This window comes from Nomascus leucogenys, chromosome 4, assembly GCF_006542625.1.
Source record: "Nomascus leucogenys isolate Asia chromosome 4, Asia_NLE_v1, whole genome shotgun sequence".
Classification (NCBI taxonomy): domain Eukaryota; kingdom Metazoa; phylum Chordata; class Mammalia; order Primates; family Hylobatidae; genus Nomascus; species Nomascus leucogenys.
In genome coordinates, this window is record NC_044384.1 from 77183423 (window position 1) to 77327601 (window position 144179).

Sequence of the window (144179 nt, forward strand, 5' to 3'; positions counted from 1 at the left end):
ACGTAAACAAGCAAGGAAAACAAAAGAGAAGGCAGAACAACCCTTGTTTATGGCATCTGTTACTATAGAATCAGGACTTGATTGGGCAGGTAGAGTGCCAGTATAGATGATTCTGTGGAGGTGTAAGGAGATTATAAATGTATGTCTTCTCATTAATATATTGCCATGATGATTAAATTAATTTTCAAGAAGTGGAGAGGACTTCTTATTTTTTTGATCTAACATCATTTTAGTTAAATCTTGTGTTCGTAGAATTTCTTAAGGCGGTCAAGGTGGCTCAGGCTGGTGATCCCAGCACTTTGGGAGGCTGAGGCAGGCAGATCACTTGAGGTCAGGAGTTTGAAACCAGCCTGGCCAACATGGCGAAACCCTGTCTCTACTAAAAATACAAAAATTAGCCAGACATATGGCTGGGCTCGATGGCTTATGCCTGTAATCCCAGCACTTTGGGAGGCCGAGGCGGGTGGATCACCAGGTCAGGAGATCGAGACCATCCTGGCTAACACGGTGAAACCCCGTCCTCTACTAAAAATACAAAAACATTAGCCGGGCATGGTGGCGGGTGCCTGTAGTCCCAGCTACTCGGGAGGCTGAGGCAGGAGAATGGCGTGAACCCGGGAGTTGGAGCTTGCAGTGAGCCGAGATCGCACCACTGCACTCCAGCCTGGGCGACAGAGCGAGACTCCGTCTCAAAAAAAAAAAATTAGCCAGACATGGTGGTGGGCACCTATAATCCCAGCTACTTAGGAGGCTGAGGCAGGAGAATTGGCATGAGCCCAGTAGGCGGAGGTTGCAGTGAGCTGATGTTACACCACTGCACTCCAGCCTAGGTAACAGAGCAAAAAAAAAAAGAAAGATAAAAAGAACTTCTAAAGGGATTTATAAATGGCCATCCTATCCAGGGCTTCAAAAATGACAAACTTCGATTGTAATGTGTAACCACCAGAGGGTAGAAAGGAGTAAAAATATTTTGTTTTTCTTTGTATGGATAATCAGTGGGGTTTTTGGAGTTGAATTTTTAAAATTTCTTCTTGGCATTTATAGTTTTAGCCTATTTTATTTTATTATTTATTTTTGAGACAGAGTCTCACTCTGTCACCCAGGCTGGAGTGCAGGCACAATCTTGGCTCACTGAAACCTCCACCTCCTGGGTTCAAGCAATTCTCCTGTCTCAGCCTCCCGAGTAGCTGGGACTACAGGTGCATGACACCACACCTGGCTAATTTTTGTTTTTTTAGTAGAGATGAGGTTTCAGCATGTTGGTCAGGCTGGTCGGGAACTCCTGACCTCTGGTGATCCACCTGCCTTGACCTCCCAAAGTGCTGGGATTAGAGGTGTGAGCCACTGCACCCAACCTTATTTTATTTTTGAGACAGGGTCTCACTTTGTCACCTAGGCTGGAGTGCAGTGGCACAAACACAGCTCACTGCAGCCTTGAACTCCTGGGCTTAAGCAATCCTCCTACCTCAGCCTCCCAAATTAGCTGGGACCACAGGTATGTACCACCATGCCCCGCTAATTGTTTTTTTAAAGTTTTTTTTGTAGAGATAAGGGTCTTGCAGTGTTTCCCAGGCTGGTCTTGAACTCCTGGGCTTAAACAATCCTCCTGCCTTGGCCTCCAAAATGCAGGGATTACAGGCATTAGCCACTGTACCTGGCTGTTTTAGTCTGTTTTAGAACTAGAATCATCACAGCACAACACTCTGCCCTATATAATAATTTTAATATTTCTTTTTTAAACACACTTTTTTTCCCTCTGTCGGCTTTTTCCTAATCTTTCACCATTTTATGGTATCTTGTTTTTCTGGTTTTGTATGTGGTAATGATTGTAGATGGGGACATTAAACTTTGAGGTTGTAAAACTGAGCACAGAGTGTAATATTCCATGCATCAAAACAAAAGAAAAAAAGAAAGAAAAAAAAACATAAAACAATCACGTATGTCTAAAACGCATCTTCTGTCTATTGACTTCTCTCCATTTTTACTGCTGCCCTAATCCAAGTCCCTATCACTGCAGCTTGACCAGTACAATGGCCTTTATTTATTTATTTATTTTTTACACTTTTCCCCATTTATTCTATTTTATTTTATTTATTTTTTCTTTTTTTTATTATTATACTTTAGGTTTTAGGGTACATGTGCACAATATGCAGGTTTGTTACATATGTATCCATGTGCCATGTTGATTTCCTGCACCCATTAACTCGTCATTTAGCATTAGGTATATCTCCTAATGCTGTCCCTCCCCCCTCCCCCCACCCCACAACAGTCCCCGGAGTCTGATGTTCCCCTTCCTGTGTCCATGAGTTCTCATTGTTCAATTCCCACCTATGAGTGAGAACATGCAGTGTTTGGTTTTTTGTCCTTGCGATAGTTTACTGAGAATGATGTTTTCCAGTTTCATCCATGTCCCTACAAAGGATATGAACTCATCATTTTTTATGGCTGCGTAGTATTCCATGGTGTATATGTGCCACGTTTTCTTAATCCAGTCTATTGTTGTTGGACATTTGGGTTGGTTCCAAGTCTTTGCTATTGTGAATAGTGCCGCAATAAACATACGTGTGCATGTGTCTTTATAGCAGCATGATTTATAGTCCTTTGGGTATATACCCAGTAATAGGATGGCTGGGTCAAATGGTATTTCTAGTTCTAGATCCCTGAGGAATCGCCACACCGACTACCACAATGGTTGAACTAGTTTACAGTCCCACCAACAGTGTAAAAGTGTTCCTATTTCTCCACATCCTCTCCAGCACCTGTTGTTTCCTGACTTTTGAATGATGGCCATTCTAACTGGTTGAGATGGTATCTCATTGTGGTTTTGATTTGCATTTCTCTGATGGCCAGTGATGATGAGCATTTTTGCATGTGTTTTTTGGCTGCATAAATGTCTTCTTTTGAGAAGTGTCTGTTCATGTCCTTCGCCCACTTTTTGATGGGGTTGTTTGTTTTTTTCTTGTAAATTTGTTTGAGTTCATTGTAGATTCTGGATATCAGCCTTTTGTCAGATGAGTAGGTTTAAAAAATTTTCTCCCATTCTGTAGGTTGCCTGTTCACTCTGATGGTGGTTTCTTTTGCTGTGCAGAAGCTCTTTAGTTTAATTAGATCCCATTTGTCAATTTTGGCTTTTGTTGCCATTGCTTTTGGTATTTTAGACATGAAGTCCTTGCCCATGCCTATGTCCTGAATGGTATTGCCTAGGTTTTCTTGTAGGATTTTAATGGTTTTAGGTCTAACATTTAAGTCTTTAATCCATCTTGAATTAATTTTTGTATAAGGTGTAAGGAAGGGATCCAGTTTCAGCTTTCTACATATGGCTAGCCAGTTTTCCCAGCACCATTTATTAAACAGGGAATCCTTTCCCCATTTCTTGTTTTTGTCAGGTTTGTCCAAGATCAGATAGTTGTAGATATGTGGCATCATTTCTGAGGACTCTGTTCTGTTCCATTGATCTATGTCTCTGTTGTGGTACCAGTACCATGCTGTTTTGGTTACTGTAGCCTTGTAGTATAGTTTGAAGTCAGGTAGTGTGATGCCTCCAGCTTTGTTCTTTTGGCTTAGGATTGACTTGGCGATGCGGGCTCTTTTTTGGTTCCATATGAACTTTCAAGTAGTTTTTTCCAATTCTGTGAAGAAAGTCATTGGTAGCTTGATGGGGATGGCATTGAATCTATAAATTACCTTGGGCAGTATGGCCATTTTCACGATATTGATTCTTCCAACCCATGAGCATGGAATGTTCTTCCATTTGTTTGTATCCTCTTTTATTTCATTGAGCAGTGGTTTGTAGTTCTCCTTGAAGAGGTCCTTCACATCCCTTGTAAGTTGGATTCCTAGGTATTTTATTCTCTTTGAAGCAATTGTGAATGGGAGTTCACTCATGATTTGGCTCTCTGTTTGTCTGTGATTGGTGTACAAGAATGCTTGTGATTTTTGTATATTGATTTTGTATCCTGAGACTTTGCTGAAGTTGCTAATCAGCTTAAGGAGATTTTGGGCTGAGACAATGGGGTTTTCTAGATATACAATCATGTCATCTGCAAACAGGGACAATTTGACTTCCTCTTTTCCTAATTGAATACCCTTTATTTCCTTCTCCTGCCTGATTGCTCTGGCCAGAACTTCCAGCACTATGTTGAATAGGAGTGGTGAGAGAGGGCATCCCTGTCTTGTGCCAGTTTTCAAAGGGAATGCTTCCAGTTTTTGCCCATTCAGTATGATATTGGCTGTGGGTTTGTCATAGATAGCTCTTATTATTTTGAGATACGTCCCAGCAATACCTAATTTATTGAGAGTTTTAACATGAAGGTTGTTGAATTTTGTCAAAGGCCTTTTCTGCATCTATTGAGATAATCATGTGGTTTTTGTCTTTGGTTCTGTTTATATGCTGGATTACATTTATTGATTTGCATATGTTGAACCAGCCTTGCATCCCAGGGATGAAGCCCACTTGGTCATGGTGTATAAGCTTTTTGATGTGCTGCTGGATTCGGTTTGCCAGTATTTTATTGAGGATTTTTGCATCAATGTTCATCAAGGATATTGGTCTGAAATTCTCTTTTCTGGTTGTGTCTCTGCCAGGCTTTGGTATCAGGATGATGCTGGCTTCATAAAATGTGTTAGGGAGGAGTCCCTCTTTTTCTATCGATTGGAATAGTTTCAGAAGGAATGGTACCAGTTCCTCCTTGTACCTCTGGTAGAATTCGGCTGTGAATCCATCAGGTCCTGGACTCTTTTTGGTTGGTAAGCTATTGATTATTGCCACAATTTCAGAGCCTGTTATTGGTCTATTCAGAGATTCAACTTCTTCCTGGTTTAGTCTTGGGAGGGTGTATGTGTCGAGGAATTTATCCATTTCTTCTAGATTTTCTAGTTTATTTGCATAGAGGTGTTTGTAGTATTCTCTGATGGTAGATTGTATTTCTGTGGGATCAGTGGTGATATCCCCTTTTTCATTTTTTGTTGCATCTATTTGATTCTTCTCTCTTTTCTTCTTTATTAGTCTTGCTAGCGGTCTATCAATTTTGTTGATCTTTTCAAAAAACCAGCTCCTGGATTCATTAATTTTTTGAAGGGTTTTTTGTGTCTCTATTTCCTTCAGTTCTGCTCTGATTTTAGTTATTTCTAGCCTTCTGCTAGCTTTTGAATGTGTTTGCTCTTGCTTTTCTAGTTCTTTTAATTGTGATGTTAGGGTGTGAATTTTGAATCTTTCCTGCTTTCTCTTGTGGGCATTTAGTGCTATAAATTTCCCTCTACACACTGCTTTGAATGTGTCCCGGAGATTCTGGTATGTTGTGTCTTTGTTCTCGTTGGTTTCAAAGAACATCTTTATTTCTGCCTTCATTACAATGGTCTTTAAACTCCTCTTGGGCCAGGCATAGTAGCTCACATCTGTAATCATGGCACGTTGGGAGGCCAAGGCAAGCAGATCACTTGAGGTCAGGAGTTTGAGACTAGCCTGGCCAACATGGCAAAACCCGGTCTCTACTAAAAATACAGAAATTAGCTGGGTGTGGTGGTTCATGCCTGTAATCCCAGCTACTGGGGAGGCTGAGGCAGAAGAATCGCTTGAACCCAGGAAGTGGAGGTTATAGTCAGCTGAGGTGGTACCACTGCATTCCAGCCTGGGCAACAGAGTGAGACTGTCTCAAAAAAATAAAAATAAATAAAAAATAAATAAATTAACTTGTCTTGTTTTCACTCTTATGCCTCTTTAATCTATTTTTTGCATAAATCTATCAGACCATTTCTTTCTTTCTTGTTTTTTTTTTTTTGAGACGTAGTCTCGCTGTGTCACCCAGGCTGGAGTGCAGTGGTGTGATCTCGGCTCACTGCAACCTCCAGCCCCCGGGTTCAAGCAATTTTCTGCCTCAGCATCTTGAGTAGCTGGGATTACAGGTTCCTGCTGCCACACCCAGGTAACTTTTTTGTATTTTTAGTAGAGATGGGGTTCACTATCTTGGCCAGGCTGGTCTTGAACTCCTGACCTTGTGATTCACTTGCCTCGGCCTCCCAAAGTGCTGGGATTACTGGCGTGAGCCATGGTGCCCGGCTGCCCAATTCTTTTTTTTTTTTTTATTTTGGAGATAGGGTTGCGCTCTGTCACCCAAGCTGCAGTGCAGTGGCCTGATCATGGCTCATTGCAGCCTGGAACTCCTGGGTTCAAGTGATCCTCCCGCCTCAGCCTTCCGAGGAGCTGGATCCACAGGCTCATGCTGCCACACCTGGCTAATTATTTTTATTTTTATTTTATTTTATAGAGATGAGGTCTTGCTGTTTTATAGAGATGGGGTCTTGCTGTGATGCCCAGGCTGTCTTGAACTCCTGAACTCCCGCCTCAGCCTCTCAAAGTGGTTGAATTACTGGCATGAGCTATTGCACCCACCCAGATCTTCTAAAAATGTGATCATGTCATTCTTTTAAAACCCCCTGGCCAGGCGCAGTGGTTCACGCCTGTAATCCCAGCACTTCGGGAAGCCAAGGCAGGTGGATCACGAGGTCAGGAGTTCACGACCAGCCTGGCCAAGATGGTGAAACCCCGTCTCTACTAAAAATACTAAAATTATCTGGGCGTGGTTGTGGGCACCTGTAATCCCAGCTACTCGGGAGGCTGAGGCAGAAGAATTGCTTGAACCCAGGAGGCGGAGGTTGCAGTGAGCTGAGATCATGCCGCTGCACTCCAGCCTGGGTGACAAACGGAGACTCCGTCTCAAAAACAACAACACCAACAAAAAACAAACCCAAAAACCCCCATAGGTTTTCCTCTACTTAAGAATAAAAATACAAACTTTATTCTCTGAGCTATAGAAACCTTCACAGTCTGATTCTCATCTATTCCTCCATCCTCCTCATTTCCACTGCTCTCTGCTGGGTCCAGTATGTTTCAGCTCCATACCTCAGGGCTTATATCTTCTTACTTACTTGGCTGCTGCTTATTTAGATTTCAACATTTTCTTTTCCTTTTTTTTTTTTTTTTTTTGAGATGGAGTTTCGCTCTTGTTACCCAGGCTGGAGTGCAATGGCGCGGTCTCCACTCACTGCAACCTCTGCCTCCCTGGTTCAAGCAATTCTCGTGCCTCAGCCTCCCAAGTAGCTGGGAATACAGGCATGCACCACAACGCCCAGCTAATTTTGTATTTGTAGTAGAGACGGGGTTTCTCCATGTTGGTCAGGCTGGTCTCGAACTCCTGATTTCATGTGATCTGCCCACCTTGGCCTTCCATAGTGCTGTGATTACAGGCATGAGCCACCGTGCCTGGCAAATTTGAACATTTTCTTTCTTTTTTTCTTTTTTTTTTCTGGAAACAAGGTCTCCCCTGTTGCCCAGCCTGGAGTGCAGTGGTGCAGTCATGGCTCATTGCAGCCTTAACTTCTCAGGGTCAAGTGATCCTCCCACCTCAGCCTCCTGAGTAGCTGGGACTACAGGCACACACCACCACATGTGGCTAAAGATGTCAATTTAAATGTCACCTCTCCAGAGATTTTGCACCTGACATCCAATCTGGGGCAAGCCACAAGTCATTCCCATCAATCTGTTTCAAATCTACATATTGATCCATCTGACTTTTATTAATCCTCTCATTCTTTCCTAGAGAAAGAATTCTTTCGTATTCTCTGTGAGAACAGGAAACCTGTCTAATCTTGTTATCTTTGACTTCTGGTGGAGTACCTGGCTCACAGTAGGTGCTCAACCCAAGGGGAACTAGTCTTTTTATTTTCTATTAATTGAGTGTGAACGGTTTTTCCCTCAGTCAGTGTGTATTAATGCTTATTATACTTTATTTTGAGATAGCCATTTTGGATTATTTATTGATTTATTGAGGGAGACAGGGTCTTGCTCTGTCATCCAGGTTGGAATGCAATGGCATGATCACAGCTCACCATAGCCTCAACCTCCCAGGCTCAAGTGATCCTCCCACTTCAGCCTCCCAAGTAGCTGGAACCACAGGCTTGCGCCACCACGCCTGGCTAATTTTTAATTTTTTGTAGAGACAGTTTTCCTGTTTCAGATAAATTTAAATTTTAACATCTTTTTCACCACTAAGTTATCTTTTTGGATTTGTATATAATTCTATTTTATTTTATTATTTATTTTTTGAGATGGAGTCTCTGTCACCCAGACTGGAATGCAGTGGTGCAATTTTGGCCCACTGCAACCTCTACCTCCTGGTTCAAGAGATTCTCCTGCCTCAGCCTCCCAAGTAGATGGGATTACAGGCGCGTGCCACCCCACTCGGCTAATTTTTGTATTTTTAGTAGAGAAGGGGTTTCACCATGTTGGCCAGGTTGGTCTCGAACTCCTGACCTCAAGTGATCCACCTGCCTTGGCCTCCCAAAGTGCTGGGATTACAGGCATGAGCCATTACGCCTGGCCTATTTTAAATGTTCATTAATTTTAAATACCTTGACCAGGAATATATAACTAGCAAGCTAAGAGACTTTATTCACTCATTTAGTTGTTGCTAAATATGAGATACAAGGTTGAGCTCTGGGGATAGACCATGAACAAGAAAGACACTATTCATGGAGCTTATCTTTTTTTTTTTTTTTTTTTTTTTGAGACAGAGTCTTACCCTGTCTCCCAGACTGGAGTGCAATGGTGCAATCTCGGCCCACTGCAACCTCTGCCTCTTGGGTTCAAGGGATTCTCCTGCCTTAGGCTCCCGAGTAGCTGGGATTACAGGTGGTGCGCCACCACGCCCAGCTAATTTTTTGTATCTTTAGTAGAGACAGGGTTTCACCATGTTGACCAGGCTGGTCTTGAACTTCTGAACTCGTGATCTGCCCACCTCAGCCTCCCTAAGTGCTGGGATTACAGGCGTGAGCCACTGTGCCCAGCCCATGGAGCTTATCTTCTTTTTTTTCTTCTTTTTTTTTTTTTTTTTGAGATGGAGTCTCGCTCTGTTGCCCAGGCTGGAATGCAGTGGCGTGATCTCGGCTCACTGCAAGCACCGCCTCCCGGGTTCACACCATTCTCCTGCCTCAGCCTCCCAAGTAGCTGGGACTACAGGAACCTGCCACCACGTCTGGCTAATTTTTTGTACTTTTTAGTAGAGATGGAGTTTCACTGTGTTACCCAGGATGGTCTTGATCTCTTGACCTCGTGATCCGTCCACCTCGGCCTCCCAAAGTGCTGGGATTACAGGCGTGAGCCACCACGCCCGGCCTGGAGCTTATCTTCTGATGGGGTAGACAAAAGTATACATACACACAAACGAAAACAAAAGAAAAAAGAAGACAAAATACTTGCAAGTTGTGAGCAGTGATGTGAAGGAAACAAACAAGACCGATCTGTCTGTAGAAAATCATGTAACATTCTAGTATGTGGCTCTGATCTTGGAACCAATGAATCAACAAACATTTTTGGGCTGGTTGTTTTCCTTTGGTGATTATCTTTGGCTTTTGAACTTGCTATGGAGAACTAGGAATTGATGGGGAATAGAGGTAGAAAATGTGATAAAATAAAAGGAGAAGATTTTTAGGTAATGAGGCTTAAAGGCTGTTCATATCTTTGTTATAATGTATTCATTTTCAGCTGTAGTTTGTTTAAAGCCCATCAAACAAGTGCTGTAATGCGTGTTTGGTTTTTCAACACTTCTGAGGAAAGTCCTTTTTGGCCACTATAGACCAAATATAGGTCCATGAGACTATAGACCATATATAAGGGAGTGGATAATGACTACATCAGCATGATTAAAAGCACATTCTTTTTTCTTTTTCTTTTTTTTTTTTTTTGAGACGGAGTCTTGCTCTGTCCCCCAGGCTGGAGTGCAGTGGCGCGATCTTGGCTCACTGCAAGCTCCGCCTCCCGGGGTTCACGCCATTCTCCTGCCTCAGCCTCCCGAGTAGGGACTACAGGCCCCCGCCAACACGCCCGGCTAATTTTTTGTATTTTTAGTAGAGACGGGGTTTCACCCTGTTAGCCAGGATGGTCTCGATCTCCTGACCTCGTGATCCGCCCGCCTCGGCCTCCCAAAGTGCTGCGATTACAGGCTTGAGCCACCACGCCCGGCCTAAAAGCACATTCATGCTGAGGAGTTGAATTCCAGTTTAGCTAGGTAAAGAAAGGTCAGATTATGGTTGATAATGTGTCACTTTAATGTACTGAATGAATAAATGTGGTGCCTTCAAAGCAGATGATAGTCCCCTACCATCCCAGTCAACATACAGTAGTCCTGTTTCTAGGATTTCTCTTGACCTTTATCTTGACCATAGTGTAATGTAATAGAAAGAGCATGGGCTGTGGAGTGAGATTGGTGAGGGTTCATTTAGCCAGATGACATCAGGCAAATTTCTTCACCTTGTTGGACCTTGATTTCCTCATCTGTAGAATGGTCGTAGTACTATTTCTGTGGTCATGTTTTAGAAGTTTGAAGTAATGAGCTCAAAATACCTCTTACATGGTAGACACTTCATCATTGGTTGCTATTATTGGGCAGTGGCTCACCACTGCAGGTTTTTGGGCAGGGTAGTTACTGAATAATAAAAATAATGATAATGCATTCTTAGTATAGTATATTCTTATACTATATGCCATACAGTAAGAACTTTTTTTTTGTTTTGAACCGGAGTCTCACTCTGTTGCCCAGGCTGTAGTGCAGTGACACGAGCTCAGCTCACTCCCTCCCGCGTTCAAGCGATTTTCCCACCTCAGCATCCTGGGTAGCTGGGACTACAGGTGTGCTCCACCACGCCTGGCTAATTTTTGTATTTTTAGTAGAGACGGGATTTTGCCCTGTTGGCTAGGCCGGTCTGGAACTCCGGAGCTCAGGTGATCCGCCTGCCTCAGCCTCCCAAAGTGCTGGGATTACAGACTTAAACTACGGCGCCTGGCCCAAAGAACTTTTTGTGTATTTTAATTCTCACAACAGTCTTGTGAGAGAGATCCAGTTATCTCCATTTTATAGTTAAGGAAACTGAGGTTCAGATTACTTAATTTGGGTCAAGGTCACATAATAGTACATATATTTGAGTAAGTGTACTTACTTGCAGAGGTGGAGTTTGAAGCTAGGCAGTTTGTGAAAACCTATACTCTTAAGGTTTCATATTTCTTTTTTTTTTTTGAGACGGAGTCTTGCTTTGTCACCTACACTAGAGTGCAATGGCATGATCTCGGCTCACTGCAACCTCCACCTCTTGCGTTCAAGCAATTCTCCTGCCTCAGGCTCCCGAGTAGTTGGGATTACAGGTGCCCACCACCACACCTGGCTAATTTTTGTATTTTTCGTAGAGACGGGGTTTTGCCATGTTGGGTCAGCCTGGTCTCGAACTTTTGACCTAAGGTGATCCACCCACCTCGGCCTCCCAAAGCTCTGGGATTACAGGTGTGTGAGCCACTGTGCCCAGCCAAGGTTTCATATTTCTATTCTAGATCATGAAAACTTCATGAAGACTCACTTGGCAGCAGTCTATAGGATAAGTTTTAGATCAGTAAGAAAGAAGAAGGAAATCTTTGATTCATCATTGTCTTTGTTTTAGTAATCAGGAAATAACCATAAAATGCTAATCTTTGTCAAGCATGTTAAAAAAAAAATTCAGCCTCTGTCCATTATAGTCTTACAGTTTAAAAATATGTCCTAACTCAGAAAAATAATACCCCAATAATCCTTTATTTAGGTCAAATGTAAAAAGAGAATGTATGAACTAGATCATCTTAAGCTTGAAGTTCACAAAGAAATAAAATGTTCTTTTTTTTTTTTTGAGACAGAGTTTCGCTCTTGTTGCCCAGGCTGTAGTGCAATGGCACAATCTCAGCTCACCACAACCTCCACCTCCCGGGTTCAAGCAATTCTCCTGCCTCAGCCTCCCGAGTAGCTGGGATTACAGGCATGTACCACCATGCCCAGCTAATTTTGTATTTTTAGTAGAGACGGGGTTTCTCCATGTTGGTCAGGCTGGTCTCGAACTCCCGACCTCAGGTGATCCGCCCACCTCGGCCTCTCAAAATGCTGGGATTACAGGCATGAGCCACCGTGCCCGGCATAAAATGTTCTTGACATGAGATTTACTTTCTTTACCTATGCTGTTACTCCCTCTAAATATATTGCTTGTTTATTGGATTTCATTTCCTCTTCCCAACAAACCCACATTATTTTGTTTTGGGGACAAATTGAGAAGACAGTGATTTTCTTTAACAGCCCAGTGGATTCTGCTTCCTTCTAATTCAAAGTATAGAGACTAAAAACTGTTAACAAGTCTAGGCATTAAAAAAAAAAAAAAGCTCTAGATGGGGCGTGGTGGCTCACGCCTGTAATCCCAGCACTTTGGGAGGCCGAGGCGGGTGGATCACCTGAGGTCAGGAGTTCGAGACCAGCCTGACCAACATAGAGAAACTAAAACATAGAGACTAAAGTCTCTACTAAAATACAAAATTAGCCGGGCATGGTGGCACATGCCTGTAATACCAGCTACTTGGGAGGCTGAGGCAGGAGAATCGCTTGAACTTAGGAGGCGGAGGTTGCGGTGAGCTGAGATCACGCCATTGTACTCCAGCCTGGGCTCAAAACTCCATCTCAAAAAAAAAAAAAAAAAAAAAAATAGCTCTAATGCAATTAATCCAAAACAGTGAAACTGAGTTTACCTCAGATATCCCCTACCATCCCAGTCAACATATAGTAGTCCTGTTTCTAGGATTTCTCTCTCCTTTCTTTCTCGTCTTCCTTTAGGGAAATGCTTTGGGGTAGGAAGCAACAAACCAAACAGCAGCAGGCAAGTAAAATCAGCTCTTTTCTATTTCCCCAATTGGATAGTACGGAAGAGGGAGCAAGAACTCATCATCAAAGAGAACTGAGACTTAGGCGTGCCATTCTAAAAAGCCCTTGTTCCTTGTCTCCCTTGCCTCCCCCGCCCCCCTCAGCTCTGCAGTAATTCCTCAGCGATTGTACCGTCTCTCCACTTTAAATATAAATATATAAATATAAATATATATATGTATAAACTTCCCCGTGTCTTTCTCTCCTCCTCTCTTTTTTTAATTTTCTATAATAAAGTTTCCTATTGGATAAGGTCAACTCCCTGATTTATGCCTGGCTCCTATTGGAAGCTCACAGGGGCTGACATCACTTAGGAAAGCGAAGGGGGTAGGGCTGCCAGATCAGTTTGTCACCACCCAGGCTCCCTTGCCTTTGGCTGGGTGCAACTTCCATTTTAGGTGTTGGATCTGAGGGGGAAAAAAAAGAGAGAGGGAGAGAGAGAGAAAGAAGAGCAGGAAAGATCCTGAAAGGAGGAAGAGGTGGCGAAAAATCAACTGCCCTGCTGGATTTGTCTTTCTCAGCGCCTTGGCGAAGCCTTGGGTTTCTTTCTTAAAGGACTGGTTTTTAGAACTCCACATTTGAGGTGTGTGGCTTTTGAAGAAAATATATGTACTGACGGGAAAAGGAGGATAAGCAAGTCGAATTTTTGTCTTACGGTAACCGGAGGGAATTAAAAAACGGGAGAGAGTCTGTTATGCTTATGAATAACTTTTAAGCAATTATTTTTCTTTCTACTTTCAGTACTTTGGCGGGGGAGATTTTGGTATTTTATTATATTTAAAAAGGTAAAATATACAAGACCTAGAAACAAACTTCTAGGTCTCTTTAATACAGGAAGCTGAATAGATCCAGAGGGGTAAGAGCAGGTTTGAAAATTTACATTTTGGTGTGTTCTTTGATTTTATTTATTTTTCTGGACTAAGCTAACATATTTCTGTTTTCAGAGCCCAAATCAAAAGTTCGTTTTTTGGCATGTTGCATGTGGGTTGGGAAAGGAATTTGTCCGTGTCGGAACCCAGTTATACAGATGGTTCTTCATATGTTTCAAACTTTTTTTTCTTTTATCATTGGATTTGTGGAAGTGGAAAGTTGCAGGGAGCTTTGCAGTGTAAATGGTATTGTTTTTCCCCCAGAGAGTTTGAACGGCCCGTATCGGTTTCAGCCCTGCTGTTCCTGGGTGGATCCCTCTTACTTTTCCAGGTGCGGTGGGTGGGAGCCTCATTCTCCTGCTAGATGTAGTCTCCCTGCTTTGGCTTATAAAAGAAAACAAATGGAACCATGTTAACTGAATTGCCATCTCCTTCTTCCTTCTAAACTACCTTTGATAGCAAAGATTTGTGGAGGTGTTTGTTAAATCTGCAAATACGATAACGTTTGGTTTATGTGTTTAAAGGGATAAGGAACTTCTAATCATGCTTTTTATTTCACCTGAGTAAAGTGGCAACACACCTGAAAATATTTTCAGCTTTTTTCACTCTGAAAGGGCCATGGGTGGAATAAAATTAGGTTTAGAAAAACCATTTATACAAAGTTTTGTGTTTAAAATACATTTCAGAAAACACAAGGGAGATTTTTATTTTTAAACCAACCTGAAAGTTGTTTTTTGGAGTTGAGTTTATTGTTTAGTTAATTTACCATGAAATCTGAAATCTCTTAGAGCTGAAGGCCCGTGACTGTGCTTTCATATCTTATATTTAATCTTAAGATTTGTTTTGTTTTTGCAAATACATTCTTGCAAAAGTACGGATTCTAGATAATTATATAGCCAACTCATCAGTAGCTGAAAAACTAGGGTATTCTTTTCTCTTTTTGAAAATGCGAATCCGCCTGAAAATTATAGATGCTGTCCTAATTGTAACAAGATGGGCTTTAGTGTGTAAGCTGCTCATTAGCTTTAAACTGGTATGCATCTTTAATAATCTGATTTCGTTCCCCCCCACCCCCCGCCACAAATTTTTTTAAGACTAGACTTCCTTGAATTTCTTTTCTAGAATGAGGGTATTTCTTGAAAGGTGATTTCATCCTTGTGAAGTTGTGGCTTCAGGAGGAAACAGAACTTTGTTCCGCCTTCAAATACAATCTAGGCAAAGGCTGCAGGAAATTTTTGATGTCTGGATCTCTTAATTATAACAAGTACAGTTAAAAAGAAAGAAAAAAATACAATGTGTATAGGCTGTTGGGCTGTAGTTCTTGTTTAATATTTTCCAAATTTTCTTTCAAATGTTCTGTCTGCCTTGACTCCAGCCTGGGGAGGTTTCTTGGATCTTTAGAGTGTTGGTCATGTTGCTTTCAGATTGTCTGTTTCCCACTCAACCTTTAGGGGGAGGGATGAGGGAATCTGAAGGAGGAGTACAAAGGCAGTTTGAAAATAGGTTCTGGATGACTGAGTGGTGGTGATTTGGGTCTAGCTTTAAATAGTGGGCTTTGTGTAGCTGAAGTGAGCATCCTAGTTAACCTAGTGTCCAGGACTATTTCCATGAACTAAGGTGTTGTTTTGACTGGTGTGTAGTACAGAGCCTTTGGGGTGATAAGATGGAAGATTTGTCTTTTACCTCACCTCCACTGGTTCTTTCAGGAATTATAAGGGATGCAGATGAGTAAATCTTTTATTTTTTAAATTTTCTTGTTTTGCTCCTTGTCTTGGTTTTGGGGTAAAAAATGATGACAGGTAAGTGTGAGCTGTTCAGATTTTTCTTTCCTTGTTTGCCTCCTATGTACGGTTGGTTTCTTTGTTATGTGAGTAAGGTAGTGGTCTGTGTTCCAGATTGAGGGGCGGGGGGCGGTTCTCTTTTAGGTGGTTGGAGTTCTAGTACCTTTCTCAGGGTTCCAGCATGGACAGTCAGAGAAGCTCCAACATGTTCTCTGAGCTAGGGTAAAATTGAGACTATTGGAGATATTAACAAAAAGAAAAGCACTACGTAATTACAATCCAGCCTTAGGTTTATGAAGTAGTTGCTCTCTAGGGATGAATGAGATAGGATGGATGCAAATAAATTAAGCATAGATCACTATCAATTGGAATAACAAAATGATTAGCTTTGTATAATTTATCTCCTTCTATTTTGGTACCCTGTTAGTAACTGCCAAGGCCCTCATTCCCCCCTACCTCCCCACACCTTGTTTTTAGTGTATTCTAAGCATTTTGCATAAACTATTAATTTCCCACCACTGGTTTTTTTGTTTGTTTTGTGTTTTAAGGAATTTGACCCTCAGAGAAGCTGAGGTTTGGTGAAAATCTCACTGCCTGTAAATGGTTGAGGCCAGGATTAACCCTGGTCTGACTAACTACAAAGTCCATGGACTTAACCACTAATATACTGCCATTCTCCAGAGAGAATGGAAACAACAGCTCGAACTAAAATGAGCCCTTGCTAGAGGCAGGAGTGTTTCATCTTGGCACAGGGGCAGTACTCACTTAAATTTCCAACCCCCTCCAACTCCCCACTACCCCTGTTGGGATAATGTATGCAAAAGATCTATTTTCCATAGAGCCCATGGGGAGCTGGATGTGCTAGAATGGATATTATTTTAATCTTTAGAACGAGAATCTTTCCATATCCATATGCCCACCAATGCTGTCTTAATTTCTTAAACTTCCTGGAATTGTGTCACACGTTGTTTGATTATCAGTAAAATTTCTTCTTCCAGAGAATTTTTAGGTATGTAGTTTGGAATGATAGGATATCATCAACTTGCAGGGACAGGCTTGTAGGAGGTAGTTCAGATATTCTTGTCTTTCCCTCTAGACTATGAGCAGCTTGGGTGTAGGTACTGTCTTTGTATCTTTTTAGCACCTGTCTTAGTGTCTGGTACATACTGAGGTGCTCAGTAAGCCTTGGTTAAATAAGGCATTTGATGAGAATCAGTGAGGGACTGATTTGTGGGGAAGGCTTGAAAGGAAGCAAAACAACATAGATTAATCAAATTGCAATGTACTTTTGCAACTTTTGCTGTAGTCTGTAGTTTTAACCTTTTATGCATCTCCTCCCTTAATTTTTTTTTTTTTTTTTTTTTTTTTGAGATGGGGTCTTGCTCTTGTCATCCAGGCTGGAGTGCAGTGGTGAAATCATGGCTCACTGCAGCCTCAAACTCCTGGGCTCAAGTGGTGCTCCCACCTCAGTCTTCTGAGTAGCTAGGACTATGGGTGCACAGCACTATGCTTGGCTAATTTTTGTATATTTTGTGGAGATGGGGTCTCTCTATGTAGTCCAGGCTGGTCTCAAACACCTGGGCTCAAGCCATCCTCCTACCTCGGCCTCCCAAAGTGCTGGGATTATAGGTGTGCCCCACCACACCTGGCTCTCCCTTATATTTTTAAGCAAAGTTTCTAGAGATAATGGAGGATTTTAAATTTTAGCTTTTATTTAATCCTGTTCCTTTCTTGGCAAGTGGTACAAAGAACAGTATAAAAAGTAAGGATCTGGCCTGGTGCGGTGGCTCACGCCTGTGATCCCAGCAGTTTGGGAGGTCCAGGTAGGTGGATCGCTGGGCAACATGGTGAAGCCTCCTCTTTACAAAAAATACAAAAATTAGCTGGGCGTGGTGGCACGTGCCTGTAGTCCCAGCTACTGGGGAGGCTGAGGTGGGAGGACAGCTTGAGCCTTGGGGGTGGAGGTTGCAGCAAGCCGAGATCATGCCACTGCCTGCCAGACTGGGTTTGCAGAGCCAGATCCTATCAAAAAAAAAATAATAATAAGCATCCTAGTCCATTCATTTCATAATGAACTTCAACACTGAAAACCTTAAATGTTGCCATTTTCTAGGGGAGAGTATATTAAGACATCAGCAGAAAAGTACTGCTTTCAGCCCTGGTTGGAGGTGAATGGTTTCTGTGCTTGTTAATAAAAACATTAAGAGCTTGGGATGATAGTTTTGAACATCCGTGTTTCAAAGAAAGTATGTTTGGATATCAGCGTATTTTTTAAATCACTGCTTTAGCCACAAAACTTTAGATTTTGTTCATGTATTGGGAAGCTTATGAGTTTAAGAACCGAAATTAGTTTTCTTGGGTAATTTAAAAGGTATTAACAAGGAACTTGCCTACAGGAGTGAACTGTAGGTAATAAGGATGTGAATAACTACAAATATTCTTTCATGTTCTCTTCCCTCAAAGAAGGGTTAAATGCCACACAAAGCTGAAGTAGGGATTGCTCTGCCTAAACTATGCAGCTGCCTCCAAGGTTTCCAATAGAGCATTGATGTAGCCTGGCAGGGAGATTGTAAGAAGGCAAGAACAACTGCTCTGGTTAGAACTAATGAGGAGGAAATTAGGATATGGATTGACTTGTATTTAATTGTTTAATGTATTTTTTGGAAGTAATTTTTTTCCCTAATTCTACTTGGAATTGCATGTTATTATTAAATATTAAGCATTGAGAATGGGGCCTAAATTTACCATTTTATTCAGGGATAGTGTTCCCTGTTTTTAGGGCCACTTCTTCTCCAGCAAGCTCTTCAATTTGATTGGTGTGGTGTGGGCAATTTAGATCAGGCATATAGTGGGGGGGATTATAAAGAGGCAAAGAATTTTCTTATCTTTTTTTTTTTTTTTTTTTTGAGATGGAGTCTTGCTGTGTTTCCAGGCTGGAGTGCAGTGGCATGATCTCGGCTCACTGCAACCTCCGCCTCCCAGATTCAAGCGATTCTCCTGCCTCAGCTTCCCAAGTAGCTGGGACTACAGGTGCGTGCCACCACGCCCCGCTAATTTTTTGTATTTTTAGTAGGGATGGGTTTCACCATTTTTGCCAGGTTGGTCTCCAACTCCTGACTTCATGATCCGCCCGCCTTGGCCTCCCAGAGTGCTGGGATTACAGTCTTGAGCCACTGCGCCTGGCCAGAATTTTATCTTAAAGCCTTCCTTGCTGGTCAGCAATAGGTAATTTGGTCATGACTTTCACAAAACATGTCCCAGGTTGGTTGATGTGATGTGATGACAAAAACACTTCTCAACTTTTTATTTCAAACTTGCAGGAAAGTTGCTCTAGCACAGTAACTCCGGTATACCCTTCATTTGCCTAGGTATCATTTGTTAACATGTAGCCACAAATGCTTTATTCTATATTTTTTGGTCAATATGCTAACCAAAAAGGGAATTTCCAATCTGAGACTTCCACAATATGGTGAGGCAAGGCAGCATAACATAATAAGAGTATGGATGGGGAGCTAGACTGCCACGGAGGAACCATGTAACCTAGGGCAAATTGCTTAATCTCTCTCTGCCTTGGCCTCCTTGTCTGTAAAATGGGGATAATATTAACCATCTTATAGGATTGTCGTGACACTTAAGTTATTTAATGTATGTGAACTTTACAGAGTAATGCACAGCTCCTAGTAATGTCTTGGGTTTGTTATTAAATGGATGCTTCAAAGAACTCAAATTTCGTTTGTTAAACTAATGCCCTTGAAGATCTTTTTTGTTTTTTTTTTTTTTTTTTTTTGAGACGGAGTCTTGCTCTGTCTCCCAGGCTGGAGTGTAGTGGTGCAATCTTTGCTTGCTGCAACCTCTGCCTCCCGGGTTCAAGCGATTCTCCTGCCTCAGCCTCCGGAGTAGCTGGGACTACAGGTGCCCGCCACCACGCCCGGCTGATTTTTGTATTTTTAGTAGAGGCGGGGGTTTCACTGTATTGGCCAGGCTGGTCTCGAACTCCTGACCTCAAATGATCCACCCACCTCGGCCTCCCAAAGTGCTGGCATTACAGGCGTGAGCCACCATGCCCGTCTGAAGGTCTCTTAAAACCTGAGAATCTGTGGTAGATGTAGGTGCCTGCATTACAGAATGTATGGGCTTCCTGAGTGGGTAAAGCTAACTTTTAAATTTTTTAAAGGGGAAAAAATTATTTTTAGTAGTAGGTAATATTGGAGAGTTGTGTGGGTGAAGTTCAAAACAACAGTAGTATGAGAATGGATAACTTTAGTAAAGTGAAGTGTTAGTGGGAGGAAGATAAACAGAATGATTTGTGGACATCATTCTTTTTTTTTTTTTTTTTTTTTTTTGTTTTTTTTTTTGAGACAGCTCTGTCGCCCAGGCTGGAGTGCAGTGGTGCGATCTCGGCTCACTGCAAGCTCTGCCTCCTGGGTTCACGCCATTCTCCTGCCTCAGCCTCCCTAGTAGCTGGGACTACAGGCGCCCACCACCATGCCTGGCTAAGTTTTTGTATTTTTAGTAGAGACGGGATTTCACTGTGTTAGCCAGGATAATCTTGATCTCCTGACCTCATGATCCACCCACCTCGACCTCCCAAAGTGCTGGGATTACAGGCGTGAGCCACCAAGCCCAGCCAGACATCATTCTGTACTTGCAACCCTTATTTGTGGACATTTATAAAACTGACATGAGTTCATGAATGCTTCCTGTGAGAAGTGTGCTTCTAAGAAAGGAGTCAGCTTTTATATGTGGAAAAGCCAAGCTGTGGTCTGTGGGAAATACATATGTGTTAGATGCAACCTTGCCTAGAAACTTGCAGGTTTATTCCAGCCTAGGAATTTTCCTTCTCTTTTCCTCTCTTTTCTTCATACTTAGGAACCCATGAAACTAGTGTTCTAAATAGTACTTAAGCCAATTTCTTTGAATAATTTTTTTTTTTTTTTACATTTTTATTTTAAAAATGAGACAGAGGCTGGGCGCGGTGGCTCACACTTGTAATCCCAGCACTTTGGGAGGCTGAGGCAGGCGGATCACTTGAGGTCAGGTGTTCGAGACCAGCCTGGCCAACATGGTGAAAACCTGTATCTACTAAAGATACAAAAAAAAAAAAATTATCTGGGCATGGTGGTGCATGCCTGTAATCCCAGCTACTCGGGAGGCTGAGGCAGGAGAATCGCTTGAACCCGGGACCCAGGAGCCGGAGGTTGCAGTGAGCCGATATCATGTCATTGCACCCTAGCCTGGGCGACAGGGTGAGACTCTGTCTCAAAAAAAAAAAAAAAAAAAAAAAAAAGAGTCTTGGTATGCTGCCCTGTCGTCAACTCCTGGGCTCAAGTGATTCTCCTGCTTCAGCCCCTGGAGTAGCTGGGACTACAGGCACACACCACCTTGCCTGGCTATTTAAGCTAATTTCTTTTGGCACCCTGTAGCCTCCCACATTCAGTTCCTCACATTTATTTTACCTACAATTTCTTCTACCAATTCTCCTGTATTTTCTCCTTTTCTTTTGCTTTCCTGTTCTCTGTGGTGTCTTCCTTTGTCTCTCTTTGCCTCCTCTTGCCTCCCCTATCTTTTTTTTCTTTTAGGTTGGGTTTCCTTTTTTTCCCCTTAGGTTTTCCCTTAGGTCTTCATGGGCATTGCTTTGCCTCATTAACAGTTAATATAAAGAAGTATTTCTGGTTCTTGTACCCATGTGCTAAAGGTACAACTGTTAGGATACCACTTCATTTCAGTTAGATCTAGTTTAGGCATACAATTGTAATCCAAGAAGACTGATCTCTTCTAGTGATTCAGATTGGTTTTATCTTTGATTTTGAGATTTCATCCGCATTTCTTGATTAATTACGCATTTTGGTTTAGTTGACAGTTGAGCAAAAAAGTTACTTTCTCCAGAGTAAATCATCTGTTTTATTTGTGCTATGTTGTTCTATATTGTAGTGCAGTAGCACATTAGGAGGTATCTTTGTGGAGTGAAAAGATTTTTGTTACATGGTCAGGCGCGGTGGCTCACACCTGTAATCCTAGCACTTTGGGAGGCTGAGGCGGGCTGATCAGGAGGTCAAGAGATTGAGACCATCCTGGCCAACGTGGTGAAACCCTGTCTCTACTAAAATTTCAAAAATTAGCTGGGCGTGGTGGCACGTGCCTGTAGTCCCAGCTCCTCGGGAGGCTGAGGCAGGAGAATCACTTGAATGCAGGAGGCAGAGGTTGCAATGAGCCGAAATTGCACCACTGCACTCCAGCCTGGCAAGAGAGTGAGACTCCGTCTCAAAAAAAAAAAAAAAAGATTTGTGTTTTAGAAAGCTCATATTTTAAGAAACTAAAATATATTCTCATGGTTGAGGACATAAGACACTGTTATAGAAACTAGGTCAACTTCTCAATACCTTCATCAAAGCACCTGCAGTTCCCATTTCATTGCAAGTGAAGTAAATCTCATTGAAATAAAGTAGCTGGTGTATATTCAGTACACTTTTAAAATAGCCTATTTTAAAAGAGAAATTGGTGCCAATCTGATTTCTTTCCTGCTTTGTTGGAATGGGGGAAGTTCTGTAACCTCATTGCTGTTCTGCTCTCCATTGACTACTTTGTTAAGTGGGACACAGTTGGCCTCTTGGATGTCTACCCTACTGAAGGTCAGCCAAATAGGCAGGTAAGGCTACCTAGGCCTCTTCGTAGGCCTAACTAAGATCACAGTTGGAAAAAAAAAAGTATAGAAAAAGAAGACAAAGTTGGTTTATTTTTTCTAAAATTTAACTTTTTGTATTCATTGAAGAAGGAAGTAAAACATCTCCATTCAAAAGAAATTTGAGAGTCTGTTGTATGCCATACACTGAAGTACAACAATAAACAAAATAGACCTACTGCTTGTTCTCAAAGAGCTTACATTCTAGTTGTGAGAGACAAATAATAAGCAAGTAAATATGTAGTATGTCAGAGTGTGATATTATTATTGAGAAAAAAGTAAAGTAGAATGAGTAGTATGGAGGAAAAGAAGTCCCAGGGTGGGAGTGAGGTTATTTTATATAGAGTAGTCAGGGAGGGTCTCATGTGTAAGGTATGTTTGAGAGAGACCAAGAGAAATGGAGGATGGAATCATGTAGATATGAGGAGTAGGAAGTGCAAAGGCCCTGAGGCTGGTTATTGCCAGTGAACAAAAGAGATTGAGGGGAGGGAAGGAGAAGTAAGAGACCTGTCCAGAGAGGTCCAATGGGAATATATTTTGGGGGAAGGGGAATGATGTAGGGTCTTGTTGTGTATTATATTGTACAAAGAAAAATTATCTCCAAACCCCAGAGACAACGGCTGTTACTGAATTTTTATGTCTTTCTTGTAACTTGAGGTAGCACCCGACCCAACCTCCATATTTCTCCTATTGTGGACTCTCCATGAAAATATATTTAGCAGATAATTTGCATAGTAGCAGATTTTGCATAGGTTGATTACCCTTGTCTTAGAGAATGATAATAATAAGGCAGCTACTTAGGATAAGCTGATATGTTTTTGTGAAGTGGGATCAAAATTTTTATTTGTCTTTTTCTTTTTTTTTTGATACAAGGTCTGTCTCTGTGCGGTGTTATAATCTCAGCTCAGTGCAGCCTCTGCCTCCCACACTCAAGCCATCCTCCCACCTCAGCCTCCTGAGTAGCTGGGACTATAGGCATGCACTACTACACCCAGCTAATTTTTGTATTTTTTTTTTTTTTGTAAAGACAAGGTTTTGCCCTGTTGCCCAGGCTGGTCTCAAACTTTTGAGTTCAAGCGATCTGCCTGCCTCGGCCTCCCAAACTGCTGGGATTACAGGTGTGAGCTACTGTGCCCAGCCCCCAAATTTTTATTTCCAAGAGAAATACTGTATACTTCTCCATCTTCTTATCTACGTAGTCAGTTTTCTTTTTTTTTTTTTTTTTGAGACGGAGTCTCGCTCTGTTGCCCAGGCTGGCGTGCAGTGGTGCGATCTCGGCTCACTGCCAGCTCTGCCTCCCAGGTTCATGCTATTCTCCTGCCTCAGCCTCCCGAGTAGCTGGGACTACAGGCGCCCGCTACCACACCTGGCTAATTTTTTGTATTTTTTGTAGAGACGGGGTTTCACCATGTTAGCCAGGATGGTCTCGATCTCCTGACCTCGTCATCCACCTGCCTCGGCCTCCCAAAATGCTGGGATTACAGGCGTGAGCCACTGCGCCCGGCCTACCTAGTCAGTTTTCTATGAGCAGGGGTGACAGCCTAGACCTGTACAGTTTCCTTTTGAGGACAAAATTTATTGGTTTGGTTTATGTGCTTTTGACCAAATAGGCTTGCCCCACTTGTCTGCTGCTTCTCCTTTTGCTCATTTGACCAAAAAGCTCCTGTTTCCCCATGCCCTGATTGTTGAGAATTCATGGCTTTGAGGACCCCTTTATAGGTCGCCATATCAGTATTTCTGTTTTGCACATCGGGAGAGATGATTATCCCTGAAACTAACTTTCCTTATGTTTGTTTAGGCATTAGAGGTTATTAAAGCACATCCTGAGCCACTTTACCTAGTTGACTTTGGAGTTCAGGAAGAAGCACCAACTATTTAGTGATTTGATGTTCTGTGGCAACCCCATATACGAAAGTAAAAGGATATTTGATTGAGTACCTATGTCTTGAATCACCCACTGTTACTTTCCCTCTTAAGATTTCTGGTTTAGCTGGTCTGTCCCTCAGTGAGTCTCTGTCTCGTTCTCTCTCTCTCTCTCTCTCTCTGTCTCCGTCTCCTCTCTCTCTCCCTCACCCTCTTTCTTTCTCTTTCTCTCACTCCTCTCCTCCTCTCTCTTTGGAGTTTTTAGCCCTGGCTCTTAACCTGGTTACCCTCTGTTCTTTCCTTTAATTATGCTTACCTCATTGTCATCTGGTTACTTAATATTAGGGATGACCTCAACCAAGAAACTTTTTTTCTTCCCATCTCCTCCTTTGGTCAGGTAACTGTATCATCTTGCATGGGAAATAATCCAGGCGATCAGAGATTACCCAAAATTTTGAAATTGTTTTAAACAACTGGTTAATATGTATTACTTCATTATATATAGATGGTGTGAGATGTTTGTGGTTGTTTTGAGAGTTTTTTGAGATAGAGCTTTGCTCTGTCATCCAGGCTGGAGTGCAGTGGCATGATCATAATTTATTGCAGCCTTGACTTCCCAGGCTCAAATGATCCTCCCATCTCAGCCTCCATCACACCTGGCTAATTTTTGTATTTTTTGTAGAGACATGGTCTGTGTATGTTGTCCAGGCTGGTCTCGAACTCCTGGGCTCAAGTGATCCTCCTCCTTTGGCCTCCCAAAGTGCAGTAATTACAGGCATGAGTCACTGTGGCCAGCCTGAGAGTACCTGAGAGTATGTTTTTTTTTTTTTGAGACGGAGTTTAAGTTCTTTTTGCCCAGGCTGGTGCAATGGCACGATCTCGGCTCACTGCAACCTCCACCTCCCGGGTTCAAGTGATTCTCCTCTCTCAGCCTCCCAAGTAGCTGGGATTACGGGTGCATGCCACCATGCCTGGGTGTGTCTTTTTTTTTTTTTTTTAATTTTTTTTTGGCCAGGTGCAGCGGCTTACATCTGTAATCCCAGCACTTTGGGAAGCTGAGGTGGGCGGATCGCTTGAGGTCAGGAGTTAGAGACCAGCCTGGCCAACATAGCAAAACCTTGTCTCTACTAAAAAAAATATAAAAATTAGCCAGGTGTGGTGGTGCGTACTTGTAATTCCATATACTCAGGAGGCCGAGGCAGGAGAATGGCTTGAACCCTGGAGGCAGAGGTTGCATTGAGATTGCACTATTGCATTCCAGCCTGGGCAACAGAGCGAGACTCCATCTCAAAAAACAAAACAATTTTTTTTTTTGGTTTTGTTTTAAATGTACCTTTATTGTTTGACTTTGGGATCTAGGAGAGAGTATGTCTTTTAATGCCATTCTTCTTTACTGAGTCTTCAGTGACACATGTTTACATGTGGGAATATTTCACTTTTTAGTTCTTTTAAAGACCTTTTGCTACTCGCTTGCTTTTACTCAAACCAGAAGTTAAAGTGGCTTGCATAAGTGTCAGAGGTAACCACTTGGATCCAGAGTTTCTGGTTCTCTCTCTTTTGTCAAGTGGTTTAGAATTATCTAGGGTCTTTAATGGTAGATTTAAGACTTTGGAGTTCTTTTGGGATAGAATATGCAACCAGGTTTTGAAAATTTGGCATAGCTCTTTGTTCCTTGAAGGCCATCTAAGATGTTTTAAACATAATTGGGTTCTCCAATCTGCAGTATACAGAGGGATATCCTACAATGTAGCAACTTGGGATTCCAGAGAAGATGGTGCTGGCAAGTGAGACAGTTCTTCCTTCTAGGTTCTAAGTCTACAGTACAGGAGTTAGGACTGTGCCATTCCAGCCATCCTTATATTTAGATTTATGCTTTCAAAGAGCCTCTAATCTAGACTGAATAGACTCTAATCTAGACTGAGCTGTCTGGTGAGCAGTAAAACTGGCCCAAATAATGTATTTTATAACCAGTGCCCTTTTAGCAAGAAAGTCAGTGGGTTGTTAGGGATAGGCCACTACAGTGGTTCACAACAGGCCATAAGAGTCTATGAGGGTTTTTTTTTTTTTTTTCAGATGGAGTCTTACTCTGTTGCCTAGGCTGGAGTGCAGTGGTGCGATCTTGGCTCACTGCAACCTCCGCCTCCCAGGTTCAAGTGATTCTCGTGCCTCAGCCTCCTGAGTAGCTGGATTACAGGCGTGTGCCACCATACCTGGCTAATTTTTGTATTTTTAGTAGAGGTGGGGTTTTGCCATGTTGGCCAGGCTGGTCTCGAACTCCTGACCTCAGGTGATCTGCCTGCCTCAGCCTCCCAAAGTGCTGGGATTACAGGTGTGAGCCACCGTGCCCAGCCTATGTGGGTTTTTTTTTTTTGAAAAAGTAGTTAGCATTTAATGAAACTCCCTCCATGTGGCTTCAAGCCACCAGGACACAGGCCCCCCCAACACTCTTAATCTTCTCCTCAGCTCTTCTGCTGAAGAATTTGGCCTTCATGATGACAGGCTGCTTTGGGAGCTTTCCCTTTCCCAGAACTTTGTAGTAGTCCGATCGCACCACATCAATGATGGGAGCAGCCCCAGTCTTGTTTTTAGCAGCATTCACCCGTGTCTGTTCACTGACCAAAGTCCACAATTTGTCAAGGTTGACAGTTGGACAGAAGCTCTGGTTCCTCTTTAAGTGGTAATGCTTCATACCAACTTTCCCAAAGTAGCCTGGGTGGTATTTGTCGAAGTTGATCCGGTGGTGATGCAGACCACCAGCATTACCGCGGCCTCCGGGATGCTTCCGGTGCTTGCCTATGCGGCCGTGGCCGTGGCTCACGTGGCCCCGAAGTTTCCGGGTCTTCCTCAGTCTGCATGGCATGTTGGCAGCCCAGACGAAAAAGCGGGTTTTTTTTTTTTTAAAAAAACATGAATTCCCAGACTTCCCTGTAGAAACTGACGTAGAGGGGGGATTTAATTTTTTCAAAAAGCTCCCTAGGTGATTCTGATCATTCACGTTTGAGGATCACAAAACCTGAATATTTGAATTAAGCTACATGTATATGTTATTTCTCAGGTGGATGGTTATTTAGTGAAGGTGAGAAGTAGAGCCAGGCACGGTGGCCTGTGCCTTTGGTCCCAGCTACTTAGGAAGCTAAGGAGGGACTTGAGCCCAGGAGTTTTGACACCAGCTTGGGCAATATAGGGAGACCCCGTCTCGAAAAAAAAAAAAAGAACACACACACACACAAAAACAAAAGTACAGAAGATGATTTATTGTAGTAGACATGACGAGAAGGTCGTTAATTTTAAGTGAAGTGATTTACCTCTGTGTCCTGTATTGTTTTGGAATTAAAGATGTTACCTGTTGATTTAGGGGTTATGCCAACACTTAGCATGGTATGGAGGACTCGCCTGTTGGGAGGAAGGGAAACCTTTAGACTGTATCTGTGGTTTTAAATTATGGAACAAATTCAGGAGAGGATGTTAGCATTGAAACTTAGCTGGACAATTTGTTTAAAACTGGACAGGAAGGGCCAATGTTACTTCCTGTCTGAAAAGGAAGTGCTGGCTTCCTTCCTTTCCTCCTTGGTTAACTCTGGCCAACTTGGAATATGGGTGGGGGAGGGGCTGGTTATGTTAGTAATCGTGTTACCACTAATATTCGTGTATAGCCGCTTAAGGTTTACTCTTTTCCTTACTTGAAACATGTAGATGGGTGCTGTGTGTGCTCCTGTCTCCTTGTTCTTATATGGGAGCCTTGTACTAGGTTTGGATTTAGTCTGGGAAGCCTAATCTCTCCGACGTTACTTTTACATTCAACCTTATATACACCTCCCTTGTATTTTCTGACATTTGAAAATACACCAAGGAGTTGGAGGGAAGAAACTGAAACTCATTTGACATGGAGCGGGGTAAGTTGTGGAAAGGAGAACATAATTGGGCAGAGGGGAGTGGATGACAGAGGTTTCTTATTTCTGAATTGAGCCAAGAAAGCATTCCTTCTAAGTGGGGCCAGTTGGCACTGTTACTGCTATTTTAGGCCAGGCTTCTCCTTCCTACTTACCAGTCAATTGTATTAAGTGTTTGATGTGAGTTTGAACTGAGGTTTCAGGAGGGGAGGGAGCGAGGGAGGGTGGTGGTGGAAACAGCTGGTGCCTTCATCAAGCTATCTCAATTACTCTTCTTTTCAGAGTGTTTGGGGGTGGGGGTTGGTGGCACAGGAATTAGATGTGTGTTAGCAGAGTCTCAGCAAGTCTTATGTAGTGGGTTTGAATTCTCAGGCACTCTTAATGCTATGTGGGATGTTGGCTAGTTGGAATGTAGCTAAACCTTTCCCAGTCACATTCTTTCTTCTGCCTCCCCTCCCTGTAATTCTTTCAGCGTTGGGCCTGCTTTGGAGAGAGAAGGGTGTGGGAAGTTAGACAGCAAAACAGATTCATCCTTCCTACCCATTGAGTATTCAGCTTAGGTCTTGGGCCCTCCAGAGGCTTTCTTCGTATCCATTCATTATTCCTTTAGTTGGGCTTTCTAAATATGTCTGCAAAGATACAATTAGAACTGGGACCTCTGGTGAAGTTAAGTTGAATTGTAATCAGTTGGCTATACTTGTCTTCTTCCCTCCCTCACACCCCAGGATTACTATATTTCTGAGTCAGCACTCCTTTTCTGTCTCACCTGCTCAATTTGATGCAGAGAACTTGCCAAGCATCCTTTTGGATTAGCAGCATTGATGTGGGTGTGTTCAGTTCTCTGCCTGGGGTGTGTCTTTTACAACTTTTTTTTTTTTTTTTGTATCTCAGAAAACTCTTCCCTGCTCAAAGCTACTATTTTTATCTACTTTAATATATCTACTTCACACTGTAGTACTTAGTTAACTCATTTATTTGGCCTGGGCTGTGCATGAGGAAGAATTGGATAAGAATACTAACAGTCATAACTAATTGTTCAGTATTCTTGAGAGATAAAGGGAGTTAGTCTGATTCCATGCCAAGTAAGAGACTGTTAACTTTTTTTGTGTATGCTTCAGTGATAGGGTTTGCAATGGCTGGGCTCTGCTGCTGAAGTTCCATAGTGTTGCTAAATATTCTTTTCTATCCAACCCTAGAATGGCTATTGTGTATATTACTGCCCTACCCTTGCCACCTGGTCATACCAGATCCAGATAAGGATTAAATCCTTCTTTTTTTGGTCACCCAGGCTGAAGTGTAGTGGCATGATCTCAGCTCACTGCAACCTCTGCCTCCCGGGCTCAAGTGATTGCCCTGCTTTAGCCACCTGGAGTAGCTGGGATTACAGGTGTGCACCACCATGCCCGGCAAATTTTTTTATTTTTAGTAGAGATGGGGTTTCACCATGTTGGCCAGCTGGTCTCGAACTCCTGACCTCCAGTGGTTTGCCTGCCTCGGCCTCCCAAAGTGCTGGGATTACAGGCTTGAGCCACTGTGCCACGCCAAGGACTAAATCCTTCTAAGTTGTCTGTTTTAGACTTAGTTCCTTTGTATCATGTGCTGCTTTAGACCAGGGTCGGTCCATACTACTTCTAGCAGATCTAAGAAGATGAGAGGAATCTAGGAAAAATAAAGGGAAAAGAAAAGACGAAAAGTGATAGCATATTACTACTTAATTCCTGGTATGCCCCTCTGGTTGGAGGACTCCGCTGAGCATCTTGCTCATTTTATGCAAAGGGAATTGAGCCCTTTGGGCGGATGGTGTTGCTTCTTTGGATTTCAAGAATCTCTAGCTAATAGAGCTTAACCTCTGTCTGCATTTTTGCTTCTGTGATTTAGGGCTAATTTCCAATGGGTTGTACAAGATAATAGAAAAATGTATGATTTATCTCATTATTGCAGTTAGTGGAGGACGCTTATTAGGAGAGGAGGCTTTCTTTTCTGACTAGGCTCCAAATTTACAGCCCCTGACCCACTTCAGGGGGTTGTGAGCAGGAAAAGCTGATGTTGCTGTCTTGACCTCTTTGCCACCAGGATTTGGCTTCTGTGCAATTCCTAGTGGTTGTCCTCTCATTCTCTAGGGAAACGGGGAACTTTGCTCCCAGCACCTGATTAAACTGCCTCTTTGTAGGGTGGAGTCCGCTGCCTTTGTTTGTTCTCTGTGGAGCCTGTCTTAGTAATCAACTCTATGCTTGTAGGGAAAAAGTTTGAAAGGCTGAAAACAGAGGTGGATGATAGGGAAGGTGAAGTTCCTAAAGTAGTTCTCCAAATGGGAATATTCCATTGACCGAATCCAGGTTGGTAATCAAATTGCCATAATGGGATGTGTCACATGTAGCTGAGCTGAATTAACAACAGCAGTAGCTTTAAAATCCCTGATGCAGTGCCTCCAAAGTGAAGAAACTTGCCAAGTAGGAATCTTAAAAATTCCCTCACCCCCTCCAAACTCTTAGATCCACACGCAGTATCTTTCTGCTGATTCTTAAAGGCCTGAGCTTTGTCCTACGTAGTGTTGGCTTGGGGCAGAGAGGAGGGTTGTTTTCCCTGAACATGATAAGGAGCTGAGCAGGGCAAAGTGGGGGCTCTGGCCCGTGATTGGTAGACAGGATGCCCTGGAATGCAGTTGGCCTGCAGCCCAGAATCCAGCACTTTGTATTTGTTTGTTTCTGGGAGACTGTGGTCTGGTGCTACTGTGACAGGAAGTGAGAAAGCTGGGAGTGGGGGAACAGAGAGGGTCGATGTCTTTGTGGTTCTCCTGTGAAATCTCTTTGTCCCTGGAGAGCAGCTCTGCTACAGAGCTCTGCTGAGAAGAGAGCAGCCTTTGTGTGTCTAATGGGTCTCGGAGCATCTAGCTACTCCGAGGGATTAGAGAGTGTGAATTCTGACTGTGGCCTTTTGCGTTTTAGCACTTAAGTTATATAAATGGCCCCGATCTCTTAGCACTGGAAAGCTTACTGAGTTTTGTGTGTGCTACTATTCTTTGTGGATCTCTAGGATTTAATTAAGAAAGGAATTCTAGAAGGAAATAGATGTTAAGTAATGTTCATTTGCTGTATATGTTGCAGGTACCTTGTTGGGTTGAAAAGGGACAGAAAGAAACAGGTAATGCTGACGTCCTTTACATTTTAGATCTCATCCTTCCAATTGGCACCCTACTACATACAGATCAGGAGAAACCTACCCACGTAGTATTAAGAGTTACTAGCAATTCTCTAATGTTTGAACATAACTAGAGAATGGTTGGTAGTTTCCTGGGATTTTTCTTCCCTATGTCTAGACTGAAATAGCACTTGCAATACCCTCTCTCTTTTCTCCCCTGTTTTGTGTTTTCCCTGCCTTCCATTCCAGCTGTGAAACAGGCATCTTTTCTCACTTTGTGGATTGGGTGGCTGAGTCCTTAACTTTGAGCCAAGCTAGCTGGTTCCTGAGCACACACACAAACCCGCCTTTGATTGTCCAGGAGGACAGCTGCCCTAGAGGCAGATTGCTAACATACCACTAGAACAATCCTTCTTCTCTGTTCTTATGCTGGCTAGCACAATCTTTACTGCCTCTAGTTCCTTCTGTTTCCCACCCCATCTCTGATCTTTGCTTTTGGCTTAGTGAGATGTCACATTAAAAATGAGAGTAGGGATTGGATTTTTTTTCTTGTGGTAGGGTTGAGGGGATGATCAGAGAATGTGACATGTAGCCAGCTTTCTAGAGCAGGCTTGCCAGTGGTAAGGTAGGTGATTTTTACAGAGTAGTGCCTCTTTTGTTCTTAGCACCGTTCCTCCCGAGTACTAGGTTCTTATAAAAAGGAAGGTAAATCTAAGGTAGGCTGCAAGCTACTCTTCCCAAATTGAGTAAGATTTTGTTCTTTAAAGTGAAGGTAAGACCCAAAAGTCTAGCTGGCTCCATTCCACCTTCTCTTGCCTCCTTCCCCCCTCCGTAAAAAATGTCAACTTTGGCTTAACTTCTTAATTGGAACTAGAATGACTTTTTTTTTTTTTTTTTTTTTTTTGGAGACAGGGTCTTACTCTGTCACCGAGGCTGGAGTACAGTGACACAATCTCGGCTGACTGCAGCCTGGAATCACCAGACTCAAGTGATCCTCCCACCTCAGCCTCCCAAGTAGCTGGAACTACAGGCACATGCCACCACACCCGGCTAATTTTTTATATTTTTTGTAGAGATGGTGTCTTGCCATTTTGCCCAGGCTGGTCTCGAACTCCTGAGCTCAAGCAGTCTGCCCGCCTCAGCCTCCCAAAGTGCTGGGATTACAGGCTTGAACCACCTCTCCTGGCCCGAAGAATGACTTTTAACCACATGAAGCATAGAAAATTCATACTCTTTCCACTTTATCAAGAAGGAACATGGACTTGGAATAAAATAGGAGTTTCCACTACTTACTACTAGTTGATGAGCTTGGGCAAGATACTAAATACTTCTGGTATGTAGGTAGTATACTTATTTATAAAAAGAGGCCATTACTTCAGCAGGTGTTGAAAGGATTATATGATAACTTCAAGGGGAAGAGCAATAATATACAACTTTCTCCCCCTTCAAGGTGGGATTTTCTTCTTTCAGATAAGGAGAAACATTTCCTCCTGCTATCTGTCCTAAAGCTAAGAAAGGACCTTAACACTTCTGATTGATTTATTTATAGATTGACATGTTCTGGCTCCCTGTTGCTTATCTCAAAAGGAAGACATACTCCAAACTTGATGAAAAGAATGCCTTATTGGTCTTTTCAGGGTTTTGAGAAATTGGGACTGTGTAAATATGGCTCAGTTACATGCTTCCACCTTTTCCAAGTTATTTTCAAATGATGGGCAAAGAGGTGGGGGAATGCCATAGATTGAAAGTTTGGTGAGAAGCTGCTATTTTCTTTCTTTTTTTTTTTTCGAGATGGAGTTTCACTCTTGTTCCCAGGCTGGAGTGCAATGGTGCAATCTCTGCTCACTGCAACTTCTACCTCCTCGGTTCAAGCGATTCTCCTGCCTCAGCCTCCCGGGTAGCTAGGATTACAGGCACCTGCCACCACGCCAGGCTAATTTTTGTATTTTCAGCAGAGACAGGGTTTCACTGTGTTGACCAGGCTAGTCTCAAACTCCTGACCTGGTGATCCACCCGCCTCAGCCTCCCAAAGTGCTGGGATTACAGGCGTGAGCCACCGCGCCTGGCCGAGAAGCTGCTATTTTAAAAAAGGAATGTGAGCTCAAACAGTTGGGTGACCCCTAGTAAACTCTTAAGGTTAAGCTTTTCCATGAATATTTTTTTTTTTTTTTCAAGCCTAGGGTATGGAAGGGTATAAGGTGTCTCAGTTAATTTTAGGATTTCTCTTTTATGACATGAGACCTAAACAATACCTTTGCATTTCAATTAGGCTTTTTCTTATTTTTCGTAGTGTACCTGATCTCTCTCCTCTCGTAGGAAGGAGAAAGGCATTTGGCCTCTCCCCTTCCTTTAGTCTAACACCTCCCTCTGTTTTTTTGCCCCTCCCTCTTATCTTTGTTTCCTTATCAGCCTCTCCCTAAAGCCCTGCTTTCTCCTTTTAAGGTTAGGTGAGGTGCCTTTGGCAAGGTTGCACAGGGATGCAGGTAAGTAACTCAGTCTCTTCTCAGGATTAAAGAAAACTCAGTGTGAACTGTCCCAGTGGAGGGCCTTGGAGAGGCAGGTGCATAATGGGGGAGGAGAAGGAGGTGGCCTGGCCTGAGAGATCAGGACTTGTTAGACCAGTCCTGTGTGTGTGTCATGCATGCTCCATAGAGAAGCAGGTTTTGTTTCTTTCTGTACCCTTTCAGTCCTGGGCCCCCTCACTAGCTGAAAGCCACACCCTTCCTTGGCTTCAAAGCCAGCCTAGCACTAAGCCATTTTAGTATGTTATGGTTTGGGGTTGGTTCTCAGAATACTTAGGGGAAAAGAGAGAAAGAGAAGAATGTTTTATTTGGTCTCAGAATTTAGGAGGTCATGATGGTGGAGGTCAATTTTTTTTTCTTAAGTTACAGTAAAAACTTTAAATATTGACAGGTAGCTTTGGGTAAGGATAATAAGACTAAAGGCAGTTTAAGGTACCCTGTTGATGTATAGACGTTGCCAGCTCAAATTCCTTTTAACAAGGAAGTTTATATCTTTGTTTTTTAAAAAATATTTTCTCTGACATTCCAATCAGAGAGAATGCATCACTCTTTCCTAAGAGGAGGGTGGTCTGCCCAGAGCCTTCCTTAATTCATCAGAGAGATTCCTGGTGGACACCTAGTTTTTCCTTATGAAAATAAGACTTCTTTGGTCAGCCTTTTACCCTCTTTTAAAAGAAAATCCTTAACTAAATTAAATTTAACAGTGTTTAATTGAGCAAAGAACAATTCGCTAATTGGGGAGCCTTCTGAGCCAGAGTAGGCTCAGAGACTCCAGCGCAGGTATGTGGTAGAAGATTTATGGACAGGAAAAGGAAAGTGATGAACAAAAAATGGAAGTGAGGTACAGAAACAGCTGGATTGGTTATGGCTCAGCTGGCAGTTGCCTTATTTGATCATGGTTTGAACAGTTGGCCCCCTTTGAGTGGCCAAAACTCAGTGATTGGCACAAGAGTAGGTTACAGTCTATTTCTACCACCATTTAGGTTATAGTTCATTATGTACAGAGAAATCATCAGGCCAAACTTAAAAGATGTAAGGAGGCATAAACTTGCCTAGGCTAAACTTGATTTTTTTTTTTTTTTTTTTTTTGAGACGGAGTCTTGCTCTGTGCCCCAGGCTGGAGTGCAGTGGCGCGATCTCGGCTCACTGCAAGCTCCACCTCCCGGGTTCACGCCATTCTCCTGCCTTAGCCTCCCGAGTAGCTGGGACTACAGGCGCCCGCCAACACACCCGGCTAATTTTTTGTATTTTTAGTAGAGACGGGGTTTCACTGTGTTAGCCAGGATGGTCTCGATCTGCTGACCTCGTGATCCGCCCGCCTCGGCCTCCCAAAGTGCTGGGATTACAGGCTTGAGCCACCGCGCCCGGCCTAAACTTGATTTAACACTACTGAATGGAGAAGTTGGGCCTAGCAGGAAGCAGATCCATGAGGAAGCATAGAAAGAGTGAACACTAGGAGAAGGCCATATCCAGAATAATACAGGTTTTGTGACTTGAGTAGTGCTCAGTTGTGATTGTGAAGTGAGCACAGTCCTTTTAATCTTAATGCAAATCAGCTTCAGGGACTTGGAATTAACAGAGGTGAGTCTTCCCAGTGAAGTGAGAAATACTAGAACTGTTCTGACTGAGCATGAAGGTGGAACATGGTTGGGCATGGTGGCTCACGCCTGTAATCCCAGCACTTTGGGAGGCCGAGGCTGGCGGGTCACTTGAGGTCAGGAGTTTGAGACCGGCCCGGCCAACGTGGTGAAACCGTGTCTCTACTAAAAATACAAAAAATTAGCCAGATGTGTTGGCGGGCACCTGTAGTCCCAGCTACTGGGGAGGCTGAGGCAGGAGAATGGCTTGAACCTGGGAGGTGGAGGTTGCAGTGAGCCGAGATGACGGCATTGCACCTGGGCGACAGAGGAAGACTCCATCTCAAAAAAAAAAAAAAAACAAAAAAAAAAAACGTGGAACATCAAGTGGAGGTAGGGTGGGGTACTTAGACTTTGGACTCTGGTACAAGCAGTGATAAGAAGCCACAGAAAGGCCGGGCGCGGTGGCTCACGCCTGTAATCCCAGCACTTTGGGAGACCGAGGCGGGTGGATCACGAGGTCAGGAGATCGAGACCATCCTGGCTAACCCGGCGAAACCCCGTCTCTACTAAAAATGCAAAAAATTAGCTGGGCGTGGTGGCAGGCGCCTGTAGTCCCAGCTACTGGGGAGGCTGAGGCAGGAGAATGGCGTGAACCCGGGAGGCGGAGCTTGCAGTGAGCCGAGATCACACCACTTCATTCCATCCTGGGCGACAGAGCGAGACTCCATCTCAAAAAAAAAAAAAAAAAAAAAGGCCGGGCGCGGTGGCCCACGCTTGTAATCCCAGCACTTTGGGAGGCCGAGGCGGGCGGATCACGAGGTCAGGAGATCGAGATCACGGTGAAATCCCGTCTCTACTAAAAAAAATACAAAAAATTAGCCGGGCGTGGTGGCGGGCGCCTGTAGTCCCAGCTACTCGGAGAGGCTGAGGCAGGAGAATGGCGTGAACCCGGGAGGCGGAGCTTGCAGTGAGCCGAGATTGCGCCACTGCACTCCAGCCTGGGCGACAGAGCGAGACTCCGTCTCAAAAAAAAAAAAAAAAAAGCCATAGAAAATGTTGACAAAATATATTTCTTTGATTTAGAAACAAAATGGCAAGTTTCTTTATGGTTGAACCGGAATATTTCTTCAAATTTGGGGTCAGGTGCCATTTAAGGCAAATAAATGCCTTTTAGGTATCTGGAGTGCCCCTTTCTGGCTTGAATGTTATGTAATACAGTGCTGTAGTGTTACAGGTGCTATATTTTGTTGATTAGTATTCTGCAGTAGGAGGCTTGTTATGCTATTTATTTATTTATTTATTTATTTTTGAGACAGGGTCTCACTCTGTCGCGCAGGTGGCAATGTAGTGATTGTGGCTCACTGCGGTCTGGACCTCCTAGACTTGAGCAATTCTCCCACCTCAGCCTCCTGAGTAGCTGGGACTATAGTGTGCACCACCACGCCCAGCTAATTTTTGTAATTTTTTTGTAGAGGCGGGGTTTTGCCATGTTGCCCAGGCTGATCTTTAAACTCCTGTGCTCAAGTGATCTGCCCACCTTGGCTTCCCAAAGTGCTGGAATTACAGGTGTGAGCCACTTTGCCCAGCCCAGTGTGCTGTTGAAAAAAGCCCTTTGCAATCCCTAGAATGGCTGGGCACAGTGGCTCATGCCAGTAATCCCTGCACTTTGGGAGGCCAAGGCAAGAGGATTGCTTGAGCCCACGAGGTCCATGCTGTAGTGGGCTGTGATCACACCACTGCACTCTAGCCAGGGCGACAAGAGCAAGACCCTGTCTCAAAAAAAAAAAAAAAAAAAAAAAAAATTCCCTAGAACGACATGGAAATGGAGTTTTGCCTGTCATTGTTTTTAGAGGGAGAGCATAAATCTGTGACACTCGTTTTGTTGTTGTTGTTGTTGTTTTTGAGACAGAGTCTCGCTCTGTCATCCAGGCTGGAGTGCAGTGGCACAGTCTCGGCACACTGAAACTTCTGCCTCTTGAGTTCAAGCGATTCTCCTGCCTCAGCCTCCTGAGTAGCTGGGATTACAGGTGTGTGCCAACATGCCCGGCTAATTTTTTTGTATTTTAAGTTGAGATGGGGTTTCACCATGTTGACCAGGCTGGTTTCGAACTCCCGAACTCAAGTGATCCTCGCATCTCAGCCTCCTAAAGTGCTGTGATTACAGGCATGAGCCGTGGTGCCCGGCCATGACATTGGTTTTGATTTTATAATGAATAAATAGGAAGAAAGGAGGAGAGTTGCCTTTGAGACTGGCTGCCGAAGACAAAATTATTTTTGCAAAAACCCAAAGATTGGTGAACTTCAGAGTTCACATAGGCTATGGTTTTATATATATTAGCTCGTTAAAACTAAACCATGAAGAGTAATAGAAATGGAAGCTTACAGGGGTTGTAACTTTTCCAAGGTCTCCTAGCTAGTTTTTGGAGGAGCCAGGACTTGGACCCCCAGTCTTTTGACCCCTAATCTGGAGTTTTATTTTGTTTTTCCCTCTAAAAGTGAATAATTCCTGTAGTTCTGCTGCAAATGAAAGAGGGGGCCTGGGGAGGCTGGTTTACAGACTTCAAAAACTACCAACCACACCCAAGCTCTAGTCCCTGTAGTAGTAACAATATTACTGGCTTTCTGTGCGTCAAGACATTTTTCTAAGCACTTTACGTGAAATGCCTCATTTAATCTTCACAACCATCCTATGTATTTTTATTCCTCCATTTTACAGAAAAGAAAGCTGCAGTTTCGAGTGGTTGATACTTTGCCCAAAGTCATATAGCTAATAAGTGATAGATCTTATACTTAAACCCAGGCAGATAACAAAGCCTATACACTTAATCTCTTAAGAATCATAATTCCAAATTGTATTTCTTTAGCCAGTTTACAGTAGAATAAATCATTCCAGGGACTGTGCTATTGGTAGGCGATTTTTTTTTGTGTGGGGGATACTGAGTCTAGCTCTGTCACCCACGCTGGAGTGCAGCGGCATGATCTCGGCTCACTGCAACCTCCGCCTCCTGGGTTCAAGTGATTCTCCTGCCTCAGCCTCCTAAGTAGCTGGGATTACAGGTGTGCACCACCAAGCCTGGCTAATTTTTGTATTTTTAGTAGAGATGGGGTTTCATCATGTTGGTCAAGCCGGTCTCAAACCCCCGACCTTGTGATCTGCTCACTTCGGCCTCCCAAAGTGCTGGGATTACAGGCGTGAGCCACCACGCCCGGCTGGTAAGTGATTTTTTTGTTTTTTGGACCTCCTATCTGGTTAGCACTGTCTAGTTGTTTGGTCCTTCTGGGTATTTGATTTAATTTAACTTCTTTTGGTTTGGAGTTCTTACAGAAGAGACTGAGTTTTTATCATTATCATTGCTTGGATGAAGGATTTTTACTATGGACTATGGACTATGGACGCTGGGTAATAGCAGGAATATCTTTCTAGTGTTGGTGGGATCCAGTAATGTAGGACTTAAAGGCTTATTGAGAGTAAAACTAGGTATTCTCAGAAAATCTAGTCTTAAAGGGGAATAACAAGTTTCACTTTATGTCTCCTCAACCCCCTGACTTCAGGAATTCTTTGATTTTTTTTTTTTTTTTTTGTAAGAGCAAATGTAGTCTATTTAAAAATCTAAGTAAGTGGCAGCCGGCTGCGGTGGCTCACGCCTGTAATCCCAGCACTGTGGGAGGCTGAGGCAGGTGGATCACGAGGTCAGGAGATTGAGACCATCCTGGCTGACACGGTGAAACCCCATCTCCACTAAAAATACAAAAAATTAGCCCGGCGTGGTGGCATGCGCGTGTAATCCCAGCTATTTGGGAGGCTGAGGCAGGAGAATCGCCTGAACCTGGGAGGTGGAGGTTGCAGTGAGCTGAGATTGCACCACAGCACTCCAGCCTGGGCCACTAAGCGAGACTCTGTCTCAAAAAAAAAAAAAAAAAAATGTAAGTGGCAAACCTGGAAAGGTATTGGGCTGGACTTGTAATTATGACTCCTGACTGTCTGCCAAAGTTAGCTGAAGGTTTGTAGTGTGATCTTTTTGATGCATATGGCATGGAGAAGAATCTTTTTTCCTTAAGTTTCCAAGTGATGAGACCATTTACTGTAGCCTGCCTAACAGCTTCATTCTTTCCCCACTCATACATTCCTTTTCCTCCCATTTTTTTTCTGTTTTCTCACTTATATGTAGATATTATGGGTAACTCTTGAGCCTAAAAAAACAAAGTAGAACCCTTTTCTTTCCCTGTTTTCCTGTGATAGTTGAGAAGAAAGCTCTCAAAGGTTGTAGAGGAGAGGCTCTGGACCATCCATCTGGTACTGACTGCACTTCTATTTGGACTTGACACCATGGCATAGAAAGAGAACACAGGCTTTGGAATGGCATAGACCTGGGTTTAAATTCAAAATTTGCTATTAACTATGAGGCCTTGTCTAGTTTCTTCACCCATGAGTCTTATTTGCAATAAAACTTCCTTAGGGTTATTGTAAGGATTGCCAAGATAGTAAATGTAAAACATTCAGTAATCATTAGTTTGTTTCACATTCCCTTTCTCCAAGGTAATAAATTGTTAAGGCCTCAAATACAGAATCAAGAACTTATTATGACAGATGTGTAATGATGTGATGACTTCCAAGCACTAGAGAAGTGTCCTTTGTCCCAGAAACACTGGTATAGGTGGGACCTTCTAGTAAATAGGAGTAGGGAAACCAGCCCTTTCACGCCTTAGAACCTAGTTATGTTTTTGATCCAGTTGATTTCATCTACTAGTTCACAAAATAGTTTGAGGCTGAGACATTATGGTGAAGTAATGTAATTGGAAGTGTTAAACCAACTTTTGAAACAACTTAATACCTGACATTTGTATATAACATACATTGTCTCACCTAATCCTCACAACTCTGAGTTAGACTGGGCTGATTTCCTAACTCCTGGGAAGCAGCAATTTTTTTTCTTTTTCCCCAATTTGGTTCCTGGAAATGGGGTAAATGGATTTGGCATCTTACAAGTGAGAACATGACAGGGTTTACTGCCATTGTTGGGTAGTAGTAGAGCCAGAACTGGGACCAGTCTTCTGAGTTGTGTTCTATCCCATATGGCCTCTGCTTCTGTCCTCTTTCAGGCAGAATATCTCCCCATGCTTTTAGACCTAAGAATCTGATCTTTTTTTTAATTGTGCTGTCTTCTTTTCCAAATTAGAGCCAGGTGGTCAGCTTTAAAGCTGTGAAGATGGTGGAAGCTAATGTTTCTCCAGATACTGCTTTCTGACCTAGAGCCCTGAGTATTTTTCCTATCTCCCTTCCTAACCTTCTTCACTGAATTTAAGTTGCAGGGCCATTTATGACCATCTATACACTTTCTCTTTGCAGCAGGGAATGTCACTGTATCCCCCATGGTAGCAGTAATTTGGGCTTTTATTAGCAAAGAAGATTATAGGGTGGATGCTGCTGGAGTGGTAATTGCACTTCAGACCCTGTTGAAATTCAGTAACTGGAAGAATCTCTTTTTGAGCTCAGAGTCCTCTTGGTGTGGAAGGTTCATAGGTCATTGTACATAGTGGATAAGGGCAAGTACTTAAGAAATGGAGATGAAAGGGGAGCACCTTTTTTTTTTTTTTTTTTTTTTAAATAAAGGTGCTTATTCAAGAAAGACCTTTGAGTGGCCTATTGGAATGTAGGGTGGGAATATGAGAAAGTGGCAATGGGTTTTGGACTGAAAGGAAGAAGAGTTGATAAGCGATTATGGGAACTCCGAGCTGGGGTAGGAGGAATTTAGGGAAGGGCGACCACGTTCTTTAAACTTAGGGACTGGATTGATTCAGTTTATTGGGCACTTATTTATCAGTTCCTTTGGGTACTCTTGCTTGCTGACTTCTGCATACACTCTAAGTCAAACAGGCCCGAGCATTTGTGCTTGCTAGGGCTCTGGGGAGCGTGGGAAAGGGAACTGAAGCAAAAGGCTCAGCCTAGGCTAGTCCCCACATGTCTTCCCCACACAACTTTTGCATTGGTTTCTCAATGTCTTTGTGGGCATGCTGGGACGGGGCTTTGAGGTTTCTGCCTTAGGGGTGGGAAGGGAGGGGGAAGGGCATTCCAACAGCAGTTTTTTTCTTTTTCCCCAATTTGGTTGCTGGAAACAGGGTAAATGGATTTTTATACATATTATAACCTGTTCCTCGTTATATATGGAAATACAAGTAGAGGAGCTCTCACTTGACAGTAGAATCCAGGTTTTAATGAAAACGACATCCAAGGCCTAGTTATCTGAACACAGCAAGGTCTAAAGGGCACTTGTCACATTAAGCAATTCCAAGTCATATTTTAAATTACTTCCTTTCATTCCTAATATTGCCCCCTGCTCTTCTTGTTTTTATGTATTGGGTATATTTTATTTTCCTCTCATTCCCATTTTTCCTTCAAATATTTCTGCAGCTCTCTCCTTCCTGCTTCCTCCTTGCTGTGGTGGCTGGGATGCTTCTTCCATGATTTTTTGAATCTAGACTGGGCTGTTATCTGTGTTAAACCAATCAGTTGCGACCTTCTCTTAACAGGTGTGTATGGAAATATGTTTATTAAGAATGAAATATCTTACTTTTTAAGAAATATGTATTTTTATTCCTTTCATGTCATAGCAGAAAAAAAATCTTTTTAAATACCTTTTTTCTTTATGGGTTGGTGAGAGGGTGGGAATTGGGGAGAATATTTATTTCAAAACCTGTCTTTCAACATTGTATATTTTGGACTGGCATAAAGTCTCTCATAGCTATAAGAGAGAAAAAAACCCATTGAGTCCAACAGAGTATCAGTAATGCCTGTTAAACCTCCTGTTTATATAATGGTATGGAGAACTCTTCATTTCTATATAACTATGTTTTATTGTATAGATAGCACACATAGACCCTCTAGATACTTGGATATTTATCCTGAGTTGGAACAAATAAAAGAGTAAAAAGATAGTCTATTTAGAACAAGAGCATCCAATCTTTTGGCTTCCCTGGGCTACAGTGGAAGAAGAATTGTCTTGGGCCATACATAATGTACGCTAAGAATAGCCAGTGAGCTAAAAAAGAATTGCAAAAAACAAAATCTCATAATGTTTTAAGAAAGTTTACAAATTTGTGTTGGGCCGCATTCAAAGCTGTTCTAGGCTGCACGCGTCCCGCGGGCCGTGGGTTGGACAAGCTTGAGTTAGAGGTTTCTGCAGGATTACAGAGATGTAGGAACTTCCAGCCATTGATGTGTGGAGGTTAGGATATGAACTACTGTGAGGTGCACTTTCAGAGGTTGAGGCTAATACTCCTTTTCCTACTTCTCAAGGAGGTGAAGTTTCCTGAAGACAGTGCTTTTTTACATGTAGAGTTTTTTGTGGTTCTGTTACTCTGTTGTCTCCATTAGTCAAGGAACACGTTTTGCCATCAATATATTTAACAAACTATAGTAGTATAGTTTTGGAAAGTAGAAATGTCCTTTTACGAATGTATTATTATATTTTTGGAGGCAGAGTCTCACTCTGTTGCCCAGCCTGGAGTGCAGCGGTACCATCTTGGCTCACTACACCCTCCATCTCCTGGGTTCACGCAATTCTCATGCCTCAGCTGGGATTACAGGTGCCTACCACCATGCCTGGCTAATTTTTGTATTTTTAGTAGAGATAAGGTTTCCCCATGTTGGCCAGGCTGGTCTTGACCAAGTGAACCTGACCTCAAGTGAACCTTGACCAAGTGAACCCACCTCGGCCTTGTAAAGTGCTGGGATTACAGGTGTGAGCCACCTACTTTCATTACTTTTTTTTTTTTTTTTTTTTGAGATGGAGTCTTGCACTGTCGCCCCAGCTGGAGTGCAATGGCACAATCTTGGCTCACTGCAACCTCCGCCTCCCTGATTTGTGCTGTTCTCCTGCCTCAGCCTCCCGAGTTGCTGGGATTATAGGAGTACACCACCACATCCGGCCAATTTTTTTTGTATTTTTTTTTTTTTTTTTTGAGATGGAGTCTTGCACTGTCGCCTAGGCTGGAGTGCAATAGCGCGATCTTGGCTCACTGTAAGCTCCACCTCCCGGGTTCATGCCATTCTCCTGTCTCAGCCTCCCGAGTAGCTGGAATTACAGGCTCCCACCACCACACCCGGCCTTTTTTTGTATTTTTTTAATAGAGACGGGGTTTCACTATGTTGGCCAGACTGGTCTCGAACTTCTGACCTCGTGATCCGCCTGCTTCAGCCTCCCAAAGTGCTGGGATTACAGGCGTGAGCCACAGCGCCCGGCCTTTTCATTTCTTAATTGGCATTTAGTTTAGCATAGTAATTTTTTTTAAATTTGCTGCCACTTCAGCAGTTTTAGTGTTTAGATGTGGGAGAGGTTAAGATCTGTATTGCCCTATTATCTCTAAAAGTGGCTTGTCCCTGCAGGATAGTGAATGCTTGTCTGTACCATTGGAGTTACACATTTCATTGAGTTCATACCAGCAGATTTTTTTTCAGGGAAAAATAATCCAATCTCATAACTACAGCACCTCACCACATTCTCCCTATCCTAACAGTGTAGAGACTTAGATTTAATTGCACCTTTCCTTTCAATAGTTATTTCTGGTGGGATGTTGAAGAAAGCGTAGTGGGCAAAGGATTCCGCTTGAACAGACACTGGTGATGGGCTCCTAGGCTTGGCGGTGGCTTGCTTTCTGCACTGCAGTAAAACCACGAGAGGGCATCTTTGGCTCTGGGATTAATAATTCATCTGTCTTCTCTGACCTGTGACCTTTTCTCTCCTTTCTCTTACCCTTTCCCGGTAGTGTGAAGTGAGGGGGTCTCTCTCCCTCCTTCTCCTTCCTCTGTGATTCACCTTCCTTTTTACCCTGCCCTGCGGCGGCTCCGCCCCTTACCTTCATGGACGACTCAGAGGTGGAGTCGACCGCCAGCATCTTGGCCTCTGTGAAGGAACAAGAGGCCCAGTTTGAGAAGCTGACCCGGGCGCTGGAGGAGGAACGGCGCCACGTCTCGGCGCAGCTGGAACGCGTCCGGGTCTCACCACAAGATGCCAACCCACTCATGGCCAACGGCACACTCACCCGCCGGCATCAGGTAACCCCTCTCTCCATCAGACGTGCAGGTAGGACTTTGGCATGGTCACAGAGAGGCTATGAACCTTTTTGGGAAGCTACTCTCCTTTTGGTGATGGGCTGTCCAGTGCTCGTTCTTCCAGGGATTTTTTTTCCAGGGGTGTTAAATGCTGATAAGAGACAAGGAATATTGCTGCTGGACTGAGTTGGGTGCAGTTACTATCTCTAGAAGCATCCATCTGACTTCCTGTTTTGCTGGAGTAGGTTTTTTGGGGTGGGCTACAATTCTAGTAATGGTAGATAGTTTAGTTTGCAGCTGTATTCAAGTTAGTTTTCTGATTTTTTTTTTTCTTGGTATCACAAAATCAGGAAAGTAAATGCCCACTTAGTGATTGGGCATCTTGTGCGCTCAGCTCTAGTTCAGTCTCCCTGAGGGAACAGTCTCTACCCAGGTGTGGCAGTATCCATAAATTGTGTACTCCTGCTCCATATTGTCCTTGTGTGCTCTTTTTGTTGGCTGTGTAAATCATGTGTTGGAGGAAGGGGTCATTGTTAATTCTGTTGGTTAGAGTTGGAGAGGGAGCATCATGCTGCTGTTTAACCCAAATAACCACAGGAGCCAGTGGTCTCTGGGTTGGCTGACTCTGTGATGTGACTTGGGAGAGTTGGTGTTAGAAATGAGAAGTATCTTGTGTTTCCTCTGGTTTTTCTAGTCTGACTTTGCTGTGATGTAATCTGTCTGAGGTTTTGTCTGTCTTCCTCTGTGTGTGTGTGCATGCGCGCGCACGCATGTGTGTGTGTGGTAGGCATTGCCTGATAGATTGCATCTTACAAGAGATCTCTGGGTGGGAACCAGAACAGTGCTCATGCCCTGATAGTCCTTTTCATTGAGTAATTTTAATTAATTTATTTATTTAAGACAGAGTCTCGCTCTGTCTCCAGGATGGAGTGCAGTGGCGCAATCTTGGCTCACTGCAATGTTCGCCTTCCGCGTTCAAGCAATTCTCCTGCCTCAGCCTCCTGAGTAGCTGGGACTACAGGCGTGTGCCACCACACCCAGACAATTTTTGTAGTTTTAATAGAAATGGGGTTTCATCATGTTGACCAGGATGGTCTCGATGTCTTGACCTCGTGATCCACCCGCTTCGGCCTCCCAAAGTGCTGGGATTACAGGTGTGAGCTACCGCACCCGGCCAAGTAATTTTTTTTTTTTTTTAAGATAGAGAAAGGCCCTCATGCTGAGGAGCCTTGCAGTTGAGAGAGAACAGAATTCCAATTGTAGGATCAAGGAATTTGAGGGAGGCAGCATGCTTGCAGTGTTCCTAGGATTTTTACAGGAACTACAATAGAAAGTTAGGGATGAAATTATATTGAAAGGGGAAAGCAGGACTGCTCGGGTTTGGAGGTCATGGGGAATTCCAGGATTCAGTATGTGGTTGCTCTCTTATTTTTAACTTCTGCTTAGCAATAAAACCACACCCTTCCTTCTTCCTGAAAGTGATGTTTAACTTCCTCTCCCTGCAGCATTACGCTCTATGTAATGGGAGTGGGGTGGAGGAAGAGTCTTCCAAGGTGGTTGGATCTCACTGTTCTACTGGAAGAGGAGCAGGCAAATATATTTTTATGCGGTATAATGTCATTAGATTATTTCCTGCTGCTTAAGACACAGCAACTTCTGGATGACATTTTGGAATGTATTCTGTGGCTCTAATAATTGTTGGTAAAGATATTGAGCCTTCTGTTTTCTTGAGGGGAGTTGGGGTGCTTGTTTTTGTACTTGGAAAGGGAGACTCATATCTCTTGCTTTTTTCTTTAATTAAATTTCTATTTTTTACATTAGGACATGATAGCCATCTTGCTTCTTTCTTTAAAAAGCTGCCGGGGATGGGAGTTTCCAGTAGTAGTACTGCATGAAGATTCATGAGACTTTAAAGCTCTTTGGAAACCCCCCAACTTAGCCCTTCCAACTTTCCTTACATTTTCATGGCTTTCCAAAAAGGTTGCATGTAAGGGAAATTATCTAGGTCTGTGCTATTTATTCAGCAAATAGTTTTTGAGCACCTGTTATGTGCCAGGCACTGTTCAAGTTACTAGGGAATATATCACTAAACTAAACTTATCCTAAAAAACCCTCTGCCCTCGTGGAGTTTACGTTCTTATGTTCCAGAGACCCTGTCTGCCAGAGTTCCAGGCCTGATTTTCAATTTTGAGGAAAGTGCTAAGACTAAAGAGTGAACGGTTCTTTTATGAGTACTGACACGAGGACTCCAGGCCACACATATCTTCTTGAAAGCCCTTTTTCTGTTTGAAAAAAAGATCATTTGTGTTTGATAGAGCAAAAGAAGGCCACAAAATGAATTGTCTTCTTGTGGGCTGTGTTTCAGAACGGCCGGTTTGTGGGCGATGCTGACCTTGAGAGACAGAAATTTTCAGATTTGAAACTCAACGGACCCCAGGTAATTCTTTGGCTCAAGACCTGGGTTGCTTCATTCATATTTTCTTATTTCCCCAGCCTATAAGAGCATACTTGTGTCTTGTAAGGTGCCTGGCACATTGTACACACCTGTCAATTAGTTTCTTTTATTTACGAAAACAAAGAAGTGGAGCTCCAAAGTATATATGCAGTTTTGTTTTGGAATGAACTTTAATGACCATTGATCTTTATGACTATTCCTCCTCCCCACTGCCACCCCATTTGATCCCTAAGTACTGCATTTGTTTTCTAGAGACAGTAGGCTTCTACTTTGCAGCAGAAAACCCTACCTAAAATCTGGCTGGTCTTGAGGCTTTTAGATAGTATCTGAAGAGTAACATAAAGTCAGTCAAAAGATGGCTCTTACTGGGATTCTCAGGTTTGTCTTAAAAGTTCTTTATTTTTGGCCAGGCACGGTGGCTCATGCCTGTAATCCTAGCATTTTGGGAGGCTGAGGTGGGCAGATCACCTCAGGTCAGGAGTTCGAGATCAGCCTGACCAACATGGAGAAACCCCGTCTCTACTGAAAATACAAAATTAGTCAGGCGTGATGGCACATGCCTGTAATCCCAGCTACTCCGGAGGGTGAGGCAGGAGAATTGCTTGAACCCAGGTGGCGGAGATTGTGGTGAGCTGAGATCGTGCCATTGTACTCCAGCCTGGGCAACAAGAGTGAAACTGTCTCTCAAAAAAAAAAAAAAAAGTTCTTTATTTTAGACTGGGTGCGGTGTCTCACGCCTGTAATCCAACACTTTGGATTCAAAGCAGAGCAAAACTCTGTCTCAAAAAAAAAAAAAAAGTTCTTTATTTTGGCCAGGTGTGGTTTGCTCGTTCCTGTAATTCCAGCACTTTGGGAGGCTGAGGCTGGAGGTTTGCTTGAGCCCAGGAGTTCAAGACCAGCCTGGGCAATATAGTGAGACCCTGTCTCTACAAAAAAAATAAAATTAGCCAGGCATGATGGCATGAGCCTGCTCTAGCTACTCAGGAGGCTGAAATGGCAAGATTGCTTGAGCGTGGGAGGTTGGGGCTCCAGTGAGCTATGATCATGCCACTGCACTCTAGCTTGGGTGACAGAGTGAGACCCTATCTCAAGTAAATAAATAAAAGTTATTTATTTATTGGGTGAGCTGCTCTTTTGAGGGGTCACTCAGATATAGATGAAACTGCAGTTAACACAGTTCATGTTCACTTAGATGACCACAGCTGGGAGGTTAAATCTACTGTCTGTCACTTGGATGTTGATGTGGCTATAGTTAGTTCATGTTTGTTAAATGACTACAACTGGGAAATTATGTCTACTGTCCTTTTGTACAAGTTCAAAAGATGATAGCCACCCATCTAAAAATCCTGAGGCCTGTAGAAGATGCATGAGGAGTCCCTGTCTCCAGGGCCACCACTTATGCTTATTAGGATGGCTTGTTAATACATAGCACTTAATAGTAGTTTCTTCTCTTTTCTCTTTTGCATATAGGATCACAGTCACCTTCTATATAGCACCATCCCCAGGATGCAGGAGCCGGGGCAGATCGTGGAGACCTACACAGAGGAGGATCCTGAGGGAGCCATGTCTGTAGTCTCTGTGGAGACCTCAGATGATGGGACCACTCGGCGCACAGAGACCACGGTAAACTAAGACGTGTGTAAGATTTGGAAGTGATAAGAGGTCTTTTCTTCTCTATTAGGGGAGGGGTTAAGCACTTAATTAAGATGGAGGACTGATATGCCATTATAGATCTGATTGCATAAAGTGATCTCTGGCCAGATAGAAAGGATGAAGAGATGGGAAAATCTTACGGAATAGGGAAGACAGAAGGTATATCAAGGTCTATAGTAGCTTCCCTTATAAGCATAGTTACGGTCAGGGCAATTTTCCTGCTTGGGGACTTCCTATAGGGTGGAAAGAAAGATAGATGGTAGGCCTTAAGGCCTTTCTAGGTAAAGAAAGGCCTTAAGGCCTTTCTAGGTAAAGAAAGGCCTTAAGGCCTTTCTAGGTAAAGAAAGGCCTTAAGGCCTTTCTAGGGATATAAAGGTTTGTTTCTTTTGGAGTGGTATAGAATTTAATTGTTCATGGCTGGGCGCAGTGGCTCACGCCTGTAATCCCAGCCCTGTGGGAGGCTGAGGTGGGTGGATCACGAGGTCAGGAGTTTGAGACCAGTCTGGCCAACATAGTGAAACCCCGTCTCTACTAAAAATACAAAAAATTAGCCAGGTGTGGTGATGTGTGCCTGTAATACCAGCTACTCGGGAGGCTGAGGCAGGAGAATCACGTGAACCTGGGAGGCAGAGGTTGCAGGTGAGCCAAGATCATGCCATTGCACTCCAGCCCGGGCAACAGTGCAAGATTCCATCTCAAAAAAAAAAAAAAAAAAGAATTTAATTGCTCTCTTCTTTAGTTTTTCTTTTTCTTGTTTCCTACTTGCAGGTCAAGAAAGTAGTGAAAACTGTGACAACACGGACAGTACAGCCAGTTGCTATGGGACCAGACGGGTTGCCTGTGGATGCTTCGTCAGTTTCTAACAACTATATCCAGACTTTGGGTCGTGACTTCCGCAAGAATGGCAATGGGGGACCTGGTCCCTATGTGGGGCAAGCTGGCACTGCTACCCTTCCTAGGAACTTCCACTACCCTCCTGATGGTTATAGCCGCCACTATGAAGATGGTTATCCAGGTGGCAGTGATAACTATGGCAGTCTGTCCCGGGTGACCCGCATTGAGGAGCGGTATAGGCCCAGCATGGAAGGCTACCGGGCACCTAGTAGACAGGATGTGTATGGGCCCCAACCCCAGGTTCGGGTAGGTGGGAGCAGCGTGGATCTGCATCGCTTTCATCCAGAGCCTTATGGGCTAGAGGATGACCAGCGTAGTATGGGCTATGATGACCTGGATTATGGTATGATGTCTGATTATGGCACTGCCCGTCGGACTGGGACACCCTCTGACCCTCGTCGGCGCCTCAGGTAGGCAAGAATAGGGGAAGAGAAAAGGGTCTTTCCAAGACCAGGGAAAAGGGGTAGCTTTTCCTCCAACTTCTAAGAGCTTTTTGGGATCAGAGATACTTGTGGCCTCCTCCCCTCTGCTTTTTTTTGGGGTGAAAAGCTACCCTGTTTTTCCCTTTTCTGACTTGTCTTAGTATTGACTTGCTATATATATATATATATATATAATATAAATATATATATATACTTTTTTAAATGAAAATAATTTTATTTTTTATGTTTTTGAGACAGAGTCTTGCTCTTTCACCCATGCTGGAGTGCAGTGGTGCCATCTTGGCTCACTGCCACCTCCGCCTCCCGGCTTCAAGTGATTCTTGTGCCTCAGCCTCCCTAGTAGCTGGGACTACAGGCAAGCACCATCATGCCTGGCTAATTTTTATATTTTTAGTAGAGATGGGGTTTCACCATGTTGGCCAGGCTGGTCTCAAACTCCCGACCTCTGGTGATCCACCTGCCTTGGCCTCCAAAAGTGCTGGGATTACAGGCGTGAGCCACCACGCCTGGTCCACAAGTTGTTTTCTATAATTTGAATATATGGGCCAGGAACAGTGGTTCATGCCTGTAATCCCAGCGCTTTTGGAGACCGAGGTGGGTGGATCACCTGAAGTCCGGAGTTCGAGACCAGCCTGACCAACATGGAGAAACCCTGTCTCTACTGAAAATACAAAATTAGCTGGGCGTGGTGGTGCATGCCTGTAATCTCAGCTACTCGGGAGGCTGAGGCAGGAGAATCACATGAACCCGGGAGGCAGAGGTTGTGGTGAGCCAAGATCGTGCCATTGCACTCCAGCCTGGGCAACAAGAGCGAAACTCCATCTCAAAAAAAAAAAAAAAAAAAAAAAAAGAAAACAACTAGTGATTGTTATTAGTCTATGTCCTGAAGAATGAACTTTGCTTCTGCTTCTGTGCTGAAGTTTTTGCTGTTTCTGGCTAAGATGTGACCCCCTTTTGGTGTTAGGCAGAGGATTCTGATGTCTGGGGCCATGGAATTCTTGCTCACTTCTTCCTGGGAATTTCTTTAGCTTCTGGTTTGGTATTAAGAACAGAGTCGGTTGAGCACGGTGTCTCACGCTTGTAATCCCAGCACTTTGGGAGGCCGAGTCGGGTGGATCATGAGGTCAGGAGATCGAGATCATCCTGGCTAACATGGTGAAACCCTGTCTCTACTAAAAATACAAAAATTAGCCTGGTGTGGTGGCTCATGCCTATAGCCCCAGTTACTCAGGAGGCTGAGGCAGGAGAATCACTTGAACCCGGGTGGCAGAGGCTGTAGTGAGCTGAGATCCTGCCACTGCACTCCAGCCTGGGTGACATAGTGAGACTGTCTCAAAAAAAAAAAAAAAAAACAAAAAAAAAAAACAGAGTTGAGGGTTTTAGGAATTCAGGACCAAAAGAGACAGTTAAGGACATATATAAGAACTTTCTTGTGGTGTTTTTAATCCCAAAGTTAAAAACAAACTTTGACCTCACGAAGGCCTTGACATTCTGTGCTTAGGGTCTTATTATTTGATTGTAAAGTGAAATTGTGTTGGCATCCTTGGGTGGGGGTCGGGGGTACATTAGCAACACTCTGAAAGGTCACTAAGCAGCTGCCTACTCTGACTTTACTACTTGTCCCTGGAGATTCTTTGGTGATGTGAAAAAAAGAGTGATTGATGTTTGGACTGGTATATGGTTTGCCTTGTTGCCTTGAGAGAATGCTTTAGAATGGGGTCGACAGACCCCTGAAAAGGACCACGTAGAACTATTTTAGGCTTTGCAGGCCATGTATCATCTTTGTCATATGTTGTTCTTTTTTTCAAACAATCTTTTATAAATAGCATTCTGGGGTGTACAAAAACAGGTTTGGCCCATGGGCTGCCAATGCTGCTTCGGAATAAATTAGAAACAGTGTTTTCCAGGTAAAGAGAAATGATAAGAAACAAGGGATGATTTATGGCTGTCTTGATGGTAAGGATATCCTAGCAGCTGTTGCTGAATTTCTCTATATGGGGTAATGACCTTTTAAAGCAAATGCCTTGGTACTCATTTTCCTCATATATTAGGTAGCTTTGGTTAAGAGTGAACAGGGCTGGGCCCAGGGGTAGAGGCCCCATTATCTAAGACTGAGTTACTCACCTTTCAGGTGTCTTGGATAGCTAATCCAACTCCCATGTGACTCATTTTTATTCCTACAGGAGCACCAGACCTCGGCTGGTGCAACCTAGAGCAGTGGTAGATAACAGCCTTCACTGAAGCAGTCTGTCCAGGGTGTTGGCTCTACTGCAAGTCTGCTTTTTCTGACTTCCTCATTAGTAAAGAGTGATTGGACCCAGATGGGTGTGGGTGGCCAGGTCATTCTCTGCCGTCCCTAGTTATGCTAGTTCACATAGAGTTTTGGGCCTGGTTCTTGGGTTTGTTCCAGGGTAGCACTGGACTTGGAAACCTGCTTGACTAGCAAGAATATTTGCTGCTTCCTGTTCCAGGCTAGAAGAGTAATACAAGGTCAAACTTAAACAGTGAGGCAGTGATTAGTGGAAAAAGCACTGAAACCTGAGACCTTGGTTCTAATTGTGCCTTTGCCACTAGCTATACGTAGCCTCAAGCAAGTCATTTGGTCTTCCTGGGCACAGCTTTGTTACTTGGAAAACAGAGGAAAGAATGTCCAATCCACTGCCTTTGTATAGAAAAGGATATAAGAGTTATCTGGAAATTTTGGTTATGGTAATTGTCCTTATAATTTTGTATATTAATAATAGAGGTTAAACATATTCAATACGGAGCCTGAAAAACCCAGAAAAGCATACCATCTATTGATAAAGAACCACCGTTAACATTTTGGTGCAATATCCTTTGAGTTTTTTTTATTATACATGTAACTATATCCTATTTTCCCTCTACTAAAATGGAATCTTAACAGACTGCTCAATAGCCTACTTTTAAGCTATCTAAGCTATTCATTTTGTTTCCGTGTTTGTTTTTTTTTTGAGATGGAGTCTTGCTCTGTCGCCCAGGCTGGAGTGCAGTGGTGCGATCTGGTATTATACCCAGGAGGCTTTGTTCCATGGTATTTTATAATGTTAGTAAATATTTTTCCTTAATTTTATAGTAAGCAGAAAATTTTTATGGTTGGGGTGGATGCAAAAGTGATGCGTAATAGTTTAGAAGGCAACCAATTTTGTTTTACCAGCTGTTTGGGCATTTTTAGTACCCCCTTCTTGATTTGGAGGGTTTAACCTTGACCTTTTTTTTTCTTCGAGATAGAGTCTCACTCTGTCGCCTAGGCTGGAGTGCAGTGGCACAATCTCAGTTCACTGCAACCTCCATCTCCTGGGTTCAAGCAATTCTCTTGCCTCAGCCTCCCAAGTAGCTGGGATTGCAGGTGCCCACCACCACGCCCAGCTAATTTTTGTATTTTTACTAGAGATGGGGTTTTCCCATGTTGGCCATGCTGATCTTGAACTTCTGACCTCAGGTAATTCACCCACTGCAGTCTCCCAAGGTGCTGGGATGACAGATGTGAGCCACCACGACTGGTCCTGTTTCTGCAGTATTTTAAGACCATCTTCGTCATGGTTTACTAAATGCTTTGTCCGTCTGAATCACTGTTGCATAGTTGATGTTGATACCTGTGAGGCAGGCCTTCTGCTTAGGGCAACCTTGAGTATTTGGTGACAGTGGGAGTGGTTTTGTAGAACAAACAACGGCTTATTTGGAGAGTTCCACACAATAGATTCTCCTCTCCTGTGGGAGCCAGAAAGAGATGAGCTCACAGATAATGGGTTTCTTCCTTCCTGGTAGTTATGAATAAATAATAGTGTGACAGACTCACCCTCTAGTGGTTGTTGGTAGTACTGAAACAGGAAGAATTGTCTCCTGGTTTGATTTTTCTTACTTTCAATTGCTTTCTCTGTTCCTAGTGGCTGGGCTTCCCAAATGTGATGTTGGTGAATAGGCTTCATTTTGAAAGAACTGGAGGTACTGTCTTTAGAAATTGGAGGATGGAATCTTACCTCTTAACACATTTGTTGAGTAGCAGACATGACCTTGGAATGACTGTGAAAATTACTTTTCAAGTTTATACCTCATCAGTACCAAAGCCAGATCCTCCTGTGATGTAGCAGGAAGCCCTTTATTAGTTTTGCTCTATCAATCCATCTTTTATAATTTCCAAAAGAGGATAAGGAGAAGCTTAAATATGAAATGTATTTAAAGGTCTTATCCGACCAGTTGTTTCCTGTGTGTAAATGCCTAATTTCCTGTTTGGTTAAGGAACTGTTTAGACTTCTGTGGCACTGAGTCAGTTGCTTTAGTTAATTCTGTTCTCTGAGGGTTTATCCTGATCTCCACCTAGAAAAGTTAATAACTGTCAGGTATCATTCAAATAAATGATAAGTAATAAGGATTTGGTTCTTTCTTTTTTTTTCTTTTTTTCTTTTTTTGAGACGGAGTCTTGCTCTGTCGCCCAGGCTGGAGTGCAGTGGCGCAATCTCGGCTCACTGCAAGCTCTGCCTCCCGGGTTCACGCCATTCTCCTGCCTCAGCCTCTCCGAGTAGCTGGGACTACAGGCGCCCGCCACCACGCCTGGCTAATTTTTTGTATTTTTAGTAGAGACGGGGTTTCACCGTGGTCTCGATCTCCTGCCCTCGTGATCCGCCCGCCTCGGCCTCCCAAAGTGCTGGGATTACAAGCGTGAGCCACCGCGCCCGGCGGTTCTTTCTTTTTGATTAGCCTTTCCTGAATGCTTGTTACTTTCTAAGCCTGCAGACATCAAAGAAAAAAATGTAGTTTTAATTAAATTGCAGGTGTCTTTAAAATTATTACCTTTTATTTTTCCTAACCCATTGAGGAAAATTGATCAGTATATTATTCATGCAAAGGAGAGATAAGATGAGCACACTGAAACTCCGGTTAATCCTGCTTTGCAGATGAGGGTAATGGGAATGTCCAGGAAGCTAGCCATAATGACTTGATGTATTCTCTTGGTTCTTCCAAAACTTCTCAGGAGCTATGAAGACATGATTGGTGAGGAGGTGCCATCGGATCAATACTACTGGGCTCCTTTGGCCCAGCATGAGCGAGGAAGTTTAGCAAGCTTGGATAGCCTGCGCAAAGGAGGGCCCCCACCTCCTAATTGGAGACAGCCAGAGCTGCCAGAGGTGATCGCCATGCTTGGATTCCGCTTGGATGCTGTCAAGTCCAATGCAGCTGCATACCTGCAACACTTATGCTACCGCAATGACAAGGTGAAGACTGACGTGCGGAAGCTCAAGGGCATCCCAGTATTGGTGGGATTGTTAGACCATCCCAAAAAGGAAGTGCACCTTGGAGCCTGTGGAGCTCTCAAGAATATCTCTTTTGGACGTGACCAGGATAACAAGATTGCCATAAAAAACTGTGATGGTGTGCCTGCCCTTGTGCGATTGCTTCGAAAGGCTCGTGATATGGACCTTACTGAAGTTATTACTGGTGAGTTCTAGGCCTAAAGAAAATTGCTAAGTCACTGTTACTCTCTAGTAATGTTGAGAACTAGAGGGATTTCCAGACCTTTTACTTCTGATGAAAGGTTGTGAACTGGTGGCCATGGGTCAAATCCATCTCACAGATTTGTTTGGATCACACAGCATTTTTGAAATTTTAAAGAACTGGTTGCTGATGTTTAAAATTCAGAAGATTTCACTTAAAATTCCAGATTCTTGGCTTCTATTAAAAATGTGGAAGAGTTGTTAACAATGGATCTCTTTTCTTCCTTAGCAGTATTTGGTCTGAACTGATTGTAGCATGTGCTCTCTAATTTACACTAATCTCCAACACATTCTATTATCTGACCAACTACAGCCATTTAGGAAGTTGTTTCCCAAACATGGAGCTGTCAACTGCTATTTTTTCACATGCTTGTAATTTCTTTTAAATATCTTCCTCTCTTGACTCACCTACTTGGCCCATATAGACATTTAAGCTTGTGGTCCTTGCTTTATTTAGAGCAGTAGTTTTTCAGATTGTGGGTTGTGATCTATTTATGTGATCCATTAGTGAATAAAACAAAATTCTGTGGAGCATAATCAGCATTCCAAGGGAAAGGAATGAAGAAAAAGTAGTATAGACCATTGCTTCTCAGTTGTGGGCCATTTTGCCTGCCCTGCCCTGAGGACATTTGGACATTTGCAGTGTTGGAGATATTTTTGGTTGTTATAACTTGGAACAGGGGAGAGGGAGTGCTACTGGCATCTAGTGAGTAAAGGCCGGGGTACTGGTAAACATCCAGCAGTAGACAACACAGCTCCTCATAACAAAGAATCATCTGGCCCAAAATGTCGGTGGTGCTGAGGTTGAAAAACTCTGGTATAGACAGATCGGAGAACATTGCTTATAGTTTTTTTTTTTTTTTGAGACGGAGTCTTGCTCTGTTACCCAGGCTGGAGTGCAGTGGCACTATCTCAGCTGACTGCAAGCTCCGCCTCCTGGGTTCACGCCATTCTCCTGCCTCAGCCTCCCGAGTAGCTGGGACTACAGGCGCCTGCCACCACACCCGGCTAATTTTTTGTATTTTTAGTAGAGACGGGGGTTTCACCGTGTTAGCCAGGATGGTCTCGATCTCCTGACCTTGTGATCCGCCCACCTCAGCCTCCCAAAGTGCTGGGATTACAGGTGTGAGCCACTGTGCCCAGCCTGAGCATTGCTTATAGTTAAACATTGTTTTACAAAACTTTATTTCATGATCTGTGTGTTTATTTTGAGCTATAAGGTAGAATATGTTTCTTGCTGAGGGTCACAAACAAAGCTTGAATATTACTTTAAGGTATTTGGTCACTGGGGAAGACTGAGAAATGATACAATAGGGGATTCTCTTTGACGTTCTTCAGACATATTGTCTTGAATGCTCAAGAGCCATCTGATGAATTGTCTCTTCCAGGAACCCTGTGGAATCTTTCATCCCATGACTCAATCAAAATGGAGATTGTGGACCATGCACTGCATGCCTTGACAGATGAAGTGATCATTCCTCATTCTGGTTGGGAGCGAGAACCTAATGAAGACTGTAAGCCACGCCATATTGAGTGGGAATCGGTGCTCACCAACACTGCTGGCTGCCTTAGGTAACAGTAGCGGCTTTGAGAATATGAAGATGAATTTTTGAGGACTGACTTAAATTTCCTAAAAAAAAATTAAAATTCTTTAGCCTATTCTTTAGCCTCCATTCCTATCTGTATTGCATACTGTAACTCCAACCTTTCTATCTTTGTTGCTATTCTCTCATGTATACCACATGTACCTATATCGGTTTTCTTGCTGTTCCCCACACATCCTCTTCACTTTTATGCCTCTTTGACTTTGTTCATCTGCTTTGGTAAGCTTTTGTTCAGCATCTACCACATGTAAGGTGGTCTAGTCCTGGACTTGTGTGCATCTATGTCCTTGCCCTAGTTATTTGTATTTCAAGTCAGGCTGTGATAAATTCAGCAAAAGGGGTACAGAGTACTAGGAGGTTAGGGCATGGGTGAGGAAGGTCTGTTCTTTCTGTGAATGCCTTTCTCTTCTTATTTATGTTTTTGTGGTTAAACTCAAGTGCCTTTATTTTATTAAAGTTTTCCTGAATTCTTTTTATATCCTATAAATGCTGCTATATAATCTTTCTCTCTTTGGAATACACCTCTGTGTGCTCTGTTCCATTCTACATATGTATTATACTTCCATACAAGAAGTGTATATTCCATCTTGAATTACTGCATCTCGTACGTATCATTAATACCCTGCCCCACAGTGATACAAACATTCAGAAGGCAGGGACTGTTAATCAACTTTCTCTCAACTGCAGTACCTTGCTTATAATAGGTGTTCACTATTATAGTGAGTAGAAAAAAATATTCAGGAATCTTGTAGGTGTTGAGGGATATTTAAGGGAGGATTTCTGGATTTGAGTCATCTTGAAGCTTCTGGTTTCCCTTCAGGAATGTAAGCTCAGAGAGGAGTGAAGCTCGCCGGAAACTTCGGGAATGTGATGGTTTAGTTGATGCCCTCATTTTCATTGTTCAGGCTGAGATTGGGCAGAAGGATTCCGACAGCAAGGTAAGTGCTGTCTTACCTTTAATGGCTGAGTGAATTTCATTCACCACAACTATGAAGTATCTGTAGGTCAGAGACCTATCATCTCAGGCTTTCAAGTAACATTAAATATTTATACTGGCCCCCACCCCTTATTTTTGAGACAGAGTCTTGCTCTGTTGCCCAGCCTGGGGTGCAGTGATGTGATCTCAGCTCACTGCAACTTCTGCTTCCTGGGTTCGAGCAATTCTTGTGCTTCAGCCTCCCAAGTAGATGGAATTAGAGGCGTGCGCCACCACACCCAGCTAATTTTTGTATTTTCAGTAGAGACGGGGTTTCACCATGTTGGCCAGGCTGGTCTCAAACTCTTGACCTCACGTGATCTGCCCGCCTCAGCCTCCCAAAGCATTGGGATTACAGGCGTTAGCCACTGTGCCCAGCCAAGCCCGTACTCCTTAAAGTGGGTATTCAACTTAAAAGAAAACATGTTTTTTGTTTGTTTGTTTGTTTGTTTGTTTTTTTGAGATGGAGTCTGGCTCTGTCCCAGGCTGGAGTATAGTGGCGTGATCTCAGCTCACTGCAACCTCTCCCTCCTGGGTTCAAGCAATTCTCCTGCCTCAGCTCCTGAGTAGCTGGGATTACAGGCATCTGCCACCATGCCCGGCTAATTTTTGTGTTTTAGTAGAGACAGGGTTTCACCAGGTTGGTCAGGCTGGTTTTGAACTCCCGACCTCAGGTGATCCGCCCACCTCGGCCTCTGAAAGTGCTGGGATTACAGGTGTGAGCCACCGTGCCTGGCTTTTTTTTCTTTTTTTTTTTTAAATCTGTCACCTATATATTTTAAAGCTGCTTAGCTGTCTTCCAAAGTTGTACATTGTCTAAGTAGTAAGAATGATGATCCAATTTCAGTCACACACCAAATAGTAGCAGAAGCCAATAAGTCCATAGTTGGGCCTTCCATTAGCCTGAGGCTACAGGGATTTCAAGAAGCCTGGAGCATTTAAGAGGCATCCTGAGAAGTTATGGATTGGGTTATGCATTTGAAGATCAACATTTTAATACCTGAGTCATGGAAACCTGGACTTGTGGAAAAATCACAATAGACATTCTTTTTTCTCATTGGCCCTTTTATGTCCCTAAGCTTGTAGAGAACTGTGTTTGCCTCCTTCGGAACTTATCATATCAAGTTCACCGGGAGATCCCACAGGCAGAGCGTTACCAAGAGGCAGCTCCCAATGTTGCCAACAATACTGGGCCACATGCTGCCAGTTGCTTTGGGGCCAAGAAGGGCAAAGGTGAGTCTTGGTTCCTGTTTCTTAGTCTTTAATGTGGGATAGGGAAAGGAAGGAACACTTTAGCTTAAGGTACAAAATACTTGGCAAGCAGTATGGGAGTCTGCCTGGTTATGGATGTCTTTTTGGTTTGCTGCTTTCCCTGTGTTGTGTGCTTCATTCAAGGTGTGGTGATGGGATGGTGGTTGTGGTGTTTTGGTGGTGGTGGTGGTGTTATCAATGAGTGGGGCAGTGGAAAATGAGAACTCAACTAATCTGGGACCTTCTTCCCCATACGTCCTTTGCATTTTCTGTGTTTTTCTTTTCTTCTCTGTGCTTCCCTGCTTATTTGCCCATGATTCTGCTGACATCTTTCTCCTGCATTTTTCTTATTTCATTTCTCTTCTCTGCTTTCTACCTTGGGTGATGCACTGGAAGATGAGTGGTTCACCAGAGGTGAGTGGAGTCTTTTAAGGTGCTTATCTACTTCTAATTTGCATGTTTTGATTTTAGCTTCCCTAGTATGTCCTTGCCTAACCTTTCCCTGTCTGTGCATGTAGAAAAAGTTCAGTTGAGGAAGACACTGAAACAGGTTTAGCTCTTTGGAGCTAATAGCTCATGGCATGCTGTTTCTGGGCAGCAGTCCCCATTATCAGAACTCAGGACAATAGCATCAACAGTGTTTCATCCTCATCTTACGTATCTGCTGCCTGTTTTCTATCCTTGTTTCTGAATAGTCACCTGCTGGAACAAGTTGCCCCCACCTGCCCTTTGCCCCTCGTGGTGCATCTGTGATCAAAGGGTTCTGACTGAAGAATGAAAAATGTGCCAGGTGGAATCTTTTCTTTTTTAAACTGGCTTACCCCTTTTCCCGCCCTTTTTCATTTTTGTAGGGAAAAAACCCATAGAGGATCCAGCAAACGATACAGTGGATTTCCCTAAAAGAACGAGTCCAGCTCGAGGTAAGTTATCTTCTCAGTCTCCAAAGGTCTCATAAACATAGTACAAAGATAAGATATTTGGTAACCTAACAGCAGACTTTATGTAATACGTTTATTGTCCTCTCTTTTCCAACTTACAGATTTGAAATGATTGTGAAAGTATTGAGAAGCTGTATAGTATTATAGCAGTAACTTACAAAGGACTGCTTGTTAAGGTAGTTATTCAGGTTACTTGAGGATAGAATAAGGTTCTGATGATAGTCTAGAGCAGAAATTTAGGAACCATAAATGGCCACTACAGTGCCTGAGACTTAAACCTCACTATTAAAAGAAGCTTCTTTACCAAGAAAGATACTTTTTAGGCTGGGCACGGTGGCTCATGCCTGTAATCCCAGCACTTTGGGAGGCCGAGGTGGGCAGATCACCTGAGATCAGGAGTTTGAGACCAGCCTGGCCAACATGGTGAAACCCTGTCTCTACTAAAAATGCAAAAATTAGCTGGGCATGATGGTGGGTGCCTGTAATCCCAGCTACTCTGGAGGCTGAGGCAGGAGAATTGCTTGAATCTGGGAGGCGGAGGTTGCAGTGAGCCAAGATCGTGCCACTGCACTCCAGCCTGGGCGACAGATAGAGACTCCGTCTCAAAAAAAGAAAAAAAGATACTTTTTGTACTTTACTAAAAGAAATTTGGATCTTTATATTCATCGATACAGTGAGTCCAAAGTTCACAGCTCTCCATGGATATAAAAATTGTAAAAGTTTAATCTATAATGGACCCTTGTAGTAATTGCAAAGGTGGGAAGAATGACTGGGTTAAGTTAGAAATAATTGATTTGAGATGAGGAATTTTTAACCTTGAGTGCTGTCAATGAGCTAAATGGAGCCCCTGAGCACTCACGGTAGAATCAAAGGCAAAGCTATGGGAGAGGAGGCAAGAAGGAAGGAAGGAGAGGAGTTGAATATAATGAGTTGATATTTGTTCTACTCTTACCATGAATTCATTATTCTTAAGACATGGAATTTGGCCTCTAAGTTTGCTGTAGAGAGTGTGAGAGATTTTAGGGAACCTGATGGTATAGAAGCATAAATCCATCAACTGAGAGTACTAAGGCTGGACTCCAGCCAGCTAGAGCCTGGTTTATTGGTACTGATTAGCACCCTCTGCCTTCTTTTTCTCTTTTGTGCAGGCTATGAGCTCTTATTTCAGCCAGAGGTGGTTCGGATATACATCTCACTTCTTAAGGAGAGCAAGACTCCTGCCATCCTAGAAGCCTCAGCTGGAGCTATCCAGAACTTGTGTGCTGGGCGCTGGACGGTACCTTTTAGAAAATGGGTTTGGAGATGGGAAAACTTAGATAACTAGTTTGCTGCCATTTGTAATTTGTTCCACCCCTTTCTATGTGCTATTCTAGTATGGTCGATACATCCGCTCTGCTCTGCGTCAAGAGAAGGCTCTTTCTGCCATAGCTGACCTCCTGACTAATGAACATGAACGGGTGGTGAAAGCTGCATCTGGAGCACTGAGAAACCTGGCTGTGGATGCTCGCAACAAAGAATTAATTGGTGAGGAGTTGAATGCTAACTATTACCTCAAAATTTAGTACAGTGTTTGTAGTCCAGCAGGTGCCTAATAATTTATTGAATTTATTGAAATGACTGAAGGGAATGACCCTTCCCCCCTTCATAGTTTATGAATGCGAGAGTTGGTAAGGGTTTTAGTTTAATGGTTCTTGGAAAGAAAACAAGTGACAACTCTTCAAAAATAAAATAATAATTGCTATTATTTATTGAGCACTTACTTTGTTACTAAGCGTTGTTAAACACTTCTGCGTTTCCATTTAATCCTCACCACTTTACAAAGGTCCATTTTTTTTGATAGGATAAGGAAATTACTTAACTCATGGAAGTTAAATAAGTAAATTGCCCAGAGTTAATGTAGCTAATTAGTAGCAGAGCCCAGTTATTTATTTATATTTTAAATTCGTAATAACTCTTCTATTAAATTATTATAATATTCAAGATATTTTCATTAGAGTATCTGAAAGGACTGTGTAGCTTATTTAATATACAGTATTTACACTTTCAATGTGGTTGAAGTAGAAAAGAAAGAAAGGAATAGGTAGGCCAGTAAATCCATGGCTATTTCAGGTCCTTAGCCCTTTTGATATGATAATCCTATAGGATAATGAAGTTGATTCATGTGGACAGCACCTACACTTGATATGATTAATGCAATTAAGTATAATGTAAGGCTCTTCATGACCTGACTTGATCTTTTCTCCCTGCATACATTCTTTCTTACTAGGTAAACATGCTATTCCTAACTTGGTAAAGAATCTGCCAGGAGGACAGCAGAACTCCTCTTGGAATTTCTCTGAGGACACTGTTGTCTCTATTTTGAACACTATCAATGAGGTTATCGCCGAGAACTTGGAGGCTGCCAAAAAGCTTCGAGAGACACAGGGCATTGAGAAGCTGGTGTTGATCAACAAATCAGGGTGAGCTTACCACATAAAATTATGGTCAGAAGAATTTGAGTGAGTGGAGAGTTGTTTTCCTCTTGTGGTTACTAAGAAAAAGGAAATTTCCCCTTATTTACATGTAACGTGTGAAGAGCTATTGCTCTATTATCTGTGTTAATGTTGATCCATAAATTGATAATAGACTCTTATGTCAAACTTTTCTTGTGTCGCTATTTGGGATAGAATACAGGATTTGGTAAAAATTTGATTTAACCCATTTTGGCATTTATATTCTTTTTTGTTTGTTTGAGACAGAGTCTCTCTCTGTCACCCAGGCTGGAGTGCAGTGGCACAGTCTCTGCAACCTCCACCTCCCAGGTTCAAGCGATTCTCCTGGCTCAGCCTCCTGAGTAGCTGGGACTACAGGTGTGTGCCACCATGCCCAGCTAATTTTTTGTATTTTTAGTGGAGATGGGGTTTCACCATGTTAGCCAGGATGGTCTCCATCTCCTGACCTCAGGTGATCCACCTGCCTTGGCCTCCCAAAGTGCTGGGATTAAAGGCATGAGCCACTGTGCCCTGCCCCTGGCATTTATATTCTTATGTTATTAGAGGATATAGGGTCTAAGCTTTTTTCCTGGTTTTATATCCAAATTCCATATGGTGTTACTTTCCTCCAAAGGAACCGCTCAGAAAAAGAAGTTCGAGCAGCCGCACTTGTATTACAGACAATCTGGGGATATAAGGAACTGCGGAAGCCACTGGAAAAAGAAGGATGGAAGAAATCAGACTTTCAGGTATAGTAACTTTTGAGACCAAGACTTTTACTTTTTTTTTTTCTTGGTCCCAGGATAATGCCTCTGTTGTCTTTGGTTTCTTGCATTTCACCATCATGCTAAATCTTTTTTTTTTTTTTTCTTTTTTGGAGACAGAGTCTCACTCTGTCGCCCAGACTAGAGTGAAGTGGCACAATCTCGGCTCACTGCAACCTCCGCCTCCCGGGTTCAAGTGATTCTTGTGCCTCAGCCTCCCCAGTAGCTGGGACTACAGGCACACGCCACCATGCCCAGCTAATTTTTTATATTTTTAGTAGAGATGGGGTTTCACCATGTTGTCCAGGCTAATCTTGAACTCTGAGCTTAGATAACCTGCCTCGGCCTCCCGAAGTGCTAGGATTACAGGCATGAGCCATCGCGCCCGGCCTCATGTTAAATCTATTTTTGACCCATATTTCTTAATTAGGAATTATTTGGCCAGGTGTGGTGGCTCACACCTGTAATTCCAACACTTTGGGAGGCTGAGGCAGGTGGATTGCTTGAGCCTAGGAGTGTGAGACCAGCCTGGGCAACATGGCGAAACCCATCTCTACCAAAAATAAAAATAAAAGTAGCCAGGTGTGGTGTCATTTGCCAGTAGTCCCAGCAACTCAGGAGGCTGAGGTGGGAGGATTGCTTGAGCCCAGGAGGTGGAGGTTGCAGTGAGTCAACAACACACTGCTGCACTCCAGCCTGGGCAACATAGCTAAACCCTGTCTCAAAAAAAAAAAAAAAAAAAAAAGAGAAAAAAAAATATTTGGTTTACTCCTCAAAAGGATGATGTGTCTACAATTCATTTGTTGCAGACACAGCTCAGGTATCCGTCTATGTCATAACATACTTTAGGTGCAGGTGATAATGAAGGATGATGGCCTTTTTGACTTTTGCCCAAATCTACCATAGCCCTTTGAGGGAATTTTTACTATTCTCTGAAACTGTATTTTCTTCTGATAGTGTCACATTTGGATCCTTTGTAATCTCCTGTTCTGGAACACAAATAGAAGCCATAATATCCTAGTTTGTCTCACTCTCTAGGGTATTTATTCAACTCTTATGAGTTGCTTTTTCATAATTCTATTTGGGAATAGGAACCTAGAGGTTTATGCCCATTAGAGCATAAGATATGGGTGAATTCAGTATTCTGTGACAGTATTGCATTTGTGTTTGCCTCTAGGTGAATCTAAACAATGCTTCCCGAAGCCAGAGCAGTCATTCATACGATGACAGTACTCTCCCTCTCATTGACCGGAACCAAAAATCAGGTGCAGTATCCAGAAGGCACACCCTCTCCTTTTAGCCACTCTTGCTGTTCTAGGTGGCTTACTAAGAAATAGGGTATATATTATTTCTGAATTAGCTAGTCTTTTGGGGGAGGGGAATAATTTTCCACTCCAGGATCCTAACGCAGAAATGGGTAGGTCTTAAGCATTAGAAATCAAAACAAAACAGGTAATTAGCCTGAATGTGATTCCTTTATCATTGCTTGTGAACTTAAAACACTGGAAAGTGAACTCTAGTCTGTTTTGTCTATTTTTTCTCCTTTTAAATTTCCATTTAATACCCAATATTGTAATAGATACTGTTTTAAAATTACAAAATATAAACAATCAGAAAAATAACAAAAAATCACTTGTTTCTATTATCCAGAGAAAACCACTTGTATCTTTTAAAACATTTTTATCATGTGAGTAAACACATTTTTCCTCTGAGATGAATTATATATTTTGTTTTGTAAATTTTTTCTTTTTCACATTAAGTGTATATTGTGACCATTATTATCTTAATCACACTTGGCTTTTTCCTTGATTATTGGTTCTTAAAGTGTGATCTGAGAGTCCCAAGACTGTTACAATTTGTACTGATGGCACAGAAAGCAGTGATGCTTGTTGCTGGTGGCTTAGCACAAACCAGGGCAGTGACATAAAGCTGAATGAGTCATTGTAATATTCATTGCCACTCATGTAGGTAAAAGCAGAGAGCCATTTTCACCTAACTGGAGAAGAAAAAACATCAGGCCAGGTGTGGTAGCGCATGCCTGTAATCCTAGCACTTTGGGAGGCTGAGGCGGGCGGATCACCTGAGGTCAGGAGTTCAAGATCAGCCTGGCCAACATGGTGAAACCCTGTCTCTACTAAAAATACAAAAATTAGCCGGGTGTGGTGGCGGACACCTGTATTCCCAGCTACTCAGGAGGCTGAGGTGGGAGAATCACTTGAACCCAGGAGGCGGAGGTTGCAGTGAGCCGAGATTGCACCATTGCACTCCAGCCCGGGCGACAGAGTTGAGACTCTGTCTCAAAAGAAAAAAAAAAATCACTTTTATTATTTTTCTACCCTTGAGTATACATCTTTTTAATATTCTGTGCTGATGAAATAGCATATTAAAGCATGATGGTTGTCTTAAGGAAATGTACTTGTGTTATTGTTTCAGTTACTAGTTAGACTAGCCAGTTTTTAATTGTTTGTTTATTTATTTTGAGATGGGGTCTCCCTATGTTACCCAGGCTGGTCTTGAACTCCTGGGGTCAAGCGATCCTCCTGCCTTGGCCAAGTGTTGGGATTACATCTGGCGCTCAGCCACACTAGCCACTTTGTTTAATGGAACACCGTTTTTACTTGGGAAAAAAATGTCTGGTAGACAAAGGGATTATTCAGATGTGCACATTTGGCAGACATTTTCTCAAAAATGAATGCAATAAGCTTGTTGCTTTGAGGAAAATAACACAGTGTTTGCTGCCTGAGCTTTCAAGTGGAAATTGTAGTTTTGAAAAATTTTATTTGCCACTGTGAGCCTGGTAACTTCCCAATACTGAAAAGACTTTTCTAGGCTGAGTGCAGTGTCTCATGCTTATAATCTCAGTACTTTGGGAGACTGACACAGGAGGATCATTTGAGCCTAGGAGTTTGAGACCAGCCTGAGCAACATAATGAGACCATGTCTATACAAAAAAATTAGCCAGGCATGGTGGCACATTCCTGTAGTCCCAATTACTTTGGGAGGCTGAGGCAGGGAGATCACTTGAGCCCAGGTGGTCAAGGCTGCAGTGAGCCATAATTGTGCCACTGCATTCCAGCCTGGGCAACAGAGCAAGACCCTGTTTCAAAAAATACATGAATAAAATAAAAAAGGACTTTTCTAATGAAATAAACAGTGATGTTAACGAATGTGATTTCAAAATATTGTGTAATGCTATGTGTTAGCATTTTGAACATCTGGATAACTTGAAGCAGTATTTTGCAAGTGACAAAGGCATATGTCAAAATCGTACATAGGTAATTGATCCGTTAAAAGTGCAAGATGGACCAATAGATTTTAACTAACCAGAATATGGAGAGATTGTTAATTATAGATTCCACATTACTGTCAACCTTTAAGAAACTACTACTAATTAGTATACCATTAAGAATAACCACAATTATCTGAAAAGACTATTAAAATCATCCTCTTTTCCAACTTTTTATCTGTGTGAGGCTGGATTTTCTTGATATACGTTAACTACAATAACATATCACAAAAGATTGAATGCAGAAGCAGGTATGAGAATCTAAGCCAAATTTCAAAGAGATGTACAAAAATGAAAAGGATCTTATTAAAGATTGTTTATGATAACATGTAATAAGTTTACTGTTAAGTGAAATAGATACTTTAAACTTGTCAGTACGGTAACAATTAATACATATAACTCACACAAATGAAGTTTCTTTAGATCCTCATAATTCTTAAGACTGTAAAAGGGCCTTGAGACCAAATAATTTGAAAACTGCTAGTTTAGATGGAATTGTTTTTTGATTTAAGAGTCTGTAGGGGCCAGGTGTGATGGCTCACACCTGTAATCCCAGTACTTTGGGAGACTGAGGTGGGAGAATCACTTGAGCCCAGGAGTTTCAGACCAGCCTGAGCAACACAGTAAGACCTCATCTCTACAAAACACTTAAAAATTATCCAGGCATTGTGGTGCACATAGTTGGTGCTAAGTAGAAGTGTGAATGAAGGGAAGGAAGGAGGACCAGAGAGCAATTTTCATGGTGTGTACAGATTTTGAAGAATTGTTTTTGACATGGATAACTTTCTGACTTCATACAGATAAGAAACCTGATCGGGAAGAAATTCAGATGAGCAATATGGGATCAAACACAAAATCGCTAGGTAGGTGATTAATTCCTGCCTAAGGATGTGGAGTAATATTTCACTGGGCTAAGGAGAGCTGTCTAGCTCTACAGTTTTTTTTCTAATACCCTTACCATTTACCATCCTGGGAGAGCGTTGGCTGATCATTTCCATTTTGAAGGATGTAAGGAAATTTAATAAAATCTGATCTGTCTACTTTTTCCACATTCCTACATGCTCAAAGGTTTTCAGAAATCTTTCTATGCCTCTCCTATTACTACACATTCAAGTTTGTAGCCCATTATATTCCTACCCCAGTCTCCTTCTCTGGAGTGAATGGATACATCTGTTTCTGCCCAACTATTCTGCTTGCTTTTCTATCTTTTCACTCTATAGTTTGATTCTGCTCATGTAATACCTCTTACTGGTATGTCTTTCCCTTTTGTTTTTCTAAATTCTCTTTATCTCCAAAGGCTTAACTCAAGTCCTGTTCTCGTCAGGTCCTTCCTAACAATTGCAGCATATTTCACTTGCTCTTCTTTTAGTTCCAATAACCTTTTCAGACAAACCTCTTGTTTAGCTTTATTATGTCATATCTGGGTATTTTATACATATTGTCTTCCATCTTAGATTCAAGATTCAAGTTCTTTTTTTGAGACAGAGTCTCTTTCACCTGGGCTGGAGTACAGTGGCGTGATTCTCATACCTCAGCCTCCCGAGTAGCTGGGACTACAGGTGTACACCATCATACCTGGCTAATTCTTATATTTTAGTAGAGATGGGGTTTCGCCATGTTGGCTAGGCTGATCTTGAACACCTGGCCTTAAGTGATCTGCCCATCTCAGCCTCCCAAAGTGCTGGGATTACAGGCATGAGCCACCGCGGTCAGCCAGATTCAAGTTCTTTAAGTTGGGGACCATCAGACTTTAATGCCTTTGTGGAGCATTTGGCAAGCCCAGTTCCTAACAGTGATGCCTAATTACACCTACTGCTTGATATACATTTTACACTAGAGGGGAATGTCATATTTCTGTGTACGCTTTTTTTTTTTTAAACCAGATAACAACTATTCCACACCAAATGAGAGAGGAGACCACAATAGAACACTGGATCGATCAGGGGATCTAGGCGACATGGAGCCATTGAAGGGAACAACACCCTTGATGGTAAATTCTCTTTATATACTGCTGTCTGTCTAAGGCTAGTTCTATTTTGAAGCCTATGTGTTTTGTGAAATACAAAAAAAAGTACAGAGAAAGATCGCATCCTTTTCTGGTAGGGGTTTTTAGGAAAAAGTAAGAGTTCTGACTCATGTTGGGATTTCTTGGGCCGTTATTCTGCAGTGGTCAAAATGGGGGAAGCATGTCTGTAAAAGTGTTACTGATATGACTAACACTAACTGATCTACTTTCAAACATTACCTTTTTCCTCTCCCTCCCTGTTTATGAATGTTTTGCCCTTCTCTTACTATTATATCTTGTTTTGTTTGAGTTTACAAATTTTCAGAGTTTCCCTAGCTCTGGCACACACTCATGAGGTTCCTGTCTCTACTCATACTAACAAATTGCATGTGTTCACAGCAGGACGAGGGGCAGGAATCTCTGGAGGAAGAGTTGGATGTGTTGGTTTTGGATGATGAGGGGGGCCAAGTGTCTTACCCCTCCATGGTATGTCCTTCAGTCACCCCTAAGATTGTCCTTGAGGAAGGAGGCTCCTGAGTGCCAGCAACTTGTCAATCACGCTGATCTGATCAGGCCAGAGACTAACTAGTCTCAGCCACATGGGGCTTGAGGGGTTCTGCTTTTATGATTATTACCTCTTACGAGTCTGGGACATGCAGCTGGTGATCTGATTCTCCATTATGTGCTGCTCTCCTTTCTCCAGATTTGCTCAACTTTTTTTTGGGGGGGGGGTCTCCTTAATCCCAACCCATTAACATTCTCTCTTTCTCTTTTTTCTCCACAGCAGAAGATTTAGCACCACTATCTCCGTTCCATCTGGGCTTATATGTACTTTTATCTTTTGGTGGTGAAATTGACTGATGATTTTCCTTTTTCTTCGCTGGACTATTGTGCCAACTGCCAGGCTGCCTCCTGCCCTTACAGCCCTAAGTGGCTGCCTTCTTTCCATCAACTCCCAACTTCTTCCGGTGAAGTTTAATTGTCCCAACGCCTCCCCCTCCTCCATTTTCCTCCATTTTTCTCCCAAGAAGCCTGACTCAATTATTTGCATATTTTGAGAAACTGCTGCAGATTAGTTCTTTTTGCCAGTTTTCCCTGGAACTCCTGGCCTTTTGTGGAGGGAGGGATGGAGAGAATAGGAATCTTCACTGGAAGCCGTGGGAAGAATTGGAAGTTACATGCTGTATATGCAATGTCCAGCAGTCTGATAAACTGATGATTCTTAATCAAGATTTTTTTCCTGGTGGGGAAGGGACTTTTATTTTCTTTTAGAGAGGGGAAAGTGTGAGCTCTTCCCTTATTCCTAATGGCTATTTTTGAAGCAAAGAAGGCCGGCAACATTGGCACATGCCACCTGGCAAAGGACCCTTGAGTAAGTGAAGGTCTCCTAGAAGTGGGATTAAGAAACCTTGCCCTCCTCATCTCCAAGGCAGGGACCATCAAGAACCTACAAGACTCCATCTCTTCTGCAAGCCTCATGCCAACCCTGGGCTATTGCTGCTGCCCCTTAAACACAGGCTGTCCTTAACCCACCTCTCCTGCCCTGTGATATGTCTGCTGAGTTGGCCTGGCCATTTCCAAGAGGCTGTAGAAAGGGGAGGATGTCAAGGAAGACTTTTGGTTGAGAAGGAGCAGAAACATGTGTTTTTGGGAAGAAGAAGACCTCTAGGAGGAGCTAGTAGGAATGTACATGAAGCAATTAGTCTGAAACTGGCTTCCCCACTCCCCTGTTTCTCCTTTTCCTATCCTTATAGGCCTGTCCCTTGCCTCTGCCCTGGATTGGTTGGCAAACTAAAGGACTTGATGTACATAACTCCTGTCCCTTTTACCCTTACAAGGTGGGGATTGCCCCTGGCTTTGCCTCTTCTTTGTGCCTTTGGCCTGGGGTGCATCTCCTCCCGCCCTTCCATGTGCCTTTCTTTGCCTCTGCAGTCTCATTTCTCATAATTTTGCAAATTATATTTTGTTGCTTTCTTACCTACTATTAGCCCTAAATAGCAGAAAGAAGAGAAGTGACCTAGAGAACCTCAGATTCTTCATTGAGGATTGGTATAGCCATGATTTCAGTTATAGCAAGCTTTTGCTCAGCAGCATATGGGTGGGATTTTGCAAAAATCCTATTCTGATGAATCTCAAAGTAAGGTTGGTAAGAGAAGTGAGTGGTGTGACTCTTACTCCTTAGGTGCCCAGAATTTACCATCATCTCTGAAGGAATTACAGGGAAGTGGTCTCCCCAATTCTCCCCTCCCTCCAGTATTGCCTCCTCTCACTTTAGCATATGTTAATTAGCAGGTTGGGCTAGAGAAATCAGCTGCTATGCGGGTTGATTATTATTATTTTTAATCCTTTTCCTTATTTGCCTTCTACTCCCCTTAATCTAATCTAAAAGCTCTGTTCCATGCAACTGGAGTTCTTTATCCCTCTCTTCCCCTTCCCTTATATATTGAGGCTATGGGGTAGGAGAAAAGTGCACAACCCACCACCCCCTTTACTCATGCATTAAAATTTCTTGTTTACCCTTTTCCCCCTTCCCATTTCTTCCCACTTTCATCTACCTTTCCTGGCAAAAAGGAGCCTTTTGTTCTCTCTGACCCTAAGAGCACACTGCACAGGGGAAATTGCCCCATCCAGACCTGGCTCCACTCTTGATTTCTCTTGTCTTCTTCTGCTCTTTTCCTGGTGCTCTTTTTTCTCGGTGGGGTGTGGGTAATAGAACAGCCATGGGCTTTTGGGGACCTTTAACTTTTTTTTTTCCTCTTTTGTTTATAAAAAACACTAAACATTCATTTCCAGAGAACCAAAAATCCCACCTTCCCACCGAACACTACTAAGGGGCTTGTGTTCTGCTCCATACCTTTTCTCCTTTCTTTCTGTCTTGTTAATGCTTTTAAAAACAAATGAGTTTTTTATATAAATAAAGTTTTTAAAGTGTGTATGTGGGGGGTCTGTGTCATTTCTTCACTTCAAGCTGTTATTTCTTCCCCGCTTTGCATCTTTGTTACTTCCTTATGTATCAGTGTCCTTTCCAGAGCAACCAGAAGGAGGTTATACCAGGATTTATTTTGAGCTCAGCCCCAACTCTTTATCAAGCAACATTCTTGTTAACTATATGTGAAACATTTTTTCTTCTGAAGATTCTTAAAAATTGAATGTGGCTGAAGTTGAACATGGGAGCTTATTGCTAACTTAGAGATAGGAAACTGAAGCATAAAGAATTAATGATTTTAATTACTGGAATTCTTCTGCAACATTTGACAAAACTAACATTGAATAAGGCCCACTGTAATACGTAGCCCTCTTAAATATAACACTTAGGACTAGAAGATTAGAAACTACCAATCCCAACTACCTAATAAATAGGAAAATGTAGGATCAAAAGGCCCATGTATATAAGTACTGACCACTGGGCCATAATGTTGCTTCTCAGGCTATATGCAGTCCTTTAGTCAGAAGTCAATAGACAGGCCTATTTATTAATATTTTACAGACCGTATTACCTGGATTACCAGGGACTGTCTTTGCTGCAGAGACCAAGGGTTAAGATCTATGGGAAGAGACTTATTTTTCTGAGGTCCTTATGTCCTGTCGTATAATTGAAGACTCAAGAGAATTTATGTGAAATGCTTTCTGTATGCCCAAATCTTTAGATTAAAATTATATAGCTGCTCCTGGTGATGGTCCTGTCTTGTTTTATTGAACTAGGACTTGGGTATGAAAACTTTCATGGGCTAGTGAGACCAGGAAATCTGTCTACTACCTTTTAAAGCTTGATTTGTGTCTAACAATTGTAGTGTTAGATTAGAGGATGAAGTACAAAGCCAAAAAGCTATTAAGAGTTTACTTTCCAAAGAGTTTTGATAGCCCTGCTTGAGATGATTTTTATCTATATAGAAAAACCTGGCTACTTGGTCAGCAACACTTTATTTCCCTGCTATGTTGTTATTCTCTGGCATTGAGCTAGACACAAACCCTACTCTTCTGTCTTCCTTCTGAGTTGGTCCATTTGTTTTATCTCATTCAATAAACATTTGCCAAGCACCTCCTATATGCAAACGTTGTGTCGAGGTTAGGTTAGATTAGAGAGTGAAACAGATGGATCTTTTCTCATAGATTGCAATCCATGAGAATCCTCTATAGCTAACATCTATGATCAGACGAGATTGTGTGCGTTCAGGGTGATATGACCATAGACAAGATCTATGATCTTAAAAACACTTCTCTGTGCCGTGTCTAAATACAATGAGATGTTACACAGAATGATGTGTAAAGGCCCTATCTCACAAGTTTCTTGACACTGATGTACTTTGTGACAGAGGCCAAAGCTGGGACCTCACTTGGCCACTTTTTTTTTTTTTTTTTTTTTTTTTAAAGACAGAGTCTTGCTCTGTCGCCCAGGGGCACAATCTCGGCTCACTGCAACCTCTGCCTCCTGGGTTCAAGCAATTCTCCTGCCTCAGCCTCCCGAGTAGCTGGGATTACAGGTGCGTACCACCACGCCTGGCTAATTTTGTATTTTTAGTAGAGACGGGATTTCACTATGTTGGCCAGGCTGGTCTCAAACTCCTGACCTCAAGTGATCCATCCGTCTTGGCCTCTGAAACTGCTGGCATTACAGGCGTGAGTCACTGCTCATGGCCGGCCACTTGTTTTTCTTGCTGAACTAATATTCTTTGCTACAAACTGGAAACACCTCACCCAGGAAGAACTAAGGACCAGTCTTTCCATATCATTTTTTTCTCATTTTGTCTTTTTATATCTGAAGCAAAGGTTCTTATTTTCATAGATGGAATTGACTAGACCTAGCCCTATAGATCTGAGCAAGTTACATAAGAATTCCCTGTATGCTTGTTGAAAATGTAGAGTCCCATGTTCCATTTCCAAAAATCGATTCAGTAGGTGGGACTGAGGAATCTAAAATCATGGTAAGTCATCCAGGTTATCCTCTTTTTTTTTTTTTTTTTTTTTTTTTTTTTGAGACGGAATTTCACTCTTGTCACCCGGGCTGGAGTGCAATGGCGCGATCTCAGCTCAGTGCAACCTCCGCCTTCCGGATTAAAGCGATTCTCCTGCCTCAGCCTCTTGATTAGCTGGGCCTACAGGTACCCGCCACCACATCGAGCTGATATTTGTATTTTTAGTAGAGATGGGGTTTCACCATGTTGGCCATGCTGGTCTTGAATTCCTGACCTCAGGTGATCCACCCCACTAGGCCTCCCAAAGTGCTGGGATTACAGGCGTGAGCCACCCTGCCTGGCCCATCCAGGTTATTCTGATGTATGTGGTCAGTTAACTGTGACTTGCTTAAGTTTACAGCCTCAAAGTGGAGCCTAGGATTACTGGCTTCAACTCCACTGGCAGTAATACTAGTATGGTGAATGTAGACAATATGATGTGGTGATCACCATTTTAAGAGAGCATCCACAGAGGAAACTGTTTATCTCAAAGGAATGCATTGCTTTCAATGGAGTTTGAGATAATGGAAAGTGATAGATTGGTGTGTGGTATCTGGGTAGGAGAAGCTTCTCATCCTGAAAATCATATGTAGGTAATGCTCAGCTTGCTGAGGCAGTAAGCTAACCCTTAATATGGGGTCCTGTAGGTCACAGAGAATCCCCTGGAATTGCTGACTTTGACTTAAGTGTCACTTCTAGCTAGAAAGGGTATCTCAACTGGGGAGCAAGTGGCCCCATTGGTAGCTTCCAGAGAGAGCTACTTCAGGAAAGCTCAAAAAAGATAATTGCTAGGAACAATTTTTTTTCACACAGCTTTAAGACTGTTCTGTTGCCTGTGTCACTTGAAGCATTAGTTCTTCAACTGATCCATCCAGGATTTAGAGACAGACATGGATGAAGAGAAAGCTGGAGGAGGTAAGATTGATTGGTCTGCATCATTTTAACCTGACGTTTTTCTCCTTTTATGCAGTGTAAAATGACCATGGATAGCTATCCATGAATGGACTAAGAGCTTTACACTTGTTATAATTGTAGGAGCTATAAGCATGTGGCAACTAGCTTTTAAAATTTTTTTTACCTGAGAAAAAGTGCTATACTTATCTCCATATACTTCTCTATTGTTGAAAAAAGACAGGTTATTACACTTTTATTGAGGACACAAAAGTATTACTACCCTGCTGTCTTTTCCCCCAGTATCTCTAGTGCTAATGGACAGTGCCATAAGACATTTATGCCTGAGGAAAAAGAAATATGGGATATTTGTGGTGATGTTCCAGTCAATTACCCAATTTTTGTCTTCACCTCAATTCTTTTTTTTTTTTTTTTTTTTTGAGGTTAAGTTTCACTCTTGTTGCCCAGGCTGGAGTGCAATGGCATAATCTCGGCTCACTGCAACCTCCGCCTCCCAGGTTCAAGCGATTCTCCTGCCTCAGCCTCTGGAGTAGCTGGGATTAAAGGCATGTGCCACCATGCCCGGCTAAGTTTGTATTTGTAGTAGAGACGGGGTTTCTCCAGGTTGGTCAGGTTGGTCTCGAACTCCCAACCTCAGGTGATCTGCCTGCCTCGGCCTCCCAAAGTGTAGTGATTACAGGCATGAGCCACCACGCCCGGCTCACCTCAATTCTTTTTTTCCTTCCACTTAAAGGTAGGCTTAGCGTTGGTCTTACAGTTCACGCTGTTGGCAGAATCAGGGCAGGGGGAGTGCGTTGGTGTGCGTATTTGAAACTAATTCAGGGCTCTGTTTTTGGCAGTATGCTAGATTAGATAATTCTGAAAAGTCCTTTCAGCAGAAGCAACCAAGATACTGGGTAATTATATTTATAAAAAATACTTTTAAACATATTGCTGAGCAGGCACGAAAGTAAGGATCCTACAGCTCTTCAAAATGAAGCAAAAGCTGGAATCCTAGGAAGTAACTGCCAAAGCCAACTTTTCCTCAGAATTTTTGCCAAATTCAGCAGACCATAACCTTCTATTTTAGTGATTACACAAAGTACGGGCAACAGGAAATGAGAAATCTAGTAGGTTCCCTCATAAAGCTGGACACCTTCAGTGTAAAGGTGTACAAGAAATAAACACTCCATAGAAGGGCGCAGCAAGGAACTCATTTCGTCTCAACCTTAGTGCCACGTGGAAGCTATAGAATATTTTCACTGATAATTTGTAACCACAAATGGCCTTCTATTGGCTTTCAGTCCAAACTTAGGCTACTTGTGTGGTCCAAAAAGCTTAACTGGGGAATTTAAAGTGGTACTCATTTGTTTATGCTTCCAGGTGATTTCCAGAAGCAAATGCAATTCCTCTAAGGCCTCAGAACAATTCCCATAGATGTACTTTCAAGGTAAATGAGTGCTCTTGCCCAAAAATTAGAAACTGAACAAAGAAATAAGGCACAATGAGTGAAAAGACAGACACAGAAGCTGATCTTTTAAATACTTCAGATGTTGGCATTGTTGCACAGACTATAATGAAATAATGATTAATGAACTTTTTGAATTAGTTGAAAAGCCTTTTGAATTAGTTGAAAAGCTTTTTGAATTAGAAGTGAAAAATAAAATTTGAGGTAAGAAGTCAATGGATGGATTAAATAGATTAGACAAATTGAAGGAGGATTTGTGAATTGGAAGATAAGAAATTATACAGAATGCACTCCAGTTAAAGAGAAAATGGAAATAGGCAAGAGGTTGAGATGACAATGGAATAAGATCTAACATACATTATTTGGAACATCAGGAGATAGGAGGAGGCAATATTCAAAGAGAAATTTTTTAGGGTTGGATGAAAGGCACCAAACCTCAGACTTACGGAGCCCAGTGAATCTCAAGCAAGATAAACCAACTTACCTAGTACATCAGGGTGAGATGCAGAAAACCAAAGAAAAGATTTTGGGCATCTAGAGAGAAAATACAGACTACCTGTAGAAAACCAGCCAGATGGTGACTTCTGTGTCAACAATGAAAGCCAGGAAACAGTGAAATTTATCTTCATCATGTTAAGAAAAAAAGGAACTTATTATGAAAGCTTACCCGAGGTGACACTTTTTAAAAAGCTAATAAAAACATTTTCCGACAAAAGCAGAGTTTCCGCTTACAAAAGGATGTCCTTGAGGTGGAAGGAAAATGATCTCAGATGGAGAATCAGATGCAAGAAGGAACACTGAACAAAATTGCTAAAGCCTTCACTGTAAGAGGAAATGTGTAATTTATGGGAGAGAAATACAGACTAGAATTAAAATGCTGGACAACAATAGCATGTAAAGTTGAGGGAGCAATTACAACACTAATTTTCAGGTTCTTCAGGAGGAAAGTAAAGATACTGATAAGACTTGAAAAAATAGATTGGAACAGAAGTAATTGCATCGAAATGGCAAAAACTACAATGACTTTTGCACCAACCTAATACATATTAGTTGGAATAACCACTAAAGAATGAATATAGGACATATAACTTCCAAACAAGTAGAGAGGGAAGAAAGCAAAAGGAGTATGGGCAAGGTTAGTACTGGTGCTGCATCTGATGGAACAAGCTGAGCCTGCAGGGCAGTGGTGGTAGGTAGTGGTGAAGCCCCCACCTTTATATCACAGCCCTGGGTGTAGCATGTGGCAAGTGAAGTAGATGTGTGCAGCAAAGAGCAGAGTGAAGAACAAGAATAGGGACAAAGGGAATAGTTCCAAGACAATTTCTATAAAAGCAAAGTTAAAAATTGGCTGTTATGTCAGTTGGTCAGCCTGGCTTAAAGACACAGTCAGTACAAATGCTTTCATATCTTGCTGATGAAATTGCAGTCTTCTGTAATCCCAGCACTTTGGGAGGCCAAGGTGGGCGGATCACCAGGTCAGGAGATCGAGACCATCCTGGCTAATGTGGTGAAACCCCGTCTCTACTAAAAATACAAAAAATTAGCTGGGCGTGGTGGTGGGCGCCTGTAGTCCCAGCTACTCGGGAGGCTGAGGCAGGAGAATGGCATGAACCCAGGAGGCGGAAGTTGCGGTGAGCCGAGATCGTGCCACTGCACTCCAGCGTGGGTGACAGAGCAAGACTCTGTCTCAAAAAAAAAAAAAATTGCAAAGTCTTATTTGTCTGAGTATCCTCCCCATATCCTAAAAGGGTTTGATCCAGAGTAGGGCTGGACTAAAGCTGGAGGCTACCCTTTGACATGAAGATGTATCATTTTTAGGTACTACTGGCTTTAGAGTAGGAGAAGTCACGGGGAAGCATTGGGCTATTCAAGCTCATCTCTGGGTCATCATTTCCTGGGCACTAAGAAGGGCTTACTCAGGGACATTGATTCAATTTTGAATTGGTAGTGCATTACAATGTCACACATTTGCAACAAACATTTCTCTGTCCCTTATGGTGCACTTAAAGCATGTCTATACTAGTGAAACAAGCTTAGATTTATATATGGGATCAAGATGTGCTATCTACTGTCTTATTCAAATGCCTTTTGCTTTAATCTTTTATTTCTTTATTATTTTTTATTTTTGTTTTTTGAGACGGAGTCTTGCTCTGTCACCCAGGCTGGAGTGCAGTGGTGCAATCTCTGCTCACTGCCACCTCTACCTCCTGGGTTCAAGCGATTCTCCTGCCTCAGCCTCCCGAGTAGCTGGGATTACAGGTGCCTGCCACCATGCCTCACTAAATACAAAAATTTTAGTGGAGATGGGGTTTTACCATGTTGGGCAGGCTGGTCTCGAACTCCTGACCTCAGGTGATCTGCCCGCCTTGGCCTCCCAAAGTGCTAGGATTACAGGTGTGAGCCACCGTGCCCGGCTTTTTGTTTCTTTTTATTGAGGTTAGTGACTGAAATCTAGCTCAGATTTTTGAGATGATTTAGAATGATCATTTATATTAAACTACTCCGCACAAAATTCAGGCTCTGGAACCAAATTGTCTGAGTTCAAGTCCTTGCTGTGCTACTTAGCTGTGTGACCTTGAGCAAATTTCTAAAGCATTTGGTACCCTTCATCATGGGAAGAAGAATATCTACATATTATGAAGATGTAATGAGATAATGAATGTAATTGGACTTAAAACAGTACCTGGCACATAGTGTATTGTTACTATTGTATTTATCACCGGGTACTTTTACATATATATGCGTATAATTAGCTATGTGATTGCTGAGTTATTATGTCCAACTACTTCAGGAATGATTTCAAGGGGAACTCAAAATGACAAGCAAGTGGTATACATGTCCACACCCTAGATTAGGAAAAGATAGCCTTAGTCTTTTGGTGGGTACTTAGACCTCTTTTGTCCAGGCTCTGTTTTAGGTGCTTAAGTGTTAGGACTTTTAGGAATGATTCTTGCAAAAATGAATGTTAAAGGCTTAGAGATTACTATGGCATGCCCACATGGAAGCATCTGTTTATTCTGGTAGTGCTTGTGACAACACATAGACTTCTCAGAACTAAGATGAGAAAAGACTTCCTCACAAGATATCAAGGTTTTTCTGTGTGTCTGAAACCTCAAGAGATAAAGGAGTAATCTTTGGGTATGAGAACCCATGAGATATGAAGGGATTTAATTGAATGAAAGAATGAATAAAACCTACATACATTTATTAAGTACTTTGTTGTATGTTAGGCCCTATACTGGTGATAGACATGTAGTGAGCACATGTCCTCGAGGAACATTTGGTAAATTACTCTGCAAGGGTAAAGGGTTTTAAGCAGTGAAGTCATTAGATCACTAGCTATAGAGACTATGGAGAGGAAAAGACTGGATGATCAGAGGAAGCTGCAAGATTCTAGGCAAGGGATAATGGTGGCTTAGACTAGGTCATATAATATAGAAAGAAAAGAATATTTCCAGTTCAGTAATGTTAACAGCTAATATTTAGTGCTGTGTGAAACTTTCTAAGTACTTTGAATATATTGACATTTAATCTCATGAACCCTATACAGAGGGGAATGACATGAACATATATAATAGTAGCAAATATTTGGGGGCTAACCTTTGTGCTAGGCTTCACATGCATTCTTTTTTTTGTTTTTTTGTTTTTTTTTTGAAACGGAGTCTTGCTCTGTCACCCAGGCTGCAGTGCAGAGACTGTGATCTTGGCTCACTGCAACCTCCACCTCCCAGATTCAAACAGTTCCTGCCTCAGCCTCCCAAGTAGCTAGGATTACAGGCATGTACCACCACATCTGCTTAATTTTTCTATTTTTAGTAGAAAAGGGGTTTCACCATGTTGGCCAGGCTGGTCTTGAACTCCTGACCTCAGGTGATCTGCCTGCCTCAGCCTCCCAAAGTGCTGGAATTACAGGCGTTAGCCACCATGCCCAGCCATATATGCATTATTCTTGTTTAATATTTACCACAACTCTGTGATTCTCCTCATCTTACAGCAGTTAAGTAACTTGCCTTAGGTTACACTCAGTGACAAAGGTTAAACATTTTTTTGTTTTTTGATCAGATTTGTTTGATTAGAAATGCTGTGGGTTTTTCTTTTACTACTAACATAAATTGCTTTAGAAGGTAGAATTGGTAGAACATAGGGTGAGGAGAAGAGTTGAGAATGAGTTCCTCCAGCCTGGGCAACATGGTGAAACCCTCTCTCTACTAAAAATACAAAAAATTAGCTGAGTGTGGTGGCATGGGGCTTCTGGTCCCAGCTACTTGGGAGGCTGAGGTGGGAGGATGGCTTAAGCCTGGGAGGCAGAGGTTACAGTGAGCCAAGATCATGCCACTACACTCCAGCCTGGGTGACAGAGTGAGGCCCCATCTAAAAAAAAATAAAACAAAAAAAACAATGATTTTCTGATATCTGGGTGATATCAGCCACTGATTGAGGCAGGAAACAGTGGCAAGTAAAAGGATATGTTGGAAGAGAAAAGTTTAGTTCGAAGTAAAGTTCGAAGTGATTGAGGAACACTGAAGTGGAAGTATCCAATAGGCAGCTGGATATGTGACACTAGGACTCAAAAGAGGCCTGGATTCTGAATACAGATTTGACAGTCTAAGCAATGTACTTTAAGCTATAAGAGTATATGAGATGGCCCAGGGAGTGTAAGTATGAGAAGAGTGGAGAGTTTAGATTTGAACCCTGTTGGTACATAAATATTTAAGAAGGGAAAGGAGACCCTGAAAAACTAGGGAACTAGTCTGATTTAGGAGAATATTTTTGTTTGTTTTTAAATTTTCTTTTTTTTCTTTTTTTTTTAATTTTTGAGACAGTCTCACTCTGTTGCCCAGGCTGGAGTGCAGTGGCGTGATCTCAACTCACTGCGAACTCCTCCTGGGTTCAAACAATTCTCCTGCCTTGGCCTCCCAAGTAGCTGGGATTACAAGTGCGTGCCACCAAACCTGGCTAATTTTTGTATTTTTAGTAGAGACAGGGTTTCGCCATGTTGGCCAGGCTGGTCTCGAATTCCTGGCCTCAGGTGATCCACCCACCATGGCCTCCCAAAGCGAGGCTTGAACCACCATACCTGGCCTGTTTGTTTTTTTTTTAAGAAGCCAATGCTGCTTCCCATTGCAAAGTAACTAGCAAAAAAGTAGGGTTTGCTTTGATCTGTTTCATCGTTGGAGGATATTTAATTTTTCTTCCAATCTTCCTACGATATTTGGATCTTTGGGATCTGGAACCCTAAAGAGCATGGATTCAATCTTCCATTTAATTCTCCTTCCCTCTGGTATAAAACTAGGGTTCAGAATCCAGAAAGACCACCTTACCAATTGGGCAAAATGGGCAATAGTTCCAGTTCTTCCCACCATCAGGCCTGTGTCTGACTGTCCTGCCTCATCCTGTTCTCCCTACTCCTCTCTTGCTTGTCCCTTGATCCCTCTCTTTCTTTGCTTTCCTCTTCATTTATTTCCACTAGTTCTCTAGTTGCTTCCACTCCAGACCTCTACGACCAGGCAGCCTATCAAGAATTACAAATCTGGTTTTATTTCTCCTGCTCAAAATTTGTCCCTCAAAGAGTGGTTAGCATAGCCAATAGGGCACAGCCATATTCCACCCTGTGACTTATAGGAGGAAGCCACTTCATGTGAGGTGGTCCCCCTCAGTGAGTCCTTCCTGCAGAGCAGAGATTGCCAGCTTACTTAGGATAGTCCTGAGTCCTGCAGGACTGACAGGACTGACTAAGAACCCATATACTCCTTTACTCTGTCTGCTTTTGTCCCTTACTCTGATTCCAACAAACTCATTGCCACATAAACCCAGGCTTTCAGGGGTCAGATGGGACCACTGCGGGCTGGGGACTTGTCCTTATTGAGCAGCTCTCTACCTATAAGGCCAGTAAAATACCAAGAACAGAGCATAGTAGGTGCTGAACATAGGGCGTACATAGTAACCACTAGCGATAGATGAGATAATGAATGAGTGTCCTTTGCTGGCAGAGCCCATCACCAGCCAGGAGTCTCCACCTCCAGCAACAGTGGAGTGGACCTTCAGCACACACCCCAACCCCACCTTGCCTGACCCTGACCCCATTCTGCCTCATAGATCGATTATTTTTAATATCTTGGTTTAAATTAAAAGACCCTATACGACTTTTTAAAATAACATGATTTAACACAGCAGATTACAGAATTAAAATTCTTGCCTCTCTTTTATGTCACTCCCTAGGAATAACTACTCTTAACCATTTGTTACATATCCTTTCAGATATCTTTCTCCAAGTGCTTATGCAACAAAGACTTCTTTTTTATTTTTTATTTTGAGACAGAGTCTTGCTTTGTCGCCCAGGCTGATCTCCGCTCACTGCAACTTCCACCTCCCAGGTTCAAGCGATTTTCCTGCCTCAGCCTCCCAAGTAGCTGGGATTGCAGGTGTGGGCCACCATGCCCGGCTAATGTTTGTTTTTAGTAGAGATGGGGTTTCTCCATGTTGGCCAGATTGGTCTCGAACTCCTGACCTCAAGTGATCCGCCTGCCTCAGCCTCCCAAAGTGTTGGGATTACAGGTGTGAGCCACCACGCCCGGCCACAAAGATTTATTTCTAATGGAATGTATGATGTACATATTCTGCAATTTTGTTTTTTTCCCATAAAGCATGTCATGGACATCTTTCTACCATAGTGCGTATTAGTCTTCCTTGTTTTCCTCATGATTGCCTATTTTGCCTTTGTAAGTCTGTGCCATTTTAGACCCGGTATCTTCCTGCTTCTGAGCCATCTTTTTGTGGCCAACATGGAAGTCTATAGCCCACTTAGGAGACATTTTTCTCAGTATGGAACCTCAGTCCAGAGCCCATGATCCTGTGGTTAGGATGAGCAGACAGTATGGCCGCTTTGCCCCCTCTCTGGACAATTCAGCCTTATCAGCCTCCACCTCACTTCCCCAGAGGATTTGGAAATATGCTTCAGGGGCAGAGATGCTAAGTATCCTGTCCTCCCCTTCCTTTGGAACATAACACAGAGGATTTTTGGCTTTTTAAACCTACATCTTATCTGAAGGTAGGGATTGCTCTGCCTGCCATCCCAAAGCCTACAGTCCTGATACTGTGAAATGAGTGCAGAGGAAGGAGGTGGAATGCAGTTGGCTTTGAGTCCTAGCCAGCCGTTTGAAGGCTACAGCCTGCTTCTAACTTGTTTCTGATGGACTTCCCAGGAAGGACCCTGGCTCAACATGATTGTCATCATGTCTTCTCTGTACTTTGGAGAAATCAGGTCCCAAACTCTCCTTTCTGGGCCTCTCTAATGTCTGACTGTGGACATTTGGTATCTCAGCTCTGACTTTGCCTTTACTTCCTGTAGAGTGTCTTGAATTCTGGTAACTCATATTCTAGTGATGGTATCTCATTGCCAGTTGCTTTGTAACCTGCATTCCATAGTGTTGCTTACACGAAACTGACTTAAAAAGTGAAACCCTGACCCCATCAGTACTGTCACTCATCACTTAATGGCAAGGATATGTTCTAAGAAATGCATCGTTAGGCGATTTCATTGTTGTGGGAACATCACAGAGTGTCCTTATGCAAATCTAGATGGTACCATTTACTACACTCCTGGGCTATGTGGTATATAGCCCATTACTCCTAGGCTACAAACCTGTACAGCATGTGTGTACCATTATTATAGTAATAATACTGTAGGCAATTGTAGTATGGTAAGTATTTGCATGTCTAAACATAGAATGTTTACCTGCATAGGGTACTTACGTGAATGAAGCTTGAGGACTGAAAGTTGCTCTGGGTGAGTCAGTGAGTGAGTGGTGAGTGGAAGTGAAGGCCTAGGACATTACTGTACACTTAGCCTACATTAAATTTATAAACTATTTTTCTTCAGTAATAAATTAGCCTTAGCTTACTATAGCTTTTCTTCATAAACTTTAAAAATTTAAAAAAAACTTTTGACTCTTTTGTAATAACAGCTTAAGACAAACACATTGTACAGCTGTACAAAAATATTTTCTTTTTCCATATCCTTGTTCTATAGCTATTTTCTATTTAAATTTTGTTATTTTACTTTAAACTTTTTTTTTTTTTTTTTTTTTTTTTTTTTTAGTTAAAAACTAAGACATAAGTCCAGCACTTTGGGAGGCCAAGGTGGCAGGATAGCTTGAGACCAGGAGTTCAAGACAAGCTTGGGAAACATGGCAAACCCTGTCTCTACAAAAAAATGAAAAAATTAGCTGGGAGCAATGATGCACTCCTGTAGTCCTAGCTTCTTGGGAGGCTGAGGCAGGAGGGTCCCTTGAGCCCAGGAGTTCCAGGTTACAGTGAGCCACTGCACTCCAGCCTGGATGACAGAATAAGACCCTGTCTCTCAAAATGAATCAATCACACAAAAAAGCCAAAAACTAAGACGCACACACGTGTTAGCTTAGGCTTACATGGGGTCAGGATCATCACTGTCTTTCACCTCCATATTGTGTCTTACTAGGTCTTCGGGGGCAATAACGTGCATGGAGCTGTCATCTATGGTAATAATGCTTTCTTCTGGAAGATCTGCTGAAGAGACCTGCCTGGGACTATTTTACAGTTGACCTTTTTTTATTTTTGAAACAGTGTCTTGCTGTCTCATCCAGGCTGGAGTGCAATGGCACGATTTTGGCTCACCGCAGTCTTGAACTCCCCAGGGTCAGGCGATCCTCCCACCTCAGCCTCCTAAGTAGCTGGACTACAGGTGCATGCCACCATGCCTGGCTAAGTTTTGTATTTTTTTTGGAGAGACGGGGTCTCACCATGTTGCCCAGGCTCAGGCTGGTCTTGAACTCCTGGGCTCAAGCAATCCTCCTGCCTTGGCCTCCCAAAATGCTGGCATTTCAAGCATGAGCCACCCTGCCTGGCATAGTTAACTTTTTTAATAGGTAGGAGGAATATACTCTAAAATAATAAAATATAGTAAATACATAAACCAATAACATAATCCTTTATTATTATCAAGTATTATGTACTGTACATTATTGTATGTGCTATACTTTTATATGGCTGACAGTGTCATAGGTTTGTTTACACCAGTATCACCACAAATACATGAGTAATGTATTGTTTTGTGATACTACAGCCGTTATGATGCCACTAGTGATGGGAAACTACTTCATATAGATGCTAGGGCCTAAGGCTATTCCTGTCTTTGAGGAGCTCTGATCCCAGGGATGAAGGCAGTAAATTCATTAACGAGGTAAGCATTATTATAATGATTTCTTTTTAACATTTAGAAGATGGTTGACTTCTGCCAGGAAGGAGGGCAAGGCTTCACTGAGGTGACATTTTGGTTGGTTTGAAAGGATAATTAGGATTCCATCAGTTGGAGAAGGTGTGAAGTCATTCAAGTCAGATAGAATAATGTGCAAAAGTACAGAGGTATAAAAAGAATGTGGTTCATTAGGTGTCCACATAGGCAAGGGGAAGTTTCTCTTTATAGAAACATTTCATCTCATAATTGAAGGTGTGATTGAAATACAATATTATCATTTTGCAATCCCTAATAAAGGGATCTTAGGCATTGAGCATCAACAGCTGCTAACATCACAAAAAGAGATCAGTATCACCTATGAAGTAGTTTAAAAAAATATCAAGCCTGAGTCTGATCAAACTTGTAGATCCAAATACTATTTTATAGGAAACACAGAAGATGGGGGCAATGTTAAACTATACCATGAGGATGTAACTAGCAACATGGGAGGAATTACAAATGACCCAATTTCTTTAATAAATTAATTGCAAGAAGAAAAAAATGGAGACAGACCTATAAATTAAAAAAATCAGCCTCAATGCATGGGTCTTATTTGGATTCTAACATAAAAAGGACATTTTATGGGACAATTGGAAATTTGAATACTGTATATTTGATGTTACTCAGGGATTATTATTTTTAGATACGACAGTGGTATCATGGGTTATGATTAATTCATTGTAAATTCGAGCAATGTACTGAAATTTTAATGGACAAAATGTTATGATGAGGAAATTTGCTTCTAAGTAGTATGGGAGAAGAGTAGATGAGGCTATAAGTGACACAATTGGCTATGGGTAATTCAAGCTGGGGTATGGGTACACCAAGGTTCATTATAGTATTCTATTTGATTTTTCTGTATATTATTTAAAATTTAAAATTAGAATTCCCTGTAATAAGTTTTTTTAAAATGGCATATTTGGGATCTAGTAGCTCCATGTGGCTGAGGCACAGGGACATACAGGGCAGCAGGATATGGGGCTATGAAGGGAGTGGGGGTCGCAGGGGTGGTGCTTGGGCTATAAAGTTCTTTTCATGCAGGCAAATGAGTTTCACACCACCCTGGAGACCTAGCGTTCTGAGGTGGAGCCTCTGGAGCAAGGATGGGGGACAGGAGCTGAACAGAGGGGATACTAGGATATTTTAACAAGAACAGCTTTGCTTCTAACTTTTATTAAATTGAGCTTCCAGGTAATATTTTATTTAAAAACGGGATTCTGAGGCTTCAAAAAATTTCTCTGTAGCCATTGAGAGAACAGTTGAATATTTTAAAGACTGTCACTTAAGCCATAGTGCAGAAGATTGGAGGTAGGGAAATCAGCTGGGAGGCAAATGAATAAAGCATTTGTTTTGAGAGGAATTTAGCCAGTGAAGATTTGGTCCCAGGAGGTAAACCTTTTAAGACAATATTTGTAATTATTGTTTCCCAGGCCATACTCGTAGGGAAGACAACAAAGAGGGTGTGGAAATATGCTTACTCCTTGTAACAAGAAAGCCAGTCCTTCTTAGCACCCACTGGGGAATAGGCTCCCTGCTCCTTTCTCTTCTATCTGGCTCTTGACAGAGCACATGGAGAACTCATGTCTCCCTTACAACTGTCTCAGCATCTTCTTTGATCAGAGTCTCCAGTCTGTCCTCCTGTGCACCATAACTGATAATTTGGTGAGGTAGGGAGTGATACCAGCTGTTTGGGTTCACAGTGACCACTTCTATTGTTGTTGCTCCTGTCTCAACTATAGCTGCTTTCAGTATGCACCACCACATCTACTTGACAGTACTCTACCTTCTTATAGCAGCTTAAACTCCAGACTGTAAGACCCCAACAATTAGCCATCTCTTCTTCCCTTTTCTGTGAAATCTTAGAGTCTGTCTGACTAGGCAAATCCACTGACTTTCCCTCCTAGTAATCTCCCTCAAATGTAATGTCTCACTGAGCCCTGTGCCTTTAAAACTCATGGACACATACTCATGCATCAAGCTGCTTACAGCTAAAAAAAACTAACTATTAACATTCCAGACTTTGCTAGGTGCCTGTAATCCTAACACTTTGGGAAGCTGAGGTGGGAGGATCACTTGAGCCCAGGAGTTTGAGACCAGCCTGGACAACATAGTGAGGCCCCATCTCTACAAAAAACCCAAAAATTAGCTGGCGTGGGATCACGTGCCTGTAGTCCCAGCTACTCAGGAGGCTGAGGGAGGAGGATCATTTGAACATGGAAGGTTGAAGCTGCAGTGAGCTATGATCATGCCACTGCACTCCAGCCTGGGTGACAAAGTGAGACCTTGTCTAAAAATAAAAATAACATTTAGATCTTGTCTAAAAATAAAAAACATTCCAGACTTGGTGAAAATCATTTAGGTACATCTTTATGTGTCTCTATCCCTCTGGCTTTCAGTCTACAATGTCCTGGTGGGCGGGACACATGTTTCTTAACCTTGCCTTTGCCCCTCTGACTCGATGCTTGAGTGAAGCCTCTTTAATTCTTACTTTTCGTGCTCATTAAGATCTTAGCCTTCTTGAATTACGGAACTCCTTGCGAATCCGATGATTGTTATGCACCTGCTCCAGAGAAATGCACACACATAGTATTTTGCCTACAATTTGAGAGTCTCTAGAATTTTAAAGCCGTTGCAATTTAAATGCATCAGGAAGACTTGACGGCAGAGAGTTTCTTGATAAAAATGCAGTATTCCTTTATTGCTGCTTGTTTGGTTGGTTTAAAAATATACGATACTTCTTGTCCTACCCTAGAATTTCTGGTGCCAGTGTCACCAATTTAAACAATCTCTCTGGTAATTCTAAAGTTCACTAAGATTTGAGAAGTTCTGCCCTAAAGACTCAGCTTATCTTCATAGTCTATCTCATCTTCCGCTCCCAGCCACTTAATTCCTGCTACAGGGGTTCAAACTCTGGAGTCCTGGTTGTTATCTAAAGAGAACAACTGCGTTCCTCTAGGGCTAAAGTGAAGCCCCTTCATGGAGAAGCACTAGAGTCTGACAGTGGGCCCAGGTCTCCTTCATTTTCAGGTATAGTTCTGAATTCAGAAAGCCAAGTCATGTCCCAGAGAGCTGCACTTCCCTCCTTCTTTCTGTCCATCTCTAATCAATTATTTCTGTACTCATCTTCCCCCAGTTCAGACTGGAACTTTCCCTCTTCTGGAGTTGTGGCTTTCCACCATACAAGATGTCTCATGCTTCTGCATGTTTGCATCCAGGTGTGTTATTATTCCTGTGTGGTAGCCAGCGGTCCAGACTTAGAGTGCCTTGTAAGTGCCTCTAATTAGGATATAGTAAAAAGCTTTGCAGAGTTAAGCTTACATCCCAGCAGGTCCAGGTACTTCTTTGAGGTACAAAACTGATGACAGGGCTGGGCGCAGTGGCTCACGCCTACAATTCTAGCACTTTGGGAGGCCGAGGTGAGCAGATTACTTGAAGTTAGGAGTTTGAGACCAGCCTGCCCAACATGGTGAAATCCTGTCTCTACTAAAAATACAAAAATTAGCTGGGTGTGGTGGTGCATTCTTGTATTCCCAGCTACTTGGGAGGCTGAGGCAGAAGAATGGCTCAGGAGGTGGAGGTTGCAGTGAGCCAAGATTGTATCACTGCACTCCAACTTGAGTGACAGAGTGAGTGAGACTCTGTCTCAAAAACAAACAAACAAACAAACTGATGACAGAGCAGAGAAGGTCATATTGAGTAACATTATTTTTACTAGCTATAAACAATTTAAAAAATGTAATAATTGAAAATAATTTAGAGAGTTCAGAAAGGGCCAAGCACAGTGGGTCATGTCTGTTATCTCAGCACTTCGGGAGGCCAAGGTGGGAGGATTACTTGAGCCTAGGAGTTCAAGACCAGCCTGGGCAACATAGTGAGACCCCTGTCTCTACAAAAAAATAAATTAGTCAGGTGTGGTGGCATGTAACTGTACTCCCAGCTACTTGGCAGACTGAGGCAGGAGGATCCCTTGAACCCAGAAGGTTGAACCTGCTGTGAGCCATGATCACACCACTGCACAGCCAGGGTGACAGAGTGAGACCCCATCTTTAAATAAATAAATAAGAAAGTACAGCAAGTGTTTTTTTTTTTTTTTTTTTTTTTTTTTTTTTTTTTTAAGTAGAGGCTAAGTTAATTATAATCCTAGTTCCTGCCATCCAGAGGCAACCATTGTTAACATTCTGGCATCCTTCCATCTAGTGTTTTTCTATTTTTTTAAAAATAGAAATTATACAATATATACAACACAGTTACCTGCTTTTCTTTGCCTAACCTTGTTTTATAACATTTCCCAATTCTTCAAAATCGTATTTTCTTTTCATGGCTGCATGATATTTAATTAAAGAATATACCATTATGTAACTTTTGCTCAATTGTTGGATACTTAAGTGTAATACCTATGTATAGTATTATAAATATGCTGTAATAAACATCTTTGTACCTAAACTTCTTCTTCTGGATTTTTTCCTTAGAAGAGGAATTGCTGGGTTAGAAATTATGAACATTTTTAAGACTCTTGATATACAGTACTAAATTATTTTCCAGAAAGATTAGAGTATGTAGCCTTTTCAGATTGGGTTCTTTTACTTAGAAATAACATTTAAGGCTCTTTCCTGTCATGTTATGGTTTGATAGCTCATTTCTTCTTATTGCTCAATAATATTCCATTGTATGGCTGTACCACAGTTTATCCATTTACCTGGATAAACAAAACCAAAAACATCTTGGGTGCTTCTAAATTTTAGCAATTATGAATAAAACTGCTGTAAACATTCATGTGCAGGTTTTTGTGAGGATGTAAGTTTTCAATTAATTTGAGTAAATACCAAGGAGCATGATATGGTATGGATTTGTGTCCCACCCAAATCTTACCTTGAATTGTAATCCCCAGTGTTGGAGGAGGGGCTTGGTGGAAGGTGATTGGATCATGGGGGTAGATTTCCCTCTTGCTGTTCTCATGAAAATGAGTGAGTTCTCATGAGATCTCATTGTTTAAAAATGTGTAGCACCACTTCCTTCACTGTCTTCCTTCTGCTCCAGCCATGTAAGATGTGCCAGCTTCCCCTTTGCCTTCCGCCATGATTCTAAGTTGCCCGAGGCCTCCCAGAAGCAGAAACCTGTACAGCCTGCAGAACCATGAGACAATTAAACCTCTTTTCTTTATAAACTACCCAGTTTCAGGTATTTCTTTATAGCAGTGTGAGAACAGACTAGTACAGAGCACAATTCCTGAGTCATATGGTAAGCCTGTGCTTAGCTTTGTAAACTGAAATTGCCTTTTCCTCCAGCAGTGAGGGAGAGTTCCTGCCGTTCCCCATCCTCTCTAGCACTTGGTGTAAATATTTGTGTTTTGGATTTCAGTCGTTCTAATAGATGTGTAGTGGTATCTCGTTCCTGTTGTTTTCTCTCTCATCATTGCCTTGATTTGCAGTCTCCTAATTATGTATGGTGCTGAGCATCTTTTCATCTGCATATCTATCATCTTTATATCTTCTTTAGTAAAGTTTTCAGATCTTTTGCCCTTTTTAAATTTTTTTTTTATTAATTTTTTTTTGCACACAAAAACAATAAACATTTTCTAAAAATACATACAAACAAAAAGATGCGTATCAAACATATTAGGAAGGTTACACATGGGAAGTCGGGGAATAGAAATGGGGGGTGGGAGTTAAAATAAGGTAGAGAGGGACTTTATGTGGATCAGTGATAATAACTCAATCCTCTATTTGACAAAGAAGAGGGAGAAGGAAGAGGAAGAAAAAGAAAGTGGGATAAAGGATCAGAAAGGGAGGAAAATAGAAAAAATTAGAGGATGACTCCAGGGTAGACCTGTTTTGTTGTCACTGAGTTGGTTGGTTGGTTTGTCTGTTGTATTTTTCATGTTTCGCCAAGTTGGCCAGACTGGTCTCGAACTCCTAGCCCGAAGTGATCAACCTGCCTCGCCCCCCAGAGTGCCGGGACCACAGGCGTGAGCCACCACATCCAGCCCCCACATTGCTTCTGGCCTCCATGGTAGACCTCCCAGACGGAGCGGCCGGGCAGAGGCGCTCCTCACTTCTTCCCAGACACGGGGCGGCCAGGCAGAGGCGCTCCTCACTTCCCAGATGGGGCGGCCAGGCAGAGACGCTCCTCACTTCTTCCCAGACGATAGGTGGCCGGGCAGAGGCGCCCCTCACTTCCCAGACAATGGGTGGCCGGGCAGAGGCGCTCCTCACTTCCCAGACGATGGGTGGCCGGGCAGAGGTGCTCCTCACTTCCCAGACGGGGCGGCCGGGCAGAGGCGCTCCTCACTTCCCAGACGGGGCGGCCGGGCCGAGGCGCTCCTCACTTCCCAGACGGGGTGGCCGGGCCGAGGCGCTCCTCACTTCCCAGACGGGGCGGCCGGGCAGAGGCGCTCCTCACTTCTTCCCGGACGGGGCGGCCGGGCAGAGGCGCTCCTCACTTCTTCCCGGACGGGGCGGCCGGGCAGAGGCGCTCCTCACTTCCCAGACGGGGCGGCCGGGCAGAGGCGCTCCTCACTTCTTCCCGGACGGGGCGGCCGGGCAGAGGCGCTCCTCACCTCCCAGACGATAGGTGGCCGGCAGAGGCGCTCCTCATTTCACAGATGGGGCGGCTGGGCAGAGGCGCTCCTCACTTCCCAGACGGGTGGCCGGGCAGAGGCGCTCCTCACCTCCCAGACGATGGGTGGCCGGGCAGAGGCGCTCCTCACTTCCCAGACGATGGGTGGCCGGGCAGAGGCGCTCCTCACTTCCCAGACAATGGGTGGCCGGGCAGAGGCTCTCCTCACTTCCCAGACGGGGCGGCCGGGCAGAGGCGCTCCTCACTTCCCAGACGGTGGGTGGCGGGCAGAGGCGCTCCTCACTTCCCAGACGGTGGGTGGCCGGGCAGAGGCGCTCCTCACTTCCCAGACGGGGTGGCCGGGCAGAGGCGCTCCTCACTTCCCAGACGGGGCGGCCGGGCAGAGGCGCTCCTTCTTCCCGGACGGGGCGGCCGGGCAGAGGCGCTCCTCACTTCCCGGACGGGGCGGCCGGGCAGAGGCGCTCCTCACTTCCCGGACGGGGCGGCCGGGCAGAGGCGCTCCTCACTTCCCGGACGGGGCGGCCGGGCAGAGGCGCTCCTCACTTCCCGGACGGGGCGGCCGGGCAGAGGCGCTCCTCACTTCCCGGACGGGGCGGCGGGCAGAGGCACTCCTCACTTCCCAGACGATGGGTGGCCGGGCAGAGGCGCTCCTCACTTCCCAGACGGTGGGTGGCCGGGCAGAGGCGCTCCTCACTTCCCAGACGGTGGGTGGCCGGGCAGAGGCGCTCCTCACTTCCCAGACGGTGGGTGGCCGGGCAGAGGCGCTCCTCACTTCCCAGACGGGACGGCCAGGCAGAGGCGCTCCTCACCTCCCAGACGATGGGTGGCTGGGCAGAGGTTCTCCTCACCTCCCAGACGGGCAGCCGGCAGAGGCGCTCCTCACTTCTTCCCGGATGGGGCGGCCGGGCAGAGGCGCCCCTCACTTCTTCCCGGACGGGGCGGCCGGGCAGAGGCGCTCCTCACTTCTTCCCGGATGGGGCGGCCGGGCAGAGGCGCCCCTCACTTCTTCCCGGACGGGGCGGCCGGGCAGAGGCGCTCCTCACTTCCAGACGGTGGGTGGCCGGGCAGAGGTGCTCCTCACTTCCCAGACGGTGGGTGGCCGGGCAGAGGCGCTCCTCACTTCCCAGACGGTGGGTGGCCGGGCAGAGGCGCTCCTCACTTCCCAGACGGGACGGCCGGGCAGAGGCGCTCCTCACCTCCCAGACGATGGGTGGCCGGGCAGAGGTTCTCCTCACCTCCCAGACGGGGCAGCCGGGCAGAGGCGCTCCTCACTTCTTCCCGGATGGGCGGCCGGGCAGAGGCGCCCCTCACTTCTTCCCGGACGGGGCGGCCGGGCAGAGGCGCTCCTCACTTCTTCCCGGACGGGGCGGCCGGGCAGAGGCGCTCCTCACTTCCTCCCGGATGGGGCGCCCGGGCAGAGGCGCTCCTCACTTCCTCCGGACGGGGCGGCCGGGCAGAGGCGCTCCTCACCTCCCAGACGATAGGTGGCCAGGCAGAGGCGCTCCTCACTTCCCAGACGGGGCGGCCGGGCAGAGGCGCTCCCCACTTCCCAGACGATGGGTGGCCGGGCAGAGGCGCTCCTCACTTCCCAGGCGGGGCGGCCGGGCAGAGGGGCTCCTCACTTCCCAGACGATGGGTGGCCGGACAGAGGTGCTCCTCACTTCCCAGATGGGCGGCCGGGCAGAGGTACCCCTCACCTCTTCCCAGATGGGGCGGCCGGGCAGAGGCGCTCCTCACTTCTTCCCGGACGGGGCGGCCGGGCAGAGGTGCTCCTCAATTCTTCTCGGACGGGGCGCCCGGGCAGAGGCGCTCCTCACTTCCCAGATGGGGCAGCCGGGCAGAGGCGCTCCTCACTTCTTCCCGGACGGGGCGCCCGGGCAGAGGCGCTCCTCACTTCCCAGATGGGGCAGCCAGGCAGAGGCGCTCCTCACTTCTTCCCAGACAGGGCGGCCGGGCAGAGGCGCTCCTCACTTCTTCCCAGACGGGGCGGCCGGGCAGAGGCGCTCCTCACTTCCCAGACGATGGGTGCCTGGGCAGAGGCGCTCCTCACTTCCCAGACGGGTGGCCGGGCAGAGGGGCCCCTCACTTCTTCCTGGACGGGGCGGCCGGGCAGAGGCGCTCCTCCCTTCTTCCTGGACAGGGCGGCCGGGCAGAGGTGCTCCTCACTTCTTCCTGGACGGGGCGGCCGGGCAGAGGCGCTCCTCATTCCCAGACGGGGCGGCCGGCAGAGGCGCTCCTCATTCCCAGACGGGGCAGCCGGGCAGAGGCGCTCCTCACTTCCCAGACGGGGCGGCCGGGCAGAGGCGCTCCTCACTTCTTCCAGACGGGGCGGCCAGGCAGAGGCGCTCCTCACTTCCCAGACGGTGGGCGGCCGGGCAGAGGCGCTCCTCACTTCCCAGACGGTGGGCGGCCGGGCAGAGGCGCTCCTCACTTCCCAGACGGTGGGTGGCCGGGCAGAGGCGCTCCTCACTTCCCAGACGGGGCGGCCGGGCAGAGGCGCTCCTCACTTCTTCCGGACGGGGCGGGGGCAGAGGCGCTCCTCCTTCCCGGACGGGCGGCCGGGCAGAGGCGCTCCTCACTTCTTCCCGGACGGGGCGGCCGGGCAGAGGCGCTCCTCACTTCCCGGACGGGGCGGCCGGGCAGAGGCGCTCCCCACCTCCCAGACGGGGCGGTGGCCGGGCAGGGGCTCGGGAGGCTGAGGCGGGCAGAGCACTCGGCGTCAGGAGCTGGTGAGCAGCGTGGCCAACATGGCGACCGCGCGCCTGCAGCCAAACGAGAAAAAGCAGGCAGCGGTGGCGCGCGGCGGCAGTCCCAGGCAGTCTGCGGCGCGGGCAGCAGCGAGCTGAGTAGATTGCAGCCTGGGCCACAGAGGGAAAGAAAGAAGACAGAAAGAAAGAAAGGAAGGAAGGAAGGAAGGCAGGCAGGCAGGCAGGCAGGCAGGCTAAATTTTTTTATTAAGTTTTAAATGTTCATATATTTTGGATACTAATCCTTTATCAGATAAGTGGATTTTCTTTTTTTTTTAAACGGAGTCTCGCTCTGTCGCCCAGGCTGGAGTGCAGTGGTGTGATCTCGGCTCACTGCAACCTCCGCCTCCCAGGTTCAAGCGATTCTCATGCCTCAGCCTCCTGAGTAGCTGGGATTACAGGCATGTGCCACCATGACTGGCTAACTTGTATTTGTAGTACAGATGGGATTTCACCATGTTGTCCAGGCTGGTCTCAAACTCCTGACCTCAGGTGATTTGCCTGCCTCGGCCTCCCAAAGTGCTGGGATTACAGGCATGAGCCACTGAGGCTGGCTGTTTTCCAGACAGGGTCTCACTCTGTCAACCAGTCTGGAGTGCAGCCTTGACTTCCTGGGCTTAAGGGATCCTCTCGTCTCAGCCTCCTGAGTAGCTGGGGCTATAGTCTCACTATATTGCCCAGGCTGGTCTTGAATTCCTGGGCTTGAGTGATCGTCCTGCCTCAGCTTCTCAAAGTGCTAGGATTCCATGTCTTTGCTATTGTGAATAGTGCTGAGATGAACTTACAGGTGCATGTGTCTTTATGATAGAATGATTTTTATTCCTTTGGGTATGTACCCAGTAATGGGATTGCTGGATTGAATGATAGTTCTTTTCATTTTATTTTATTTTATTTTTATTATACTTTAAGTTTTAGGGTACATGTGCACAACGTGCAGGTTTGTTACATATGTATACATGTGCCATGTTGGTGTGCTGCACCCATTAACTTGTCATTTAGCATTAGGTATATCTCCTAATGCTGTACCTCCCCCCTCCCCCCACCCCACAACAGTCCCCGGTGTGTGATGTTCCCCTTCCTGTGTCCATGTGTTCTCATTGTTCAATTCCCACCTATGAGTGAGAACATGCAGTGTTTGGTTTTTTGTCCTTGCGATAGTTTGCTGAGAATGATGGTTTCCAGCTTCATCCATGTCCCTACGAAGGACATGAACTCATCATTTTTTATGGCTGCATAGTATTCCATGGTATATATGTGCCACATTTTCTTAATCTAGTCTATCATTGTTGGACATTTGGGTTGGTTCCAAGTCTTTGCTATTGTGAATAGTGCCGCAATCAATCTAGATGCCCATCAACAGCAGACTTGAAAAAGAAAATGTGGTACATATACACTGTGGAATACTACACAGCCATAAAAAAGAACAAAATCATGTCTTTTGCGACAACATGGCTGGAGCTAGAGGCCATTATCCTGAGAGAATTAATGCAGGAACAGAAAACCAAATACTGCATGTTGTTACTTACAAGTGGAAGCTAAACACTGAGTACACGTGGACACAAAGAAGGGAACAATAGACACCAGAGCCTACTTAAGGGTGGAGAGTGAGAGGAGGGTGAGGACTGAAAAACTACCTATTGGGTACTATGGGTGACAAGATTATTTATATACCAAACCCCCGCAACACACAATTTACCCGTGTCACAAACCTGCACATGTATCCCCTAAACCTAAAATAAAAGTTGGAAAGGGAAAAATGTCAATAAATAAATAAACTCAATGTTCATTTAGAAAAAAAAACCAAAAAAACCCAAAAAACAAAAAAAAACACAAAATGCCAGGATTATGGGCATGAGCTACAGCACCTGGCCTATCAGATAAGTGTTCTGCAAATATTTCTTTCAGTCTGTGGCTTGTATTTCCATTTTTGTAACTTACAAACTTCTAAATAATTGAGTAAATCAAGAAGGAAAAGATAGAGTGCACAGGCATTAAAAGTTACCTACATAAACAAAATGAGATATTCAAAAAATGGCAAAATATTTTCAGCAGATATGACAAATCATTAAATGTGTTCATTATGTGAAAAGCTGATATATACATATACATGTCATATATATACCTATATAGCCAGAAGACTTGAACAGATAATTAATAAAAGTGGTTATACAACAAATAAATATATGGAAAATTGTTTACTCTTGCTAGTAATAAGTGCAAATAAAATAATAAAGTATTTCCACTTTTTGGGCTTACCAAGTTAGCCAAAAAATTTTCAATGCTGTTGTCTAATAATATGTTGGAAAAGCTACTGATGCATGGCTGAGAGGAGTCTAAATTGGTAAAACAATTTGCTGATATAGGAGGTCTTTTAAATTATTTTTATTTATTTTTTAAATTTTTTGAGAAAGAGTCTCGCTGTGTCACCCAGGCTGGAGAGCAGTGGTGCAATCGTGTCTCACTGCCGCCTCAACCTCATGGGCCCAAGCAATCTTTCTGCTTCAGTCTTCTGAGTATCCGAGACCACAGGTGGGAGCCAACATGCCCAGCTAATTTTTTTTAATTTTTATATTTGTAGAAACAGGTCTCACTATGTTGCCCAGGCTGGTCTTGAACTCCTCAGCTCAAGTGAACCTTCCACCTCTGCCTCCCAAAGTTCTGGGATTACAGGCATGAACCACTGTGCCCAGCCAAGGTCTTTACAAATGTCAATGAATGAAGCATAGTTGTTAAGAATGCAAACTTTGGAGTCATGAAAACTTTATTATAGGCCAGGCACAGTGGCTTACACCTGTAATCCCAACACTTTGGGAGGCCAAGGAGGGCAGATCACTTGAGGTCAGGAGTTCGAACCAGCCTGGCCAACATGGTGAAACCTCGTCTCTACTAAAAATACAAAAATTAGCTGGGCATGGTGGCACATACCTATAATCCCAGCTACTGGGGAGGCTGAGGCATGAGAATCACTTGAACCTGGGTGGCAGAGGTTGCAGTGAGCCAAGATCACACCAGTACACTCCAGCCTGGGCGACAGAGTGAAACTTTGTCTCAAAAAAAAAAAAAAAAAAAAAGAAAAAGAAGAAAACTTGATTATAAATTCTGACTCTATTTTTATCCATAATATAGGCATAATAATGCTGCCTATCTCATAAGGTTATTGTCTGGTTTAAGTGAGAGAAAGCCTGTAAAGCACTTGTAAGAGTAATGGACACATGGTGAGAACTCAATAAATATTAGATTTTGTTATTATTATTAGTAGTATTTGTTGTAGTGCCAATGGTAGGAGGAGGTGTTCCCAGTGCTCCTCAAATCCCAATATGCAATCTTACTCAGAAGAGAAGGGAATATTTACTAAGATTTATTGAGTACCAACTGTATGCCAGAGACTGATAGAAGCCTTCTCATACCTTATCTCATTTAATGACACAACTTTCTAGGAGGTTGATGGCAATCTCTACTGTAGCGACAATGAAACAGGTGGAGAGGACAGAGTTGTACAGGGTCACCCAGTAAGTGGCAGAGCTGAATTTCCAACACAGTTCTTCCTGATATCAGTGCTTTTTCTTTGCTATTTAGTCTTTTTTTAATGAATAGGAAATTCAAACAACATAGAAGTAAATAAAGCATCAAAGCCTTCCCTTTCCCTCTGCATCTCCACTTCCATTTTCACTTTTCACAGAAAAATATTTGCTGTTAAGAGTTTTATTCAAAACCCCTCCTATATATTTGTAGGCATAAAAATAGATACTTTTACATGCACAGTTCCCTTCTTCCCTTTCTCTCTTCTTTCTTTCCTCATTCCCTCCCTTTCTTCCTTCCTCCCTGCCTCCATCCCTTCCTCCCTCCTTTCGTTCCTTCTTTAAATAAATAATGATGATTCTGTGTGCATTGTTCTGCAACTCAATAGTATGATTTGAACATCTGCCCGTATTAGTCCCTATGCAGAGCATTCTGTTATATGGCCGCACTAAATTTATTTGATCTTTCCCCTGTTGATGGATGTTTTTGTTGTTTCCGATTTCTGCTCCATCAAATAATGTTTCATTGAAAATCATTTTGCCTATATTTTGCATATACGTGGGAGAAGCACAGTAGCATTTTTTTTAGTTGTGATGAGTTATATGGGGTAATGCTTCCAATTTTATTCTCTGTGGCTACCTAGGATTATTAGTATTTATTGAAGAATGCAGAGCTCACTTAGGGGGTCTAGACTGTTGTCTTTGAGCAGGATTATGCCATGTACATTGGTAAGTCTGAGATACTTGCTGTATTTTCATTTACTTGACACTGTTGTGCTGCTGAGCCAACCACTAACATGAGTCGAACTGCATGTCTATGCCTCTGATAGCTGATAGTGTGCTGAGAAGAGAGGTAAGAGACCCACAGAAAAGTTTTAGAGATAATAATAGCAGACATGTAAAATTCTAGAGACTTTAAAATCACGGCCAGGCACAGTGGCTCATGCCTCTAATCTCAGCACTTTGGGAGGCCAAGGCAGACAGATCACTTGAGGTCAGGAGTTCTAGACTACTCTGGCCAACATGGTGAAACCCTGTCTCTACTAAAAAAAATACAAAAAATTAACCAGGCATGGTGGTGCATTGTGACAATGTCCTGGGACATAAATTGCTCCCAGCTACTTGGGAGTCTGAGGCAAGAGAATTGCTTGAACCTGGGAGGCAGATGTTGCAGTGAGCTGAGATTGTTTCACTGCACTCCAGCCTGGGCAACAGAGTGAGACTCCATCTCAAAAAAAAAAACCAAAAACAAAACTCACAGGGAAAAGCTTTTGTGAGAGATGGGCTCAGGATGGGGATTTGGAATGAATGTAATACATTATGTAATGCCCTAGAAGTATACTAATAATGCAATGTGATAAGTAACACATTTGACAATTTCTAAATTTTTAATTCCATGATTTACAAACTTAGAAACTATATATGACAGTGTTCAAAAAATTGTTTTGTGGGGTTTCACTTCTGTGTGAGGAATATTAATGTGAGGAGTGTTAAATGGAGCAGGACACTAGAGGTAGTAAGGACAGATTGTATTCAGTACTATTGCAATAGGGGAAAGAGACTTCAGTGTAGAACTGAGCTCAATTCTGAATACAACAAGGACAAATGGGGACTTATAGTCAAGGAGCAGAGTGAGGGGAAGTCAGAGGATGGAGAAATTAGTTTGCCTAAAGCAGAGCTGTTACCTAGAGAGAAGCACACCAGTCATTTCTATCCCCACCCCTCAGCTCTGGAACTGTGGCTCTGGTATTTTTCCTAGGGGGAGAGGTGGGCTCTAAACAAATAAATCTAAGGTCTTCCCATAAGGAACGGAGTTTGATACAGGATGTAGGGAAGTTCAAGTCTAAGGGTTCTCTCAAACAATGGCAGTTTCATTAGAAAGCAATTAAGAAACAGCTGGTGGCTTTATGATAGAAGCTAACCCATTGACCAACTAGTTTACCAGAGAGAATCAGGGAAAAGGATTGCTAAGAAGAGCCCTCCTGGGGACAGAGCAAACCTTAAACATGCATCTCAAAAATGAACCCTGCAAGGGAGTCCTAATTTAATTGGATTATCTGTGGAGCAATTTATGTCCCAGGACATTGTCACAAACAATAGAGCAATCAGCTGACAATTAGTGAAGCGTAAGAGCTGGGAGTGATCAAGGGAAGAGGCAGTAGAAGAGAGCCCTGCTAAAATAACATTACTGACATCCTAGGGCGGCCGTGCATATGCCCAATGTTGCACTCTCTGAGGAACAACATCAGAGGCTTTACAGTGTGAAGGAAATAGACTTCACTAAAATAATCCACCCAGACAATATACAAACAGGCATACAACAATAACAAGCCTTGGCATCAGAGGGAGGGGACTGATATCCAGAACTTCTACAATATATCATCTGAAGCATTTGTTTTCAACAGAAATTATGCTAACGTCAAGGAAACAGGAAAGTGTGACCTATACACAGGATAAAAATCAGTCAACAGAAACTACTTGTGAGAGGGACAGATGTCAGACTTAACAAAGACTTCAAAGTAGCCATTATGAAAGTAAGGAAACCATGCTTAAGGAAGTAAAAGAAGATAGGATGACAATATTTTATTATGTAGAGGATATCAATAAAGTGGTAGAAACTATAAAAAATCAAGTAGATGTTGTGGAGTTAAAAAGTTCAGTAACTGAAATAAAATCACTAGAGAGGCTCAACAGTAGATTTGAACTGGCAGAAGAGAGAATTGAACTTGAAGATAGATCAGCAGAGATTATGAAATCCAAAGACAGAAGAATGAAGAAAAATGAACAGAGCCTCAGAGGTATCTGAAGTGGCTATAACAATGTCAGACAAAATAAAATTTAAAATAAAAATGTTACTAGAGATAAAGAAGGATATTTTATAATAATAAAGGGGCCAATCTATCAGGAAGACATAACAATTATAAACATATATGCACCTATTAACAGCATCCCAAAATACATGAAACAAAAACTGACAGAAATGAAAGGAGAGATGACAATTTGATAATAGTCCTTGGAGACTTCAATACCTTCAGCAATAGATAGAACAAATAGGCAGAAGATCGGTAGGAAACAGAAGGCTTGACCATTATAAACAAACTAATCCTAACAGATACTCCAGGAGTAGCAGGATATAAATTCTTCTCAAGTGCATATGAAACATTCTTCAGGATAGACCATATGCTTGACCATAAAATAAACCTCAATACATTTAAAAGGATTGAAATGCTTCAAAGTATGCTCTTCAACTACATGGAATGAAATGAGAAATCAACAACTGAATAAGAGAAATTCACAAATACATGGAAATTAACACACTGAAAACCAATGGGTTAAAGAAGAGTATCAAGAGAAGCTGAGTGCAGTGTGTGCCTGTAGTCCCAGCTACTCGGGGGGCTGAGTTGAGAGAATCACTGGAGCTGAGGAGTTTGAGGTCAGCCAGGGTAACATAATGAGATCCTGTCTTAAAAACAAACAAAAAACAAACAACAAAAAAAACACACAAAATAGAAGAGAAAATTCACTGAGATGAATAAAAACTAAGAAAAAATAGCCAGGTGTGGTGGCTCATGCCTGTAATCCCAGCACTTTGGGAAGCCAAGGTGGGAGAATTGCTTGAGTTCAGGAGTTTAAGACCAGCCTAGGCAACATAGCAAGACCTTATTTCTACCAAAAATAAAAAAAAAAATTTAGCTGGGCAGTGGTGGGGCATGCCTGTAGTCCCAGCTACTCAGGGGGCTGAGGTGGGAGAATTGCTTGAGCCCAGGAGATTGAGGCTGCAGCTATGATTGTGCCACTGCACTCCAGCCTGGGCAACAGAGGAAGACCCTGTCTGAAAAAAAAAAAGAATAAAAAAAACATAACTTATGGGATACAACTAAAGCTGTACTTAAAGGAAATTTTTAGCTATAAACATCTATATTATAAAAGAAGAATAATCTCAAATCAATAAACTAAACTTCCACCCTAAGACACTTAAGGAAAAAGAAGAGCAAACCAAACCTCAGGCAAGTAGAATAAAGGAAGTAATAAAGGCTAGAGTAAAAATTAATGAAATAGATAATTTAAAAAATAGAGAAAAAAAATCAAACCCAAAAGCCAATTCCTTGAAAAGATCAACAAAATCAAGAAACATTTTAGCTAGACTGAACAAGAGAAAAAGAGAAGACTCAAATTGCTAAAATCAGAAATAAAAAAGGGACATCACTACTGACCTAATAGAAATAAAAAGGATTATAAAATAATACTATGAACAATAGTATGCCAATAAATTAGATGATTTAGATAAAGTGAATAAATCCCTGGAAAGAGACAAATTACCAAGGTGACGCAAGAAGATATAGAAAGTTTGAATAGATCTTTATCAAGTAAAAATATTGGACAAGTAATATAAAATTGCCAACAACAACAACAACAAAAATTCAGGCCTAGATTTCTTCTCTGGCAAATTGTAGCAAACATTTAAAGAAGAATTAATAGAAATATTTACAAACTTATCCAAAAAAAAAAAAGAAGGATGAATACTTTTCAGTTTATTCTATGAGGTCAGTATTATCCTGATACCAAAACCAGACAAAGACATAAAAATAAAACTGCAGACCAATGTCTTTATGAATATAGACCCTGGCTGGGTATGGTGGCTTACACCTATAATCCCAGCCCTTTTAGAAGTTGAGAGAACGGCTTTGAGCCTAGGAATTCAAGGCCAGCCCGCACAACATAGTGAGACCCCATCTCTACAAAAAAAATTAAAAATTAGCTGGGTGTGGTGGTGCATGCCAGTAGTCCCAGCTACTTGGGAGGCTGAAGTGGGAAGATCTTTTGAGCCTGGGAGGTAGGGGCTGCAGTGAGTTGTTATTCACACCACTGCACTCCAGCCTGGGTGACAGAGCAAGACCCTGTCTTAAGACCCTCTCCAAGACAGAAAAACAAGAAAACCCAAGTGAGAAGACAGACTCCCAAATCCTCAAAAAAATACTAGCAAACAGGGTATATCAACATATAAAAATGCTTGTACATCATGAGCATGTTAAACGTATCCCAGTGATTTATTTATTTGGAGACAAAGCCTCGCTCTATCCCCAAGTCTGGAGGTCAGTGGCGCGATCTTGGCTTGCTGCAACCTCCGCCTCTTGGGTTCAAGTGATTCTCATGCCTCAGCCTCCCGAGTAGCTGGGATTACAGGCGCCCAGCTAAGTTTTGTATTTTTAGTAGAGACCAGGTTTTGCCATGTTTGCCAGGCTGGTCTCAAACTCCTGACCTCAGGTCATCTGCCTGCCTCAGCCTCCCAAAGTGCTGGGATTACAGGCATGAGCCACCACACCTGGCCCTAGTGATTTATTATAAGATTGGTTTAACACCCAAAAATCAACCAATAGGACAAAAATAATAGGTGTGTTTCCATAGACGCAGGAAAAAAAATTTGCAGAAATCTAACGTGCTTTCATGATAAAAACACTCAACAAACTAGAAAGAGAAGATAATTTTCTTAACCTGATAAAGGACATCTACAAAAAAAGCCACAGCTAACATCATACATCATCTCCGCTCACTGTAACCTCCGCTCCCGGTTTCAAGAGATTCTACTGCCTCAGCCTCCCAAGTAGCTGGGATTACAGGCGCATGCCACCACGCTGTGGTGCCTGGCTAATTTTTTGTATTTTAGTAGAGACAGGGTTTCACTGTGTTGCCCAGGCTGGTCTTGAACTCCTGAGTTCAGGCAATCCGCCTGCCTTGGCCTCCCAAAGTGCTGGGATTACAGGTGTGAGCCACCATGCCCAGCTTAATATTTTTAAGATGGCAATACTCCCCAAACTGATCTTCAAATCAACAGAGTCCCTGTCAAAATTCAAGCTGGCTTCTTAGCAGAAATGGAGAAGCTTATCCTAAAATCTTATAGGAATTCAAAGGATCTAGAGTAACCACAACATTCTTGAAAAAGAAAAACAAAGTTGGAGGACTCATGCTTCCCAATTTCAGAACTTACTACAAAGCTACAGTAATTAGGACAATTTGGAAGTGGCATAAGAATAGATATATAGAATGGAATAAAATTAAGAGTCAAAAAATAAGCCCATATATTTACAGCCAATTGATTTTTTTTCTTTTCTTTTCTTCACCTTTTTTTTTTGAGATGGAGTCTTGTTCTGTCTCCCAGGCTGGAGTGCAGTGGCATGACCTCAGCTCACTGCAATCTCCACCTCCCAGGTTCAAGTGATTCTCCTGCTTCAGCCTTCCAAGTAGTTGGGATTACAGGCACGTTCCACGACACCTAGCTAATTTTTGCATTTTTTGTAGAGACAGGGTTTCACCATATTGGCCAGGCTGGTCTCAGACTCCTGCCCTCAAGTGATCCACCTGCCTCAGCCTCCCAAAGTGCTGGGGTTACAGGTGGGAGCCACCACACTGGGCCCCAACTGATTTTTGATATGAAGAGAGAACAATCTCTTCCACAAACTGTGTTGAGACACCTGGATATCCACATGCAAAATAATGAAATTTGATTCCTACCTCACACTGTATATAAACATTAACTCAAAATGGATCAAAGACTTAAATGTAAGACCTGAAACCATACAACTGTTAGAAGAAAATATAGGGGGTAAATCTTTATGACCTTAGATTTGGCAACGGATTTTTGGATATGACATCAAAAGCATTAGAAACAAAAGAAAAAAACAGATGTCTTAGTGTGAGCTGCTATGACAAAATACCATAGGCTGGGTGGCCTAAATAACAGAAATGTATTGGCTTCTAGTTCTGGAGGCTAGAAATCTGAGATCAGGTGCCAGCATGATTGTGTTCTTGTGAAGGCTTTCTTCTTGGCTTGCAAACAGCTACGTTCTCACTGTGTCCTCACACAGTGAAGAGAGTGAGAGTGAGATAGCAAGTTCTCTGGTGTCTCTTCTTATAAAGGCACTAATTCCATCATGAGGGCTCCACCCTCATGACCTCATCTAAATCTAATTATCTCCCAAGGCCCCATCCCCAAATACCATTACATTGGGAATTAGGGTTTCAACATATGCATTTTGGAGGCAGGGGACACAATTCAGTCCATGGCAGTAGATAAATTGCAATGATTTTTATAGATAAAAATTAAAGGACATTGCAGCATTCCAATATGGCCGAGTAGGAACAGCTCCGGTCTGTAGCTCCTAGTGTGATTGACGCAGAAGATGGATGATTGCGGCATTTCCAACTGAGGTACCTGGTTCATCTAAGTGGGACTGGTTGGACAGTGGGTGCAGCCCATGGAGAGCAAGCTGAAACAGGGTGGGGCATTGCCTCACTGGGGAAGCTCAAGGGGTCGGGGGATTTCCCTTTCCTAGCCAAGGGAAACTGTGATAGACTGTACCAGGAAAATCGGGACACTCCCGCCCAAATACTGCACTTTTCCAATTGTCTTAGGAAACGGCACACCAAGAGATTATATCCTGCACCTGGCTCAGCGGGTCCCATCCCCACGGAACCTTGCTCACTGCTAATGCAGCAGTCCAAGATCGAACTGTGAGATGGCAAGCCTGGCTGGGGGAGGGGCGTCCACCACTGCTGAGGCTGGAGTAGGTAAACAAAGTGGCCAGGAAGCTTGAACTGGGTGGATCCCATCCCAGCTCAATGAGGACCCCTGCCTCTGTAGACTCCACCTCTGGGGGCAGGGCATAGCTGAACAAAAGGCAGCAGAAACTTCTGCAGACTTAAATGTCCCTGTCTGACAGCTCTGAAGAGAGCAGTGGTTCTCCCAGCATGGTGTTTGAGCTCTGAGAACGGACAGACTGCCTCCTCAAGTGGGTCCCTGACCCCCATGTAGACTAACTTGGAGACACCTCCCAGTAGGGGCTGACTGACACCTCATACATACGGGTGCCCCTCTGAGATGAAGCTTCCAGAGGAAGGATCAGGCAGCAGTATTTGCTGTTCTGCAGCTTCCACTGGTGATACCCAGGCAAACAGGGTCTGGAGTGGACCTCCAGCAAACTCCAACAGACCTGCAGCTGAGGGACCTGACTGTTAGAAGAAAAACTAACAAACAGAAAGGAATAGCATCAACATCAACTAAAAGGACATCCACACCAAAACCCCATCTGTAGATCACCATCATCAAAGACCAAAGGTAGATAAAACCACAAAGATGGGGAGAAACCAGACCAGAAAAGCTGAAAATTCTAAAAACCAGAAAGCCTATTCTCCTCCAAAGGATTGCAGTTCCTTGCCAGCAATAGAACAAAGCTGGATGGAGAATGCCTTTGACGAGCTAACAGAAGTAGGCTTCAGAAGGTCAGTAATAACAAACTACTCTGAGCCAAAGGAGGATGTTTGAACCCATCACAAGGAAGCTAAAAACATTGAAAAAAGGTTAGATGAATAGCTAACTAGAATAAACAGCGTAGAGAAGACCTTAAATGACCCAATGGAGCTGAAAACCATGGCACAAGAACTACGTGATGCATGCACAAGCTTCAGTAGCTGATTCAATCAAGTGGCAGAAAGGGTATCAGAGATTGAAGATCAAATTAATGAAATAAAGCGAGAAGAGAAGTTTAGAGAAAAAAGAAAAAAAACAAACAAAGCCTCCAAGAAATATGGGACTATGTGAAAAGACCAAATCTACGTTTGATTGGTGTACCTGAAAGTGATGGAGAGAATGGAACCAAGCTGGAAAACACTCTTCAGGATATTATCCAGGAGAACTTCCCCAACTTAGCAAAGTAGGCCAACATTCAAATTCAGGAAATACAGAGAACACCACAAAGATACTCCTCAAGAAGAGCAATCCCAAGACACATAACTGTCAGATTCACCAAGGTTGAAATGAAGGAAAAAATGTTAAGGGCAGCCAGAGAGAAAGGACAGGTTACCCACATAGGGAAGCCCATCAGACTAACAGCGGATTTCTCGGAATAAACTCTGCAAGCCAGAAGAGAGTGGGGGCCAATATTCAACATTCTTAAGGAAAAGAATTTTCAACCCCAAATTTCATATCCAGCCAAACTAAGCTTCATAAGTGAAGGAGACATAAAATCCTTCACAGACAAGCAAATGCTGACAGATTTTGTCACCACCAGGCCTGCCCTAAAAGAGCTCCTGAAGGAAGCACTAAACTTGGAAAGGAAAAACTGGTACCAGCCACTGCAAAAACATGCCAAATTGTAAAGACCATTGAGGCTAGGAAGAAACTGCATCAACTAACGGGCAAAATAACCAGCTAACATCATAATGACAGGATCAAATTCACACATACAATATTAACCTTAAATGTAAATGGGCTAAATGCCCCAATTAAAAGACACAGACTAGCAAATTTGATAAAGAGTCAAGACCCATCAGTGTGCTGTATTCAGCAGACCCATCTCACGTGCAGAGACACACATAGACTCAAAACAAAGGGATGGAGGAAGATCTACCAAGCAAATGGAAAGCAAAAAATAGCAGGGGTTGCAATCCTAGTCTCTGATAAAACAGACTTTAAACCAACAAAGATCAAAAGAGACAAAGAAGGCCATTATATGATGGTAAAGGGATCAATTCAACAAGAAGAGCCAACTATCCTAAATATATATACACCCAATACAGGAGCACCGAGATTCGTAAAGCAAGTCCTTAGAGACCTACAAACAGACTTAGACTCCCGCACAATAATAATGGGAGACTTTAACACCCCACTGGCAATATTAGACAGATCAATGAGAAAGAAGGTTAAGAAGGATATCCAGGAATTGAACTCAGCTCTGCACCAAGCAGACCTAAGAGACATCTACAGGACTCAATCCCCAAATCAACAGAATATACATTCTTCTCAGCACCACATTGCACTTATTCCAAAATTGACCACATAATTGGAAGTAAGGCACTCCTCAGCAAATGTGAAAGAACAGAAATCACAACAAACTGTCTCTCAGACCACAGTGCAATCAAATTAGAACTCAAGATTAAGAAACTCACTCAAAACCGCTCAACTACATGGAAACTGAACAACCTGCTCCTGAATGACTACTGGGTAAATAATGAAATGAAGGCAGAAATAAAGATGTTCTTTGAAACCAATGACAACAAAGACACAACATACCAGAATCTCTGGGACACATTTAAAGCAGTCTGTAGAGGGAAATTTATAGCACTAAATGCCCACAAGAGAAAGCAGGAAAGATCTAAAATAGACACTCTAACATCACAATTAAAAGAATTAGAGAAGCAAGAGCAAACAAATTCAAAAGCTATCAGAAGGCAAGAAATAACTAAGATCAGAGCAGAACTGAAGGAAATAGAGACACAAAAAACCCTTCAAAAAATCAACGAATCCAGCAGCTGGTTTTCTGAAAAGATCAACAAAATTGATAGACCGCTAGCAAGACTAATAAAGAAGAAAAGAGAGAAGAATCAAACAGATGCAATAAAAAATGATAAAGGGGATATCACCACTGATCCCACAGAAATACAAAGTATCATAAGAATCCTATGAACACCTTATGCAAATAAACTAGAAAATCTAGAAGAAATGGATAATTCCTGGACACATACACCCTCCCAAGACTAAACCAGGAAGAAGTCAAATCCCTGAATAGACCAGTAACAAGTTCTGAAATTGAGGCAATACTTAATAGCCTACCAATCAAAAAAAATCCAGGGCCAGATGGATTCACAGTCGAATTCTACTGGAGGTACAAAGAGGAGATGGTACCATTCCTTCTGAAACTATTCCAATCAATAGAAAAAGAGGGAATCCTCCCTAACTCATTTTATGAGGCCAGCATCATCCTGATACCAAAGGCTGGCAGAGACACAGCAAAAAAAGAGAATTTTAGACCCATATCCCTGATGAACATCGATGCGAAAATCCTCAGTAAAATACTGGCAAACCGAATCCAGCAGCACATCAAAAAGCTTATCCACCAAGATCAAATTGGCTTCATCCCTGGGATGCAAGGCTGGTTCAACATATGCAAATCAATAAATGTAATCCATCACATAAACAAAACCAAAGAGAAAAACCACATGATTATCTCAATAGATGCTGAAGAGGCCTTTGACAAAATTCAACAGCCCTTCATGCTAAAAACTCTCAATAAACTAGGTATTGATGGAACGTACCTCGAAATAATAAGAGCTATTTATGACAAACCCACAGCCAGTATCATATCAAATGGGCAAAAACTGGAAGCATTCCCTTTGAAAACTGGCACAAGACAGGGATGCCCTCTCTCACCACTCCTGTTCAACATAGTGTTGGAAGTTTTGGCCAGGGCAATCAAGCAAGAGAAAGAAATAAAGGGTATTCAAATAGGAAAAGAGGAAGTAAAATTGTCCCTGTTTGCAGATGACATGATTGTATATTTAGAAGACCCCATCATCTCAGCCCCAAATCTCCTTAAGCTGATAAGCAACTTCAGCAAAGTCTCAGGATACAAAATCAATGTGCAAAAATCACAAGCATTCTTATGATTTCTTATTCTTAATCACACCAATAACAGACAAACAGAGAGCCAAATCATGAGTGAACTCCCATTCACAATAGCTACAAAGGGAATAAAATACCTAGGAATCCAACTTACAAGGGATGCAAAGGACCTCTTCAAGGAGAACTACAAACCACTGCTCAATGAAATAAAAGAGGACACAAACAAATGGAAGAACATTCCATACTCATGGACAGGAAAAATCAATATCATGAAAATGGCCATACGGCCCAAGGTAATTTATAGATTCAATGCCATCTCCATCAAGCTACCAAAGACTTTCTTCACAGAATTGGAAAAAACTACTTGAAAGTTCATATGGAACCAAAAAAGAGCCCGCATTGCCAAGACAATCCTTAGCAAAAAGAACAAAGCTGGAGGTATCACGCTACCTGACTTCAAATATATTAAAGGCTACAGTAATCAAAACAGCATGGTACTGGTACCAAAAAACAGAGATGTAGACCAACGGAACATAACAGAGGCCTCAGAAATAACACCACACATCTACAACCATCTGATTTTTGACAAACTTGACAAAAACAAGCAATGGGGAAAGGATTCCCTATTTAATAATTGGTGCTGGGAAAACTGGCTAGCCATTTGTAGAAAGCTGAAACTGGATCCCTTCCTTACACCTTATACAAAAACTAATTCAAGATGGATTAAAGACTTAAACATTAGACCTAAAACCATAAAAACCCTAGAAGAAAACCTAGGCAATAACATTCAGGACACAGGCATGGGCAAGGACTTCATGACTAAAACACCAAAAGCAATGGCAACAAAAGCCAAAATTGACAAATGGGGTCTAATTAAACTAAAGAGCTTCTGCACAGCAAAAGAAACTACCATCAGAGTGAACAGGCAACCTACAGAATGGGAGAAAAATTTTGCAATCTACTCATCTGACAAAGGGCTAATATCCAGAATCTACAAAGAACTTAAACAAATATACAAGAAAAAATCAAACAACCCCATCAAAAAGTGGGCAAAGGATATGAACAGACACTTCTCAAAAGAAGTCATTTATGCAGCCAAAAGACACATGAAAAAATGCTCATCATCACTGGTCATCAGAGAAATGCAAATCAAAACCACAATGAGATACCATCTCACGCCAGTTAGAATGGTGATCATTAAAAAGTCAGGAAACAGGTGCTGGAGAGGATGTGGAGAAATAGGAATGCTGTTACACTCTTGGTGGGAGTGTAAACTAGTTCAACCATTGTGGAAGACAGTGTGGCTATTCCTCTAGGATCTAGAACTAGAAATACCATTTGATCCAGTGATCCCATTACTGGGTATATACCCAAAGGATTATAAATCATGCTACTATAAAGACACATGCACACGTATGTTTATTGCAGCACTATTCACAATAGCAAAGACTTGGAACCAACCCAAATGTCCATCAATGATAGACTGGATTAAGAAAATGTGGCATATATACACCATGGAATACTATGCAGCCATTAAAAAGGATGAGTTCATGTCCTTTGTAGGGACATGGATGAAGCTGGAAACCATAATTCTGAGCAAACTATCGCAAGGACAGGAAACCAAACACTGCATGTTCTCACTCATAGGTGGGAATTGAACAATGAGAACACTTGGACATGGGGCAGAGAACATCACACACTGGGGTCTGTCGTGGGGTCGGGGGATGGGGGAGGGATAGCATTAGGAGAAATACCTAATGTAAATGATGAGTTAATGGGTGCAGCAAACCAACACGACACATGTATACATACGTAACAAACCTGCAGGTTGTGCACATGTACCCTAAAACTTAAAGTATAATAATAATAAAAAAATCTAGAAAAACATAAAAAAATTAAAGGACATTACAAGAGAATGAAGAGAAACGCTATTCAATGGGAGAAATATTTGAAAATCACTTGTTTGTTAAAGGATTTTTATCTAGATTGTATAAGAACTCTTACAAGTCAATAATAAAAAGACAAATAACCCAACTAATAATGAGCACAGGATCTGAATAGACAGTTGTTTCCAAAGAAGATATCAAAATGGCCAATAAGCACATGAAAAGGTGCTCAAGATTTTAGTTATCAGGAACATGCAAATCAAAACCACAATGAGCTACTGCTTCATATTCATTAGGATGGCTATAATAATAAAAGACAAATAATAAGAGTTGGTGAGGATGTGGGGAAATTGAAACCTTCATGCACTGTTGGTGAAAATGTAAAATGATGCAGCCACTTTGGAAAAGTCTGACAATTCCTCAAAAGGTTAAACATAGAGTTTCCCTATAGCCTAGCAATTCCTCTCCTAGATACATAACCAAGAGAATTGAAAATATATGCTCTTGCAAAAATTGTACATGAATGTTAATAGCAGTATTGTTCACAATCGCTGAAAGGTAGAAATGATCCAAATATCTATTAACTGATAAATAAATAAATAAAGAGTAGTCTAGCCATATATCCATACAATGGAATATTATTCAGCCATAAAAAGGAATGAAGTACTGATACAAGGTACTTCATGGATAAACTTAGAAACATTTTGTTAAGTGAAAGAAACCCATCTCTAACACATTTTTTTGTAATTCCATTTATATAAAATGTCAAAATAGGCAAATTATTGTGGCAGAAAGTAGACTAGTGATTGCAAAGAACTGCAGGGTATAGAGGGATTGGCAGATGGTGGCTAAATAGTACAGGGCTTCTTTTTGGGATAATGAAAATTTTCTAAAATTGATTGTGGTGATGGTTGTACAGTTCTGTAAATACACTAAAATTCAGTGAATTGTATGCTTTAGTTTTATTTTATTTTATTTTTTGAGACAGAGTTTCACTCTTGTTGCCCAGGCTGCAGTGCAATGGCATGATCTCGGCTCACGGCAACCTCCACCTCCTGGTTTCAAGCGATTCTCATGGCTCAGCCTCCTGAGTAGCTGGGATTACAGGCACCTGCCTACACGCCAAGCTAATTTTTGTATTTTTAGTAGAGATGAGGTTTCACCATGTTGGCTAGGCTGGTCTCGACCTCCTGACCTCAAGTGATCCACCTACCTCGGCCTCTGAATTATATACTTTAAATGGGTGAATTGTATGGTATGTGAATTGTATCTAAATAAAACTGTTACAAATAATTTTTTAAAATAATTGTTTATATTTAAGAGATATGGAGCTAGGTGAAGATGAACAAAAATTAATGAATCAAAATTCAGGTAGTCATTAGCTTTTACATGACTATCATTTCCGTATATTACACATAAACACTTCTAAACTTTTCTATACCAAATTTTGACTTTCTTATTTTAGTAGACAAATAACTATTTCAAGTTACATTATGTTACTGTTGTCTGCCAGCCAATAGTTTCATTTTAGCAGTGTTGCCATCTAAATATGGCAATGTCTGCGCAGTGACTTGAACATTTTGTTGCATATTTGCCCTTATTTATAAAAGTATAGTGGAACTGGAAAAATAAAGTGCTGATGTTAATGATTTTCCAATTGTGTCAAAGGAAGCTATCATCTAGTATGCCAAAAACAGTAAATTTTGATGCTTATCGAATTTAAGCAGATCTGACAACTGTGTTCAATTATAAAAGAAAACAAACTTAAAACACATGTACAAAATGTTATAAGTACGTTGGCAAAGCTTGTGGCTAAAAATAAGGTGCAGTCATGGAACAAATGTGTGGATCTTTACAACTACGTGTACAGAATATTATTTTGATATATCAGGTTTTTTTCAGATAATATATATATTTTTTAACCTGGGGGTCCTTCCCAGTTCAAACTTGACCTCTTGGCAGCCATGCCTCGGGATAGGGTTGTTGCAGCATAGTGCAGATACCAAAGAAGTCAATCCTTGGCCTTTGAGGTTTAAAATATGTTTTGGAAACTCAAGGTAGAGATAAAACCTTTGTGATTAAAAAGCTTTTGAACTTCAAAAGCTAGAACCACCCTGAGAATAAATTCAGAGAATAACCCAGAGAATAAACTCAGGCCTTAACCACAGGCACATAAGAGTATGTGATCAGTCAGAGCCGGCTTTTCCAGTGCCTTCTTTTCTCTTAAAGACTAGAAAAAAATTCCTGAGACTTGTAAAGTGAAGACAGTCAGAGGAGAAGTGAGCTCTAAGTCTGCTGAATCTTTAAGGAGGAATCTATCCAGTGGCCCAACTTGCTAGAGCTTCTGCACCTTTTTTCGTTTTTCTTTTTTTTTTGAGATGGAGTCTCGCTCTGTCACCCAGGCTCGAGTGCAGTGGCGCGATCTCGGCTTACTGCAACCTCTGCCTCCCGGGTTCAAGTGATTCTCCTGCCTCAGCCTCCCCAGTAGCTGAGACTACAGGCGTGCACCACCATGCCCAGCTAATTTTTTTGTATTTTTAGTAGAGATGGGGGTTTCACCATGTTGGCCAGGATGGTCTCGATCTCTTGACCTTGTGATCTGCCCGCCTCGGCCTTCCAAACTGTTGGGATTACAGGCGTGAGCCACCACGTTCGGCCGCTTGTGCACCTTTTGAAGTGTAGACATTGAGAAGAAATGTTTGTGTGGCAGGGCCAGGCAGAGAGGGTCTGAGACAATGTTCCTATGAACCCAGAGTGGCATGGGAGAGTGGATGGATGTGTCCACTGCCCTCTGAGAGGGAAAAAGGAGTAGCTGACAGCCTGGAGAGGCTTTCCTTTTGGGACATGGAGTCATAAATATGATCAACATGGTTTGGCAGTTGGAAACCAAATGGGAATAAAGATGTTATGGTAAATGCCAATATGCAGGTATCCCTCTCTGTCCCATTCTAATTCCTTGGTACTTTATGAACCCTGAGAGAAGGAATATGCCAAATATCATTTCAAGTAAACTGAATGAACAAGGATTTTGAGTTGCAAGGATACACCAGAAAATTAAATTTTATTGCCAATATTTAAAATATAATCTGTTTTTGCTGGGTGTGGTGGCTCACGCCTGTAATCCCAACACTTTGGGAGGCCGAGGCGAGCGGATCACGAGGTCAAGAGATGGAGACCATCCTGCCCAACTAACATGGTGAAACTCCGTCTCTACTAAAAATACAAAAATTAGTTGGGCGTAGTGACACACACCTGTAGTCCCAGCTACTCAGGAGGCTGAGGCAGGAGAATCGCTTGAACCCGGGAGGCGGAGGTTGCAGTGAGCCAAGATTGCACCACTACATTCCAGCCTGGGTAACAGAGCGAGACCCAGTCTCAATAAATAAATAAATAAATAAATAAAATAAAATATAATCTGTTTTTAATAGTTTAAATATCTGCATACGGTGTATAACATTCAGATGTAAAATCAAGTTAAGCATTTATATCATGTTTGAGAGTTCATAATTTTTTTCTCTAGCTCTATGGATTGAATTCCTTCCTTTCCTCCCTTCCTCCTCCTTCCCCCACCAAATAAAACATTTAAGTATGAAGTTCAAATTTCAGGCATTCTACTTTCCAAAACATTTTCCAGGAAAGCATATGTATTATTAAAGGCAGGGACTGTCTGAATGGGAAAATAGCTTTCCTACCCACCCCCCATTCCAGAATATTGCAATGAAAATGATCAAACCACTGAAGCTTCTAGTAGTTTATCGATTTTTGTCATGGGCTTTTGTCCATCCAGTTGCAGCATGACCATTAGAAATAGATAAATTCGGCCGGGCGCCCGGTGGCTTACACCTGTAATCCTAGCACTTTGGGAGGCTGAGGTGGGCAGATCACCTGACGTCAGGAGTTCAAAACTAGCCTGGCCAACTTGGTGAAACCCCACCTCTACTAAAAAAATACAAAAATTAGCCGGACGTGGTGGCAGGCACCTGTAGTCTCAGCTACTCTGGAGGCTGAGACAGGAGAATTGCTTGAACCTGGGAGGTGGAGGTTGTAAGGAGCCAAGATCATGACATTGCACTCCAGCTTGGGTGACAAGAGTGCAACTCCATCTCAAAAAAGAAAAGAAAAGAAATGGATAAATTCATTGGAGTCAGTTCATTTACTGTCTTGGGGCAAATACTCAGATAGTGGGCCTTATTCCTTTGCTACTGAGGAGAAAGATGGAGCCTGGGTCTCAAGCCCACCTTTGCTGTACCTTTGCCACATGGTACTGTATGCTTGCTGGCTAGAAGTAGGGTGAGGGATTTTTTTACAGCCTGGAAATGAGTGTGTGTGAGTGAGGTGGTATCCACATTCTTACATTCTTTTTTTGTTTTGTTTTGTTTTCGAGACAGAGTCTCACTCTGTTGCCCAGGCTGGAGTGCAGTGGCGTGATATCCACTCACCGCAACCTCCACCTCGCAGGTTCAAGCAATTCTCCTGCCTCAGCCTCCTGAGTAGCTGGGATTACAGGTGCCTGCCACCACCCCCAGCTAGTTTTTGTATTTTTAGTAGAGACGGGGTTTCACCATTTTGGCCAGGCTGGTCTCGATCTCCTGACCTCAGGTGATCCACCTGCCTCGGCCTCCCAAAGTGCTGGGATTACAGGCATGAGCCACCACCGTGCCCCGTCTGAACCACCACTGCGCCCGGCCATTCTTAACTCCAAGTCATTACAGTTTCTTTTTCCCAGAAAACAAGGAGTTAGATGTTGCATTTCATAAAACTAACCAAAGTTCTGTTTACTGATGCAGCACAAGAGCTGTAAAAAAAAAAAAAAAAAAAAAAAAAAAAAAAAAAAAAAAAAAAAGAAGATAGTGGGCCTTATTATATCATTATAGTGAGAATAGCCCTGGATTTTGAGTCTAAATATCTGGGTTTGGTTTCAGTTCTTTGTCATCTTTGTGGTCTTCATTTTTCTTTCTGTCTTTATATATATTTTAAAATAAAACATCATTAAAACTATATATTTCAAAAATATTATTTTTCTTTCAAAAAAATTTATAATAGAGATGGGGTTTCACCATGTTGCCCAGGCTGGTCTTGAACTCCTGGGCTCAAGCGATCCACTTGTCTTGGTCTCCCAAAGTGTTGGGATTACAGGCGTGAGCCACCGTGCCTGGCCTCAAAATATTATTAAATTATAAAATATATGATACATACAAAAGTGTATTAAAACCTCTGGCATTTAGAATAATTGACTAAAAAAAAAAAAAAAAAAAAAAAAAAAAAAAAAAAAAAAAATCCGGGGGGGGGGGGGGGGGGGGGGGGGGGGGGGGGGGGGGGGGGGTGCATCATTAAAAAAAAAAAAAAAAAAAAAAAAAAAAAACCTGATTAAAGAATATTGCTAAAATAAACACCCATTTTTGTACCATCCACCTTAGAAATAGAACTTTACAAATATCTTTAATAGCTTATGAATCACCTGGGGATCATTTTAAAGTGTGGATTCTGATTCAGTAGGTGTGTGAAAGAGTCTGAGATTCTGTATTTCTAACAGGCTACCAGGTGACCCAGATACCAGTGGGCCAAGGATCACGCGTGGAGTAGCATGATCTGAGATGGCTCCTGTGTGCTTCTCCTAATTCTATCCCTTTTCTTTCCATAAGAGGTAGACACTTTCTTAAATTTTGCATCAACTATTCCTTGTTTTATTTTAAATAGTTTATCTGTAATACATTTTTAAACATTATAACTGTTTAGTTTTGCCTATTTTAAAATTTTATACAAATGAAATAATAAGTGTACATTCTCTGTGACTTGCTTATTTTATTCAATCTTGTGTTTTACAGCCACGTTCATGTTGATGCAGAGGCCTGTAGTTCATTAATTTTTGCCACTTGTTAGTTTCTGATGTATGAATAGCCTCTTTTTTTTTTTTTGAGACTGAGTCTCACGCTATTGCCCAGGCTGGAGTGCAGTGGCACGATCTTGGCTCACTGCAACCTCTGCCTCCCAGGTTCGAGCAATTCTCCTGTCTCAGCACCCCCCAAGTAGCTGAGATTACAGGCACCCGCCACCATGCCCGGCTAATTTTTGTATTTTTAGTAGAGATGGGGTTTCGCCATGTTGGCCAGGCTGGTCTCGAACTCCTGACCTCAGGTGATCCACCCGCCTTGGCCTCCCAAAGTGCTGAGATTACAGGCATGAGCCACCGCACCCGGCCATGAATAGGCCCTATCTTATGCATGAATTTCTATTGTTGATGGACATTTGGTTACTTTCACTTTTTTGCTATGACAAACAAATTTCTGGTACATGTTTTATGGTGCAAATGTGCCAGAATTTCTCTAGATTATATGCCTACTAATAGAACTGCAGGATCATAGCGTATATATATCTTCAATGTTTATTTTGATGCTAAATTGTTGTTGAAAGTGGCCAATCCAATTCACACCCCACCCCCCATTCCACATCTACTAACACTGGGCTGGTCAGATTTTTTTGGAGATTAGGTGGCTGTAAAGTGTATCTTGGTATGGAATCAACCTGGGTGTTCTACAACAGGTGAATGGATAAAGAAAATTGGTATGTATACACAATGGAATATTATTCAGCCATAAAAAAAGAATGAAACCCTGTTATTCCTGGCAACATAGATGGAACTGGAGGACATTATGTTAAGTGAAATAAGCCAGGCACAGAGAGTTAAACACCATATGTTCTCACTCATATGTAGAAGCTAAAAAAAGTTGATCTCATAAGAGTAAAAAGTAGAACAGAGGGTACTAGAGGCTGGGATGGGTAGGGGAAAGGGAGGAATAGGGAGAGATTAAAGGCTACAAAAGTACAGCTAGGAGGAATAAATTCTAGTATCCTATACCACTATAGGATGACTATAGTTAACAATAATATATAATTTCAAATAGCTAGAGGGAGGATATTGAATATTCTCAACACAAAGAATTGATAAATGTTTGAGGTGATGGATAAGCTAATTACCCTGATCTGATCACTGTACATTATGTGTATCAAAACATCACTATGTGCCCCCATTAATATGTACAGTTGTTATTCGTCAATTAAAAAATTAAACAAAAACAAACCACATTGCTTACCAAAAGCCAAGAAAGTGTATCTTGAGATTTTTAACTTTACTTCAAAAAATGAGATTTTCATGTTTATTAGCTAACCAGGTCCTTCATATCTTTACTAGCTGTGAGAACTCATATGAACTGCTTAACGTTTTTGCCATTATCAAAATTACTTAGTTTACTTTTAGATATCACTTTGGCCAGTTTTGCTGGGGATAGGTCACTATGGGATAGGTCATCCCACTTCCCATATTAGGTAACATGATGACTTTGTTAATGCTGATTCTCCTCCTAATGCTCATTTTAATGTAGATCACATGCAATGGTGAAAGAGGATCAGGGAAGAGGACACATTATTCTTTTCTCACTTCTTGGTCTTTGCTATGCTTTTCCCTCTGCTAAGAACACTCTCCCAGCCTAAACTGTGAGCTCTGGAAGGAGAAGAATTGCGTACTTTGTTCACAAATTTAGGGCTAGATTGAGTCATATGTTTCAGTGATTCTCAAAGTTTCACATGCATGCGAATTATATGGGGATCATGTTAAAATGCAAATTCTTTTTTTTTTTCTTTTTCTGAGGCAGAGTCTCACTCTGTTGTCCAGACTGGAGTGCAGTGGCGAGATCTTGGCTCACTGCAACCTCCGCCTCCCGGGTTCAAGCTATTCTCCTTCTTCAGACTTCTGAGTAGCTGAGATTACAGGCACCTGCCACCATGCCTGGATAATTTTTTTTTTTTTTTGTATTTTTAGTATAGACGGGCTTTCATCATGTTGGACGGGCTGAACTCTTGACCTCTGGTGATCCGCCCGCCACGGCCTCCCAAAGTGCTGGGATAACAGGCGTGAGCCACTGCGCCCAGCCAAAATGCAGATTCTTATTTAGCAGGTCAGGAGTGGGGCCCCAGATTCTACATCTGAAAGTTCCCAGGTGATGACAGTGCTGCTAGTCCGAGGAAAACAAGCATGTGGATACCCATTCACTCATTTATTGAACAGATGTTTATTGAGTGCCTGCCATGTGCCAGGTATTATTCTAGACATAGAAGATATAATAGTGGATGGGGCAGGATAATAATTTATCACTCTCAGATTGAAAGCCTGTAAGTACTTATTCAATATTTATATAGTTGAGGTAGATAGCAACTTATAATCTACTAGTTAAAATTGTACAGTTGAGCCACACGATATGCACATTCAACTTTTGTATTTTTATCTGACTTTCATGCTTTCCAACGCGTTTTTGTTTTGTAGTTTCTTCTTTCTTCATGAGAGTATGTGTTTGTGTGTGTGCCACTTCTTGGGTGATAGATTATGGGGTTAAACTTAGATAAAATCACTCTTAGTAGATACCACTATGTTGTACATTATTTAGTTTTAGAATTCAAGGAGGTAACTGTGGCCTGAAGCTTCAGGCAGCCATCAAATGACTGGTCTCATCATTAGTTTTACTGCTTGTAGTGGCACCATACAACTTAGGCATGTGATTCAAAAAATGCTGAACAGAGATAGGTCAGTCCAGGCAAGGAGTGTTTTAAAATGTCCACCCAAAGAAACAGTCTACCTCAATTATGTAGAAACATGAGTTAACCAGTACCTTATTTCTGATTTATTCCAGTGATGTTTTACTACTTCTTACAGATGATGGTCTAATCAAATGTCCAATTGGCCAGTGACACACAAAGCTATGTGTTTACTAAATCTCATTTCTTTTTCCTCCTCTGGGGGAAAAAAGGACTGCATTTCCCAGCCTCCTTTGCCATATATTAGCCGTAAGACTGGTTTTAGGCCATTGATACATGGGTCAAAGTGATGTGAGCCAACTTCAGGCCAGGTGCTTAAAAATGCTGTGTGACCTTGACCATTTCCCCCACCATTAAGATCTTGGAGGGCAAAGGGTGAGATGGCAGGATTGCAAGATGAGAGGGGTTCAGATATGGAGACACTGGATGGATAAATTTCCCCGAGAGTCACCTGATGTGTCTCAAATTTAGCATAGGTGGAAAGCTTTGTGGTATGAAGTCACTGACATTTGGGGTTTGTTTGTTACTATGGCATAAGCAATCTGCCTAATAGATGTTCTGACTGTCAAGCTAGGGCCTACCACATTGTGTTACACCTAATTGCCACATAAATATTTTCGAGATGAATGAATTAGATTAATTTTTACTAAATCTCTTTACCATAAGATTCTAGTCCTGATTTCAACTGAATACTAAAAATTTAGTTTATAAGTTAAAAGTAGGTGGAGCATAGGAGGAATTTAGTAAAGATTTGCTGAATGAAAGAAGACAAAAATGAGAAATTTTCACACTCAGCTTCCTGGAAGGGATTTTTAAATTGTTCATTTTTAGAATGTAGGTAGTAGGTAGGTAGGTAGTTAGGCAGACATGATCAGGGCAAGACAGGTTCCCCCCTCCAGGAATGTCAGGCAACCATCAAGTGATGGTCAGGGGGTTGTTAAACTGTCTCTCTAAAGTAATACCTGGTTGCAGCCAATGCCAGGGAGAGACAGTCTTCCAATAGATAGAAAATACGTGGGCCCAGCACCGTGGTTCACACCTATAGTCCCAACATTGTGGGAGGCCGAGGTGGGTTGATCATTTGAGGTCAGGAGTCTGAGACCAGCCTGGCCAATATGGCGAAACACCTTCTCTACTAAAAACACAAAAAATAGCTAGGTGTGGTGGTGTGCCCTTGTAATCTCAGCCACTCAGGACGCTGAGGCAAAAGAATCGCTTGAATCCAGGAGGTGGAGGTTGCAGTGAGCCGAGATTGTGCCACTGCACTCCAGCCTGGGTGACAGAGTGAGTCTCCATCTCAAAACAAAACAAGATAACCTAAACCCCTGCCCCCCGAAAAAACACCTGAAGCTGATGATCAGCGGCTTCCCCATAAGATTTCAGGAGTTGGGTGAGTGGGCTCATGCATGCATGCTAAGAGGTAAAATGGTGAAGTTTAATTGCTGTGTGGTCTTCTTTTTTTTTTTTTCTTTGAGACAGAGTCTCGCTCTTTGGCCCAGGTGGGACTGCAGTGGTGTTATCTCGGCTCACTGCAAGCTCCGCCTCCCAGGTTCACACCATTCTCCTGCCTCAGCCTCTGGAGTAGCTGGGACTACAGGCCCCCGCCACCGCACCTGGCTAATTTTTTTGCATTTTTAGTAGAGACGGGGTTTCACCGTGTTAGCCAGGATGGTCTCGATCTCCTGACCTTGTGATCTGCCTGCCTTGGCCTCCCAAAGTGCTGGGATTACAGGCGTGAGCCACTGTGCCCGGCCTGTGTGGTCTTCTTCTAGGAACACTAAACTGGCAAGGGAAAAATGCCTCAAGTGAGCATGCCTACAACTTCAGTAAACACACTGCTCATGCGGCCCCTCCCAAGTGCTGGCAACCCACTGAGCATGTGCACGACCCACCCCAAGGGAAGAATCAAAGGAGGAGAAAAGAAGGCCCAGAACCATGCCAATGTATAAAACCCCAAGTCAAGAGTTGATCAAGGCACCTGGATCTCTCAAGTTGCCCACTTGGCCCTCTTCGAAGTTTACTTCCTTTCACTCCTGCTCTAAAAGTTTTTCATAAACTTTCACTCCTGCTCTAAAACTTGCCTCAGTCTCTCCCTCTTCCTTAAACCTAAATCTGCCCCTCAGCTGAATTTTCTCTCCAAGGAGGCATGGATCAAATTTGCTACAGACCTGTATGGATTCGCCACTAGTAACAAGAACAAAGTATCAAAATTAAACATGCTTATTAGGCTGGGCGCCATGGCTCATGCCTGTAATCCCAGCACTTTGGGAGGCCGAGGTGGGTGGATCATCTGAGGTCAGGAGTTCAAGACCAGCCTGGCCAACATGGTGAAACCCTGTCTCTACTAAAAATACAAAATTAGCCAGGTGTGGTGGCGTGCACCTGTAATCTCAGCTACTTGGGAGGCTGATGCAGGTGAATCACTTGAACCTAGGAGGCGGAGGCTGCAGTGAACTGAGATCACACTTCAGTCTGGGCAAAAAGAGCAAAACTCTGTCACAAACAAACAAACAAACAAACAAAAAACTCATTAAAAAAGTTTTGGAAAATGAGAAAAATAGAAAAACATTTTTCCTCTTCTAAAACTATAATGTACATTTTTTGTATTTTTAGGCTTCTTGTTTCTGTTAGATTATTGCGATTGCACTCTAGATGTTCTGGCCTGCTGTTTTCTGTGTTATTACATAGTCTTCACAAGCATAATTTGTAATGGTTGATGTTATAATACATCTAGGGAATAAGGCATTTAATCCTTTTCTCTTTTGAACATTTAGGTCATTACCAATTTTTGATTTTCACGTAAGCTGCTATGATAGACCTATTTGTATAGTAAGATTTTCTGTATTTAGAATAATTGTCTTGAGGTATATCTGAAAAAAAAAGCTTTTTAGTAATCCAAAAATCTCAGGCTGAAACCAATTCCATTCAGATTAGGACTTTGCATTGGTTTAAGAGTATGCTTTCTAATCCAGTGCTCAACCCTGAATTAGGTCTTCAAGGTCAGCTTCATCATTTGTGTGATTCTATAAAACACATATGCACACCATATGACATGTACACTTAAAGATAGGCCAAATATAAACATTTAAAACATCAGTTTCCCAAAGCACAGTATCTAATATAATGATGTAACTGCCTAATCATCATACACGTCCCCCTGCCACCAAACCCTTGAGAATTATGAGACACACACACACACATTTGGCTAAGATACAGACGTACAAGAAAAGATCTGTCTGAATCCGGAGGTTATCATGGAACAGTTCAGCAAAATGCGGTTGCAATAAGAAATAAGGACATCTCTATCCTGGTTATCTCTCCTTTCAGAGCAGGAAAAAAGAACTAAGTCACTTGTTGCCCATTCCCAGTTCTCTAAATCAGTGGCAAAACAGAAATGACTGTGTTGCATCTTGTCTGATGTTTCTTGGAAGTTACAATAAGCTGCCAATAAAGACTCAACTTGTGGTCGTCGTGTAATTGAACTATCTCTGGTCATGATGTGAAATCCCTGATTTTAGATACTCACCCTCTCACTCATGGCATGACTTTAGGTAATTATTTTTTCTGAGTCATGTATTTCAGGGCTGCTCTTGGTTGGTTAGGTTAATTCATAGTGTGCTTTGGAAGATGTTACACCTTCCTCATTCCACCAAGTCACCTTGCAGGGCTCAGCCAGGAAAGATGTTGACCTGAAGCTTCCTCTGCAGGGCGCCCTTCACCTCCTTGTTGCGGAGGCTATAGATGAAGGGATTGAGCATGGGAATTATGATGGTGTAGAAGATGGACACTACTTGGCCATTGGTATTGTTAGTAGATCCATGGGGCTGAACGTAGGTGAAAACCACGGTGCCATAGAAAATGGCAATGGCCAGAAAGTGGGAGGCACAAGTGGAGAGGGCCTTCTCCCTCCCTGCTACTGAGTGCATCCTCCCAATGGCCACCAAGACCAAGCAGTAGGAGGTGAGAATGATTGCAGCAGGCAGAAGGGTGACCAGAGCAGAAAAGACATAGAGGACCACTTTTGCTGTGGCTGTGTTGGCACAAGCCAGGTGGAGAAGGGGTGGTATGTCACAGTAGTAGTGTGTTAGCTGGTTGGGCCCACAGAAAGGCAGGGCAAAGACATTTCCAGTCTGGATAGCGGAGTTGGCTCCACCGAATGCATAGGACACAGCTACCAGCTGGAGACAGGTCCCCCTGGTCATGATAGAACCATAATGGAGGGGTTGACAGATGGCTAGGAAGCGGTCATAGGCCATGGAGGCCAGCAGGAAGCTCTCAGCTGTCACATGCACTACAAAGGAGGCGAGCTGGACCACACAGCCCTCGAAAGAGATGGACTTGTCAGAGACCAGGAAGTTGACCAAGAGCTTAGGTGTGACCACAGAAGAGTAACAAATATCAAGAAAAGAGAGGACATTGAGGAAGAAATACATTGGGCTTTGGAGATGGGAGTCTGTGAAGATGAGTGCCGTCATTCCCAAGTTGCCCACCACTGTTATGGCATAGATGAGCAGGATGGCTCCGAAGAGAAGCTCCTGGAGGTCTGGATAATTGGAGAATCCCTGCAAGATGAACTTGGTGACTGGGGTGTGGTTGCCACTGGCAAGGGCTAGTTCTCCAGGTGTCATCTGCAGAGGTTACAATTGGCAATCACTCAAACAGTATTACTTGAGCATGTCTACGTCTGTGCAAGGTACAATGAGGAAGAATTTTAATCTGTTTTGTGTTGCCATTAAGGAATATCTGAAACCGGGTAATTTATAAAGAAAAGAGATTTATTTGGCTCTTGGTTCTGCAGGCTGTGCAAGCATGGCACCAGCATCTGTTCTGATCAGGAACTCAGCAGGCTTTTACTCATGGTGGAAGGCGAACAGGGAGCAGGCATGTCACATGGTGAGAAAGGGAGCACAAGAGAGGGCAGGAGGTGCCAGCCTCCTTTAAACAACCAGCTATTGCATGAACTACAGAGCAAGAACTCACTCATTACCATGGAGAGGGCAGTAAGACATTCACAAGGGATCTTCCCCCATGACCCAAACACCTCCCACCAGGCCCCACCTCCAACACTGGGAAGATTTGGAGGGGACAAACATCTAAACTATAGCATTCTTCCCTTGGCCCCCCAAATCTCATGTTCTTTTCCCCTTGCAAAACACAATCATGCCTTCCTAATAGCCCCCCAAAGTCTTAACTTGTACCAGCATCAGCTGAAAAGTCCAAAGTCCAAAGTCTCATCTGAGACTCCAGGCAAGTTCCTTCCACCTATGAACCTGTAAAATAAAAAACCATGTTACTTACTTCTAAGATATATTAGTGGTACAGGCATTGGGTAAACATTTCATTCCACAGGGGAGAAATTGTTCAAAAGAAAGGGGCAACGGGCCTCACACAAGTCCAAAGCCCAGCAAGGCAAACATTAAGTCTTAAAGCTCCACAATCATCCTCGACTCCATGTCCTGCATCCTGGGCACACTGGTGAAAGGGGTGGCCTCCCAAGGCCTTGGGAAGTTCTACCCCTGTGGCTTTGCTGGGTGTGGCCCACATGGCTGTTCTCATGGGTTAAAGTGGCTTTTCCATGCTGAGTTTGCAAGCTGCTAGTGGCTCATCCTGAGATCTGGAGGGCAGTGGCTCTGTTCCTGCAGCTCCACTGGGCAGTGCCCTGGTGGAGACTTTGTATGGGGGCTCCAACACCATCTTTCCCCTCAGCACTGCCCTAGTAAAAAATCTCTGTGGGGGCACTTCCCCTGCAGGGGGCATCTGCCTCGGCACCTAGGCTTTTCCATACATCCTTTGAAATCTAGATAGAAGCTTCCAAGCCTCCTTCACTCTTGCATTCTGCACACCTGCAGGCTTAACACCACATGGAAACCACCAAGGCTTATGGCTTGTGCCCTCTAGAATGGTGGTCTGAGCTGAATCTGGGGCCCTCTGAAACACAGCTGTAGCTGTAGCATCTGGGATTAGGGAGCAGTGTCCTGAGGCTGAGCAGGGCAGCATGGACTGGAGCCTTGCTCCTGAAACCATTCCCCCCACCCCTCCAGGCCTCTGGGCCTGTGGTAGAAGAGGCTGCCTCAAAGATTTCTGAAATGGCTTCAAAGCCTTTTCTCCATTGTCTTGGATATTAGCACCTGCCTCCCTTGTACTCATGCAAATCTCTCTAGCAAGTGGTTGCTCCACAGCCCTCTTGGATTCTCCTGAAAATGCGTTTTTCTTCTCTGCCACATGGCCAGGTTGTGATTTTCCAAATTTTTACACTGCACTAACATTTTAGTAAGTTTCAGATTTAAGTCATTCCTTTGCCCCCATATGTGATCATAGGTTGTTAGAAGCAGCCACTCCACATCTGGAATGCTTCGCTACTTAGAAATTTTTTCTACCTGATACCCTAAGTCATCATCATTTTTTTTTTTTTTTTTGAGACAGGGTCTCATTCTGTTACTCAGGCTGGAGTGCAGTGGCACCAATCATGGCTCACTGCAGCCTCGACCTCCTAGGCTCAAGAGATCCTCCCACCTCAGCCTCCTAAGTTGTTGGGACTACAGGCATGTGCCACCATGCCTGGCTAATTTTTAAATTTTTTCTAGAGACAGGGTCTCACTAGGTTGCCCAGGCTATTCTCAAACTCTTGGACTCAAGCAAACCTCCTGCCTTGGCCTCCCAAAGTGCTGGGATTACAGATGTGAGCCACTGCACCCAGCTCTCTAGGTCATCATTCTTAAGTTCAACCTTCCACAAATCTCTAAGGCATGAACACAAGGCAGCCAAACTCTTTGCAAAGGCATAACAAGGGTGACCTTTACTCCAGTTTCCAATAAATTTCTCATTTCCCTCTGAGACCTCGTCAGTCTGGCCTTTACTGTCCATATTTCTATTAGCATTTTGATTACAACCATTAACCAGTCTCTAAGAAGTTCCAAACTCTCCCTCATCTTCCTGTCTTCTTCTGAGCCCTGCCAACTCTTCTAGCCTCTGCTCATTACCCAGTTCCACAGCCACTTCCACATTTTCAGGTATCTTTATAGCAGCACCCCACTTCTCAGTACCAATTTTCTGCAAGTCTATTTTGCGTTGCTATAAAGGAATATCTGAGACTAGGTAACTTATAAACAAAAGTGGTTTATTTGGCTCATGATTCTGCAGGTTGAAAAGCATAGCCCCAGCATCTGTTCTGGTCAGGAATTCAGGAAGCTTTCACGGGATCAGCCCCTAGGACCCAAACACCTCCCACCAGCCTCCACCTCCAACACTGGGGACCACATTTCAACATGAGATTTGGTGGGGACAAACATCCAAACTATATCAAACACCGAGTTAAGTATAAGACTCCTTTTACGAGAAGCCAAAAAAAGGGATTTTATAGGCATTCTAAAGTTAGTTGCTTTTTCTTTTCTTTTTTTCACGTTTCATTTATTTATTCATCAGTGTAATGTCCAATGAAGTACACCAGCATGATTTCATGTTTGTGGAGGGGAAATATTTCCTGATTAAGTGGAAAGGTGTGTGGATGGCGTCTAGAAGATCCTAATTCAAAGCAGATTTACAGTGAAGCATTTCATTTAGAAATCTGGGCCTTCTTTCTTCAGTTTGCTGTAATCCACATTCACTGAGTAGGACTTGTATTGATCATTGGGAATCAGTTTGTTCCAGGGTTCTGGGTTATTGTTTCTGGCCCAACTAACATCTGGACTGAAAAATGCCGGACACAAGACATACCGTGCTGCTCCAGTACTCCCAGCTCCAATAAATATGAAGCAGGATATCAAACTCGGATTCTTCTTTGTCTCACTAAGGGTCTGGTGGGGCATGTCTGCAGCAGAAACCTCTGATTCGAAAGGAGAGAACAAGCCTAGCTAACAGGCTCTAGACTAAGCAGTATCTCTATTTACTTTTTCAATACTTAGTTATCAAATTATATCTTCGTGTGGTATTCTGGAAATTTGCATATGCTGGTGAGATGCCTTCTCATAAGATTCAGCATGGGTTAGAAGCATATATTTCTCGGCTGGGTGTGGTGGCTCATGCCTGTAATCCCAGTACTTTGAGAGGGCAAGGAGGGTGGATAACTTGAGGTCAGGAGTTGGAGACCAGCCTGGCCAACATAGTGAAACCTTGTTTCTACTAAAAATACAAAAATTAGCTGGGCGTGGTGGTGTGTGCCTATAATCCTAGCTACTCAAGAGACTGAGGCAGGAGAATTGCTTGAACCCGGGAGGTGAAGGTTGCAGTGAGCTAAGAGCAAGCCACTGCTCTCCAGCCTGGGGGACAGAGCAAGACTCCATCTCAAAAAAAAAAAAAAAAAAAAAGCATGCATTTCTTTTCAAAAGTGGGAGAAAGGCAATTGTGAAGGGGGAGATGAGAGAGAGTCCAGCATTCTCATCACAGAGGTGTTCTCAAGCATGTCAGTTTTAGGAAAACATAGATATGGACATTGAGGTTCTGGAAACCGGTGCCCTTAGAAGGTCTCGCCTGTGAACCTTTTGAAGAGTCTTCACTTACCCTCAGGGCTACCAACCTCATTTGAAGACTGTGGCCTTAGAAGAACTAGCCAGCTACTGAAACCTCCAAGACCCTGCCTCCGCCCTTGCTGCCTCTCCTCCCTCCCTCCCAGAGATGGGCTTGTGATTATGTGACTGTAGGAGAATTCAAGAAACATTCCATGCTTTTTACAGAATGACTGTCTATTTACTGGAAAGGTCAGAATATGCGATCTCAAAAGTCAGGGTCCTGGTGGTGTGGCAGAATCCTATCCATGATTCAGCCTTGACGTTCAACCTAGCACAGTCAGCCTCCTGGCCTGTGCCCCAGTTTCTCCACCCAGATGCCCCATATATAATTTACGCTTATTTTTTTCTACCTTTCTTAGGGGTTTCCTTCTGTTCAAATCTAAATGTCCACGAGTCTCTGATCTACAATGAGTATTATTGCTTTCATTTTTCTCTGATAGGATGACAGACCAGTCCCTTAGGCACACACATTTACAAAGTCATACTCAGCATTATTATTATTGAAAAAAAAATTTTTTTTTCAGACAGTCTCGCTGTGTCACCCAGACTGGAGTGCAGTGGCATGATCTCGGCTCACTGCAACTTTTGCCTCCCGGGTTCAAGCAATTCTCCTGCCTCAGCCTCCTGAGTAGCTGGAATTACAGGCACTCGCCACTATGCCTGGCTAATTTTTGTACTTTTAGTAGAGACAGGGTTTCACCATGTTGGTCAGTCTGGTCTTGAACTCCTGACCTCAGGTGGTCCGCCCACCTTGGCCTCCCAAAGTGTTGGGATAACAGGCATGAGCCACCATGCCAGGCCATATTTTTAGGCTGAGTTCCTGGAATACAGCAAATAATGTTTCTTGTTTACCTTCCCAATCCCTCTCTTCCACCATCTTCTCATGGCCCAGTACTGCATTCCCTCCTAATCCTCCACTGCTCCTATCTCAACTTCCACATGGCCATTTGATTCCTTCAGAGACACACCTGTTAATAATTCTCAATTGTTGTGACCTCGGCAACAGCTTTCCAGGTGTACTTTGAGGTTCTCAAGTGCAGAGTATTTCCAGGTTTCCTCTATCATCCCTCCAGGTCTCCTCTATTATCCCTCCAGGTCTCCTCTATCATCCCTTTCGGCTTCCTCTATAATCCTGCAATGCCATCCCTCCGTCCCTCTAGTAAGACTTCCCTTTCCCCAGTGAATCCTTGTTTTGTGTGCTGTTGTCATCTGGCAGTTGATTTTTACTCACACACGTATTTAGAATTGTGTAACAGGGTCTGTCAATGTTTCTAAGTCTTTCTTCCCTCCTGCATGGTGTTGTTTTTCTTCCCTATGACATAACTTCTGAGAGCAAAGACTGTTTTAAGCTATATAACAAGCTGTCAGTGACTATTTGAACAACTACTATAATCTGAAAATATTTGAACAATTGCAGTTGTTCAAAAGAGTTTAAACAATTATGGTTGTTCAAAGTATTTAAACCATCATAGTTGTTCAAGGTATTTAAACAATAGCATAAGACACGGCTGTGGCCATTTAAGATCTTAAGATTTTGTTAAGAGACACACTTGCTTCCATGAAAACGAGTGAAGTTGGGTGGAGCCCACTGCCAGCAGGAACCCATTGAGGGAAGGGTGATTGCAGCTTGGGGTGCTCTGGGGAGGCTTCAGGACCAGGAGGCACGGGGCTGAGCCTTGAGGAATGAGAAAGGTGTTGTTAGGTGGAGGAGATGGGGAAGTGCGATGACCTGGAGCTAGGAATTAACCTCAGTAAACATTTACTGGGCAAAAGTGTGCATTGGAAGGGGTCAGGAAACTTGGCAGAGTTACTTAACCTCTCTGAGCCTCAGTTTCTGTGAGGATTGAAAGACAATGCGTGTCAATGTTGTACTCAGCACACTTCTGGAAACAAGGTAGGTACTTGATATACATTAACTTCCACCAAGTGAGATGATGCGTACCTGATGAATAGGGAGCTGGAAAACATTGCTCAAGACTGTTGAATACCATGGGATCTCAGGAAATGCTTACAGGCTGACAGAGTAAGGGATGGGGTGGGTGTGGATTTTGAAGGGAAGGGGAAGAGAACAGGCAACCTCAGCCTTCTGAATCAGCTCTGGCGGAACTCAGTAAGATTTGCAATAGAAAAATACCAACCTTAGCAGATGGTGCTCCCCAGCCCGACATACCTCAAGATGCGGAGGACTCAAGATCCTCTCAGGCCAACCACGTGGGGGTAGTTCTGGGACTCCCTTCCACTCCAGCCTGTATCTTCAGTTTCTCCTCTCTAAAGCTGTTCCTGGGGTAGCCACACATTCAGACTTGGTAAGACACACAGCTCAGGCAAATAGGATGTGGCATTCAGGACTGAAGCTACGGATGCATCTTGGTCCTGCCCAGAGCTTATAAAGCTGGCTTCATCTCCTCTTGATCCCTGGTGGCTCTGGAGGCTTAGAGCTCTGGGAGGTCCTTGAAACACACCACCTCCCTACTTGGGAGGTTCAGGCCTCAGGGAAGAAGAGATTATCCCTCCCTCTAGATTTTGGGCATTTGTTTTGGTCTTGAGGCACAGGGGGGTTAGGGGGGTTAGGATCTCCTTGAGGAGATGGAGTTTGTCATTCTAGTTTAAGGCAGGATTTCCCTATGTTGCCCCCCAGGCTGGTTTCGAACTCCTGGGCTCAAGCTATTCCCCTGCCTCATTCTCCCAAAGTGCTGGGATTACAGGCTTGAGCCATGATGCCTGGCCATTGTCATTCCATTCTTGGCAGTAGAAAGGCTTAGCACCAGCAGGTAGGAGACTTCCTGCCTCCTCTTTGGATTCTGAAACCTGAACGAGGAAAAGTCATCTTGTCCCTTGGGAGCTTACAGGAACCTGGGGGACAGTTTATGCGGTTTTTGACTAAATGACCCAAGGGGCCTTCTTTGCTGAACATTGAGGGTCTGTTGTGGGCCTCAATACTGATCAAACAAATTGGGGATACTGAGTTCAGAGGTTCGTGAGGAGCTGAGCGTGGTCTAGGGTTAGGGCCAGGGCTAGAGGTAAGTCCCTTTTCGCGTCATAAACTTTCATCACTGTTGCCCAAGGCTGGGTCCCAGCAGTGACAGAGCATTGAGGGTAGCTGGGAGCACACTAGGGCAGGGACTCTGGGGCCCTTCCAGGAAGCTCTCTAGGCTTCACCCACTGGGGACTCATTGGAGGAGGCACTAGGGGCTTTGTTAATGGAATGGGTAGTTTATATTAGCAATGAAAAAATATGATATTTAAAAAAAATGCTGCTGGGTGCAGTGGCTCACTTCTGTGGTCCCAGCACTTTGAGATGCCAAGGCGGGCAGATCATCTGAGGTTGGGAGTTCAAGACCAGCCTGACCAACATGGAGAAACCCCGTCTCTACTGAAAATACAAAATTAGCTGGGCGTGGTGGTGCATGCCTGTAATCCCAGCTACTAGGGAGGCTGAGGCAGGAGACTCATTTGCACCCAGGAGGTAGAGGTTGCGGTGAGCCGAGATTGCTCCGTTGCACTCCAGCCTGGGCAACAAGAGCGAAACTCCATCTCAAAAAAAAAAAAAAAAAGGCAATCCAAGGGAAAAACAAGACAAAAAAAAAAGATATTTCCAGAAATGAAGCTAACTTCTAAGCACAGGAAATGCTGATGGGCATAAGGAGGAGCCAAGGGATTTGTTACCAGGAGCAAACACACAGACTGATTATCTCCCAGTTGTTGCTTCTCTCCTCCTTTCCTCCCTCTCTGAGGTGGTGGGAGGGTGGGTTCCTCCCTACCCCTGTGTCAGCTGACTCTGCTGTCCTGAGACTGCATCTTGAGGAGCTCAGCTGAGGCTACTGGAGTGCTGGTGATTGTGGTTCTGTGAATAATGGATTGTTCCAGCTAAAGAGAATTACAGAGTATCCAGTCGGGTGGGCTCTCAGCTGAGATGTGACGGTACAGCAGTGCCTGAGGCAGGATTGGAGTCCCGAACATGGGAAGACCAAGAACATGCTTGGGGCACCAGCAAAGTAGAGGAATCAAAAAAAAAAAAAAAAAAAAAAAAAGACTCATTTGGGCATTTTTTAAAAAAGCACCAGGAAATGATAGAACGTTGGAATTTGCTTTAAAATAATCTGGCTGGGAAGAGTGGAAAGATAAAGCAAGAACTGATTATAAAATGATAAATGTTGAGGCTGAATTGATAGGTCAGTTTATTATACTGTCTGCTTTGGTATATATTTGAACCTTTTAATGGTAATTTTTAAAAACATTGAAGCATCATAGAAAAATTAAAACTTTGTTGCAATTCCTTATACTTAAGTTTTTTTTCAGTTTGGAACTGGGTTAAAGACAATTCGTAAGTGAGGCTGGGCTCACTGGCTCATGCCTGTAATCCCAGTGCTTTGGGAGGCCAAGGCGGGTGGATCAGTGGAGGCCAGAAGTTCGAGACCAGCCTAGCCAACATGGCAAAACACCATCTCTACTAAAAATACAAAAAAATTAATCTGGCTTGGTGGTGTGCACCCGTAGACCCAGCTACTTGGGAGTCTGAGGTGAGAGAATCTCTTGAACCCAGGAGGTGGAGGTTGCAGTGAGCTGAGATTGTGCCACTGCACTCTAGTCTGGGCGACACAGATAGACCCTGACTAAAAAAAAAAAAAAAAAATTCATAAGTGGAGTGGTATGCATATAATTTTTCAGTGCTGCTAGAATTATAGACGTGAGCCACCATGCCCAGCTCAGCACTCATCTTAACAGGAAATGAAACTGGTGTTCAAAGAGAAGTGACTTACCCAGGGTCATGCAAATAATTAGTCCTAGACTCAAAATTGTAGCCCGTGTCTCCTGGATTCCAGTCTACAAATCTTTACATGGTCCCATCATCCTCTTGAAGAGTGCCTGGTCAATAATTTGGCATAAATGAACGCACAGAGCTTTCTGTCTTGCCCTAACAAGAGGCTTCAGTACTTTGCTACTTTGATTTTTTGGGTAATTTTTTTTAAATTGAAAACACAAAGATTTAAATGTGTCTACCACTTGACTTAACATGAATATTTTTGTTATACATGTTTCAAATATGTTTATTTTTTATTTGTATTAAAAAATGTTTTCAGAGATGGGGTCTCATTATGTTGCCCAGACTGGCCCCAAACTCCTGGGCTCAAGTGATCCTCCTGCCTCTTCAGCCTCTTGAATAGCTGGGACTTCAGGCACATGCCACCATGCCTGGCCTACATACATATTTATTTATTTGAGACACAGTCTCGCTTTATCGCCCAAGCGGAGTGTAGTGGGGCGATCTTGGCCCACTGCAAGCTCCGCCTCCCAGGTTCAAGCGATTCTCCTGCCTCAGCCTCCTGAGTAGCTGGGATCACAGGTGCCCACTACCATGCCTGGCTAATATTTGTATTTTTAGTAGAGAGAGAGTTTCACCATATTGGCTAGGCTGGTCTCAAACTCCTGACCTCAGGTGATCCATTCACCTCAGTCTCCCAAAGTGCTGGGATTATAGGCATGAGCCACTGTGCCCAGTTTACAAGATTTTTTCTGTTTTTTTTTGAGATGGAGTCACACTATGTTGCCCAGGCTGGAGTGCAGTGGTGTGATCTTGGCTCACTGCAATCTTCACTTCCCAGGTTCAAGTGATTCTCATGCCTCAACCTCCCGAGTAGCTGGGATTACAGGCATGTGCCACTATGCCCAGCTAATTTTTGTATTTTTAGTAGAGACGGGGTTTCACCATGTTGTCTAGGCTGGTCTCAAACTCCTGACCTCAAGTGATCCTCCTGCCTCAGCCTCTCAAAGTGCTGGGATTACAGGCGCGAGCCACCGTGCCCGGCCCTACATAAATATTTAATCAGATAGATAACCCATTACAGGTCACTGAAATCCCTATGTATTCTACCCGAGTCCTATGCCTCTCCCTTGCTAGAGAGACAACCATTATCATAAATTTGGCTTGTATCCTTCAGTGCAGGAAAGCAGAATTTTCAAAAAAAATTAAAACAGTAAGATGTTGGTTTGGATATTCAAGTGGTTCTTGTCCTATATGGCAATAAACTGTAAACTTCAGGGCTATCTTTTCTATAAGACAGAAATTATTTGCATCTCTACTGAACAAAAATGTATAAGTTAACACGTAATTTCACTAAATTTGAGACTTTTAATCAATAGGAAGCAGTGAGTCAAATCAAGTATATTCTCCTGAATTACCCTTGGTGTACCTATTAAATCTATTAAATAATGTCCCCATATGATATTGAAAGGACATCCCACACCTTTTCCCATTATTTCCACGTTTAGAATAATTTTTCTTAGCAAGTCTATCTTTCCATATTTTACTACCTATGTGAATCTTTAAGTGATAATACTAAAGAGCATTTATTTGTGCCTGCACTCTTTTAAGGCCTTTACACATATTAAGTCCATTTAGTCCCTTGACATCAATGTTAGGTTCAATTATTATTCTCATTTTACAGATGGAAAACAGGAAACGCAGAGAAGTAAATTCCAGTTATATACAGTTAGAAAGTGGAAGAACTATGATTTAATCCCGGAGTTTACATATTAGTTTGCCATTTGCTGTTTTGCTCTCAACATAATATTTTGAAGAACTTTTCAGGATGTTAATATAGTTATTAAAAAAATAGAGATGGGGTGTCTCTTTGTTGCCTAGGATGATCTTAAACTCCTGGCCTCAAGCAATCCTCTCACCTTGGCCTCCCAAAGTGCTGGGATTACTGGCATGAGCCACCATGCCCAGCCAATGCTAACCTAGTTATAGTTCATCATTCATTCTAACTATAATTTTACTGTAGAGTGTTCCACTGTATATAGTATGTATCTGGTTACATACAACATGGGTGAACCATCACTTTATGCTAAATGAGGTAAACCAGACTCAAAAGGACAACTGTTGCATGATCTCACTTATACAATGATATGGTTTGGATTTGTGTCCCACTCAAATCTCATGTCCAATTGTAATCCCCAGTGTTGGAGGAGGGGCCTAGTGGGAGGTGATTTGATCATGGGGGCGGACTTCCCCTTTGCTGTTCTTGTGATAGTGAGTGAGTTCTCATGGGATCTGGTTGTTTAAAAGTGTGTGGCATCTGGCTGGGCACAGTGGCTCACACCTGTAATCCCAGCACTTTGGGAGGCTGAGGCAGGTGAATCACCTGAGGTCAGGAGTTCGAGGCCAGCCTGGCCAGCATGGTGAAACCCTGTCTCTACTAAAAATACAAACATTAGCAGGGTGTGGTGGTGCCTGCCTGTAATCCCAGCTACTCGGGAATCTTAAGCATGAGAATCACTTGCACCCAGGAGGCAGATGTTGCAGTGAGCTGAGATAGTGCCACTGCACTCTGGGTGACAGAGACTCCATTTCTTTTTTTTTTTTTTTTTTGAGACTGAGTCTTGCTCTGTCGCCCAGGCTGGAGTGCGGTGGCGCAATCTCGGCTCACTGCAAGCTCCGCCTCCCGGGTTCACGCCATTCTCCTGCCTCAGCCTCTCCGAGTAGCTGGGACTATAGGCGCCCGCCACCACGCCCGGCTAATTTTTTTTTTTTTTTTGTATTTTTAGTAGAGACGGGGTTTCACCGTGGTCTCAATCTTCTGACCTCGTGATCTGCCCGCCTCGGGCTCCCAAAGTGCTGGGATTACAAGCGTGAGCCACTGCGCCCGGCCTAGAGACTCCATTTCAAAAAAAAAAAAAAAAAAAAAGTGCGTGGCACCTCTCTTCTTCCTGCTCCAGCTATGTAAGACATCCCTGCTTCCCCTTCACCTTCTGCCGTGATTGAAAGTTTCCTGAGGCCTTCTCAGCCATGCTATCTGTACAGCCTTCAGAACTGTAAGCAAATGAAACCTCTTTTCTTTATAAATTACCCAGTCTCATGTATTTCTTCATAGCAGTGCAAGAACAGACAAATACATGCAAGATACCTAGGAGAGGCAAATTCATAGATACAGAAAGTAGACTAGAGGCTGGGGGAAGAAGGGAGGGAATGGGAAGTTGTTAATAGGTACAGAGTTTCTGTTTGAAATGATGAAAGATTCTGAAAAGGGACAGTGTTGATGCTTGCACAGTATTGTGAATGCACTTAAATTGTATTATTTACAATCTATATTGTATGCAATATACTTAAATTGTAAATTGTATATTTGAATGGTTAAAGTGATAAACTTTATGTTCAAAGAGAGAGAGGATGTAATGGTTCCTGACTTCCAGGCTTGCTGTAAGAGTTAAATGATAGACTACTTGTGAGAGAACAGGAACACATTGCAGATACTCAGTAAATTGTAGCTGCTGCTAGTTTCTTCCTCTTCTTCCTCATTTCCTTAGAAAAAGTCAAAAGAGCATGGCTTTTCTTTTGATCTGTATTAATTTCTGAGTTCAGAGTCTGAACATATAATTGTGTAGCTAACTTCCCACTGTCTAGATGGGGCCTACTACCCCACCTACTGTCATTTCTGTTTTTTTATTTTATTTTATCTTATTTTATTTTATTTTATTTTTTTTTGAGACAGTCTCCCTCTGTTGCCCAGGCTGGAGTGCAGTGGCGTGATCTCGGCTTGCTGCAACCTTCTCCTGGATTCAAGCGATTCTCCTGGCTCAGCCTCCCAAGTAGCTGGGATTACAGGTATGCTCCACCATGCCTGGCTAATTTTTGTATTTTTAGTAGAGATGGGGTTTCGCCATGTTGGCCAGGCTGGCTTGAACTCCTGACCTCAGGTGATCCTCCCACCTTGGCCTCCCAAAGTGCTAGGATTACAAGTGTGAGCCACTGTGCCCAGCCCCCACTTGCTGTCATTTCTAACCCTACCAGGTGGCTGCCTTTCTCAGCCTGGGCTTTTTTACTTTGCCATCGTTGGATGAGTATTTAGAAAGCTCCAGTTTTTCTTAGTGTTAGCCTTCACAAGCACTTAGAAGGAAAATCTGCTATCAAAACAAATTACCTTGTGGGTTTCTGAGACTGAGTTATGTTTGGGGTGTCTGTGCAACTGCTGTCTTCCCATGGATGCTGATAACCAAGTGCTGACTGTGAAGGACAAATACAGACATAGAAATGGAGGTGAATATGTGGATTTTGTTATTGTTTAAACAGCATAAGCCCAAAGAAACCAATTTATATGGCAGTGAGAGTAGGTGGGAGAGAGCCCAAGGAGGTTGAAAGAGCATGGCTTTTGCAATTAAACAGGTAAAGACAATCTGGCTTCATCACGTTTACCTCAGTTACAATTAGCCTAAGTTTTCCCTTTGCAAAATGAGCGTAAAATACCACCAAGTGTGGTTGTAAAGATTCACCTGAGAGGTATGTCAGTTTATAAAGCACAGATTAACTCTAATTGCCTTCCTTCTCTATTTTGGAATAGAATGAATTAATTAAGCAGGTGTTTTCTTATGGACCCACAAAATGTAAAATAGAGGAGAGGAAGGACCAATATTTCCCAATAGATAAAGAGAGAAAAAAGAATAGAGTGTGTGGGAGGATGGCAAACCCTGTGTAAGGTGAGAAGAGAACAGGGCTTAGGTTTTAGTAGGAGCTTAAAAGAAAAACTTGCTGAATTAATGGAATATTTGTTAGATGGGTCTATTACATTTGTCCAGCTACGAGTGACAGAAAACTCAAGCAAGATGACTTAAGCTGTAAGAATATTTATTCTTTGTTTACAAGAAGTTTTGCAGTGGGCTTGTCAGGAAATGTCTTCTGCAGAAGCCAAGAACCAGCTGGCTGATTTCTCCTAAAGCTCATTGGCCACATGTAGATCATATGATCACTTCTAGCCACAAAGGGCCTGGGAAAGAGCAACTGGCTTATCAAGGCTCTATAGTTTGATGCAGTCGAGAGAAAGGGTAGACATTTTTGCTGAGTCTGTAACAGTGGGCTTAGATTGGTGAGAAAGACAAGCATGGTTACTTAATCCACTGATACCTGGTGAGGGTCAAAAAAAGGTGCCCTGTATGAATTTGGTGTCTATATGTAAACTGCTGTCACTATGAAGGAAAAACATAAACTTCCTCTTATCTGGCTGGGTGTGGTGACTCACACCTGTAATCCCAGCACTTTGGGAGGCCAAGGCAGGTGGATCACTTGAGACCAGGAGTTCGAGACCTACCTGGCCAATGTGGAGAAACCCTGTCTTTACTAAAAATACAAAAATTAGCCGGGGGTGGTGGTGCATGCCTGTAATCCCTGCTACTCAGGAGGCTGAAGCATGAGAATTGCTTGAACCCAGGAGGCGGAAGCTGCAGTGAGCTGAGATCGCACCACTGCCCTCCATACTCCAGCGTGGGCAACAGTGAGACTCTGCCTCCATAAATAATAAATAAATAAACAAACTTTCTCTTACCTTACTTTGAATATCCTCTCTCTAGCACATGTTCAAATCCTACCTACATGTACCTACTGTTTGTTTATTCATGCTTATGTGCAGGTATTTTATGCATTAATTAATGTGATAGATACTAACTAAATGCCTACCATGTGCAAGGAGCTGCCCTAGGTCCTTTGACTATCATGGTTTTTATTATCAAGGAGGTTACAGTCTGGTAGAAGAGATATTACATGTACTTCAATGATTATATAATGAACAGCAGAAAGGTTTAAGTGCCCTAAAAGAAGTGCTTAGAGTGCTATGAAAGGTGGGAGAATGCAGAAATTACTTCAGGCTGGTTCAATCAGGAAAGATTTTTTGGTAGGGTTTACATTGATGCAGGTTAAAGAGAGGTGGAGAGGAAAGGTGGTCACCGCCAGATGAAAAAGTAAGAACAGGCTGACAGGGGGAAGTGCTGGGCTTGGGAAGCAATTCTGATCTCTGGTTCCTCCCTTTAGTGACTTCCTCTCTTACCTTTTGGTGGGGCCACACTTACGTCAATAATTACATACTTTTCCTTTATGTGTGTATATATCCTTTTCCCTCCTAACCAGACTGTAGCATCTACAGAGCTGCCCATAACAGGTTCTCAATAAATATCTGATGAGTTCCTTGTTAATATTAATTACTATTCTTTAAGATTTATATAGTGACCATTTCCAAGAAGACTTGATATCTTTTGCAAATAAAAGCACATAGTGAATGTGAGTTGGGATGCCTGCCTGTCCATAGCCCCTTTCTCTGGGAACTGCTCTTTCATTTCAGTTTGAGATATAGTCTAGGCTGCCACTTAGATATAGTCTAGGGTACCATGTCATGGCTCCCTCTCTGGGCATGGCTTATTGAACCAGGAATAGACATCTCCAAACTGGTCTTTCCCAGGAATCTGGGGAACAAATGTGCTTGTGGTGGCTAACCTCAGAAGCCCATTTCAATCAGGCTAGGGGCTGGCACCATGGCAACCAGAACCATGTGTAAGCTGCATTAGTGGGGAGCAGAAACCATGGCTAAGCAGAGGGGGCCACACTGCAGTGAAGCGATGGGGAAAGGCACACAAGAAGAAGCAGAGATACAACATCATTCATCTCCAGTAAGAGGGAGATGCATGGAGGCTCCATCCCTGACAGCCTCCCAGATACAAGCCAGATCCAAGTCCCAGGAAGCCTGATGTGCTTAGCATCTGAAAGATAGCGCTGTCTTTGCAGTACACCTCCTCTTTATTTGAGCTTAATTGGAATAGTTTTCTGTTTCTTACATACAAAAAATCCTTGGATAGAGCAAAGTGCAGCACAAAATAGGACATTAACAGATAACAAACCTGGAATCATTTACAAGAGTGGCCCTCTCCTTTCACCTCAAAGCAGTATATTCTGTAAACTTCATATACTGAAATACTGTGGCCACCTCCGAAAACACACTTATTAATGTAATGCAGCTCTCATTTTTTGTTGTTGTTGAGACAGGGTCTCGCTTTGTTGTCCAGGCTGTGGTGCAGTGATGCAATCACAACTCACTGCCGCCTCTAACTCCCAGCTTCAAGCGATCTTCCCACCTCAGCCTCCCCAGTAGCTGAGACTATAGGCATGCATCGCCATGCCCAGCTAACTTTAAAAATTTTTTTGTAGAGATGAGGTCTCATCATGTTGCCCAGCTGGTCTCGAACTCTTGGTCTCAAGTGATCCTCCTGTCTTGGCCTCCCAAAGTGCTGGGATTACAGGCATGAGCCACTTTACCTGAGCAGCTCTCATTTTTATAAATTAAAGACTACCAACCAAGATTTGAATAAAAATTAAAAAATTAGAATTACTAGGCTGGCTGTGGTGGCTCACACCTGTAATCCCAGCACTTTGGGAGGCTGAGGCGGGCGGATCACAAGGTCAGGAGATCAAGACCATCCTGGCTAACACAGTGAAACCCCGTGTCTACTAAAAATACAAAAATTAGCTGAGCATGGTAGCAGGCGCCTGTAGTCCCAGCTACTCAGGAGGCTGAGGCAGGAGAATGGCGTGAACCCGGGAGGTGGAGCTTGCAGTGAGCCGAGATCGCCCCACTGCACCCCAGCCTGGGTGACAGAGTGAGACTCCGTCTCTAAAAAAGAAAAAAAAAAACAACTAGAATTACTGCATAGAGATTATGCTATTCCAACTACAAACAGCAACACTTGATGTTTTAATTAGCCTGTGTTGCTTTACTGAAGTGTTACTTTCATCAGCTTTTGGAGATATTAAGAGTAGATCTAAGATACCTCTCTTATTATCTTTATGGATCTCCAGAAGTTCCAAAATTCCAGGTTGGGAAGACATCAATATAGACGAAGTAGGAACAGGTACTTGGTGAGAGCTGATTACAAGGGACTCTAAGAACTCACCGAATTAACCTTGAGGATTTTTCAGAAAGAAAACTTGCAATTTTGCTGAGCTATGAATTTGAACCACCTGCACTGCCCCACTGGTGTTTGCAATGAGTCACTTTCCTAGTGAGTCCATTTAGCTGAACCCCTGGCATTTGCATATCAGTGTGCCTTTGTGGCATTTGCAAGATTGGGGATTGGGTAAATTCTCAGAAATATCACTCAATAATATGCAAAGTCTAGCCTAGTACAGTGTTTTCCAAAAGTCGTATTTTTTGCCAAATTTTCATGCTAGTTGTTATATTAACTTAATATTTAAAAAATCCAACTCATTTAAAAATTAAGTCTAGACCTGCCAATTTCTTTCTTTCTTTTTTTTTTTAACAGGAGGATTGTTTATTTTAGATACGCACCAGCTCTGTGGACTCACTTCCAAAAAACTGAGCATTAAACAAAGACTGAGCAGGGTTTTTATAAGCAGCCTTACAGAAGCAAAACAAAAGCAGTTAATCATACAGTGACAGGTCACATAATCTATAGCATAACATAACTTGTGACCTTGCGTAGCTAGTGACCTTGTAGCTGCGTTGAAAGAAAAACAAGAACTCGCTAAATACAGACATTTGTAAAACATAATCATGCTTAAGAAGCCTGGGAAAGGAGTAACAGTAAAAGCATCTTTCTCTTTTTTCCCTTCAACCTTGCTCTGGAAGGGGGCGCTGTCTGGAGCCCATTCCTTTGGCCTTGGCTATTTGGACAGCGTTATAACTGTCCTTGAAGTGAGCTTGCTAGGCACAGGAAAACTTGTTCTTTTTTTTTTTTCTTTTTAACCCTTGCCTTGCCACATTCTGGGCCTTAGCTTTTAATTTTCTTGGAGTGAATAAATGCAGTACTTATTATTATTATTATTATTTTTAAATTTCTGCCTCATCCCAAGTAGCTGGGATTAGAGGTGTGCACCACCATGCCTGGCTAATTTTTGTATTTTTAGTAGAGACGGGGTTTCACCATGTTGGTCAAGCTGGTCTCAAACTCCTGACCTCATGATCCGCCCACCTCAGCCTCCCAAAGTGCTGGGATTAAAGGCGTGAGCCACTGCGCCCAGCCTACAGTTCTTTTAGAAAGAATGTATGAGAGATAAGTGAGCAATAGTTTTTCAACTCCTTCCCTGCTCTCTCATATTTTTTTAAAAATGGTTTTATTTATTATTTATGTTTTTATTTTTTGAGATTGAGTCTCATTCTGTCACCCAGGCTAGAGTGCCGTGACATGATCTTGACTCACTGCAACCTCTGTCTCTGGGGCTCAAGCAATCCTCCCACCTCAGCCTCCTGAGTAGCTGGGACCACAGGCACGTACCACCATGCCCGGTTAATTTTCTGTATTTTTAGTAGAGACAGGGTTTCACCATGTTCCCCAGACTGGTCTCAAACTCCTGAGCTCAAGCGACCTACCAGCCTCGGTCTCCCAGGGTGCTGGGATTGCAGGAGTTAGCCACTGTGCCCGGCCTTCATCACCATTATTATTATTATTATTATTTTTTTTTAAATTTTTTTTGCACACAAAACAATAAACATTTTCTAAAAGTACATACAAACAAAAAGATGCATCTCAAACATATTAGGAAGGTTGCACATGGGAAGATGGGGAATAGAAATGGGGGTGGGAATTAAAGAAAATAAATGAGAGAGGGACTTTGTATGGATCAATGATAATAACTCAATCCTCTATTTGACAAAGAAGAAGGAGAAGGAAGAGGAAGAAAAAGAAAGTGGGATAAAGGATCAGAAAGGGAGGAAAATAGAAAAAATTAGAGTATGACTCCAGGGTAGACCTGTTTTGTTGTCGCTTGGTTGGTTGGTTGGTTTGTCAGTTGCATTTTTCATATGTTTCGCCATGTTGGCCAGGCTGGTCTCGAACTCCCAGCCTCAAGTGATCAACCCGCCTCGGCCTCCCAGAGTACTGGGACTACAGGCGTGAGCCACCACGTCCAGCCCCCACATTGCTTCTGGCCTCTGTGGTAGACCTCCCAGACGGGGCGGACGGGCAGAGGCGCTCCCCACATCACAGACGGGGCAGCCAGGCAGAGGCGCTCCTCACTTCCCAGACGGGGCGGCTGTGCAGAGGCGCTCCTCACTTCCCAGACGGGGCGGCCGGGCCTAGGCGCTCCTCACTTCCCAGACGGGGTGGCGGCCGGGCAGAGTCGCTCCTCACATCCCAGACGATGGGCGGCCAGGCAGAGATGTTCCTCACTGCCTAGACGGGGTGGCTGCTGGGCAGAGGCGCTCCTCACCTCCCAGACGGGGCGGCCGGGCAGAGGAGCTCCTCATAACCTAGACGATGGGCGGCCAGGCAGAGACGCTCCCCACCTCCCAGAAGGGGCAGCCGCCGGGCAGAGGCTGCAATCCCAGCACCCTGGGAGGCCAAGGCAGGCGGCTGGGAGGCGGAGGCTGCAGCGAGCCAAGACCACGCAACCGCACTCCAGCCCAGGCAACACCGAGCACCTAGTGAGCGAGACTCGTCTGCAGTCCCAGCACCTCGGGAGGCCGAGGCGGGCAGACCACTCGAGGTGAGTAGCTGGAGACCAGCCCGGGCGACCTGGCGAAACCGCGCCTCTAGCCAAAGGAGAAAAACCAGGGAGGGGTGGCGGCGCGCGCCGGCAATCCCAGACAGCCCGCAGGCCAGGGCAGGAGAACCACGGGAGCTGGATGCAGGAAGTCTGCAGCGAGCCTAGTGTAAGCCAGCCTGGGCCACAGAGGGAAGAAAAGACAGAAGAAAGCAAGAAGGAAGGAAGGGAGGGAGGGAGGCAGGCTAGACCTGCCAATTTCTTTAAAATCCATGGATGTAATGCAACAATTGTATCTTTAATGCATACTAAAATAAATGTATAACTGATATGGTTTGGCTATGTCCCCACCCAAAATCTCATCTTGAATTGTAATCCCCATAATCCCCAATAGAGAGACGAGGTGGAGGTAATTGAACCATAAGGGCGATTTCCCCCATGCTGTTCTCATGATGGTGAGTGAGTTCTCATGAGATCCTTTTTTTTTTTTTTTAAGACAGAACCTTGCTCTGTTGCCCAGGCTGGAGTGCAGTGGCATGAGTTCGGCTCAGTAAAACCCGGGTTCAAGCGATTCTCCTGTCTCAGCCTCCCGAGTAGCTGGGACTAAAGGCACACACCAGCCTGTCTAATCTTTGTGGTTTTAGTAGACGGGGGGTTTCACCATGTTGGACATGCTGGTCTTGAACTCCTGACCTCAAGTGATCCACCTGCCTCGGCCTCCCAAAGTACTGGGATTACAGGAATAAGCCGCTG

General features: G+C 43.2%; 2 protein-coding genes and 2 pseudogenes across 9 annotated transcripts; 1 reads left to right on the forward strand and 3 right to left on the reverse strand.

The window, feature by feature from the left end:
- The first annotated feature begins 13048 nt into the window (after nt 1-13048).
- Nucleotides 13049-72046, forward strand: CTNND1 (catenin delta 1). 7 transcript variants are annotated; one of them, XM_030810849.1, is made up of 20 exons: nt 13049-13338; nt 41487-41605; nt 43841-44129; nt 46492-46563; nt 48052-48204; nt 49003-49538; nt 54562-55025; nt 56470-56653; nt 57506-57623; nt 58741-58894; nt 59309-59326; nt 59764-59832; nt 60999-61126; nt 61224-61374; nt 62117-62309; nt 62956-63070; nt 64263-64350; nt 67172-67234; nt 68255-68361; nt 69161-72046. In XM_030810849.1, exons 3-20 carry the CDS (start codon nt 43935-43937, stop codon nt 69170-69172), a joined length of 2820 nt encoding a protein of 939 aa, XP_030666709.1. In that variant the 5' UTR covers nt 13049-13338; nt 41487-41605; nt 43841-43934; the 3' UTR covers nt 69173-72046. The 7 variants fall into 7 exon arrangements, with proteins under 7 accessions (XP_030666709.1, XP_030666705.1, XP_004087830.1 ...); XM_030810845.1 differs by having other exon boundaries at nt 68255-72046; XM_004087782.3 differs by lacking the exon at nt 59309-59326.
- On the reverse strand, nt 26307-26841 carry LOC100586994 (annotated as a pseudogene). The gene has a single exon (XR_001113508.2). The product of XR_001113508.2 is annotated as a 60S ribosomal protein L27a pseudogene (transcript).
- Nucleotides 72047-123334: 51288 nt separating the features above from the next.
- LOC100588001 (olfactory receptor 5B21-like) lies at nt 123335-124294 on the reverse strand. The gene has a single exon (XM_003275330.2). It carries the CDS (start codon nt 124292-124294, stop codon nt 123335-123337), a length of 960 nt encoding a protein of 319 aa, XP_003275378.2.
- Nucleotides 124295-127222: 2928 nt separating this feature from the next.
- LOC115834699 lies at nt 127223-127471 on the reverse strand (annotated as a pseudogene).
- Between the last annotated feature and the right edge of the window lie 16708 nt (nt 127472-144179).

Excerpts from the sequence above, each read along its gene's own strand:
- CTNND1 (XM_030810845.1), top strand. The coding sequence starts at position 43,935 with ATGGACGACTCAGAGGTGGAGTCGACCGCCAGCATCTTGGCCTCTGTG. Across the intron at positions 55,026-56,469 it reads CCTTACTGAAGTTATTACTG|GAACCCTGTGGAATCTTTCA; the intron begins GTGAGTTCTAGG and ends TGTCTCTTCCAG. Across the intron at positions 62,310-62,955 it reads GTGTTGATCAACAAATCAGG|GAACCGCTCAGAAAAAGAAG; the intron begins GTGAGCTTACCA and ends TTTCCTCCAAAG.
- LOC100588001 (XM_003275330.2), bottom strand. The coding sequence starts at position 124,294 with ATGACACCTGGAGAACTAGCCCTTGCCAGTGGCAACCACACCCCAGTC.